The 115,621-nt window shown below is 30.4% G+C and overlaps 13 protein-coding genes and 1 long non-coding RNA gene across 17 annotated transcripts; 7 read left to right on the top strand and 7 right to left on the bottom strand.

The window, feature by feature from the left end:
* The first annotated feature begins 13,299 nt into the window (after window positions 1–13,299).
* Window positions 13,300–18,008, top strand: LOC137827283 (probable protein phosphatase 2C 33). Its single transcript, XM_068633567.1, has 5 exons — window positions 13,300–14,616; window positions 15,268–15,657; window positions 15,759–15,876; window positions 16,846–17,069; window positions 17,172–18,008. Exons 1-5 carry the CDS (start codon window positions 14,368–14,370, stop codon window positions 17,661–17,663), a joined length of 1,473 nt encoding a protein of 490 aa, XP_068489668.1. The 5' UTR covers window positions 13,300–14,367; the 3' UTR covers window positions 17,664–18,008.
* Window positions 18,009–22,430: 4,422 nt separating this feature from the next.
* On the bottom strand, window positions 22,431–27,917 carry LOC137823577 (serine carboxypeptidase-like 20). Its single transcript, XM_068628766.1, has 14 exons — window positions 27,389–27,917; window positions 26,990–27,141; window positions 26,505–26,581; window positions 26,232–26,354; window positions 25,868–25,970; window positions 25,594–25,631; window positions 25,334–25,435; window positions 24,480–24,572; window positions 24,117–24,356; window positions 23,786–23,851; window positions 23,557–23,678; window positions 23,288–23,401; window positions 23,140–23,185; window positions 22,431–22,680 (listed from the first exon to the last, which is right to left on the bottom strand). Exons 1-14 carry the CDS (start codon window positions 27,532–27,534, stop codon window positions 22,597–22,599), a joined length of 1,506 nt encoding a protein of 501 aa, XP_068484867.1. The 5' UTR covers window positions 27,535–27,917; the 3' UTR covers window positions 22,431–22,596.
* Window positions 27,918–37,837: 9,920 nt separating this feature from the next.
* LOC137823562 (uncharacterized) lies at window positions 37,838–40,871 on the top strand. The gene is made up of 5 exons (XM_068628747.1): window positions 37,838–38,082; window positions 38,615–38,847; window positions 39,262–39,342; window positions 39,774–40,124; window positions 40,596–40,871. The coding sequence occupies exons 1-5, from the start codon at window positions 37,938–37,940 to the stop codon at window positions 40,695–40,697; spliced, it is 912 nt and encodes a 303-aa protein (XP_068484848.1). The 5' UTR covers window positions 37,838–37,937; the 3' UTR covers window positions 40,698–40,871.
* A 1,692-nt stretch (window positions 40,872–42,563) lies between these two features.
* On the bottom strand, window positions 42,564–47,779 carry LOC137823618 (aspartic proteinase 36-like). 2 transcript variants are annotated; one of them, XM_068628826.1, is made up of 10 exons: window positions 47,041–47,779; window positions 46,748–46,877; window positions 46,339–46,586; window positions 45,582–45,809; window positions 44,854–45,016; window positions 44,708–44,781; window positions 44,082–44,172; window positions 43,735–43,810; window positions 43,329–43,400; window positions 42,564–43,034 (listed from the first exon to the last, which is right to left on the bottom strand). In XM_068628826.1, exons 1-10 carry the CDS (start codon window positions 47,262–47,264, stop codon window positions 42,892–42,894), a joined length of 1,449 nt encoding a protein of 482 aa, XP_068484927.1. In that variant the 5' UTR covers window positions 47,265–47,779; the 3' UTR covers window positions 42,564–42,891. The 2 variants fall into 2 exon arrangements, with proteins under 2 accessions (XP_068484927.1, XP_068484926.1); XM_068628825.1 differs by having other exon boundaries at window positions 43,735–43,825; window positions 47,041–47,768.
* Window positions 47,780–50,947: 3,168 nt separating this feature from the next.
* Window positions 50,948–52,679, bottom strand: LOC137823617 (uncharacterized). Its single transcript, XR_011083154.1, has 3 exons — window positions 52,539–52,679; window positions 51,160–51,247; window positions 50,948–51,075 (listed from the first exon to the last, which is right to left on the bottom strand). It is a non-coding gene; the product is annotated as an uncharacterized lncRNA (long non-coding RNA).
* Window positions 52,539–55,723, top strand: LOC137823616 (thioredoxin F-type, chloroplastic-like). The gene is made up of 3 exons (XM_068628824.1): window positions 52,539–53,358; window positions 55,018–55,117; window positions 55,300–55,723. The coding sequence occupies exons 1-3, from the start codon at window positions 53,048–53,050 to the stop codon at window positions 55,432–55,434; spliced, it is 546 nt and encodes a 181-aa protein (XP_068484925.1). The 5' UTR covers window positions 52,539–53,047; the 3' UTR covers window positions 55,435–55,723.
* Window positions 55,724–61,398: 5,675 nt separating this feature from the next.
* LOC137825542 (glutamine--fructose-6-phosphate aminotransferase [isomerizing] 1) lies at window positions 61,399–66,718 on the top strand. Its single transcript, XM_068631233.1, has 11 exons — window positions 61,399–61,901; window positions 62,003–62,175; window positions 62,268–62,379; window positions 63,173–63,312; window positions 63,560–63,724; window positions 64,011–64,371; window positions 64,461–64,711; window positions 64,815–64,929; window positions 65,586–65,841; window positions 65,917–66,085; window positions 66,424–66,718. The coding sequence occupies exons 1-11, from the start codon at window positions 61,667–61,669 to the stop codon at window positions 66,505–66,507; spliced, it is 2,061 nt and encodes a 686-aa protein (XP_068487334.1). The 5' UTR covers window positions 61,399–61,666; the 3' UTR covers window positions 66,508–66,718.
* Window positions 66,719–68,788: 2,070 nt separating this feature from the next.
* Window positions 68,789–71,901, bottom strand: LOC137823615 (uncharacterized). Its single transcript, XM_068628823.1, has 2 exons — window positions 71,177–71,901; window positions 68,789–69,129 (listed from the first exon to the last, which is right to left on the bottom strand). Exons 1-2 carry the CDS (start codon window positions 71,621–71,623, stop codon window positions 69,085–69,087), a joined length of 492 nt encoding a protein of 163 aa, XP_068484924.1. The 5' UTR covers window positions 71,624–71,901; the 3' UTR covers window positions 68,789–69,084.
* A 2,804-nt stretch (window positions 71,902–74,705) lies between these two features.
* LOC137823614 (biotin carboxyl carrier protein of acetyl-CoA carboxylase, chloroplastic-like) lies at window positions 74,706–79,535 on the bottom strand. The gene is made up of 7 exons (XM_068628821.1): window positions 79,233–79,535; window positions 79,046–79,093; window positions 78,464–78,612; window positions 78,023–78,341; window positions 77,873–77,944; window positions 75,089–75,154; window positions 74,706–74,993 (listed from the first exon to the last, which is right to left on the bottom strand). The coding sequence occupies exons 1-7, from the start codon at window positions 79,341–79,343 to the stop codon at window positions 74,970–74,972; spliced, it is 789 nt and encodes a 262-aa protein (XP_068484922.1). The 5' UTR covers window positions 79,344–79,535; the 3' UTR covers window positions 74,706–74,969.
* Window positions 79,536–83,048: 3,513 nt separating this feature from the next.
* On the top strand, window positions 83,049–87,803 carry LOC137823923 (membrane-associated protein VIPP1, chloroplastic). Of its 2 annotated transcripts, XM_068629269.1 has the most exons (11): window positions 83,049–83,247; window positions 83,507–83,631; window positions 83,762–83,872; window positions 84,073–84,137; window positions 84,246–84,327; window positions 85,515–85,589; window positions 86,188–86,258; window positions 86,351–86,433; window positions 86,594–86,658; window positions 86,962–87,036; window positions 87,430–87,803. In XM_068629269.1, exons 1-11 carry the CDS (start codon window positions 83,145–83,147, stop codon window positions 87,541–87,543), a joined length of 969 nt encoding a protein of 322 aa, XP_068485370.1. In that variant the 5' UTR covers window positions 83,049–83,144; the 3' UTR covers window positions 87,544–87,803. The 2 variants fall into 2 exon arrangements, 1 of the variants encoding a protein (XP_068485370.1); XR_011083182.1 differs by lacking the exon at window positions 86,962–87,036 and having other exon boundaries at window positions 83,054–83,247; window positions 86,594–86,960; window positions 87,188–87,803.
* Window positions 87,804–88,113: 310 nt separating this feature from the next.
* On the top strand, window positions 88,114–89,774 carry LOC137823925 (protein TIC 20-II, chloroplastic). Its single transcript, XM_068629271.1, has one exon. It carries the CDS (start codon window positions 89,056–89,058, stop codon window positions 89,641–89,643), a length of 588 nt encoding a protein of 195 aa, XP_068485372.1. The 5' UTR covers window positions 88,114–89,055; the 3' UTR covers window positions 89,644–89,774.
* Window positions 89,775–91,275: 1,501 nt separating this feature from the next.
* Window positions 91,276–97,391, bottom strand: LOC137823922 (uncharacterized). The gene is made up of 13 exons (XM_068629267.1): window positions 97,027–97,391; window positions 96,886–96,938; window positions 96,521–96,689; window positions 96,359–96,422; window positions 95,498–95,577; window positions 95,195–95,348; window positions 94,127–94,188; window positions 93,924–93,986; window positions 93,651–93,709; window positions 93,237–93,318; window positions 92,247–92,293; window positions 91,922–92,167; window positions 91,276–91,543 (listed from the first exon to the last, which is right to left on the bottom strand). Exons 1-13 carry the CDS (start codon window positions 97,171–97,173, stop codon window positions 91,525–91,527), a joined length of 1,245 nt encoding a protein of 414 aa, XP_068485368.1. The 5' UTR covers window positions 97,174–97,391; the 3' UTR covers window positions 91,276–91,524.
* A 2,839-nt stretch (window positions 97,392–100,230) lies between these two features.
* LOC137823924 (uncharacterized) lies at window positions 100,231–106,282 on the top strand. Its single transcript, XM_068629270.1, has 8 exons — window positions 100,231–100,642; window positions 100,841–100,903; window positions 100,998–101,093; window positions 101,556–101,603; window positions 102,585–102,656; window positions 103,426–103,484; window positions 105,585–105,675; window positions 105,800–106,282. The coding sequence occupies exons 1-8, from the start codon at window positions 100,334–100,336 to the stop codon at window positions 105,962–105,964; spliced, it is 903 nt and encodes a 300-aa protein (XP_068485371.1). The 5' UTR covers window positions 100,231–100,333; the 3' UTR covers window positions 105,965–106,282.
* Window positions 106,283–107,065: 783 nt separating this feature from the next.
* Window positions 107,066–112,351, bottom strand: LOC137823921 (calreticulin-3-like). 2 transcript variants are annotated; one of them, XM_068629265.1, is made up of 14 exons: window positions 112,188–112,351; window positions 111,481–111,588; window positions 110,448–110,640; window positions 109,864–110,122; window positions 109,577–109,633; window positions 109,426–109,473; window positions 109,216–109,302; window positions 109,040–109,097; window positions 108,878–108,945; window positions 108,646–108,738; window positions 108,304–108,360; window positions 108,120–108,215; window positions 107,483–107,506; window positions 107,066–107,241 (listed from the first exon to the last, which is right to left on the bottom strand). In XM_068629265.1, exons 1-14 carry the CDS (start codon window positions 112,288–112,290, stop codon window positions 107,230–107,232), a joined length of 1,263 nt encoding a protein of 420 aa, XP_068485366.1. In that variant the 5' UTR covers window positions 112,291–112,351; the 3' UTR covers window positions 107,066–107,229. The 2 variants fall into 2 exon arrangements, with proteins under 2 accessions (XP_068485366.1, XP_068485367.1); XM_068629266.1 differs by lacking the exon at window positions 107,483–107,506.
* Between the last annotated feature and the right edge of the window lie 3,270 nt (window positions 112,352–115,621).

Here is a 115,621-nt window from a genome sequence, read left to right as displayed (position 1 = left end):
TGTAATGGATTGCTGGGGTGGTGGAGGGAAGCTTTCAGTAAGAAACCAACCACCATTTTTGTTCTTCGTTAGATGTTACCGGATTCAAATATCCGGAAGTCTGCATGTATAGTTACGGGTTACGGGATGTAGAAATTCTTAAAATGATTTTTATTTCACATTTAAGCTTATCCAGAAGTGAACTATGAAATCTGGATATCTACATCTTGAAGTAATTTTTATATTCAGAAGTTCTGAATTCTGGATTATCCTATATGAAATCTGGATATCTACATCTTGAAGTGATTTTTCTTCAGAAGTTCTGAATTCTGGATTTTTATATCCGAAATGGTTTGATTAAGCTTATGGATATTAATGTCTAAAAGACAGGTTCCTCATCAAGATTACAAAACATTTTTCATATAGTTCTGTTGTTGGATGCATGTAAAAAATGTATGGTGCAGGGAGAATTTGTTGGCTCCATGAGGAGGCCCTAGAGAAAGATGGGCCGGGCAGATACTGTTGGCAAAGAGTTAGGAAGATGACCTGCAAGTTTTTGAACCGTATCAAACTCTGCCTCTAAATAATGTGCCAAGTGGAACTGCATGCCAACAATGAAAAAACACAATAGAAGTAAATTGACTGAAAGCCATAGAAGTATGATGAGGGATAGATAGATAGATTGAGAGAGAGAGAGTAACAACATTTCATAAAGGGTAAAAAGCTGGTGTTTGTCAAGTGTTCCCCAGAGATTGAAGTTCCCAGTGTCACGGGAAATGTCACTGATTGATGTGAATGCTTACTCAATCCTGCCAGTGACGGGTCTAAGCAGCAACCACTACTTCTTGCATTTATTATCTCCAATCACTCAAACTTCAACCAATTGCCCCTTTCTGTTCATCTAGATCTAGCATCACCATAGACAAAACAAGAAGATAGGATACTAATAAATTACGATTGGTTAGGTTCTTTTTATTATCTAATTTTGTCAACAAGATAAGTTTATAACTATTGCTGCTGAAAACGAGTTCCACAGTTGGTATCCACATGAAAAAATACTCCCCGTACATACTATAATGTCTATGATACTTTAATTATGGAGGTATTTTTTGTGGGAGTATGAGGGGGTTTATTGGTGTTTTCTCTGTTTTTTTTATGTTCAGACGACTATGATAGTTGAGTTTTATGGAGTTATACATATTATGGAGGAAGCTCAATAGATGTGACTTACTAATGAGTGGCTTGAAGTGATCCTGCCTTGGTTTGTTTGTGATGTGTTTATTGTCAGGACTAATGTTTTGTATATGTTTTGTAATTAATGGAATACTTGTCTCAATTACTGTGAGAAAATAAGGTTTAAGGTTACTCATATTTTCGTGAAGAAAATGCGTGTAGAGATAAGTTGGTTAATTTATGATTTATTCATAGAGAATGTTTTTATTGGTGTAATAGACTTCATCTAGTATGTTCTTAGAATTCTTTATGAATAAGTATAGTCTAACTATGTATCGTTTTTGTTAACATGAGTTTTGGTTTTGTTTCTCCTATTTTTGTATTTTTTTTCTTTTTAATAATTTTTTTTTTCATGTGATGTCAAATGATTTTATTACTTGAGATATCAGTATAGTTGAGATGTCAAGTTATAGTGATGTCTAACATTAAAACTTTTATTTTTAAAAAAATAAATATAAAAATAATAAATAATAATAATATGAAAATTTGATAACCTCACAAGATAAATAGTACTTCCTGAAAAAATATTATTTATAAAATCATTTATTACTTTATAAATATCTGTTTATAAGTAAAGATTAATTGAATAGAAGGTTTTACTCCTAGGTATTATAACAATAATAATATATGTTGATCTCAGACAGTTTAATATTTTAAGCGTGTAGAATTAAGAAGCATTGAAGTTGCTGCAGGAACACGATAGATATGTGGTATGCAACACGTTTAGATAAAATATTGTAACTTCTTTCTTCATCTTTATCTTTGGGGAAAGACCTAAGTTTCTATGCTTTTCCATCACATTTCCACTTAGATCCTTCCCTTGCATTTAACATCAACTTTAAATAATATAATCATTCAACAACTTCCATTACATTTCACACACCATTTTATCACGTCAATAAACAATTTGTCTTCTTTAAGAAAATTGATGTCTATGATACCTTAATTATGGGAAAATCTAAAATATTTATATATTAGATTTATAAAATCGAAATATTGTTAAACCTTTGATATTACCATAGCTATGTGGTTCGTGGTCATTGGTTGAGTTCATCCATGTTAGTACTAAAGATTTATTGTGGAGTTTTTTTTTTTCAGGGTTAAAGGTGTATCGGTATGAACGAGACCGACACTTGATCACCCTGACTGATACCCACTTGACTATCTGAGACCTGGCCAAGGCGACTGATACCTAAGAGGTTTTGCCGAGATCACACAACCTTGGCCGAGTCAAGTGGAATCATCACGGCCGGCCGACCCATACTACTGTTAACGCTCAAACCAAGATCAATGAAATTAATCCATCATTAAAAATTAGGTAATGCAATCTTAAGCAAGATTCACTCTGATAAATGGGTCCAACAAGGTAGACTCATTAGAATAATATAAATAGCACGCATCCCAAAGAGAAAGATACGTCATTTATTACTGTTCACCTACCAGAATACCATCACCCGCTTTACTGACTTGAGCGTCGAAGTGCCTTCGCAAGTACCCCACCATCCGGTGTTCACCCGAGACTGAGTGTCGAAGGAGAAGCATAAGGACGAGAAGAACTCAGTTCATCATCCAACAACCTGACCGAAGGAAGGAGAAGAAGACTTCAATAATATTCCAGGTCTCATCTCCCTAGTAGGAACAAAAAGTTTGTTAAAGATAAATTTCTCAGATAAATATTAAAGGTTTGTTAAATATAAATTTTTCAGATAAATATTTTTAAGAATGGTTTTGGAAAAAAATACATAGGTTTTCATAATGTAATTTGTCTAATATTATAGTAATTTCACTTTAGATCATTCGAAAATGTATTTTATTCTTTTTTTATTTTTTTGAAAGAATTTGTCCAAACATATTTATAAAATCATTGATAGCTTATTCGGTAAGTAGTTTAAGCCAGCAATTCATAGTTATTTGGTAGCATCAAACTTGAAAAAAAAAGGGAGGAATTGTGTTTATTTTACTTGAGATTTGTACTAAATAATAATCATCACGTTCCCTCTGGTTTTGAAAATAACATTAATCTTCTTTATTATTTTAAATAATACTTAGATATTGTTGTTTTCTAATAGATATCCCTTATTTTTTAAATGACTTCAATTATACCTTTATATAATAAATTATTGGTTTTGTTTTCCTATTTAATAACTATATTTAACTTGAGTAATTATAAATCCATCATATTTACATATAACAATTTATTTATATATGCTTGAAAGTAATGATATGTTTATTGAGATGAAATTATATATATATATATATATATTTTTATTTTTTTTTTTGAATTGATGTATTTTATATTAGATTATTTAAAGTTGTGTGTTTAGAATAATATGTTGAGTTAATTTGTAGTTTGTAACATTAAACATATGAATTCATTATTTAAAAAAGTCATCTTATTTTATTGATGGTTAAATGACATATATTAAGATATTAGGTGGTGATAAAGAAAGAGTTATTTAAAGAAGAGTTATTGTACCATTGTCACATTTATAAATGGAACTTACATTCATTTATAGAATTAAATGAATTCAAAAATTTAAAATGAATGGGATGTTGGTAAATACTTTTAAATTCTATATATGTTATCTTTAATTCATACATTTAATTTAAATTTATAAGACTTTGAAATAGATAAGATGAAGCTTGAAGAATTTGTAATACACTCCATTGTAAATATTTTTTAATATAATTTTACTTTAATTATGGAGAACTCATATTAATTAACTTACAACTAATCTTGATATATATATATATATATACACGTATTTTTATTTATTTTTTATCAGCAATAATATATATACACGTATATATATATATATATATGTATAGTAAAATATATATTACTATGTTAGGGTTAGACTCTTAACAGCGACATAATAAATAGCATATATGTCTCTTATGGTTTTACTAGTATTTCTAGTGTATTAAAACTTTTGTTGATATAATATTTTTAAATAAAATAAAAAGTAGATATTATTTTATTTAAAATATAAGAAGATGAATGCCATGTATTAAAAATAAAATACAAATGGTTTTTAAATTAGAAAAATTGTGTGCTATTTGAAAGGGATAAATATAATTTTCCTAAAAAAATAAGTTTTTATTTATTTATTTTTGGTCGAACGATACAAAATAGAAGGGAAAAAAACAGGGCAAAGGAATAGAGCATTTAAACGGGCATTTAAAACGTTTCCAATTACATTTAATAAAATAGTTGTGAGTGGGAACATATCAAATCCATTGTTTTAATTTTTTGAGTAACTATTGAAGTCTTGTTGGTGATGTAGTAAACTTTGAAATTAATACAACTTTTGAAATTTTGACTTATTCATTTGAAAAAGATGGTTTTATAGAAAATTAAATACATTAGTCATCTATGAAACTCAGACACTTCTCTTAAATGGTGTGTTTAGTGTCGGTGTCGGATACGACACTCGCATGACACTTGTAAGACAAATATCTATGAAATGTCTAATTCAAAAAATATTTGTTGAATTTCTGAAAATTATAATACGGTTCTAACATAATTTTAAAATGAAAAAATACATTAATTTTCTAAAAACTCAAATTTAATATATAATTTTTTATTCTTATTGTAAAAATAAGAAACAAATCATTTTGAATCAGTCATAAAAAAAACATCTTTATACTCAAAAAAATAATCTGAAACATACTTGTACACATAAATATTTATTGTCAATTTATATAATTCATAATTATATAATATATAGATTTGTGTTACCGTGTTCTACATTTTATATATTATATTAGAGTTCGTGTCCTATCAGTCCTACATTTTAGATATTATATTCGTGTCCGTGTTGTATCTGTGTCAATATTTGTGTTAAGTTTACATCATTGAAAGAGTTTTCCACCACAAGAAAAATCACTTTTTTATTTTTTTTATATAAAATGCTTACTTTCACTCCTTTATGGTGTAGAAAAAATTCATCATTTTTTTTAATAAAAAAATTATTCAATTTAGAACAACTAATCTCACCTAACTCCAACAACAAAAAAGTCAATTCAACATTTGTCAAAAGCTAGACAAAGTTAATTGTTTGATTCAAGATTTTTGTTAAGTTCTTATTTGTTAAGAAAAAGTAAAGGTGTTGTTTCTTTCTTTTAGTTGGTATATTTTTTACTGTTATAATTTATAATTCTTATTTTAAAAAATTATAAAAATGTTGTATGTATTGATAATATATATAAATAAGTTTCATAGTCTAGTATGAAAGCGTATTTTTGAAAGAAAAAACTCCACTAAAAATGATACCTCAAATTGTTGAATAAAAATTGTCCATAAATATTTCCAATAAATAATATAATTATATGAAAAATATATCAAAATAGAAAATAAAAGTAAAATAACTACCCTCTAATATTCTGGTATTCATAATATTTTTCACCGAAATTTAAAAATAAGTAATAATATATGAAAGTCTAAAAAAATTATTAAAGTCTCTTTCAGCCCAATAATATAGCAACACTAATTCTATGAAGCAAACAAATAAAAAAATAAATAGAATAGCTGGCTTTCAACTAATAGTTTTGTTTTTAATGAAAAATAGTTTCTGAACGTTTGGTTAACTTCAACCTTTGTCTAATCCATTAACTACTTTTCTCAAATAAAACCACCATTATTAAATTTCATAAATAATTTTTAATTTTTAAAGACGCGTTCAATATGTTTAAAAGAGAAAGATTAAGTTAAATATGTAGTGAGTATTTTATTATTTAAAAAATTATGAAGATTACATATTTTATTTAAAATATTTTATCTTTCTAAAATATAAAATATTTGACTTGTCTTATAAAAGTTATGAGGTTGTTTTTTTTTATTTTTTATAAAAAAATTTCATGTTAGGCATCACTATGTTACTTGACATCTCATCTATGCTGACACCTCAAGTAACAACAATCATTGGTCATCACATGAAAAATAATATTATTAAAAAAATAAAAAATAAAAAAACAAAAATATGGGAAACTATACCAAAACTCATATGTTAACAAAAACGATACATGGGTAGACTATACCTATGAATAAAGAATTCTAAGAACAGACTAGATGGAAACCTATTATACCAATGAACAAATTATTTATGAATAAATCCTAAATTAGCCAACTTATCAGCACACGCATTCCCTTCACGAAAAATATGAGTAACCCTAAACCTGATTTTTCCACAGTCATTAAGACAAGTGATTACGAAGCATCCAAGGAACATTTATCCTAGCAATAAACGCAGAACAAACCAAGACAGAGTCACATTTCAACCAAACAATAGTTATGAGGTTGTTTTTACTCATACTTAGAAAAACAAAAAAATTATAAATTAATTAATATTTAAACTAATTCTAACATTTTATATATTTTTATTTTGAAACTTTCACTGCCCTAACATATTTGCTTAAGAAGATGAAGATAATTTGAAATTTGAATAAATTAATGCAATTGTGGGGCATATTTTCATTATTTAGCTGTGTAGTGAATATCCTCTTATTTATATATATAATAAGACACACACATAATACTATATTATTTAGGAGACACAGCAGAAACAATAAAATAAGATACCATTATCTTTCTTCACATGTTCATTGTCACATAACAACACCATGTCAATGCATTCTGTCAACCAAATCAAACCATCATACAATAATTCATCACATTCTTATAAACTAACCTTAAAATAAGTCAATATTACTATAAATATTTAGATGAATACAAATTTTGATTATTTTTAATTAAAAATTTCTATTAACTTAGTGATGCAATTTGATATTGTTGTTAATATAAAATGATAATTAATTTTTATTGTTTTTATTAAAAATTAAAGGTTGTCATATTTTAAATAACTTTCACATCATCTATCATAGTCATCATTAATGTAGAGAACAATTATAATAATTTATTATTAACACATTTTCATTTTCAGTTAAATTAATAAAATCATTTATATTTACATTAACCATTTGTATTTACATTAATCACTATTTTCAGTTAAATGAATACAAATAATTTATATTTATATTAATCAATAGTATATTTTTTATTAATTACAAAATTTTACATTTTTTAACGATGAAATGTTAAGATAACATTTCTTATTCAGTTAATTACATAAACTCAATTAAAAAATATAAAAAATTATGATTAAATAAAGCAATAAAAATAAATTAAAAGCATTTAAATATATAATGTACTTTTTCATACTATTGATGGATGATTGTTGTTATTTGAGGTGATAACGAAATGTCAAATTACAAAGTAATGCTTAAAATCAATTTTTTTTTATAAAAAAATATATATAATTTACTTACAATTTAATTAAATTTATATGCAACTTAGAAAAATCTCTTACGATAACTAATATTCAAAATTGAATATATATATATATATATATATATATTTATTGCTGTCACCAATTTGCATTATTAATCAGAAAAACATCGAATCAAACAGCTGTTGGGATCCTTGCATATACTATACATTTATTTTAAAGACATAGAATATATTTAATATTGAAAACTATTGTTGAATATATAGCAGTAGACTTTGCTTTTTTATTCATATTTGTATTTTATCTGATTTTATCTTATAATAGTATGATTTGTTTGAAACTTGCTATTATCAGATTAAAGTTATAAAATTTGATTTTATTTGATTGATGCTTCATTATTAAAAAAATAAGCTTATGCGTGCTTCACGTTTTCAATGTCAGACTCACTCTGGTCATGCTTGAAACTTATATTGGGACCCTCATGCATAATGCTGCCACTTGCAAATTACTACATAAAATATTTTAAATAGTGTTGAAATTTAAGATTATAATTATAAAATATTTTAAATACTGTTGTAATTTAAGATTATAGTTAGTGTGAAAAAATGAAGTTTAGGTTACGAAAAGGGAAATGCGTGCGTTGATAAATTGATTAATTTAGAATTTATTCATAGAAAATCCTTTTATTTATATAATAGGTTTTCATCTGACTATTTATAATCTAACTATGTATCGTTTTTGTCAACATATGAATTTTGATATAGTCTCTCCATATTTTTGTATTTTTTTTCTTTTGTTTTAATAATACTTTTTTTTCATGTGATGACAAATGATTGTTATTACTTGAGGTGTCAGCCTAACTGAGATGTCAAGTAGCGTAGTGATGCCTAACATGAAAATTGTTTATAAAAAAATAAAGATGATTATTGTTATTTGAGATGTCAGCCTAACTGAGATGTCAAGTAGCATAATAATGCCTAATATAAAAAAAACCTAATTTTTTTATTTTTATTACATTATTGGTCTACTAGGTATCCACTTAAATCTTGTAAAAAAAAAGGTAAGTGTTAGGATAAAAAAAATGCTTGCAATAGAAGAAATAAAATAATTTAGAATTTAGAAAAGTAAATAAATCAAACATGTTTACATAAGATGTTTTTAATATATGAGTCAAACTTATATAATATTAAATCACGTAACATGCTCTACTTAATTAAGATTTCATTTGGTGTGATTTATAAATTGTACCACAAACTTTTTATATACAAAAAGTACCATAAATCTTATTTCTATAATTACGATGGGTTAATCAATTCAAAACTATAAAATATACTTATCATGATTATTCAGCAAAAAGTACTAAAGACACATAATTAACTATTATAAAATAGGATTATGGTCTTCAAGTTGTATTAGAGAAGTCGAGAAATTATGAATAATATTTTAAAATATCAAAGAAACTAATATTACCTTCTTCAAATGATTATCATTTTTTATGGGATGATCTTCTACTTTCTACTACTTTCACAATGGTAAATTTGAATTTAAAAAAAAATAAACAAAAAATAATAATATTTTTTATAAAATAATTTTAAAGTAGTTAAGGTGTTATATTTATAAGTTTTTTTAACTTAATTAACAAAATAAATTCTTCCTATTAAAATTACTTCTACTTTGAAACCTAATTTACTCAATTCTTACCTTGTTTTAATGTTTTTAACTATGTAATCTTGTGCATATTTTTTTGGAATTTTCTAATTTCAAATGTTTGAATGATAGTACAGTGGTATTTCTTTGTTAGATGCTGATTTAATACCAATAATAAATGACAGAAGTTTTTCTGGTGAGCATAAATATCATAATATTATGTCATTAGTTAGCGAATTAAAAATATTCAATTTGTAAAAAAATGTGAAGAGACTTTTTATTAGAAGACTTCAAAACACTTTCTCTCGAAATCATGTTAAGTACTGACACAGACATTGATACGACATGGACACGAATAAATAAATACGTAAAAATTTTAAAATGTAAGATACGGGGACACATATCTATATATTATATAATTATGAACTATATAAATTGACAATAAAGATTTATGTGCACAAGTATGTTCCAAATTATTTTTTGGAGTAGAAATATGTTTTTCATAACAGATTCACAAGGATTTGTTTCTTATTTTTATAATCATAATAACAATTTATACAATAAAATTTGAATTTTGAGAAAATTAATGTATTTTTCTCTTTTAAAATTGTGTTAGAACCGTACTAGAATTGTAAAAAATCTAACAAATACTTTTTGAATTTGACACTTCACGGATATGTGTCCTACAAGTGTCATACGAGTGTCGGTATCAAACACCGACACATCATTTAAGAGGAGTGTCCGAGCTTCATAGGGTAAGCCTCTCTTTTTTCTCTTTCTTTGTATATTGATTTTTCTAAAACTATTTATTCATTTTAATATACTATATTTTTTTTTAATTTGAAATACCTGTTAACAAAAATTAAATATTATAAAACATTTATATTATGAATGGAAGATTTCACACTAACTAAAGATAATGATTTCTTAGTATATAATTATTTGATACTTCACTTTATGAATCAGGTTTGTAAAGTAAAGTTGAGTTAGACTTATAATTTATTTATTAATATGATATCAGAGTCATTTACAATTTATCTAACGAGAGTTTATTAGATCATATGTTTTTTTGTTGCTATCAAACCATCCATAAATATGATCTCATGTACTGTTGAAGATCCCACATCGACTAGAGATTAAAGCCTTTCATTGTATATAAGTGGGTGCAAATCTCAACCCTATGAGCCAGTTTTATGGGATTGAGTTAGACTTAAAGTCTACTTTGTAACATGTATAAGTCGTGCAAGTTTTTTTTTTTAGACCTAACATCAACTATAAATAATGAGATTTTATAGTATATAAGTAATGACAACATCATTTACGAATCTAAATCTAATGTTGTAAGGTTGAATTAAACTTAAAATTCAATTTTCAATAATAATTTTTAATTCTAATATAATATTATATGCGGAAACATATTTACTTATTATAGATATTAATTATAAAAATATATTCATAACTCAAATTAAATGTTATTTTTGCAGTGTGAAAAAGTAGTAAAGGAATACTGAAAAATATTTGAGGCTATATTATCTCCCAATCTACTCCACCAACCTTCTTTGAATAATATTCACAGATTTGAAAACCTATAATTATTTGGAACAGTTGTTACATTAAAGACATAGGAAACCGTGGTCGGTGTTGTTGTTACCCTTTATGTATTATTTTTTAAAAATTAAGTAAAATTAAAAACATAATGATAAAATGTGTGAAAATTAAAAAAATAAAAATAAATAGAAAAATTCAATAATAAAAATTATAAAGTTGTAGTAATTGAATGGTAACATATATATTAAATTAAAAAGTTATTTGAAAAAATAATCTGATATATATGAGTTTTTTTGTGGTTTGATTTTATTTAAGGTCACATCCATGGCTGCTTCATTTCTTTTATTTATATTTAGTGTTTGTCAGTGACTGCAGATAGGGATGGTGATTAAAAATCACCTATAGACACACCAAAATTGAAAGCTCCAAGAATACAAATTAAAAATATATAAAAAAAATGAAATAAAACTTTGACCAACAAATTTTGTCAAAATTATCTTAAAAAAGAAAAGTGAATTATTCCATAATAAAACTATGTTATGTACAAATAGAAAAGTCTGAATATCATGAAAAAGATTGGTCTCTGTTTGAATATATTGAAAGAAGAAAAAAGTTAGATAAAATATTGTAATAAGGATTGAGAATAAAAATATTAAATAAATCTGTATATTAAAATACAAAATTCTCTACTGTTTAAAACATTAAAGTATTTATTATAAAATATTAATATGTTATTATGTTTTCCAAATTATTAATTTGTTTTAGAAGAGCGTTTGACGAAACTCTTCTGTAATTATTTAAAATAATACAAATATTAAAGTATAGTCATATCCTTTAACTTTAATGGAGTTATACTTAACTTTTTTTATAATAAATGTGTATTTTTATTTTATTTTAAATTTTTGTAGTCTTTATTTAAAGTCTGTTCATTTCTAATCTTTGAAACTTACATAAATATGCTTTTTTTAGTTCTTAAAGAAATTTATATTAAATGAATTTATTAATACTTATTTTTTATAATAATGACATAGAGTATATACATCTATATTTTTTTATAATAAATGATAGATTTTACAATATATAGTGTTTCACATCAAATCTAGTAAAAATAATTTCAAGTCACTTTTCTGATCTCAAGTATTATTTTTTTTACGATTTTATTTTTAAAATAAGAATGGATTAAAGAAGTATATAGACTATTATTAAAGAAAATATATAAATTATTTTTTATCTCAACTCTGGGATATGTAAGATTATATTGAAAGTATGAAAAAAATTAAAAAAAACATCTTTAAATATACAAGAAAAGTTGGTAAAAAAACACTATTATTATTAATAAATTTTCCAAATAGTTTTAATAGTGCTGTTGAAAACAATTAGAACATTACGCTAGACATCTAATTTGTAGAATTTAGAAATATTTAAAATTATTATTAATAAAAAATCATGGAGAAGTGAAAAATATATAGATAGTCAAACCCATATTTTAATGATTCATTTCGTGTTTTATTTTATTATATTATGTTATAAAGTATACTTTTAGCTAGAATTTGAAATAAACTTGTTCTTTATCTTTTAAATTTCAAATTAACTTTTTGTAGTTTCTATAATTTAAAAAGAATTGAATCTTTCTGTTCATATATCATTACACTCTTTTGCTAACAAATATTTTTATAAATAAACTTTTTCGTTCATAATATTCGAATTTAAAACTTTACTTAAAACATTATTGGATATCATAGAAATATAATGAGAAAGAGAAAATAAAAGAATAAAAAACAGTAAAAATGTAAAGACAAGTTAAAATAATTTTCCCTTAAAGGCGAAAATATTTGAAAATGATAAAATATTTAAAAATTATCACTGTAGGCATAATCAATTTTGAAAATTTTCTAACCATAACCACATCTTTATTCAATGAGAGATGAGGCTGTTTTATTTATTATATCATTCGATAATTTCGTATTATTTCATTACGATAATTATAATAAAATAATGTTAATAATTCAAATAAATAAAATATTGATAATTGATAATTAAAAAATTATTTAATATTGACTTCAATTTGAAATTAAACGAGTCAAGTAATTTTAAGAAAAAGACAGCTTCAATTATAATGGTTTCTAAAAAAATTTAACACAAAAAAATGTAACGTCAGTTAATTAACATGTTTCATAAATATTCATTTAAAATTAAAAGGAACATTATAGGTAAAAGGCTAATATATTTACAATATTTTTAAACGACTATTTCATAATTTTTTTCAACCATTCGAGAGTCTGGGAAGCATTAAAAAAAAGACAATCTTATCTAAATTCGATAAAATTATTAATAACAATTCTTATTCAATAATTAGCGTTGCTAAATTTAAATTTAATATTATTGACTAAAAAATATAATGATTTTATGCACCAATTAATTGGATTCCCATTCCAGGGGGTTTTAAAATCACAGTTTACAAATTGCAATGCCTAAAATGTTGAAACAGTATATTGAAGAAGAAAAAACATGTTGTTATGTTTATATAATAATCAGAAGTAAAAATAACATAACTGTTTATACTTTGTGTGTAAGATTAATCTTGAAACTCGTAACAAAGATGAACAGGCGTTAAAATAGACAACAATTGACCTCTTTTTGAGTAAATTTGATTTGAGTAAGAATAAGTTACTACGTTACTTGGTCGGAAATATTTATATTTAAAATTTGATATGTTCTTGAAGCCAATGATAGGAAAAGTTGTTGTTAAAAGGTTTGTCCAAAAATTTGCTTTGTCTATCATCTTTTTTCTCTTTTGTGTTAGTTTTCCCTTCTCTCTCCGTCCAAGAGTGACGTCTTCCAGAGACAAGAACGGCTTTGTTTCTGGGTCTGTGCGCTCTTAGTGGTTCAGATTCTTTCCCCACTTTCAACTTGTCCGATTCTCACTCTATTCAAAATCTCATACACACAACTTCATCATACATACATGAACTCTCTCTCTCTCCCTTCGCATTCTCCCTTTTCTACCCACCCATTCTCTTTACTTCTTCTACTTTCTAGTCAATTCCGCCACCATCTACGCCTCTGATCCAAAGCTCAGAACTTTGCCTTTCTGGGTTCGCTTTATGTACTCGCATGCTCATGTGGGTTACCTTCAAAATACCACCTTTGAGTACCTACACCTCGAGTTGCTATCTAATCCCTTTTGTTGATTTTGCAATACAAGGTTTTTAATAATAAAAAAGGGTTGTGGCCTTTGTGGGGGATTACGCAGATCTGCATGTTATCTATTATTCGACGATAGCCGAAACCAAAAAGAGGAAGAGAGAGAGAAAAAAGTAGTGTTGTTTTTTTTGTTTTTCTGGTTCTCCTCCCATTAAAAAAAAGACATCTTTCTTTCTGGTCTTATCCTGAATTCCCTGCCTTGCTTGATGACTGAAGGTGGTTCACTGCCATTTTAGTCATCTCAATCTGAGAAGTGTGCTGGTGTGATTGTTGTGGGGTGGTGAAGAGGTTGCAAAAGTAAAAAAAAAAAAACAAAAAAACTTGAAGGTGGAGAAGTGGTGTTGGGGGATTGTGAAAGGTTTGATTTTTGTTGGGGATTCTCAAAGGGGTTGTGACGGATCCTTCAAGGGAAGAAAGTGGGTGTTCGAGTGGTGTGGAGTGCATTCTTGGCATTCTAAGGGCCCTTAAGATGGGGTCCTGCTTCTCTGCGGAAAGCAGGAGCCCTCACCCCAGTTCACCCTCTTCATCTTTCAGGAAGCGCAAGAGCAACTCCAGGAAGAGGCTTGGATCAAGAGCTTCTTCCTTTGAGTATTGGAGGAATGAACCTCTCCATAGGATCCCTGGGAGGATCTTCATCAATGGCTCCACCCAAGTTGCATCCCTGTTCACTCAGCAAGGCAAGAAGGGCACCAACCAGGATGCCATGGTTGTTTGGGAGGTTAGATCCTTTCTCTCACTTTGCATTTTCTTTTATTTGGCCAATTACCCTCTTTGTGTAGTCTTTCTTTTGCTACATTTTGCTCACAATTCAGATCTTTTTCCATCTTAATGTTAGTGAGGTTGATTGATTTACCTCATATTGGGTTTTGTACCCTGCCATATACATACGCACATGGGTTGTTTTGTTTATACATACATACTTACACAACTACTTTTCCGAGTCTTATGTTGAGCCTTGTATTCAATTCCCTGCTTCATTTGGATTTGGCTGTGGCGTTTATTGATTGATCAAGTGTGTTCTCTCATGGTTTCTTTGCATATATAGTTTTCTCAAAGTTATGATTGTTGCTGATCCTTTAATCTCTTCTACATGACCTTGGCTATGTATGACTGGTTCTGGTTTTGATTGTGACATTGCGAATTAATGATCTAATGTTTCATTCGGCTGGGATCACTTGGTGAAAGGTGATGGACGACTGAAGTTCCGAAACACGATTGTGTCTTCCCCTTTTATCTGTTCCTTGCTATTCTACCTTTTTTTTATTATGAATATGGGGGGAGCTTTTTGTAGCTATTTAGACTATAACAATTGTGCATTTATATTCTTTTGAACAGAGTTTTAATTGCTTCTGTTTGCCCTCTATTGCAGAACTTTTGTTCTAGACAAGATACTATTTTCTGTGGTGTTTTTGATGGCCATGGTCCATTTGGTCACATGGTTGCAAAAAGAGTGAGAGATGTTCTTCCTCTAAATCTGAATACCCATTGGGAACTTAATGTTTCTGGTGAGGAAATCCTCAAGGAGATTGGCATTAATCCTGCAGGAAGCATGAATATAGAAGAGGCTGCCTCTGCATCTGCTGATGAGGATTCCCGGGTATCTGTTGATGCCGAAGAAACCGAAAAACACCCAAAAATCTTTCAGACACTTAAGGAATCCTTTTTGAAGGCATTCAAAGTTATGGATAGGGAGCTGAAGACCCATCAAAGTATTGATTGTTTTTGTAGCGGAACAACAGCAGTAACTCTGATTAAGCAGGTTTTGCTTTCTAACCTTTGGAAGATTATGTTTTGTTAGAAACTTATTATTGTCTGCGAAAGAGTTATTTCTGATCATAAAGGGTTTTGGTTCATTTATAGGGCCATGATCTTATCGTTGGAAATGTTGGTGACTCTAGAGCTGTGTTGGGTACAAGAGAGAAAGATGATTCTCTTGTCGCTGTCCAGTTAACTGTGGATCTGAAACCCAATCTTCCAGGTATATCTCTCGTCTACCTTGCGGAACAGTGGCATCAGATTGTTGAGCATCCATCTAGCAGTGAAACCTATTTAAATGTCATTTTCAAATACATGTGAAATACTTGCACGCATTGTCTATGATCTATCTAATGTACGTGACAAAAGTTGAAGAAAAAGTTAAAATCAGTTATAGGCCATCTTCATGAAGAACACGGTTTAGTTGAAATGCCCCATGTGTTATTGAGTTATTTCTATCATTCTAGATTTTCCTAGAAATATCTATCTTTCACCGATATGTTGTCATGTGTTGATGTACATGCATGCAAATAATTATGCATTTTCCTGATGCTACAGAAATAATGTGTGCTTAAATATTAGCTTGAAACTCCAAACGTCCCTTTCATCCTGAATCCTGATTTGCGGTTTGGAAAAAATTTCCCTTTAAGTTTAAGCAATTGAGTTCTCCCCCCTTCCCCAATTTCATTTGTACTTCTGTCATTATTGGAATGGTCTTGATGAGTTGATCCCTTGTAAATTTATGGAATTGCTGGAAATCATGCATAGTCCATGCAGCATGCTAACAGTATAAGATGTGATACATTTGGCATATTAGAGGATAAGAAATAGAAGTTCACATGATAATACACATTTACACGATTGGAATACACTATTTTGAATAAGCTAATCTACACATTTACACAATCATATTGAGATGGACCATAAAAGGGACATCTGCACTGGTAAAGATACTAACTAACACTTAATTTGCCATGTAAATAGACCAAATTTTACATCTGTTGTATTTGTTGTATGTCATGGCTCATCTCAAAATCAACTTCTGCAGAAGAAACCCATTCTTCGTTTCTATGTTTAGCCTGTGTATCACTTATTGTATTAAGTTGACAGCTCTCAAATGTTATTTTCATTCTGTGTCATATATGTAGATATTGTTCATATGTCTGACCCAGTTTATTGTTCTCTCTTACAGCCGAAGAAGAGAGAATTCGGAGCTGTAAAGGCCGTGTTTTTGCTCTTCATGATGAACCTGAAGTTGCTCGTGTCTGGTTGCCAAACAATGACTCGCCTGGCCTTGCCATGGCCAGGGCATTTGGTGATTTTTGTCTTAAAGATTTTGGCCTGATATCTGTTCCAGAGGTGTCATACAGAAGACTCACTGAGAAAGACGAGTTCATTGTCTTGGCAACAGATGGGGTAGGCAACCTAATTGGCCTTGTCAATGCACTTGCCAGTAAAGATTTCCATTTTACTTAGATTTTTCACGTTCATCTCAAGTTTGTTGCTTGTTAATGGTAGATTTGGGATGTTCTCTCAAATAAAGAAGTGGTGGACATAGTGGCAGCCACATCAAGGCGTTCCTTAGCTGCGCGAGCACTGGTTGAGTCAGCAGTTCGCGCATGGAGGTACAAGTATCCAACCTCCAAAGTGGATGACTGTGCTGTGGTTTGCCTCTTTCTGGACTCTGCCTCACACAAAGTATGCAGTGCTTCCAATGCCAAGTCCAAGGAGCAACCTAGTTCGGCCATCCAAGTCCACAACGGCGACAGGGTGGACATTTCGGCCCCCCCGACCGGTCTCCCAAGGTCAGGAACATGCAGGGAGAACAATGAAGGTGATGACAGCAACAAGAATGAGGAGGAGAAAGAGTCTAAGGAAGAGGAAATAGATCCCGAGTCAGAAATAGAGTGGTCTGCTCTTGAAGGAGTGTCTCGTGTGAACACATTGCTCACCCTCCCAAGGTTTGAACCAGACAAAGAAGACAAGGGGATGATGAGAAAACAAAAATGAAAGAAAATGGTTCAACCAAGGAATGTTGAGTTGAGTTGAGTTGAGATGGTCTTTTACTTTATATTTCTTTATTTTATTCTGCTTTTGTTTTTGTTTTCCATAATCATGATATAGATACACACCCTTTCCTTTTTTGTTCTTTTCTGTTGAAGTATTCATGTTCCCATCACCAATTGGTGTTCTTCTGTTTCTTCATATGTTTGGACTAGAGAAGATGGCCGGGCTGTTTTAGTGTGTCTGGAAATCTGCCCTTCCTCTCCTGTGCTTGAAAATTTTGTAAAATCAAACTCATACCATATATTTTTTTCATCAAAGGCCTTACCTGGTTACATTTTGTATTGCCTATTTCACAGTGTTCTTCACAAGTTATGCTATTATATCAGAGTATTCTTATTACAGAGTCCAGTTAATTTATCAGTTTTTGAAACAGTTCAAATGAAAATCAGTTTTAAGATTAGATTTTTTGGAGGATTAGACATGTGGGTCTAATATGATTATATGTGAATGAAATTGGTGTGGTTAAAATTAATGAGGTGGTGGTTGTGGCATGGTTGGCGAGTGAGAGTTCAATATTAGTTAATTATTGTTGAAGCACTTGAGTGATTGAGGAAGAAATTGGATAAGGACAGGCACAGTGGTAAGGTTCATAAATGAAATGAAGTGGTCTAAAAATTTTCAAGGTTTTGCATCTCTTTCTTTTAGGGATGGAAATTAATGTGGTGTGGTGTGGACAGGAGTAACTCGTGTTTGCTATTATTTGGAGTCTTGTGTGAGGCTGTGACACCACTGTGTTCACACTCATCGGTTTCACTGCAAAATTGTCTCTCATTTAATTTTGATTCAATTATTCTTACTTATATTGCAGGCAATTTGTTCTGGTCCTCTGATCTAGATCATCTCATAATAAGTTTATCTTTTCAAATTTGGTTTCAGAAATTTGAAGGATAAGATTCAGAACTGCACAGCTTCCAGCTAATAAAACTGCAGGGATCTTATTTCTGATGCTTACACATATACATAGGCTGACACACGCATATGTCAATTTTTTTATAATTTTTTTATAAAAGGTGTCATGTTGAGCATCAACTCGACATCTCAGCTAAGTTAACACTTGAAATAATAACAATCATTTGTCATCACATGAAAAAAAAATATTATTATTAAAAATAAATAAAAAATTAAGAAAATACAAAAATATGAACTAGATCAAAATCCATATGTTAAAAAAAATGATACATAGATAGACTATACATATTCATAAAGAATTATAAGAACAAACTATATGAAAGTCTATTATACCAATGAAATAATTCTTTATGAATAAATTCTAAATTAGTGTTAACTTATCGCATTTCCTTCACGAAAAATGAGTAACCCTAAACCTGATTTTTCTACCGTAATTAGATAAGTATTCCATCAATTATGAAGCATCCACAAAATATTAGTTATAGCAGTAAACGCAACACAAACCAAGGCAGAATTACATTCAAGTCAGATATTAATAAACTCCATCTTTTGAGTTTTCCCCATAGCATGAATAACTCCATAAAACTCAGTAACCATAGCAGTTTGAACTTCAAGAAACATAGAAAACACTAATAAACTTTCCCATACTCTCACGGAAAATAGTTCCACAAGTAGCACACTTATATGCTATACCGACACTCGTATGACATCAGTAGGACACGTATCCATGAAGTGTCCAATTCAAAAAGTATTTGTTAAATTTCTGACAATTCTAATACGGTTATAACATAATTTTAAAAAGAAAAAATACATTAATTTTCTAAAAATTAAAACTTTATTTTATAAATTATTATTATGATTATAAAAATAAAAAACAAATCCTTTGTGAATAAGTGATAAAATCTATATTCTCATATTCTATATTTTAGAAATTTTACATGTAGGTGTCTTATGATCGTCATGTGCCATTTAAGTAAATTATTTAGATGATGTTGATGTCACTGCCAAATATCAGTTTGTGTTTTTCTTTAAACAAATTATTGAAAAGCTACCCTTTTTTATGCAAATTGTTGTAACCTTTTTTACTGGATTCTCTTTTTCTTCATCTGTTCCTATTTTTGGTTTTAAATTGTTGATATATATGATGCATATCAACTTACATCGATGAGACTGATATTCGGTCGGTGATTTGATTCAAAGGTTTAGATTCTTTGTTTTCATTATCCGATAATAAAACTCTTCTTATTTAGTATAGTCATTTTTTTTTCTATATAAATAAAATTTAATTAAGCTATAAATCTCTCATAAATATTATTCTTTTTAATTAAATTTGTCCTTGTTGTTTAATTATATAATCATTATCTTATTTTTTTTTCTCTGTTTATGCATTTCTCATCAATTTTGAATGTTTTTAATTGAGTTCTTAATAAAAAGAAATTCATTTTTTTTATATTTTTTAATTAAGTCATTAATTATTATCAATTGAGAATTATATAATCATTTGATTTGAGAATTATGTTTATCAAAAACAATGTTGTGTTTATACATGGCTGCTTTGATTTTTATTTAGCAGTGTTTGATTTTTATTTTATTATTTAACTTCAATTAGGGTTGTACAAATTATTTTTGTTGTTGTTCAAGTTTCTAATATTGAGAATACAAAATCAAACAATTATTTGACAGTAAAATCAAATGATAAGGATTCAATTAAATAATATAACATTTTAGATATTCAATAGACAAATTTTTTAATATAGACTCATTTTGAAAATACTAAATTTTATGAAGACTTGAAACTTAATTATGTTTTTTATTTTTATTTTTATTTTTTATGTATAGACACGTAAGCAATAACAACAATGTAAAATAACACTCACATCAATTAAAATTAAAATTAAAATTGATGACAAAAATAAAATCATAAAAACTAATTTAGAAAACCTTTTATACACTTAATAAAACTATACTTTTTAATAAAAACTCAATTAAAAATATCAAAATTTATGATAAATTTTAAAATTAATTAAATTTATCAATAAAGAGTAAGAATACATCTATACAAGTAAGAGGAAATCTTATTAGGTAATAAAAAATTAAATATATAAGTTATGCTCAATTTATATAGAGAGTGTCGCATAAAAGTGTTTGATTCAGTTTAATTTTTTTCTTCCTGAAAAGAAAGTTTAACCTAATACTAAACTTTAAAAAAAAAAAAAAGTAGCTTATCTTTGTTTTGAGCTTTAAGAAAAGTGATTTTGGATAAGATTTTTTTGAGCTTATCCAATTTTTTTTGACAAAAATGCTTATAGCTTTATAGGCGTTATTTTTTTTCCCTAACCATTTTTTTTATGAATAAATTTTATCACATTATATAGGATTAATTATAATGGATGTTTATATAAATTTAATATATAATATTAATTGATTAAAGATGTTGAATTTTTTCTATTATTTATTAAAATCATCATTTAACATTAAAAACTTTCAAGAGCTAAATATTTTTCAAAATGCAAACAAATAAATAATAATAATAATAATCTATAAAAAATATACAAAGGGGATTCCATTTTTTGTTGTACACGTTTTATTCCAATTTCATTCTTTATAATATTAAAATATAATAAACTTAACAATTATTTATTTTAAATTAAAATTTTGAATTATAAAAAACTTAGAGAAATTTGAATTTGAAAAAAAAAACAATTTCTTAGAATTTAACCCTTTAAATAACTACCTTTTTTTAAAAAAAAATTAAATAATTCTTCCTAATAAAAAATCACATACACAATAAAAAAATTAAATACAACATAAAATTATTAATTATAATACTATTAATAAATTTTTCATTTTTATATATAGTAAAATTTGTAATAACATTTATAAATTTATGTCATATATTAATTTAATGAAATTATAATTATTATAAATCTATAATACTATGAATAACAAAGAAAAACATAACAAAAATAAACAACCACCATAACACCTATCTTTTCAATAGTAATTATAATAATATTATGCCGTAAATAATATGGACAAGAAAGAAAACATATTTAGTTAACAACACAGTCTACTTATGTATTTTTTTTAATATATATGTTTTGATTTATTCTTTTTTTTTAATAATATTTTTTTATGTATTGATAAATAATAATAATTATAACTAAAAATGTCAAATTACATAATGTCTAACATCAAAAATTTTATTAAAAAAAAACAAAACACAGTCACAAAATACATTTATTATGTATGCATATATCTTTGAGTGAGTATGTATCTGCATCAAATTAATTATTCTCTTGTTTGAAGGTCTAAAAATATATAAAAGTGTATATGATAGTGCTGTCATTAAAAATGTTTTTTTTTCTTATTTCAAAATAACTCAGTAATTTATTTATCTTCTTTTATTGTTTTCCTCTCATTCATCTTCACATTCAAACAAAGATATTAATGACATTAATTTTTTTCACCAATATTGCTAAACAATTTTTTTATGAATGAGGAGCTAGACAATGGATTAACTTTTATATCCCATATGTACTAAATATGAGTGACCAAAAAAAGAAAATAAATTGACACTATAAACTCACCACTATAATACTGTGATTATTTTCTTCTCTCATAAACGGGACCAATATAATAATTTGTGGATATCAGTGAACATTTTTTTTAATTAAAAGTTGTTTCAACTTAAATAATATACTTATTATATTGTCAAGACTTTATAAGTTGAAAACATTTTACAAACGTATTATAAGTGTTGTTCTAAAATCTAAAGGGAAAGGTTTGAGAGATTTCAAATTTGGAGCATCATATCCTCTCTTCGAAAGGATTGATGTATGAACAAAGTTCACTTAAATAATAATTATCCATTACACATTTAATGATATCTAATCACAAACGTAGGTAAAACTACAATTACAGTGTGCTTATTTTTACTTCACAAAACATCAATGCATACATTTCCTTATATTTTCTTTCCTTCCAACCAATGGCTGAGAAAATCCAACGCTTCCCGTGGCTTATATTCCGGCACGGTGTGCCCAGCTCCCTGCACCAAACCCATGTCTATCAGAGTTTCTATAGTAAAAACCAGACAAACCTAACAATCTTCCTTTAATTGTTACTTAGTTAATGATTTGAGATTTCACGTCAATTAGAGATCAGACTAATTCATCGTATATCAGTTTTACAAGTCGATTTTGTATGGTTGAATTAGACTTAAAATTTATTTTTTAAGATAGTATTAGAATCCTTTAGATTCTATCTTGACAATAGATTAGGTCTATCATGTCACCTGCTATCATATCACTCATAAATTCTTAATCTCACGTACAAGTTGTTAAAGATGAGGCTAATTCATGATATATAAATTGATGCAAACCTCATTTTATAAGGTTGAGTTTGATTTAAAGTTAACTTTTTACGATTAATAGTTAAATGAGTTCAAACTTATCAAAAGAAACCAAAATTTGAAAATTGATTTGAGGTGGTAATTAAGTTGACTCACCTTGATTGTTAGGAATGTCAGGTTGTTCTCGTAAGCTTGCAGGTACCTGTGTAATGCCATTTCAATTGAACATAATTTATATCAGTTACTTTCATATATACTATTCTGCATCATAGTTAATTGAACAACTTTGTTAATAAATGCATACCCAGCAACTTGGTCATTTGAGTTCCATGGCCTCCATTCATCCACAATCTTATATCCCAGAGCTCGAGTCCAAGCCTCACTTCCAGTAAATGGTACACACATATCATGGTCACCACTGCCATGACCCATGATCATACATACATGAAAAAATGGAGGATGTTAATTAAGTAATTAAGAATTTAACAAAAGCAATTAATAATTAACCAAGTTGCAGATAGAATTAGTGAATTTGAAGATGATGCAGAGGTGATATAGCTAAAAGTGTGGCACCTGAAAATAAGTGCCTTGTAGCCCTGCTTGGTTAGGTTCCTGTGGTAAGGAATCATGCTTCCAGCATCGTGATGGTACTGTATCCTACTTGTACATAATTCCCATGCACCCGCCACATTTTCCTGTTCATGTGTATCAAAACTAATTAATTAATCCTCATTCTTGAGTATACTTTAATAACTGTTAAGATAAACATAGTTAATAAATACTAATTATTGTGATTACCTACCGATTCAGCATGAATGGCTTTCCTCACTGCCTCGTTGTTCAGCCATGAGCTTGCTACTTCATCATTCTGCTCTTTGCCAAATAAAAAACAATTATAACATGTTACCTATGCATATGGCAAGTTTGTCATGTCATTGTCTTGTTTTCAAGAAATTACTAGATTGTTTGGACCACAAACACATGCTTGTAATCAATCTCTACGACACCACGTATTTAAACTAAAAGAAAATTAGCAACATTGATTAGGTGTGTGCATAAAAAACTAGTTTCTTATAGAATTAGTAACTAAATCACTTTACAAAATGATTTGTTAGGCATAATTGAAAACTTACAACACAAGCCACGTGCCTCGTTTCAGCCAACTGAGGCCATAATGTGACAAGACCAGCTTTGACTGGTGCTCGAAAAGGCCAAGCTCTTCCAAACATTCTCTTCCTCACTGGGAGAGGCTTCTCAGTAACTCCTAATTGCTTGAAACTCATTGGTAAGCTTCCATTTTGTTTGGCTGTTGCAGTATCAGGGAAATGGTAGCATGGCTCTAGTATATTGTACACGTTAAGCCCATCAATGGCCTGATAACATATATAGCAGTCATGATTATGTACACAACAAAGAGAGAATAATCTTGATTAGTTGTTATTGATCATAATGAGCTGAAGAAGACAAAGAAACCAAGCATGCTCTTAATGTCTCACCCTGTCAACTTTTTCCATGCTCTTATAACACCCATCATTTTCATCCAAGGAGTAAGCATCGTAGTAGTTTCCTTTGCAAGTAGCTTGCAGATCCTGCATAATTGAATGCTCAGTGAAAAAGAAAATATAATTAATTAAAAGTAAGTAATAGAATATGTACGTTTTGTGTTGTTAAAATTCTACTCGGTTGTTGTTTAGTAAGATAAGAGTCTCTATTAAGGTTTTAAGTGACTTCACTTTGAATATGTCCCCTCGTCTAAGTGAGGGTGTTTATATTGTTAATTAATAATTGGTTTCCTAGTATTTGATAATTTTCGGGATGTCTGAGATTTTCTTGTGTATATAAATACACAAGTGTGGTGTGATTAGGCCTAAATCTTACTTTATGGGATGGGTTTTTGGAGACAGTGATCTATGGAATTTCCTGAAAGCATGGGAGAATAGTAATGAAGACAAATCAGGTATATTAAAGGTCTTGCCAATGATGAAACTCAGCAAATGTGCAGAATTAGTCAATATAAGTTTGCTCCAGTCATTTTCTGGTTTTCATATAAGTTTTGCTGCAAGAGGCTTTGGGTGCATGATGAAGTGTCATGAACTTTTGGCTGATAATAACATCATGAAGTATGCAAAAGTCTATAACAGGACATAAACGTGATACCCAAATATAATACTTATATATACTTATTATGCAAAACATAATGCTGCATTTCTTTTATATCAGCCATAATGCTTGCTGCATAATTCTGCATAATGCTTGTAGTATTTACTTTGTAAGTGGGATACACCTTGTATAAAAAAAAGCAGATAACCAATAAATTAAGTTGTACAAGAAATTAATATTTATTCAGCACCTCATAGATACTGTCGGATATGAGGCCCATCCCATGCACAAATGGGATGAGAGCATTGCCATCAAATATTTCGTCCGTGACACCATTTCCAACCATGTAACCCTACACAAAAAACAAAAGCTCAAAGGTAATTCAAGGTATTTGCTCGTTTTCTGCATAATTCTTAGGGAAACTTCCTATATAAAACCATGGAAAAAAATATTAGTTTCTAGCTATCACCTCATAAATATTTTATTACACCTAAAAAAATATGTGTGTACCTTAAAATTGATCACGGGCTTTGTACCACTTTGGATTCCTGGCATGTATACACAAATAATTTATGCTCATAAATCACGATCAATAAAAATATACACAGCAAGTTGGAATTAAAAACTTTAGTGTACATTCTGAGTATGTAACTTTTTTTACTAGTATATAAGGACTCAGAGACAACAGTTTAAAATTTATATTGAAAGTTATAATTTAATTTATATAAACTAATGAAGCATGCATGTCATTGTTTACTGTAGAATTGGACTTCAGCATTTGTACCTTTAGCAACTTCAGAAGCCAGAGTAGGCACATAAATTCCAGCGTAAGACTCTCCAGCAATATAAAATGGATTAGCCTGGAATTCTGGAAATTGCTGAAACCACTGCCAATAGAAGAGATCCAAAACAAACAAACAAACAAAAAAGTGTCACTAATTATCATTATTATTTGCAATTATGCAGGATGCTTCGTGTATCATTGTGACCTGCAAACTTAGAATTAATAGAGATTGGCGTGTAAGATTAGAATAGAATGATAGGTGATATTTATTTACTAACTGTGTTAATCTCTCCTATTATTGTATATGTTCCAATGCTAATGCTAATTCTATTTCAAATGGCAATGTCTTTGTTCTTGGAGCTACCTTTAAGAGGAAAGCATGGGTATCAGAAGCAGTTTTCAGGTCCCCAGTAACATATTTGCTTGTGTTCTTGGAATAAGAGAGTCCAACCCCAGCAGGAGAATCAAAATATATGATGTTTGAAACCTGAAATCAATTCAGATGGATAAACATAGTTACTACAAAGATTATACATTATTTGAGAAATAACTGTTTAATCACCTCAATTAATTGAAAAATAACTGCTGTACTAATTTAATAAGATGGAAACTAATATAAACATTGACTTAACCCAACCTTGGACCAGCTGTAAGGGTTGATATGCAAAGTGGGTGGATTCCCTTTTGATTTTGCAGCCTCAAAGTTGAATGGTCCTGCATGCACCCACATTTCACCATCACATGAAAATAATCAACAAAAGCAAAATAATATAATAGTATTGATTCAAGGTGAGTAAAAAGGACCTCCCAGAGAACAAAAACACCCAACATTTTCCCCTTATATGTGAGAAATTAATACAAAACGCGTTATATTTATTAGAACTTGGTCCCCAACTTGATAAAGAAACGGCAACATCTAACCAGAAAAAAAAAAGAGACAAAAAGTTTGAAATTTGAAATGTCCCTAGAGTAGATGGAACATGATGAGGTTAATGAATTAATTAACGTAGACCCCTGTCCATACCGAAACAGTTGGAGATTAAATATGATGAGACATAGAAGTAAAGTACCACGATTATTGTTCCCCAGGAATAATAAAGAAGGGTACAATGATTAACATACCATGCTCATAAACGAAGCCATCGAAGCTGGAACACCCAGGTCCACCATTCAGCCATAGCACCACGGGGTCCTTCTCTGCACTTCTCTCTGAACTCACCAAGTAGTAGAACAGCCTCTTCCCATTCTCATCATTTCCATCAATACTTATATACCTGCATCCAATAATTAAACCACTCAAAATTCTCTCACTCACGTCACACCCCAGTACATAGAAGAGCTCACAGTATCATATTATCATGCCTTAGTTAAATCATTTTCCAACAAAACCGTACCAAAATTAGTTATAGTTAACAAAAAAACATACAATTGGTTTCTCAATCTTGATTTATGAAGCAAAATGACATGAGTGTATCAATATCATGGTAATGTGTGGAAGATAAGGGAGAAAGAAATACGCACCCTGAATAGTGTTTGGATGGGAAATTGGAGTTGAAGCCAGGGAGTTGTGTGACGAGAGAGTGAGGAGGAGCAGCTTGAACATGGATCCAATGACCCAATAGGAGGATGATGAAGAGAGATAGCAAGTTTGGATTTTCCATAACCATTTGAAATTTGGTAGGTGTGTGAAGAATTGCTCACCCAATGGGTATCTGAAAGTGTGTGCTTGTGTGTGTATATATATGTATAAATATGAGGGTTGTATGCGTGAGTGTGTGTGATTTGAAAGGTATTGAAAAGGGAAAGAAAGGAATCGGTGTTAAGGTGTAGTGCAATAGTGAAGGTAGGAGAAGGAAGCATTATTGTATTAAAAAATGTGTTTTAGGAAAAAGGAGTTTAGAATTTATGCCACGGCAATGGAAGGAAGTTAAGAAGAAAACCGCCGCACCGGCGACTCAGAGTCACCACCTCTTTATTTTTCTAACTATTTCTTCTCTTCTTCCACATTACTAGTTTGCTTTTGCAATCATCTTAATCTAACTATTTTATTGAAATAGTAAAAATTGTATATTAAGAAATAAACTTTAATCTACATGATAATATCAATAAATTAAATTATTGTGTAAATATATTCTAAATGAATTTGATTTTATACCTTATGAATTTTATATATTATAGAATGTTTTTATTTTTAATTGATGTATAATTTACAACTTAATGATATAATATATTAGAAAATATGTTGAGAATCTTTTATTTAAAATAAAATTAATTTAATTAAAATAATATTAAAAATATAATATTTTTTTTTCTAAATTTTTTTGTCCTTTTTTTTTATAAAAAGCTTTCATGTTAGGTATCACTATGCAACTTAACATCTCAGTCAAGCTGACATTTCAAGTAATAACAATCATCTGCCATCACATGAAAAAAAAATATTAAAAAAAAGAAAAAAGATACAAAAATATGGGGACTAGACCAAAATCCATATGTTAACAAAAACGATATATAGGTAAACTATACCTATTCATTAAGAATTCTAAGAAGAGACTAAATGGAAGTCTATTATACCAATGATCTTTTCATACAAATAAAATTTAGAGTATAATATAACTTGCATAAATGTGAAGTAAAAATATATTCAACTTAAACATTTAACTATTACCACATATCTTATTTTACATCAAATGAGACTATATTATGGTGAGGAAGATATCTTATTGAACACAAAAAAAAATACTAATCAAATGAGAAAACTACTTAATTGAGAAGAATAAATTTAATCTTTGAAATCAATCAATTTTATGATGAAATATTAAGTTAAACATAAATTAATTTTCTAATACATTATCTACAATAAATTGATCATATTTATAATATCAAAATAATTATTTAACTCGATTTGAAAAACTTGGACCCTTGAAAAAACTTTTATATATGGTTATAATGGTAGAAGATGTAAATTGGAGAAAAGTCTTGTTCGGTATATTTTTCGTATACTAGTTGGGTTTTAAATCTTATGACTTGTATGCGGTTGATTCATTAAGGTTTGATAGTGTTGGTCTGGTAATCCCTTTACTAAGTTGGTAGGTAGGTGATACAATAGGAGTTTATTGTCAGATATTTATATATAAGGATTTGACCACCTCTGAAGTGGTTTTTATTTATTTATTTATTTTTATTACCGATAATTTTTTTTTTTTGAGAAAAGTAGGTTTAAAAATGAAATAAAATTGTAGGTATAAATTATGAAACGGAGAATTGGAAATAGTAAGTCTCCCCACAGAAATCACGGAGGGAAAAGGGGAGAATACTTACAAAATAACAGATAAGAGATGCTTCTGACTTCATCACACTAACAAAATAAACAGCTATACAACAAAATAAAAACTTTATATTAATATCTTAGAGTTAAAGTATAAATAAATACTTTATTTTATGCACACACACAAAAACTATTGAATGAAATCAATTCTTCTCTGTTCTCTTCCAAGAAGAAATTCTTCATTTTGTGGATGCTAATTCAAGTCAACAAAGGATTGAAAAAATCGTGTCTTAGCATTATAAGATTTTTTTTCCCATAAGAATATGTGATTGAAATACCAAGAGGGCGAAACCCATTTCGTGACTAATGGTTCATAATATAATATAGAATGTGATAATATAATTAATATATTAGTCTACCGGTCGAGTTCAAGACGATTTATAATTTCTTCTATATTTGGTAACTGTTAACTGGTTAAAAATAGGAGTTTAAAAAGAAGAAGAAATATGTAACAAGAGATATTTTCATTCTTATATATATATATTAAATATGGTTCATCGATAATATAACACATAACAAACTGCATAACTAAGTACATCAGATAAGACAAAGTTATGTAATCAATATTAAACTTATTACACATCTCATACCAAATACTTGCTTGAGCATAACTGAGAATCGAAACTTGAGACTTATAAGCAAAAGAGAAAAAAACAAAAGAACAATCGAAAAGGAGGAATCAAATATTCAATCAATTACCTTTAGTCTACCTATGTATCGTTTTTATTAACATATGAATTTTGGTATAATCCTCCCATATTTTTTGTATTTTTTTAATAATATTTTTTTCACGTGATGACAGATGATTGTTGTTGCTCGAAGTGTCAGTTGAAATGTCAAGTTGCATAATAATACCTGACATAAATTTTTTTATAAAAAAAAACAATTACCTTATTATTTCATCTCATATATAAAAACAAGTACTATAACTAATATCTTTATGTTGTGTAATTTGTTTATCGTATTGCTTGTTATAGATCAATATATGGATAGATTAGAAAAAAAAATTTAGAAAACAATTTTCTATTCTTTTATTTATTTTTTATTATTATTAACACCACAACTACTTATAGTTATCTATTTTTTAAAATATAGGATACATAATTTAATATTACTTTGTTTGTACTAATTGTGGACTAAGTAAAGTTTATTGGGATTTATATTATCATATATTAACATTAAATGAGTCTATATTGTGAAGTATTGATTTCGACGTGAACATGGGGCATGAAGTCACTTACATATATATCAATATTTAAAGAACTTTGCAAATGAGTCATAAAAACAATATATGCAAAGGGTCTTGAGAAGACACGTGTCTTCTTGATAAATAAATAACTATTTCTTAATAGTAAAAACAAATATTTTCTTCTATTTTTTATTGTAGGAGTGTCTAAAAAAAGTTTAATGAGAAAATGCATAGAATAGTTTTCTTTGTTTATGTTGAAGCTATAATGGGAGGTTGAAAAGGGAGTCTTCAACATTTTTTTATTGTTTCTTTTAAGTATTACAACTAAGGAATTCTAAGGGAATATTTTTTTTTTATAATTTAAAATATTTTATAATAAAATATGTTATGTTGGTAAAGAATTTAAAAATTGAAATTATAATTTTTATTAATAATTGAATTATTTACGTATTATTTTTAGTTTATGTTTGTCTATTTTTTTTTTAACTAATATCAATTAGAGTTATCTTTTTTAACAATATAAGTTAAAACTATTTACATAGTTAAGATTTTTTTGTTTGTTTTTATTAATGTTTGTTATGGTTGTTTTTTTTAATGTTTGTAATGATTTCTTTTATCAATGATACTAATCTTATTTTTTATCAATAGTTTATTAAAAAATGAATGTTAATTAAGAATTTTTTTACCAACAATATATTTTTTTCAATGTTAGTTGGGGAATTTGTTTAGCCCACATCCATAAAAGTAAAAAAAATCTCAATTAACAACTTTGTAGAAATAACTCTCACTAATGTAAGTGATTGTCATCAAGGAAAAGCAATATCAATGGACTCAATTGAGTAAAAGCTTTTTCAATGTTAATGGAAGATGTTTTGAACTGAAAACAAAAATCATTAATCAATATTAACTAAAATTTCATAAATATTAATATTTTTTAATTATATCAAATAAGTAATATTAAAAAAAATGTAATGATAATTGAAATATTTTATCAAAACAAGATTTTTTTTAATAAAGTTAAATTATTTAATTATATTTGAAAGAAAATGAAACCATCAATTAATATTTAATTTAATTTAATATGTTAAAAATGGTGAAATTCTTTAGGGTGGTGCAAGTTTGAATTTTCCTAATGTCACTTTTATGGTTTGGTGGAGAATCCTTGTTTAAAAATATTCTCCTAAGTTCAAGAATGGTTCAAGTAGTTGTAATTAGATAAAATTAGTAGTGCTGATTTGGGTGTGTAGAACCTACCAAAAAATTCTCATTAAAAAAGAGCAAAAGGATGAGATATTATTTGTAGGTGGACATGAAATGTTTAGGTTGTTTTTAGCTACATTGATTAGTTGAAAGAAACTTTTGGAGAGTCTCTATTCATGTCATTGCCAGCATTAATTAAAGAAATAAAGAGGGTGAGAGAAAATTAAGAAGGAAAACCAAAAACAAATTTTAGATATAAAAAACAAAGTCCAATTTGGAAAAGTAATCCAAAAGATCAACCCAAACTAAACAAAGATAAATCATTTGGGTGGTCATTGTTTTAATTAATCATAGCATTAAAATATGGAGGTTTTCATAAAACTAGAATAAATTTTTTTCTTATTCCCAAAACAAAATGGATTTGTTTTTCTAAAGTTAAAAGAAATATTCCATCTTAGTGAAATTTGTCTGTAATCACTTTGAACTAAAGTCATGTTAAGTTTGTATGATTTTTTTACATTAAAATCGTGTAAAGTTGACACAACTTTTTCATAATGAAGTCATATCATGTTATCATGACTTCTTCATCTTTAGACAAAATTTCATTTTAAATAGAATAATGAATGATACATTGACAATCTACACTTTTTATACAACCATGTTGTCATAATATTTTTTAAATTATTTAATTATAAATTTACCCTTTATTATACGAGTATCGATAATTTGACAACCCTTGCTCCAAATTACACATTTTCAAGTGACAAAAGTACCCTTTTACCTGTGATAACCTCTATCATGTAAAAGTTGTAATTTAAATCAATATAAAAAGTGATTGTCAAATAATATTTTTCTTTATTATATATATTTATATCTAAACTTATCGCATCAACTATGTATTTTCCTATGATGTGTAAAAGAGTACATTGAACAAAGAAGTACTGGTGGGGGTTGTTGCTTACTTTGTGGAATAATGGAATACAATTTGATCACACAAGTTGTTTATATGAATGAATTATGGCATTCTGGCAAACATGTTTGCATTTTTGTCTTCATTCTTGACACCCTTGGACCTGCTTTAGTATGCAATGTGGTTGATGTTGTTAGTGCCTAAGAGTTGTGAAACCATAGAGCACGGTGACTGGGAGAATAGTGGCATGCATATAGGACACAAGTGTTCTAGTTAGTGGAACATTAATCATGGCGTTGATTTCTGTCAATTGTATATGCGTTTGTGGCCCCTTCTTCTCTCCACCTTTCATTCAAAATGGACAAACGTAGTTTCCTTTTCTCAATTTACTTTTTCTCAATCTTTATGCATCACTAAGCCTTAGCACAACTTCAGTTGGAGTGGTTGATATATGGTTGCTACTTCATTATAAAATTGTTTTGTGTGTGTTTGAACTTACATAGCTTTAGTTCCACATAGTTTAAGAGTTAAAGTGAAAAACAGTTTATATACATATTTTTTCTGATATTTCTTGAACTTGAGGTTGAAACTTATTAAGAAGACATTACTATGAAGAAGTGATTAATATGAGCCACTCTTAGTTACCACTTCTCCTTCAACTCTGTGTACCCACACACATGCACCACCACTTTTTAGCTTTTACTTTCACAAAAACCTTATCCCCACATTTTACCTTGAATTTATTATATACACATGCTCCAAATTTATGTGTTACACAGCACTCTGAACAGCGTTTCATAAGGAGTTCAAATCATCATTCTCATTCAAACTTGGATATTTGGTAAAAGAGATGCAAATTTACATGTACGACACCCAAGTAGTTAATTCCCTGTTACTTCATTGTGTCAGAACATGGATACGTATGATAACATCAATACCACTTACCGATATTTTATGAGCATGAGTTTGATTCAAAAAATATTTGTTGGATTTCTGACAATTCTAACATGATTTTAACCGAATTTTAAAAATAAAAAACACATTAGCATTCTAAAAATTTAAATTTATTGTATGATTATTAAAATAAAGAACAAATTATTTTGAACTAGTCATAAAAAATATCTTTATGTTATACTTGTGCACATAAATCTTTATTATTAATTTATATAATTCATAATTATATAATATATAGATTTGTGTCTCGTATCCTATATTTTAAAGATTATACATTCTAAAAATTTAATGTATGATTATTAAAATAAAAAACAAATTATTTTGAACTAGTCATAAAAATATCTTTATGTTATACTTGTATTATTGTTAATTTATATAATTCATAATTATATAATATATAGATTCGTACCCCGTGTCCTACATTTTAAAGATTATACGTATCTCTGTGTCCATATAGTATCATATCAGTGTCCGTGTCAGTATCTGTATTTTATTTTATTATTTCATATTATAGCTTTTTCTTTATTTTGGAATATTGTTTGGGGTTTTGTAGAAAGCCTAGCATAAATTTCCACGCCTAGTGAGTGGCTTAAGGTAAAGAGGAAAAGATAGGTAGGCAAAGAGGCAACCTACTTTTTTAGAAGCGTGGACATATAAAGATAAAGAATAACTTGGTTTTCTTCTCCTTTAGATTTCGTGCATATATACCATTGACTAATTTCATGCTTTATTCTCGTTGAAAACTTTTAATCAAATATATTTAATTTATAAAATGTTCTAGAAAAACTAATATACAATAATTTGTATAAACCATCTTTTAAATAAGTTATTACTTTTTTTCCTTCTTTTCTTCCTATACAAATATTTTCACTCATTCTAATTTTTCATCACCAACAAAAACTATTTGGAATTTTTCACAGAAGACGTATTATTATTAATATCATTTCTAGATTCTTCTGCATATTTATAGATGGTTCACACATGTGAACAAAAATTGAAAAATAACTTTAACAAGATTATTGAAAACAAATTTGCATCTTAGATCTAAATCCTCTTATAAAACAAAATATTACCATAAGTAAACTTATGTTAAATACTTAACAAACTTATATATTTGCTTTAAATAAATAAGAAAACATATTGTAAAAAATAGAAAAAAATTAAAGTTTGTATTTTTTAAGCATGCAAGCCTAAATAAATACTAATAATTCATAATTGATTATATTTAGACTTATTACTAAACTCACAATGAATTCAACCTTTAAAAAAGATATTGATTTGGTATTAATGAATAAAAAAACTTAATCATTTCAGCACTCGAACTATCTATAATAGAAGGAATAATTGCTTATAAGAGTTAAGAAGTTATACGAGACTAATATCTGCAAACCAACCTACTAAAATAGTTTCATTTTTTTGTTATTAATCAAAATCCATAAAAGTTATAATTTTTTATTTGTTTCTTGTTTAAACTCTCCCTTATAATATTTTTAATTTTAGTAAATTTTAATTGTTTGTATAAAATGTATCTTAGAATAAAATGTGTTAGAGATTATATTACTATCTTCAAGTTTAAAAAAAGGCTAACCAATTTATTGATTTCCTTAAAGTGAAAAATATTTTTTTTTGCCAAAAGCAACTGAGAGAAGCCATTGTTGCATGGGAACTTCTGGGAAAAAACATGGTCTCACATAAATACTTCATCCTTAAGCTAAAGCTTGAAAATGCATATATTTAATATGGATCTATGGATCAGAACTGAGAATTATAGCTACCAAATTTATTTGAAGGTGCAGATCCAGGAAAAAGAAAAATAAAATCAAATTCCATTCTCTGAATCTGAATAAAGTAGTTGAATATTTTGCTTCTGCTTTTAGATTTTTTTTTTCAAGGTAACACTTTCTCCTTTTGGAATTTAGTGCCTGCTGCTACCTGATTTTAAGTTCATTCAAGGGAAATTGTAAACATTTAGTTGAAATGGAGAAAGAAAAAAGACATGAAATAAAAATATGGATGTTCTCACAAAAAAATAGGTAAAGTTCTGGGTTCTGGTCACCTTAAGTCGTTATTGATTTTGACTAGGGATACTATGAAATCTACGATCTTTAATTAGTATAGGTAGTGTATTTGTAAAAGATATTCCGATATTTAAGTTAAAATTCAATAGGAGGGAGTTGAGATTACTAAATATTGTTTGATGCATACCTTTGTTTTTGTTGGTGTACACATTTATATGATCGTGATGGACTTCTAACACTGGATCGAAATTAAGACAGGCTATCGGATTAATATTGAATTTTAGATAACATTTTGTACTATAATTATATTAATCATTTTGTGTTAAGGAGCTTTAGTTAGGTCTATGAAAATTATAACAATTAAGTCATCAGAGCTTTAATTAGGTCTATGAAAATTATAACAATTAAGTCATCAGAAGAACTTTCAATCAATGATTTTGACCAAAACTCTCTCGGTATCGGATGATATAATAAGAAATTGGTGTAAATGTAAATTGTGATGATAGAAAAAGGTAACAATATGAAGAAAAGAAAAGAGAAAAAAAATTATGAATGAGAATAGAGTATATACTTATAATTTACTTTGATTTATCAGCATCTACAAGATGGAATATACATTTTTTTAATATTTTCTTTTTTTAAACCGGTGGATTTTTATAATTGATTTATTTTGTTAAAGTTTAAGATAATATTATTACTTATATTTTACTCCTTGCCTATTTTTTTAGTTAAAAAAAGAAATGAAGGTCAAAAAACCTGTTTTCAAACATGATAGAAATTGGATCTAAGAGATTAAATAATTAAATTAGTCTTTGATGTTATTGTAAGGAGTAATGATTAGTCTACTTACTACAATTATTACTTGAAGTTGTTTTAGTTTTTAGATTTAAAAAGTCCTTAGAATAATCTAAAGTTGTAATTTGTTCAATCAAAAGTCTTATTATTTATTTGACTATTATTATTATTATTACTATTTATTATTTTAATTTATAAATATGTGCTAATATTATTGGTTGAATTATGTACTTATGCAGTGACAAATTTGTTAATCTCACAAACCTTTACTTTAAATTTGTTAATTTGAAGAATTAAAGTGAGTTTCTCATGATTAAAATAATTAAATTAATGGTGTACTTTTATTACAAGCTGTTATTAAGTATGTACGAAAAATTTAGTTCATTTTTAAGGAAGTTAGGTGCGGGAAAGGATAACCACAATAAGGGGAGTGTGTTTAGTAGGGAAGTATGAAAAGCAGAAGATAGAGTGTAAATAGTAATAATAGCTCTACTCATCTTCTGCTAGTCCAACCCAATACGCCAAGAAACAAACTTTATTCAACTAGAATGGGTCAAATATAAATCTAATTTTCAACATAAAATAATGACATCAATACGATTTTATTATCAAATATTATAATGACATAAATAATAGGAGTGTGAAGTTTGGTTTTGGAAATCGAGTTTTGAAAATACCTTTCAGAATAAATAATTCGGAAAATAAGTAATTCGAAAAATTTGGGTGTATTTTGCTTTCTGGAAATTGGAATTTGGAAGTGATTTTGAAACGGAAACGTATAATGGAAAGCGAAACTGAAGTGTTAGTTATGAATTCAAGAATACAAGATAGAAATATCATCATAAGTTTTTTAAAAACTCTTCTGAAAACTCAAATCCTTAAGCCAAATATTGGGTGGGCCAAAAGAAAGTGTTGAGCATTGGGCAAATTTTCCCTACACCTCCATGGGTATTTTTCCCTGCACCCTTACATTTTTCTTCCTACACCCTATATTCTTTTTAAATACCAAAATCATCCTTAATAAATTTGGGTGATTCTGAAATTGGGATTCCAAGTAAAGTGTGTTTCCAAAATAAAAAATTTGGAAGATAAAAAAACTATTACGAAAATATCTTTTTTAGAACATATTTTTTTAATTTTCAGAATGGTAAATCCAGAATTCATAAAATGTGTTTGAGAAAGTATGTTCCAGACATATTCCAGAAAGAGTAATATGGAAGTCATTTTTAAAAGGGGTAAAATGGTCTTTTATGAAATTATGGGGTGCAGAAAGTCATTTGTTGGGGTGCAGGGAGAAACACCCCACCTCCATACTTCCTCTCTTATACTTCCATTTTTTTTTTTAATTTCAACAATATTTTTCTGTGTCTCTAGTGTATGGTGGAGAGTATGATTTTTTATTTTTTTTTCATTTGGTGGTTAAAAGACAAGTTTGTGTTATTTTTACTAATGGTGAAGGTGCATGATATTTAAGAATGTGAAATTATATTTTATTTAAAATGATTTAAAATTTTCAAAAGAGTTAAAATTGACTTTTTCTCACAATTAAAAGGCCCCACCTTATCCAAAAGTCTAAGTGTAAAATAGTGAGAAAAAAAGGAAAAAGAAGAGGCTCTTGTTCTCTGCATATCTGGTTTGTAATCCCAAACAACTCACCTTCCGCCACGGAATGGGGAGACATGGCTCTCACTGCCGCTCTTTCTTCTTCTCTTTCTTCAGCAGCCGGAATATTCCCTCGCCCAAATAAACACACACCCTCCACCACCTTCCACTCCTCCACCACCTTCCACCACCACCACCACCACCACTCTTTCTTCTTGCGAGGTTTCACTACTTCTCTCTTCTCTCTCTCCTTACACATCATTTCACTCACTTCATCATATACAGCTACTTTCTCACATCTTTTGCCTTCCTTTCTACTTTACAAATTTTAATGATCATGCACGCATTCATAATATAAAATAATGTGAAAGAAATTAATCTAAACTTGATAGTTCATGTAGATTTAAAAGGGTTGTTTTGATGGATTGATGAGAATTGTTCTTGAATATAGTTTCGTTGGCACTCTTAGTGTTGTTCTCTTTGATTAAAGTTTGAGTTTGCCCAGAGACTCATGTTATATATATGATTAATAAAAATCTAATTTTGATTAGAGAACAACCTCCAAAAAACCAATAAAATTGTCATTTATGAAGAAGAAACTCAATATATTTCATCTTCTTATGTCCTTTCCTTCTCTTACTGGTGAAAAAGTTTATCAAAATAATCTTAGTATATATATCTATATGAAGAAAAAAAATACTACTCGGGGTGCTGTGCCAGTGCCATATGTTGATATGTATTTCATGTTTTACAGTTGCAAATGATGCTGATAGGAGTGAAGTGTCATCTGATACTGAAACCAAGGCATCATATTCAGAAGCTGATAAGATGGTTGATGGTATGGATTTTGGTGAGCTTTGCAATGAGTTTGAGTGCATCAGCAGCCCCTTGGTAGAATCTACTGCAAGACAACTTGCACGCGATATACTTGAACAAAGGGAGGGAAATCGAGCACTTGGAATCTATGCCGTTTCTGTCACATACAAGGTCTTGCTTTAATTCTCCTTTACACACTACATGTTCTATATATGATCTCTTCTGAGTGTTCATAAAGAAAACAACATGCTTCATTCCTGATAATAGTGGTTCCCCTTTGTAACAGAACAAGGGATGGCAGTTTGTTTTCTTCATTGAATTTTTATGCCAATGAAGAGTCACAATATAGTAAGGGGTACCAAGAAGTTTAAGGACTTTGGGGTTATTAAAATAATGATAATGTTTAACTAGTACATTAGGCACAGTAATTCTATGTAAAAATGTAGTATATAATGCTGTTAACGCAATATTATTATGGTTGTTGATATAAACAAATTGAATGATAATTTTTTTAATTGATATTTCTTAGGACACTCTCCTTAGCTGGATTTTATGTTTTGTCTATGATTCTGTTATCGTGTTCAGGATCCTATCAGAAGTTTTACTGGTCGTGAGAAGTATAAAAGAGCACTATGGGCTACTGCTGCACTAGACAACCCATCTGTGGTGAGTTCAATTTCTAGGATCCTTCTCCTAAAGCAGCAATAAATCCATGAAACTGGGATATTTTGTTGTTTGATAAATGCTTCCATTTTTTAAGTTGGTAGGCTGGAACACTTAAGCTACACATTACTAGTATCAATTGTTGAATAGCTTTGGAAAGAAAATAACTACATTAGACTGAATTTGTCTTCTTGTAGTTTTCATTCTTTTTAAGATAAACTCTTTCAAAGGGACAAAATGTGTAAAGGTGAGAGTGCATGGATTTGAAAGTTATTTTATTCTAATAATCTTTTTTTTCTCACCTAGTAATACTAGAGGGCAACTTAGAAACAAAAGTTAACGTTGTGTTGATGTAATGAAATAAAATAATCTTTCCTAAATCTACGAACAATAAGGAAGTGTAGAGTTCTCTAAAAAGCTTTGTGCGGTGACAGACTGTGCAGGAAATGGTGATGCTGTCAACCAGTGTTTTGAGTATCAAGTGGACAATAAGAGGGAAGCCAAAATCTGTTATTGGAGGGTTAGGAGAAGATTTAATACTCAGAATTACTTCCAAATTTACTCTTAACCAAATTAGTGGTCAAGTCATTGAGCATGAAGAGTTTTGGGACTTATCAGCTTCATCTGCTAGTGCTCAGACATTTTTCTGGACATCACGTGCTCTCTTTTCAGCTATTGAATCTGTAAAAGACTTGGCTGACAATGCTAAGAATTTGAGTAATAAGATTTCAACTAAAAAAGAGAACTTGGAGATGTATCCAGATCCTTCAGGAGATCCAACCAAGGTTAGTTCTTTTTCCTCTATAGAAGAATTCTAAATGTCAGGCTTCAATGTCCTATCTTTTTAGGTAAAAAATTAGTTAAATACTTAATAAGGGTTTATAATATTGGTACTTAAATGAACAAGTGACTTTGACTTCATTTTTTAAACTTATTAAAATAGACTAAAAGTTTTGTTTGAATAAGTATCTAGTGAGCACTCATTAAATTTTATCTCATTTTCTTCTCTTTCAGGCGTTTGTTGGTAAGTTTATCCAAATATGATCAAATTCATAATCCACTTTATTAAACTCAACCAAACACACCTTCACAATGAATTAATCAAGTTGTTCAGATCTTAAGTTTATGCCATTACATTCATTATCACAAGAATGTGATGCTATAAATGCCTTGCAAGAATTATTGCTATACACATGAAAACTAGTACACAGGTCATTTTCCTTTGTGAGGTTTTGATTGCTTTTACTTTTATTCAGTTCTTCCAAAGGGACGATAGTTTTCAAAGGGATGCTTACCAGATTGCACTATTCCTGGCAGTTATTTATTTGGTGGTACAGTTTCTAAGGACAACTTTGTAGAACCATCCGTTCTTTATACCAACTGAACTTGTATCTCTTTGTTCTCCCATATTTTATCATTGTAAAGTGTGATTAACAGCTCATAGTCATCAAGTTGTTTTGTCAAAGTTATAAGTAAATATGTATGTTCTTATTTTTGAGTGTGCCTATAAAAATCAGACAATTCTGTTGGAATTTTTGGCAGGTTCTTTTGATGCTACAACCCCAAAGGACCATTTTGATTATTCTGCAATAAAACAGGCTAACAAATATTCGGGATGTGTGTGATTTTTTTTCAAAAACAAATAAGTTTTACCTCTTATGGGGAAAGCTAAAACAAACCAGAATCAGATTACAACAGAAAGTGGTGAAAATCTACTAAGATTGTAGCAGTAATTGGTATATGGACTATTCTTGTTTAGCACAGCAGGTATAACATAACGAACTAGAAGTTTTAAGATATACAAATAACTTCTGAACTATTCTACATAAATAGTATTATTGTAATACATCTTGAACTTCTAATTAATCTTGTTTAAATGAATTGTGCTCATGCAATAACTGTTACTGATATCATGCTCACTTTTCCTTCTGCTTGTTAATGCCAAGTTCTTACTATTTGGCTAATTTTTTCAATGAACCAAAAATTACTCTTTGATTTCAGTCTAGCTATTAACAATTTAATGTAGATATCTTGAAGGAAGAAATAAAAGTTGTATGAAATTGCACAAATATATATAATTGTGTTAATAAGTATTAAAAAAAGTTAATGAACTCTCACATATTCAATACTTTTGGAAAGGTGTTTTGGAAAGGATTTTCCAAAATGGTTTTTTCCTTTCTGGATTTCATATTCCAAAAACACCTTTTGCTTACGAATCCCTATTTCAGAATCATCAAAAATTATCAAAGATAATTCTTGTATTTCAAAGAATATAGGGGTGCAGGAAGAAAAAAATAGGGGTGTAGAAATAAATACCTTAGTTTTTTTAGCAAAAGATGATGCATGTAGATATTGGGCAATTTCTTACTGCACCTCCATAGAATATGGAAAATGACAACTTTACCCTTTTTAAAAAAAAAATTCATTGACACCCTATTCCCTTTTTTTTTAGATTCTAAAATTTTGAAGATTCGATGAATACAAAATTATATTCCGAATTTTAGAGTTAGTAATATTTTTCTGGATTCTAAGATATTGGACAACAAAATTATATTCTGAATTTTGTTGACTTAGAAATATTTCCCCCTTTTAAGTAAAAAAACCACTAAACGTAATATTTTATTTTCAAATGTAAACCAAATGTGAATTTAAATAGGATTGATTGAAATTTTGATAACTTGCTTTTTTATCCATAAAAAATATCATTTCCATTTTTGGTCTTACATTATTATCATTACTCCAAATATCAATAATCATGGTAGTTAATTTATAAGTTTGACACAAGTCACTATCACAACATAAGAAAATTAAACTATAATTAGAATAAAATAGATTTTACACAAAGTGATTTTATGATTTAAACAATCTTTTTTTTATGATTGTTGATTGAACAATTTAATTAACTTCATCTGTGGTGACTTGAAGTAAAATGGTAAAAATTAAAAGTTTTAGATGGAAGAGTTTTGGACTCAAAGCAAATGTTTATGCAATTGTACTTTAAGGGGATAGAAGTACAATTAAAGTTCACAAATTATTGCATTAGGTTTGAAAATTCTTGATGGTGCCCAAGCTTGTTTCTTATATTCACAAAAATAATCAATGATCATGTTTATAAACTATGCATTCAAGGTGTAATTGATTACCACTTCAATCACAACAAATGACCATTACTCTGTTTCAATATGTGATTAAGAAAATAAAATTTACTCTTACTTTACAACAGGTGGGAGAGTAGTGCAATTTACTCAGCAAAAAATTGTGGATCTTATAAGATGCATAGTTTACAATAAACTATTTTTTAACAATTTTCCTATGCAGCAATAATGCAATATCATCAGAAAAATGATATTGTGTCCTTTAGAACATTATGCCTTTCTCTTTTGAAAAAATTATACAAGGAGGTAATTGAAAACAACTTAGAAATCTCTCCCCTATCCCACTTCTTTCTTTATGTACTCGAGAAATGGTTAATTTATTCCAATGAAGCTTACCATCAAGGAACTATGTTACAGCAAAATGAAATAAATACCATCCCTCGATTACACTGTTGATTTAAGAGATTAGCATTGTAATAAGCATCATTAAGAGCGTTAATACACTTCCAATTAACATGGTGGAAGCTGAAGAAAGATCATGTGCGCTCACTGAATATACATTTCCAGTCTTATCATCCTTCACTTTGATGCTGGAAGAGCCTAAATAACCAACAACACAATGCAAAAGTCATCTTCTATTACATGTTTGTTCATCAAGTTTATCAGTAAAAGACAATGCAAGGGTCATAATGAATTGGAAGAAATAATCCCAGGTGATATCGGTTGGAGATGTCACATCGACTAAAGATTAAGACATTTCATAATATATAAGTGAGTGCAAACCTCACCTTATAAGCTAATTTTGTGAGGTTGAGTTTGCCTTTAAGTCCATTTCTTAATAATATCATTGGTATAACCTTAATAAATTTAGCATATAAATAAGAGGGTACTCACAATTGTATTCAGCCCATCCAATGGTCATGTTTTCAAGATCATATACTACTAACTTGTTTGATAACACCAAATCTGCAATAGGAAACAACTTCATGTAAACAAGTGATAGTCATTCAATGACACTAATTTCCAAAATGATCAGAAATTTTGAATTACCATTGGTCAGGTCAGGTCTATTATCAAGTTTTACCAAACAGAAATAAAGGTACAATAAAAGGAACAAACAAACATAATCTGAAAGTTACACAAAATAGCTAACATATAACAGAAACAGACTCTTAAGCTAACATCATATGCAAGTTCTTAATTTAACATAAGAAATATTTAAGGACGTAATGGACAAATCAAAACCATAATAACAAGTGAATAGATTAAAATATTAGTGAATCAAAATTTCAAAATTTACCTCCAAGAAGAATTATGTCGTGTCCATCCTTAGTTTGGGCCATACTTTTTTGCCAGCCAACACACCACATGTTTTCCTGAGGACAATGACACTTAAATTTATAGGTGTAGTCAAAAGTGAGGTGAAGATAAATAAACAAATTAATTTACAAGTGCAGGGTGTACAAACAAAGCACCTAGTAAATTTAATTTCCAAGAGGGAGAAATCAATTCAGGCAGTAATAGATTAAACTTTATGGTATAGTTTCCATATGAAAATAAACTTGTATATGTTTGACTGGTTAAACATTCATCAAATTAGCAAATATATACATATACAATACAACAACTTATTCAAATTCCACTCACTTTAAAGAGGAATAGGTAATCATGAGGATAAGCTGTCAGAGTAAGCCCCTCCTCGAAGGTAAACTTGACAGTTGGAAATCCCTTGTCAATACTGCAAAATTACAATGGTCAACAAGTTAAGAGCTGCATATGCAAGAAAATTGATGTGAAATCGTTGCCTTCTTGAACTGGTGAAAAATTTACTTTGAGAATACATTGTTTATATTCAGAATACCATCTGAACAATTTGTGCTCAATTTCTATTTCTGCATTATAAGACTATCTCATCTAGAACAATTGCTATATACTTCTAGTCAAGTGGAACAATCACATAAGAGACTATTTGTTTGATGATCATTCAACCATTGCATATACCAAAATATTTGATTACTAATATTATCAAGAGAGAGATAGCTAAATATTTTTTAAGATAAATTTCAATGACAACCTGACATCAACATACTATATGGATCAAACAACCAAGAAAATAAACCTCAGTATCTCCCACCCCTAAAATTATGGCAATGCTTAGTATATGCCAATCAAACAAATGACAGATCAAATAAAAAGGTCATCACACCTTAATATTGGATACTTATTTCAAAAGAAAACTGAAGCAAAATAAAGTCACAAAGATGAGTACATACTTGTCATCAAAACGGAAACATGTAAATTGATCTTCAACGAGATATAATTTCATTCCAGACTGTGGTGCCAAAACCTACCACAAAGAATAATCATGAGAATTCAAGTGGGAAAAATTGATTTACTTAGCTGTTAAAATTACTCTTACCTTCTCCAATAGTTGCTCATAAACTGTGGGTGGAAGATAAGCCAGGGTTGTACCACTATCTATAATTGTTCCCCTCCCAGTTGTAAAATCAAATATATCTGTGGGTAGTTGTACAGTCTCCCCACCAACCTCCAAGTCCTTCAAAATCACATTGTAGTGTGCCCTAAAATAGTCAGTAGACTACAGTTAGAACATAATTCCAATACCAAAACTAAACTTGATATAAAATACATTAGAAGAATCTGGTATAACATCTGCAAGATAATATGCCAGAGCTCTCAGAAAGTTTTGTTTCATTGCTTATATAAGAGATTTCACAATGAATCCACCTTTGTAAAAGATGAAGAAAGCCTTACTAGAATAAAATATGCAAAAAAATAAAACTTTATTCAGTGTATGGATCAATTTGCCCCTCAAGTGGACCACGAAAAACAAAAGGACTTATATATCTCACATTTACAGTATTTTCATCAATTGATCAACTTTATACCATAATCATAAGGTTTTTGCTAAATATATCAAGACAATAAAGAATTCAGAAGTCAATAATAGTCTTCAGTAATATTGCATCTACGAAAAACTAATCGGAAGTTAAACGTAAGTACCCTTATCATTCAATATATTCTACACTAATCCATCAAATTACAGTTATCAAGGAATAAAACAGATCAAATACAGTTACAAGAAATAACATGGTATGGGAACAAAGACGATTCTGCAGTACATACATTTTTGGTACCAATGAAGTTTTGTTAAATTTTGGCTCCACTACTTCCCCTATGGCAAATATTCCTCCTCCAGTAAAACTGTCAAGGCAGTGTGAAAATACCCTTTTCACCTTTCCAGCTGCAGCAAGCTGTGAAAGCACAGACGAATTTGCTTGTCCTAAACCAATTATTCCATCAAGGGATTCATCAGAACCTGAACTTAATGTCCCAGATTGTCTAGCTCCACACCTATCAGCAAGTGAATATTCAAAAAGACATTAAACACAAATGGAACAATGACCTTTTTCTTTATGTATTTACCAACCTAGGAAGCAATATTATAGTACCATGCAAGAAAAAAAAAAGATACTTTGAAACTCCATCCCCCAAAAATAAAAAAAGGAAGCCTAGTGCTATAAAGACATTTAGCACTCCAACTGTTGTGCTTGCACCCACCAATGCTCCCATTTAGCCCAATAATTAAGTAAATAAATTTAAGACATTATACTCGAGATTCCCCAAAGAAAATCTAGTAAAAACAAACAAATGTGTCTATAATGGAAACTATCTAACCAGAAAAAAACAGTTAACAACGGTTTACAACAGAGATATCCTATTGAGGCCAACAATATTTGACTATATATCACCAACAAGCTTGTAGTTTAATTGGCATAACATAAGGTCAAGGTGTGAGGATGTCAAAGGCTCAATTATCTGTCAAGTAATACTCACTCAATTATGCATGTGCTAAATGAGAAGAACTATAAATTGGACTCACCCAAAAATCACAGTGCTATTTTCCGGTACAGTTTTGAGATCACCACTGGCTCGGTCGAATGTAAGATAATCCTTCACATAGGATCCAGAGGTCGTACTTCCATCTCCATAAGTTATGCTGTATGGGCAGGACATGTCTTTTGTGCATCCAGAAATAGGACCATCATATGTGGAAGTGCAAAAGTCATTGTCACAACCAATCATAGTTGAACTTTTGGATGCCTCAGGGTCGTAGAGGGTTAAGTCCATCTGCAACATGATAATAATATAGTAAAACCTACACTGGCAAGTGGCTACTCCAATAGCTCTGATTCATGAACAAATGAAACAAATATGCATTATGCATTCTACCATAAGAACTTTCAATATGGCATGAATGTTGAAGCTGTAAATTGAGTCTAGATACATACACCAAGACCGCTTTTCTTAGGACATGTTGTGCAGCCAACACAATTCACCCACAGAATGTCACTCCCTGTATCAACTTGTACATAGAAGTCCTTCACAGGAGAGCCAATCCCAATTTTGGTATAATACAGCCTGAACAAATTACACAAGCAAAATCAAACACCCAAATAGAAAATGGTGACAACCTTCAAAGCATGCAACACACAAACCACACATAATCGAGAAAAGAAAAGAAAAACTTTGCATGTGAAAAACAAAAGATAAAGAGAATAAAGAGGAGGGAAAGAAAACCGACCCATTTGAATTGGCACGACCATTGCCACCAAGAGGGACATCAACGGCAGAGAGAAACCTTCCTCGACGAAGAGCATCATGATCTTTGAGAGCAGCGAGGTTTTGAACGGGGCCTTTGAATTTGCGTTCAACAGGGAAAGCCAAATTGGCATTGGCGACAGAACAAAGTTGCAAAACAAACAACGCCACAAGGAAAAGCGTCAATCTTTGTGTAAGATCCATCATTCGAGGTAAAGGGTAGCTTCAAGAAAAAGCAACAACGAAGAACAACAACACGAAACAATAGACTAATTCAAAAGCATTGCCGACCCAGATAGAAAATAAGGGTCGGTGAATGAAACAAAGAAGTGGGATAGGGGAAGAATGGAGAAACAAACAAATACAAAAGAAACGACTCAGCTTTGATAAACACGGACAAATGCAAGAGAGAGAGACAAGGAGAGAAAAAAGAGGAAATCTTTTGCGGTTTCAATGGTAAACAACACGTCTTGAACAGCATATTTAGAATATATATGTATATTTTAAAAGCCTTAACCATAAATAAACAACGTTGTTCATTGTCGTTGTACATTTAACAACGTTCTCTTATTTTTGGTTGTTTTCTTTGTTTTGCTTTGTTCATTTTGTCTCTTCTGTTTCATCTCATCATCTTCATCTTCTTCTTTTTTCCTTCTTTGCTTCTAATCCAATTTTCAGCATCACTACTTTTTCTTCCAAACACGCCCCATTGATTCACCCCATTTTTGGAACAAAAGATAAACATAAATCACACGCATGCATGATGCATCTTCAACTCTCATTTCATGCCACACCATCCATGCATCACCTTTTTTATTATTTATTATCATAACGTATATTTTCTTTTTCCTTAATCTGCATTATTTCTTTTTCTATTATTAAATAATATTTATATGGACCAACTTTCATGATCACATCATATTTGTGAATTAATTGATACAATCTTTTTTTAGTTTAATTAGTTAAAACATTAAAATCATTATTGCAGTTTTCTTACAACCAAGAGACGTAACGCACCCTCCTCTTACTAGTTTTGGTTATGGAAATTATATTTAGGCAATATTAAAAATATTAAAAATAAATATTTAACACGAAAAATATATTTAACTCATTTTTTAATACTTATTTTCTAATATATTGTTTTATTAAAATATGTATACTTTTTTTCATCAAAATTATATCTGTATGCATCTCAATATAAAATTCTGAGTTTTGATTTATTAATCGACACAATTATAATTTTCTATATTTCCAACAGTTGAGAATCAAATCTTCGTTGTCGTGTTGATTAATTGTATATTTAAGACTTAAACACGAAGTTAAATTAAATTAAATGTAAGTCATTGAAAGAGCTTACGTTTTTTTAATAAAATTCTTATTCAATAAAAGCATTAATTATTACAGTGTTATTTTAATAAGCGCGTGAAGTTCTGAGTTGTTTTTGGATCAATTTTCTTCCTCAATTTTTTTTTCTTAAAATATAAATAAATTAAATTAAATTAAATATATAAATCACTTTCTAAATTAATTTTTATTATTAATAAATAATTTTTAAATTGATATCTAATTAATTATCAAGATTGTTCCTAAAAGATTTAGAATTTAAGTAACTAATAGTTAAAATTTTGGTAGCTAATTAGATATCAATTTAAAAATTATTTATCAATAATAATATAAACTAATATTTTTTTTTCTAAAATACTCTCTAATATAATCATTATAACAATTAATTATTATTTTTTTTTTATTTAATGATTTTCTTGTAGTGATATCTATAAAAATTAATTATTCTTTCTAATATATGATTGGTGTATAGAGTTGTTTCACACGTGTTAGAACAAAAGTATATAAATTCAATTTTTTTTAAATAGCTCTACTTTTTTAATAAAACATTACTTTCATTAAAACATAAATAATTAATGTGAAATTAAATTAGAAAAAAATAAATTAATACTCGTTATAAGGTGCAAACGCTAGTTAATTTGAAACTTGTTAATGACTAAAATTCCGGTTATTGTGAAAAAAACGTAATTATACTAAATGCACCTTCATTCTTACGTATTTTAAAAATTATCTTCTCATTATTCATTAATTAAAAACACACATGCTCATAATATTTAATTGAGGGAAAAGAAATATAATATTTTGATAATTTTATATAAAAAAAACTTATTTTTAAAACATCATCACTTTTTTTGGTATTGTTTGGGAGAGGGTGAGAGTAAAACCAGGAGGAAAGGAAGGAGAAGAGAATGGAAAATTATGTTATTTGAATTTATAAAAAAGAGTGAGAAAATGAGTGAATTTAGGTGGAAAGATATAAGATATAAGTGATGTGATTTTATATAAAAATAATAATTATATTATTTATTCATTTACTGAAATATTTTTATCTTAAAAAGAGTTAAATTAAAATAAAGATAAATGTTTATATCTAAAGATTAATATATATTTATATATTTTAGATAAAGAATTGTAAATAAGAAAATAATTTTTTTTACAACCAATAGCTAGAAAATAGTATATTAATTCATTTTTAAAAAAAATCATATCCTCAAATTTTTAAATAATTTTAATTAAAATTAAGAATAATGTTTATTAAAAAAAGTTGGTATTTTGTCATAAATATTTTCTGTCTATTAATAATAATATAAAGAAAACTTATTTTTGAAAAAAATTTAATTCAAATTAATATAAAATAAAAAACAATACCTTAACAATATTTTTTTTTATAATAATTCAAAAATTTATAATAATTTCAACTTATCATAATAATAAATATAATATACATACCATATATTAAAAAAAAATTATAATTTTAAATTTTGTTCAAATTTGAATCATATATTTCCATCCGTTATAAAAATAGTAAATTAAGATAATGTAACATTAACAACTTCCTTACAGCCAATTACAAATAATGAATGAAAAACATTTTGCAATTTAATTGTAATATAAATCACAACATATTTTTTTGAAATTTCTTAACCATGCAACCTTCCTAGTAAAATAGTAAAATCTAAGATTTCATGCAAATCTACCATGTCATGTTCAATCTCTTGATATTTAAGTTAATATGAAAGTAAGCACACCATCATCATTGATTAACATACTATATGAATAAGGCTATTCACGTGTTAATTTTTTACTAAATTTTACACAAAATAATCTATAATTGATTATTAAAGGGTTTAATTGATTCAAACTCTAGTTGATTAACTATCTTAGGTTTCAAATAATACAAACACATGTATGATGGGTTATGTTCATTATTACTTTAAGGGTATGATCGATTACGGATCTCAAACCTAATATGTTCTTGAACGGGGTTGGAACCAAGAGAACGATTTGAACCACTTTTCAATCAATCGGTATTCAGTTTCTCCCTTCCTCTCAAAACGAACTTCTCACTCTTCCTTCGTTATTCTACCTCTCGTCCTCGTGAACTCTAAGCTCGAATGGTACCTGCAAAATGTACTCTGACGCTTAAGTGAGAATTCGGTATTCGACACTCAAAACTCTTAATATTGTATGAAGACGTACTTGATTCTTGGAATCTATGCTTATTTATATGATTGTCACGAGCCCTTTGTTATTAGACCGAATTAGGGAGTTTGGTCATGCTTAAAAGTATATTACCTAGTTGCTTGTTCACTGATTAGTCTCGTTAATCTTATTTAGGCGTAATGATTTTAGAGATGTCGGTCGGCTTGAACCGGGTGCCGAGTCATGGTCTCGGTTGTGCGAACTCTACCAGTACATAATCAATTATAATCCCTTCATTTAACATAACAACGTTTCCAGAACTTCAAATGCATGTACCATGCCCAAACAATGCTTATTTGAAATAACCACATTATCATTCAACCACACACACTATCCAACATTTATTTAAAAAAACTCAAATGAATCTACACAATCAAAGCTCAACCTTCATAAACTTACAAAGCTTATGTCTTTTGCAGTGGTACCTTTCATTCTCAAACTAATATAACTTTCTTCATGTTCACCTCATCCTCTACACTTAAAAAAATACCATGTTTGTTACCTCCCTACTCAACATCAAGCAAGGAAAACTAAATGGGACAACAAGAAAGCTTACCTCCAACTCCAAGGGTACAACTTTGTCTCCACACAAAAATGATCTCTTTTCTTTTCCCACTCACTCTCCTCCTAGCCATATACACCTCCTACATAACCATGTGAACTCACTATTTGTTTAGAAAGATCACAAAAGAATCTCTTCACTTTACTTATTCACACAACAACTTCTCTTTCTTTGTAGGTTAAAGGCTTTACCTTACACCTATCTCATATAATATACACATATTTTAAAATCTTAAGTCACATCCAAGAATGATCACACTATCAATCCAACAATGCTCTTCATTTCTATAGTAACCATTTAACAAACATTAAGAGCACATCCAAACTCCTTTTATGGAAAACCAACTTTCACCAATTTCATGCAAACCACACCCACATTGATACTTCAAATTCCCATGCAAGGATGCAATGGTAATTACACAGTAATAAGTAATTTTTTCATGCAAATCACCACATTTCACATGGAATGCTTCTCTCATTTCTCATATTCCATTTATTTCTTTGCAAATTAGTTGAAATCCTTTCATCAAAGGTGTTACAATAAATCCCCAATCTCAGCCTTCAAATTCTCATACATAGTACAACAACTTTATCAAAACAGTGTTAAAGTTGAATTTATATGAAGAATAAGGTTGTATTCAATTAATAGAGTATAAATATTTTATTTTAAAAATACATGCTAGAATAACAAAGTATATGATACATTACTTTATGCAGCAAGCATGCTGAATACTTTTATTTTGTTTGCAATGAATTAAACATTGTTTTTCCTAACAATAACTTTTATTAAATAAAATATAAATAATTACGAAGAGTTACACGCTAATTTTGAAATGGACATGATTATCTCTCAAGAAAAAAATTGCACAAGTAAATTTAAATTTGTCAATGTTACTTATATAAGAAAATGAGGAAAAACCAAAATACAATCACAATTAGTCTTACAAAGTTTAATTCACATTTAATTTATGTAAAATAATTTTAAGAATATAAAGTGAAATTTCATATAAAAAATGAATATATAAAAGATATTGAAATATTTTATTTTAATATGATAAAAAATAATTTAATATAAAAAGTTTAGTTTTATTACTTTTATTTGAAGTAATTCAGTATATTCAATAATGATCAGGTATATTTATTATAAAATTAAGATTAATATTTAATTATTGTATTTTGTTTTTTAAATTTAACTTTTTTAGTAATTTCAACCAAATTAAAATTAAATTTTTTTATTTTTTTATATTAAAAACAAAATATTTCACCACTTCACTCTTTATTTCAAATAAAAATAAAAATATTGCAACTGCAAAACCTTTATGTTTCTGGAATGGAGTAAATGCTGAAGTTTCAGAAGGAGATGAAGGATCTTACAAAGTTCTTCATTGCTCAGCAGTTTCTTCTCAATGCCCTAGATTCCTCTTCTCACTCGTCAAATCCCTATTCCAAGGTCTAATTCGTTACTCTTTCTTTTTTCTATTTCTGCATCACAGTTTCAATTGCATCAGAAATTTCAACATAGCGTCTTTGTTTTTGTGTGGATTATAGATTTTTTTTTCGATTTTGTGATCATTTATGTGGAGAAGGAGAACTCCCAAATGCAGAATCAATGACGTTTTTGTTTTTCTCTGATCCAAAAAATCAGAAAAGGGTATTTTGGTAATAACTGTAAAATACTAGACGTGCTTGTTTGTTCCAACATCACTGTGGCTGCTCTGCTGAGTTTACCAAAACAACCCTCATTCTGAGATAGCAACAATATCATACACAAATCACAAGGGCAATAATGTCTTTTCGTGTTGAACCTCCTCCCCTCCACATGCACTCGCTATATGTGAGATGAGTTCTTTCCCCTTTGGCATTGGAACTCCCAGCTAGCACCAATGGCTCTGAATGTTTGTGTCTCTCCTAACCCTAAATGGGTTGCATCTTCTTCCTTAGATAGTGGTTCTTCTTTGAGACCTTCACTTGGGTCTTGTTTTGGTAACTCAAATATTGCTAATGTGAATCTCAACTTGAGTACTAGAACTAGAAGTTTGAGTTTGAGGAGAAGTGTTGGTGTAAGATCTAGTTTGGAAACTGCAGGACCCACAGTCACAGTGGGACAAGTCACTGAGGTAAACAAGGACACCTTCTGGCCGATTGTTAAGGCTGCCGGGGATAAAACCGTTGTTCTAGACATGTACACCCAATGGTATGTTAATTATGTACAGTTGTATATCATGTGATATATATATTGTTATAGCTTATAACCACGTGCTTTTCTTTTTTATAATATTGTCATATTTTATGGTGGATTGGATTATAATTGAAGAAAGAATCATGCTTTACATCTGTTTGTAAAGCTGCATGTGCTGGCTCTCTCTTAGCTGGGAGATTCCTTGGTAAACATTGTTATGGTTAGCTTTATGCTGATTTTGTCAAGACCCAAGATCATGGTTGGTATCACCTAACAATCAGTGATTTAGATGAAAAGGGGGCAAGAGTAATGAAAATCACTTTGTTGTATACACTGCCTTGGTACAAACAAAAATGTGAGGTATGAATTGGAAATTGGAATGGCATTCATTTGCATTAAAGTGAATTTCCCACTCTACCGAGAATGAATTATCCTAACATGGTGTGTGATTGGAGCAATCTTAGTCTTTAACATGGTTGCACTCATAGTAGGTCTTGAATTGTGCAGCTGGGACGTCTTAAGACAAATAAAAGTTTAGCTAATAACAGTTTGCATATATTTTGTGTGACTTGGTTAGTGTTTTATTAAATTCTTGTTCTATAAGCCCTTTTTCTCTCTTCTGGTTTTTAATTTTTTGTCCTGCCTTCAGAAATATGCATAAGCTAGCGTTTTTTGACCAGCACCGTGCATAATCAATTGTAGATCAGACTTAGATTCCCTCATAATATATCTCTGAGCAATTTTCAAAGTATTGTAAGTACCTTAATGGGGATGGTTCAAGATGAACTTCAGCCAAGGTCACACCCCGCGAACAAAAAGTTCATATAATTAAGTGTGAGAGAAATAGTATTTGTTTCATGAAGTGAGGGTTCATTTTAGAGGGAAAAGTTAGATGCTGTAACCAAGAAAGTGAAGATAATAGGTTTAAAGAACTGCATAGTTTATTATAAATGTGTATGCAACTTTTCACAATATTTATTAATTGATTTAACTATCAATAGTTATAACTTTTTGCTTTTGCCAACTTATCACGATATTTAGTGTGGATGCTTTCCAGTCCAACATTGCTGGAAAGCTTCTAAGTTGGCTTTAGACCAACAATTGTGTGTCAAACTTTTTAGGATTTATGTGCTTTGCAAAGGCCTATACATGTGTTGTACTATGGAGCTGTCTTTTGGTATATTAAACAAATGGTCCCAAATCAGGTCACTTGTATTAACTCACTGTCAACTAGCTTTGCCTGATTTAGCTTGCATAATGAGTGTACTTATTTTTTTATCTCCACAATGTGTACAAGAGTGAATTATACATGAAGTTTTATGGTGATGTTGTTTGACCAAAATAGTGATCAGCTTCAGAGCAAGTTTCTTTGGTAATGATAAACTGGTTGGGTAACAAAACAACATAAGCAAAAACAGAGCTAATACTAAAGCTTAACATTAAAATCTTTGGTTAATTTGTTTTTGTTATATTCTCTGGTACGGTACTGCAGGAATGTTTGTTTTTAGAGTCTTTATTTTATTTTCACCATGTTGAAGGTGGGAAGTATTTGGCTTTTTCAATAACTCAACTTGAAAGTCTTGTTTAGGTTGATCCTTTATGACATTGTTACCCTTGCTTGTTGCCAACTGAATATTTGGACAATCTTTGATATAAATTTATGATTTTTTTCAGGTGTGGCCCTTGCAAAGTGATGGCTCCAAAGTTTCAAGAATTATCTAAGAAGTATGAGGATGTTGTCTTTCTAAAACTTGATTGCAACCAAGACAACAGGGTATGTGCCCAATTCAAAAAAATATTACCTATATGAATCCATTTAAGAATCGTGATACATAGGGATGAGATTAAAGTACATGTTCATCCTTAGTTTATGTATGAACATATTTTATTGAGCATAGGGTTAATCAATACTTTCCTTAACAAACGTGGTATAATTTGTTTAATGTTTGTTGGCAGCCATTGGCAAAAGAGCTGGGGATTAAAGTGGTTCCCACTTTTAAAATTCTGAAGGACAACAAGGTTGTAAAAGAAGTTACTGGAGCTAAATTCGATGATTTGGTTGCTGCCATTGACAATGTTCGATTGAGCTAAGAATATAAGTATTCTCTTTCTGTGTAAAAATATTATGCTTGACACCCTTTGTAAGTATTCTATGCAAATGTAAGATGATGAGGAGTGGAAGATGATGAAATGCTATCATGTGATTGTTGTAAGCTAATTGTTTATTCCCTAACGTTGTCTTTGTAAGTGGGTGAGTAATATTCACCCAGATGGATTTTAGGGAACGTGTGTTCTTCTGTGTTCTTTGTATCTGTGCAAAGGGAGAAGAAAGAGAAAGTCACTTATACATTTGTGAGAATACAAAAGTACTCTTGAAACATTTGTGAGAAGATAGATAATAGACTGTTATAAGTTATAACATAATCAATTACAATATAATAATAATATTTTAAATAATAATAATCAAAATAATTTATTAAATAATAATATATAAAAGTAATAATAATAAGTTAATAATAAAAAAATTAAAAAAATAATCAAAATAAATTTATAATAATATTTACAATATTAATTTAATTTTACGAATTTTCATATATTTTTATGTGTGTTAGATAATTTGTAATTTTTTTTTCAATTGATTTCATGAATTGTACAAGAATACTCCTTTAATGAAACGTGATCATATGATTTTTTTTTCCGTCTAATTATTTTTATATAACTCTTTTTTCATCATAGTACAATTCTATATTTAGTATTATTATTTTTATTAATAAGGCATTGAATTTTTGCATCAATTTCAATTTATTTTATTAAATTTTTAAAAATTTATAATTTAACTTGAATCTTCTACAATTATTTCTATTTTAATTTTATTTATTTTTATCAAAATTTATTTTCAATAATTTTTGTCAAATAATTTATATTTTTTTTCAACTCAATTCATGGATTCGAGAATAATGTTTTAATAACAAATGAGTTTGGCATATAAATAAATAATTATATTTTATTTAAATTATTTTTAATATTAGGGTGAAATTGTAATATTACAATATTTATAATAAAAAAAAATTATCAATCATACCTATCACATCAATCATCAATTCTTATAAAAAAAATTCTCATTTTTCTTTACTCTTCACTTTTTTTTTTCTCTTAATGTAAAGAATTCTCTTCTATGCAGATTCTCACTATATCATATCATTTTTTACCTACACCCACCAACACTTTGTGAAATGCCCTTTGCGTCCTTAATGAATAATGTAAAATGTCTATTGTATCCTTAATGAAATAAAGCATAAGTTTCCGCTGCACCAATGCATTTTATAAGAAAATGATAAAAAATGGTAAGAAGAAGAGATGTTTATTATTCTTATGTGTATATTACATCACTCATGTATAGGAAATATATAGGGAGTTTCTCTCTCCCAAATTACAATCTAATTAGGTAGGATACTAATCATGAGATTCTATAATTATTAAATTAATTGCATATAATTGGGTACAATATCGTCAAATATTGCATACAATAATTGCATATAATTTGATAATTATTATTTCCTTAATACATTTCCCTACAACAACCCTTAAGCACCTAAGGCACAACGACACCCAACACACACCACTCACTGAGTTTCTAAGGCACGACGACAGAGAGAAGGCGAAGAGCTGTAGTTTACGGAGGAGGAGAAGAGTTGTGGTTACGGGAACTAATACGCAGGGCACTCCCCCATTAAACTGATGCACTCATCTGTAAATTGTGCGACTTTCGGATATCTATATCCAAAAGTGTTTTTCTTTTTCGAATGTGCATATCCGGAGTCATACCGGATGCTTATGTTCGGAAGGTTATAGTTAATTTTTTTCCTCCAGATATGGATACCCGTAGACGTTCTGAATGTGAAAATCCATAAGTTTAAGGATTTTAGATGATTTTGAATGATGAAATCTAGAAGTCAGTTAAATGTGTTTTTTTTTTCAATTGATGATAAATATGTTGACCGTTTCAGATGCTAATATCCGTAAGTATGTAACTTTCGGATATTGCCATACATGAGAAAATATATGACTAAGAGTAAAATTGGGTTTAAAAACTTATATTGGTTACATAAAAATTAAATGATAGGGTGGATGAAGAAATTGCCTAATTTCTTTTCAAAAAAAAAATCATATCCCAATTCAAACTAAGTATAAAGAAAGAGATACTCAATTATCAAAAGTTATGAACTTGGTGGTGTCTATAAAGTAGGATCATGAGTATCTTTTTGTAATAACAAAAAAATGTTTGGGATAATTGTGGGTATTGTGGTATACTAATACTATTTTTTTAATAATTCATATCCCACCATAGGTTCTTTGTAGTAGTGTACCAACCCTTTAACCCTCGTGTGGTGGGTTCATATATTATTCTCAAATTGCATTATGATGCACATGGCCTTAATTCCCAATTAATTTTTATCATAATTTCTCCTTTAACCTAAAGTTGTCCTTCAATTTAAAGTGTACAAAATAAGACAGCGAGAAAGACTCTCTTTCTATTAAAAAATTTAGAAAAAAAGTAGTAAAAAGATACCACATGTCAATTTTTTAGATATTTATTTAAACATAATGAAATAATAGTAATAATATTATATTATTTATCCTTTTCTCTTATTTATTTTTCTTTTTCTTTTTCTCACTTCAAATCATTCAATTAAAAAGAACAATAGTTGTTTCCACTTTATACGTGTTCACCTCTATTGAGCTTATCTTTTGTGTATCATATATGTGATTGGAAAAAAACTAAAAAAATTAATGAGTTTAGAGATTAAAAGTATTGTGAATGAATTTTATTATATAATTGTTATATATTTATAGAATTTAACAGAAATGTGTTATCAAAGTTCTCACATTATTCAATACTTTCTTATAGTGAGTTAATTAATTATTGTATTAAAAATATAATTAAATTTATTATAGTACAGAGAGAGAAGTGAGATCATATTAGATTATCATAAGTTTAAACCAATGCTACACTTTTAGTATCTTCAATTATATCATTATTTTAAAAAATTATAATTAAATTGAAAATTCCTATCACATAAATTATATATATTAACATGTTATGCATTTTTTATATAGTGTATACTTTTTAAAAATATACCAAAATCTGAATTATTTAATTTATGTTTATGTTTCATTATTGTTATAATTATTATTTTTTCTATATGTAAACATTAATGTTACATTAGAGTAATGTATCTCCTTTCCCTTTTCTATATATAATTATAATAGTAAATATATTTTTTATGTTCATTGATCGTATGTATGATCTGATTGCATTAGTAAGTATGATATTTATGATGTATAACTTTTTTGGAAGTTTAAACTCTTTAAGAAATCATTAATAACACATTTTTAAAATATATTATATGTCTATTTAAGGTTATAACATTAATAATGTTTTAAAACCATGAAATACAAATTTAAAATTGTAATTATTAATTTTTTTCTTTGTTTTGTATTTGATATGTTTTTTATTGTTAATAATAGTTTTAAATACACAATACAAAACATTTACATTTTTTTTTATAAAATGTTAAAAATGATTTCTTTCATTTCTATGAACGAAATGATTAACTAGAAATTGAATTTGTGAGATGCTTCAGATGTGAAAAGAAGGACGTTCTGGTCTTCTGGAAGTTTAAACTAGTTTATCGTCTTCACTTAATGACTCCTCCTTTTTTATATTTTCAGTCTAGAACTTAAAGATCAAATTGACTTCTTATAAAAAAATACCGGAGATAGATTCAACTATACCCGCTACCAAGACAGACAAACATGACTCTTGAGCCTTTTGTTCATCACTTGAAAGAGATTCAAAATAACTTTACAATATTAAATCTTGATAAATAGATCTAGAAGTAACCCATTTGACAGTTACTAATTTAGGACTTGTTACATTAGTTGCATATTTGAGATGAGAAAATCCTTTTAAAAGACTAATATGAAAACTTTCATTAAAAAAAAAAAATCCTTTTAAAAGATCATAATTTTCAGAAGACAATGGGTCCTTCTTTGTGTAGTAAATAATATGATTCATGGACATCCTCAAAAGATAATATATTAGTAAAAATATCATCCTGAAATCCTAAACCATCCTCGATATCTTTAGCAGATTTCTTAAACCGTTAACTAACAACTTCAACAAGGTTATCAAGATCAATAATAGTTTCCTTAACCTCCACCACCCCTGCATTACGAACATGTAAATCATATATTTATACATCTACTGCAGGATTTTGTTTCTTTGTGACACCAATCACTTTCTTGTGAGAGACATCATTAGTTTCTTTGGTCCGGAAAGTCACAAGTTTATACAGCAGGTTTCGACGACAGTTTGACAGTGTTATCGAGGTTATCAAGATGTCTTTTGCATTTAGAAATATTATGCACTATTATTTTGCATAAAGAGCAACATGTAAGCCACTTATCAAATTCAATATATGTAATAAAAGCAAAACCAGATATTTTCACCAAAATTTGATTAGACTAAGCAAATAATATATCAATATTAATCAACACTCTAATAAAAAAAATTAAATTTATTCATGATGTCGTCATCAAGAAAAAAATAAATATCAATCTATTGCCAATATTTCATGAAAGAATGGTAAATCATGCTCCAACGCTGAGTTTAATAAAAGATGGCACAAAATCTCTCTTTCAAACAAAAACTCATTATTCATTAATTAAAAGCATATATACTCATAGCATTTAATAGAAAAAAAAAATAACTACAATATTTTATTAATTTAGAAAAGTATTAAAGGACCATTCATTTATTTTAAACTGTAACTTATATTAATGGTAGCGAGCGAGTATTCAATTATGGTTTATTTACAAAGTACAAAAATAAAAATCAAGCATTCCATTTTAAAAATATATGCTATATTAATGAATTCTAGGATAATTACTTTACAACATGCCTGAATAATTTTATTTTTACAATATTAATTTTCTAAACAATAATTTGTTATCTTAATAGGCTGATTCTACATTCACAGCTAAAATATAAATAATTATGAAGAGTGACACGCAAATTTTGAATTGAATATTATGTATCCTCATAATTATCCTGCACACGTAAATTTAAATTTTTTAATGTTAGTTAGATAAGAAAATGAAGACAAACGAAAATAAATCAAAATTATTAGTCTTGCATAAATTTAATTATCATTTGTTCCGACCCCAATTCAAAATATTTTTTTAACTTGAAATTCCATTTCAATTTTATCTTTAAAAAGTATTTTATTAAATTAAAAGAGAATGTATTTAATCTGTTTTTAATTTTACATTGAAATGAATGTAATAGCACAACATTTAATTTATGTGAACTAGTTTTTAAAAAGTAATATATATATATATATATATATATATTAAATAGTTTTGTAAAAAAAACTAAAGTGTAAGAAAAAAAAATATTTGAGTTACTAATGTCTGGCTTGAATGGTTTGTGTTGCGTTTACTGTTATGACTAATGTTCTATGAATGATTCGTAATCGATGAGATACTTGTCTTGATTACGTGGGAACAATTAATGTTACTCATATTTATTTGTTGCAAAGGGGATGTGTATGCTGATAAGTTGATTAATTTATGATTTATTCATAGATAATCATTTCAATGGTATAATAAACTTTCATATAGTCTGCTATTATAATTCTTTATAAATAGATATAGTTTAGGTATCGTTTTTTTTTAACGTATGAGTTTTGACCTATTCTTTCCATATTTTATTTTATTTTAATAATATTTTTTTTCATGTGATGTCAGATGATTATTGTTATTTGAGGTGTCACTAAGATAGATGTTAAGTTGTATAATGATGCCTAACATGATAACTTTTATAAAAAAAAATTATATTATTAAATAGATAGAAGAGTGGAGGGAAAAAATAGAGGAAGAAAAAGGTAGGTAAATTGGAGAGGGTGAAGATGAGTGCATCAGTCTAATGGGGAAGTGCCACGTAAGAAAGCTGATGCAGAGTAAAATGACGAGAACACCCTGTTGGAAGTTGCGCCTAACAGGAACAGAAAATTTCAGTGATTTGAAAAATGGGAAGAAGAAGAAAGAAGGAAGAAATCATCACAATGCTGAATTCAACGACTTCACACTCTCGCAATCACAACTAGTCAAAATGCGTTTTATTTCGTCAAATTAAAATATTAATAATAATGATGAATCATGAAAATTAAAAAAAGAAAGAAGCAACGGTTATAAATCTGAGTCTGGGAGTTGTAGAAATCAAAGAGTGAAAAACAGAGAAGAGAAAGAGAGAAAGAAAATGTGTGGGATTTTCGCGTATCTGAATTTCAACGTGAACAGAGAGCGAAGGTATATCTTGCAAGTTCTCTTCAATGGCTTGCGCAGATTGGAGTATCGTGGATACGATTCAGCCGGCATCGCCATCGATTCCTCTTCGCAATGCGCTTCCGATGCCGAATTCCCTCTCCCTCATCCTCCTCACGTTTTCCGCCAAGAAGGAAACATCGAATCGCTCGTCAAATCTGTGTACCAAGGTCTAATTCGCTCCTCTTTCTGTTTCCTATTTTCTCCGTCGCGCTTTCAATTGCATCGCAAATTTCGACGTGACGCGTTTTGTTTTTGTGTGGATTGACAGAGGTGGGAGAAATCAAATTGAATTTGGAGGAGCCCTTCAGCACGCACGCCGGAATCGCGCACACTCGGTGGGCCACTCACGGAGAGCCTGCTCCGCGGAACAGTCATCCTCAGACCTCTGGTCCGGAGAACGAGTTCTTGGTTGTTCACAATGGAGTTATCACTAACTATGAGGTAACGATAGTGCACTCTGAATGACCGCCTGTTGATGCCGGTGTTGCTCTGTTTCTATGTGCTTATTACTTTTTGAGATGCTGTGTGTTCAGGTTTTGAAGGAGACGCTGCTGCGGCATGGCTTCACGTTTGAGTCGGAGACTGACACTGAGGTCATTCCCAAGCTTGCGAAGTTTGTTTACGACAAGGCCAACGAAGCTGCGGGTAATTTTTATTGATGAGTTAGTCGAGGTGTTTTTGTTTTTTGGTTTTGAACAATTACATGGGGTTTACAGGTTTGTGGTACGTGTGAATGTGAATGTTGTTGGTGATTAGTAGTTTTCACCTGATGTGGAACTGAAGTGTGATGTTTTGGTGATGTGCATTCTGAAATCCTGTGAGTGGGAAGAAGGTGGAGGTAGATAAGGTTTCTACTATTTTAGTGCTGCGAAGGTTGAAAATTGTGATCGCGGTTTTGTTGTTTTCTTTGTATTGTGGAAAATTGTAGAATGTGACTGATGTGGTCCGAGAGCCCCCAAAAGTCTTTGTGCGGCAACTGTGGTTGCGGCACAGTTGAGGTTATAGACCCCAAAATCCTTTTCTAAGAAGGCTTAGCTTTTTTGGGATAAAGATGCTTTTTCCACTAGGAGGAGTCAGTGACATGAATCATATAAGTTTTCCGCTTTTACATTAAGCGCAATCAAGTTTTAGATTGTGATAACATTTTCATTACAAGCAAATGTGCCCGATGTGGTCACATTTGCAGTTGTTGTAGGAGACTCCAAACACATTGATGTTGCGGCTGAAATCGCAACTCTGAATCCATTATGTTGTCCCTTTGTTCCAAATGTTGATATACTTGCTTCTGTTAGATTTCTAAATTGATTTGCATTTATTCTGTTGGGAATTCCTTATTATTTGTGCTACTCTGATTACAACGGCTTCTCTTAGACTTGTGTGAATATCATAATGGTTTCGGATGATTTTAGCTTGAAATACATTTCCAATCATTTTGCAGATGGTGTTACCTTCAGTCAAGTTGTTTTGGAAGTTATGAGGCATCTTGAAGGAGCTTATGCCCTTATTTTCAAAAGTCCACATTATCCTAATGAATTGATTGCTTGCAAGCGTGGTAGCCCACTGCTCCTAGGTGTTAAAGTAAGTTGAATGCAATTTAGCAAAAAGTTTCTTAAACAATGACCTACATGTAAATTGTTCTTCCAGTGTTTTTTTCTGGCAACATTTGTTCTTTTTTTTTTCTCTTGGATTTGTCAATGATGCTTCTAGTTGCAGAGCCAAAATATCTATTCAGTAACTTAGTATTAATTTTTCATGATTCGTGGACATTTAGTGAAGGTAAAGATTTTGGGATGGACAATGATTAGAATTAGTGCTCTAATTTCAGGAATTGACAGAAAATAAAGGCAATGGTTCAGCATTTGAGGATGACAAATTCCTATCAAAAGATGACAAACCCAAAGAATTGTTTTTGTCCAGTGATGCCAATGCTGTGGTTGAACATACAAAGAAAGTGCTAGTTATTGAGGATGGTGAAGTAGTTCATCTCAAGGTACAGACTGCACCCCCTCTTTTCAATGTTGCACTTGCAAGCCAATGTTTTCATGTATAGTACTTAAATATAGTAATCTGACTAAGGAAAACACTTCCATGACAGTATCTTTTCTTTGTGAAGATTGTTTTGTAATTACTTAGCAGATCACTTCATCTATCCTTTGCTCTCTGGTCTATTCCCTTTTTTGCGTGATTAGATCATTCACTGATACTATATGTTACATATGGTTATAATCACGCCAAACATATTGTTCTTAGTTCTTACATATAAATGGTTGTGCCAGGATGGCGGGGCTTCTATTTTGAAGTTTGACAGTAACATGGGAGAAAATGGGGCTTTTCTTTCTAGAACTTGTTCAGTGAGACGTGCATTATCTGTTCTTGAGATGGAGGTCGAGCAAATAAATAAAGGTCATTATGAGCATTATATGCAGAAGGAAATTTATGAGCAACCGGAATCTCTAACAACCACAATGAGGGGGAGGCTTATACGTCTTGGAGCTAACAAATCCAAGTCTGTTCTGTTGGGTGGGCTGAAGGATCATCTCAAAACAATTAGGCGAAGTAGAAGGATAGTTTTCATTGGTTGTGGTACAAGTTATAATGCTGCTTTGGCAGCTAGACCCATCTTGGAAGAACTTTCTGGTCAGTGCTGTGACAAATCTTTTTATAATTTTTTGCAGTTTACAAGTTTGTCCATTCTTACAATGTTTATTCTATACATTCAATTATAGGTGTTCCTGTTACTATGGAAATTGCTAGTGATCTATTGGACCGGGAGGGACCAATATACAGGGAAGATACTGCTGTTTTTGTAAGTCAGTCTGGCGAAACAGCTGACACTTTACTGGCACTGGAGTATGCTTTAGAGAATGGTGCTTTGTGTGTTGGGATAACAAACACTGTTGGTAGTGCAATAGCAAGGAATACTCATTGTGGTGTTCACATAAATGCTGGTGCTGAGATTGGTGTGGCAAGTACCAAGGTAAATTTTGCATTTAAGGATCGTGTTTTCTTCATTTCATTTTGCATTGTCTTATTATTTGTTTAACCAGTGGTTTACTCATGCGCATTTATAACTATTACAGGCATACACAAGTCAAATAGTGGTGATGGTCATGTTATCTCTTGCAATAGGAGGTGATACAATTTCAAATAAAGCCAGAAGAGAAGCTATCATAGATGGTCTTTTTAACCTGCCAAGTGAGTTTTTGTTGCCCGAGTATATTACAGGAATTGGGTTGGGTGTCTGGTTCATCCTACATGTCCTTTGAGTATAACTTTCAACTGATTCTCAGGTTTTAAAATTAGATTTTCATGACAGGTAAATAAGATCGCCACATGGTTAGGATTTAAATGGATGTAGGTTAATCATTGTTAAAGATATACCGATGATGATAACTTCATTAAATAAGTGTTAATATCAGTCTCTAAGTTCATACCATCTAGTAGAGAACTTTTAACTTATGAAAAACGAGAAGGATGGATTTTTTTTTAATAAAACTAAAAACTGGAATGCATTTGAAGATATTACTTTGTTCCACGCCGGTTTTGTTAATTTCTTTAATGGAATAACAATAATTGTGTAAAAATAGTCATAATGTCATGTGGGTTTGCAATTACGAAGCCCTCGGGAGGCTTGTGGATTGCCACAAGCTTTCTTGGAATGGAGTAACCTCCCCTCCCCCTAAACTTCTATCACAAAAAAAAAAAAAAATTAGAATCTTCAGGAATTCTAGAAACCTTCCTTCAAGCTAAAAACTATTTTTTATGAGGAATCGTTCAAAATGCAGTACTAAATACCTCATGGAGCTACAGGGAAGTTGTAAAAGTAATCTAATTAACGTGTTGGATTGTAGATAAAGTGAGAGAGGTGCTGAAACTTGACCAGGAGATGAAGGATCTAGCAAAGCTGTTGATTGCTGAGCAGTCTCTTCTTGTCTTCGGAAGAGGATACAACTATGCAACTGCTCTTGAGGGAGCTTTGAAAGTAAAGGAAGTGGCACTTATGCATAGCGAAGGGATACTTGCTGGTGAAATGAAGCATGGTCCTTTGGCATTAGTTGATGAAAATCTCCCAATTGTTGTTGTAGCTACTCGTGATGCTTGCTTCAGGTTGGTTGTGACTGTTGATTAGCTTTATTATCTGACATTAGAAGTTTGATATTGACCATCTTTTATCCTTGACAGCAAACAGCAGTCTGTTATCCAGCAACTTCATGCCCGCAGAGGTCGTCTGATTGTTATGTGTTCTAAAGGGGATGCTTCCTCTGTTTGCCCTAATCAATCTTGTAGGGTAATTGAAGTTCCTCAAGTTGAAGACTGTCTTCAACCTGTAATTAATGTAGTTCCATTACAGGTATGTTTACAATGCATTTTTCTTGTTTTTTTTTATCCTTACAAAGATTTCTTGATATTAGTGTCGAAGATCCTATTATTACTAGTCTGCATATCTTTATATAAAGTAACTCTCCATGTTGACAGTGATTCGTTATTATTTCATGAGCTTCTTAGGTGTTTTCTCTTTTGTTTGAATATAAATATCGATGTCTGAATTTCTCATGTGAATTTTGCAGATTTCTTTCCTTTTTGCTACATAGAATCTTTATAGACTAATCTTCATTTTATTCATTTGCACGAAGAAGGAATATTTGTGTGCCTAATATCACCTCAACAAATTATTTCTTTACGATGCAGTTATTGGCATATCACCTCACTGTTCTCAGGGGATTTAATGTGGACCAGCCTCGTAATCTTGCCAAGAGCGTCACAACGCAATGAAGAACATTGTGGCATATTAGCATATTGTAAATTATTAGGAGATGTAGGCTCACTGCTTGATCTACTTGACAGAATATTGTTTTAAAATGATATTTACATCTTTTAGGTGCATTTAACTTCTTTCAAGTTTCATTAGGCAGAATATTGTTTAACATGATGATTACATCTTTCATCTATTTAATATGCTGAATCTCGGTTGCTTGGGTTGCTATCTCAGTTGCAATTCCTTTATCACAATTGGAATGAGTATGATTTCCATAAAAATAATTTATAGCATGGCCCTGCATTTTTTCCAGAAATGAAACTGAGCGCAAGGAACAATACCAAAACACTTCCATGTACTTTAGGACTAAAACTTATGGAAACATTGTAGTCATGATTTGAGTTCACTGATGTATTCTAAGTTGAATAAAGTGTTGCTACTGTAGGGATGAAGCAGTGATACTCAGTACTTGTTATGAATTTGTGCCCTAAGAAAACTATCTGATTTTTCACAGTACAGTACAGCTTTTAGTTTTGTAGAGAAGTTATAATTTGTCTTTGAAGTTTGTGATCATTTTAGTTCAATTATTTAAATATGTAACCATGGAACAGTTGTTGAATTTGACAAAAAGATAGTTAGAATTTGATGATCTAAGGAACAGAAAACAAAATGAAACTAAGTTGCGGAAGATATTCACCTAAATTACATTTGTGTAACAACATCAAACGTCTCACCTCATAACACAATTCTACAAACACTTTGTCATTGATTAAAATGTATTAGAAATTACAAATTTTTAAAATTCAGAGTACATATGAAATCCTTGAAAAAAAGTGTTCGTAAGATTTGTAATTGCTGCCACTATTGATACACATTCCTTTTGAAATTCGGCATTACCCCTGCGTCCTATACTAAATTTTGACCTGAATATGCATGTACGATTCTTAAATTGTAGTTATCTTACATTTCTCTGATTTTGATCTGCTTTATGTTTATGTTTTTAGTAATAAAACAAACTATAGTGACTTCTTGATACTATTACACCTGATACTCCTCATATTTTTAGATTAAATAAACTCCCTAATTATAATTTTGTTGAAGACACTATGAAGGTAATCAAAGAGAGAGAAGAAAGAAGCAGCAAGAGTGAGAAGAGATAACAGAAGAATAAAACTTGTATTACACTGAGAAAGAATACAGAAGAAAATATAAGCAAACAGAAAAAATAATTAAATTGTATGCAGAGCACATGCAGAATACATCAAGTAACTTCCTCTCTTAAACTCATGGTTAGATTATCAACAACCTTGAGTTTATGCTTGAATTTTGCAAAATAGACTCTTTAAATTGGTTTAGATAATCAGTTGGAATGTGATAATCTGAACACGTTTCTTCTGCACATGATTTCTGATAGTGTAAATTGATTTCTAAATGTTTTGGATTTTGAATACATTCATTATTAGAAAACCATTACATAAAAACTAATTAATTACTATATTAACTAAAATAGATATTTTAGAGATTAAAAAATTTGTTGATATCTAAAGTGAGTTTTATTATCGATTAATAATTTCTAAATTTGTATCTAATCAGCTACCGGTAATTAAAACCTTGGTAGCTAATTAGATATATTTAAGTTAGGTAGCTAGGTTTTTCTAAGATGCTCTAAAAGGGTGTTAAATAATTAGATTGACAGTATATTTTCTTAAAAATAAATCTTCAACATTTTAAATTTACCGTTCTGCTGACTGCTGATCACAACGAAGGAAGAGTGCAAATCATGTATGTTTGGATCAGTGTGTGTGTTTGTGAGGGAGAGAGTGTTTTCAAAGGAGAAAATAAGTTGAAGATCAATTGAAACTCAGATGTTATATTTAGGTGAGCGTTTTGCAAGATTATTGTTGCCTTAGAGAGATATGATGATCATTAAGCTATGAAGAAAGACTATTAGATTCTTTACCATCGGGGAAAAACTCAAAAGTAGTTTGGAAACCTATAGGAGGAATGGGGTTATTGGATAATGGGAATTGTTTTCAAATGGTGAATTTTGATTAGGTTAGAGAGATAAACATTAGTGGGGTATGTGAATGATCTTTTATCACTATGTTGTTTTGAGACAAAAACCAGAAATACTTGCAGAAAATGGCCCAATCACAGCATGAATTGAATCAAGCTGCTAAAAGGAACTGCTATTAGTTATAGTTATGATAGAAGACGCACCTAATCATGTTGTTTTATATTAAATAGTTGAGTCTAACACAAACAATTATATGCACAAATAAAAGACCAAAACACAGATAATAAAACCTTTATATAATATTAGCTAAACCACTCTACTAACCCTACATCCTTTTTGTCTGTCACAGATTTTGAGAACAATATGCTTGCCCACCTCCAAAAATTTTCATCCTTTGTCCCTTGAGACAGTTGATTCATTCAATCAAAGCAGAAAGGAAAAACATAGCACTATACAAGATATATAATATATATATATATATGTATATATATACATATACATATCAATGAAGACCAACCACAGGTACAGAGGGACAGATTGATTTGTATTTTAAATGATGCAATGTTCCTTGTATCTTCTACCAAGCAGCCCTCAGCCGAACACCTTCACTACCAACATTAACCTGAATAAATTGAACACCAAATTATTCACAAATACCCAAATATATTTCACAAACCTAACAAAAACAATCAGAAATTTCACAGCCCAGATAACAAAATCACAGTTTCCACTTACCAGCAAAGACCATGAATTGGAGACACCAAATGACAGAAATCATAAATGTAACCCATAAATTCCACATACACAGATAAAGAAAGGAAGAATGTTTAGAGACAGTTTGATATGGTTTTTAACGTTTGATGTTATTATCTAATCAAAATAGAGTTTTACCTTGATGATCTGTGTAGATTTTTAATACAATTTTGTATCGTGTAGATTACCAAATAGAACTTCAATTTTAACAGGAGAACAACACTAACACATAAAGAAATAAATTAAGTTTAGTCCAATACAAAAACCTCGTAAATTTCGTATATCCAAATAACAAGAGGCATAAATGTAGGACATGCCACGAGAAAAGATCATACAGTTCACGTACCCAAGAAAAGGACATAATTAGATGCAAATTCTTAGTGTTGTTTTGAATCAGAGTTAAGTTTCACTTCATTAATTTATGTCGGTGTTGATTTTTTATGCAAATATTTGTTCTGTGAATTATAAAGTGAAACTTTAATTGTAATTGAAAAATAACACTCAAACACATGAAAAATTGCATCTGTTTTCCTCAATAAGATTACCTATTAAATTTCAGATATATCCAAATAACCAGAATCATAAATGTAAGATTCCCCACGAGAAAGGACCATAAAATCCACATACCAAATAAGAAAACACCGAAATTTAAAAGCAAAATCTTAACATTAGTGTGGTGTCTAATCAGGATTAAAGTTTCACTTCAATAATCTATGTTATTTTTAATACAAATCTTTATTCTGTGTAAATTATCACGTAGAACTCTAATTTTAATTAAAAAAATAGCACTAAATAAAAACTTGAAGAAATGCATCTAGTGTTTGTTCAATTGGGAAACCTCTTAAATTTCACAAGTCCAAATAACAAGAATGATAAATGTACGCACCCCACAAGATTTATATGCAAATTCTTAACTTTGCAGTGTTATTTTTAATCAGAGAATTTCACTTCAATAATCTATGATGATTTTTAATGCAAATCTCTCTTAAACTTCAGATACCCAAATAACAAGAATTACAAATGTAAGACACCCAACAAGGAAAAACCATAAATTGCACATACCAAACTAAGAAAGAAAGACAAAATTCAAATGCAAATTCTTACTCCCACCCTCAGTTCCTAAACTTTAAACTCTTGATGTTTAAGGTTAATGCATAATGCTAAAGAAACATTTAATATTACTCATAAATAGTATATTTATCCTAAAATACCCTGATTTAATATCTACATATTTAATTATTAGTTCATGGTACAACAAAGAAAATATGAGCTAATATACATAAGTAAGGGTTTAAATGAAAAAAAAAAAAAATGAGACTTGAAAACTATAAAACATCAAAAGTTTCGAAACAAATTTGATTGACTTAAACATCATGAGTTTAAGAAGGAAGTAACTAATAGAGTTGTGTGTAGTAAGAGCTGAAGTTTAAATTTGTTAATTTTTAATGCAAATCTTCAGTACATAAATTATCATGTCGAGCTCCAATTTTAGTTGAAAAAACAGCAGTAAAAACACATAGAGAAATGCTTCTAAGTTGTTACATCATAAATTTCAGATACCCAAATAAGAAGATCATAAATGTAGACACCACACAAGAAAATACCATAAATTCCACACACCCATATAGGAAAAAAAGACAAAAGTTAGATGCAAATTCTTAACTTTCAGTGTTAGTCTAATCAAATTTAAATCTCACCTCTATAATCTATCTACCTTGATTTTAAATGCAAATCTTTATCACCCAAATTACCAACTAGAGTTCCAATTTCAATCAAAGATCAACACTAAGAACACAAAGAAAAAACACACCCAAGTGGTGATGAACAAGAAAAGCCCACAAATTTGAGATCCCCAGAGGAGGAAAAAAGCTCAAAGCAAAGAAAGGGGTTAGAACATTGAAGGATGATAAACGAACCTGAGGGTTACAATCAGGAGGGTCTTCAAAGAGAGACAGAGAGAACTGTTTATCAGCAACACCAACATCAAAGTGTATAAGACCAGAGGTGGGGACATCCACACGAATGCCCTTAACAGGGAACCACAGAAAGAGCTCTTGCGCCGTCATACCGGACAATTTCCCGATCCGACCGTATCCGAGGATACCCTTTATGTTGGAATCATAGTGCACCTCGTTCTCGAACCTCGCGTTGCACGGTTCCTGCATCCACACCTCGAATTCCCCACTTGTTCCGTTCAACGAGTACTTCGCAATTCCCTTCGGAAGAAGCCCCACCGGAAGACCCTGCGCCCGAAGCTCGTCGTAAATCGTCGTCGAGTTCGAACCCCTCACCGTCGCCGCCGTGGACAGCCACCACCAGGCGGCGATGAACGGCAAAATCCAAACCCCGCCAGATTTAGCCATGAATGATTTGGACTTTTGGTGACTCTCTGCTCCTTTCTTCCCTTACCTACCAATAAATCAATTCTCCTTTCTTTTTTTCAAATCGATCGCTTTCGTCCTTTTTATCAGGAAAAACTGAAAAATACTCCAACAAGTTTGTTCCTTCTTCTGTGCTTTCAGTTTTTACTTTTAAGGAAAATTGCAACAATATTTGTTTCTTTTTTCGTTTTTTCAAGCACAAACACAATCAACAAACAGTATTTGTTTCTTTTTTGTTACCAACAACAATATTCTGTTTCGTTCAAACACTGAAATGCTTTGTAAATCAATTGTCGATTTTTTTAATGCATTTTTAAGATCAGAAAATAAAACTTTTTTGTTTTGTTTTTGTAAGCTTTTCTAGAAATTGTTTTTTCCTCTTATGATGCTTGTTTTTTCATTTTGTCTTTTTCGTTTAGCAGTGACAACAATTAATGAGCCACGTTACCAATATGTATGAAATGGTAAGCTTATAAGATTTGGAAGAAAAAAATAACATTGAAAACTATGAACTAAAAATTGAAAATTAATTTTTGTCACACTTCAAAAATTAACATTGACTAAACTAGTTGTGTATATATAATAATAAATATACATATATAAAGACGCAGATACATATAAAGATATATTAGGATACGAGGATACCGAATCTATATATTATATAATTATGAATTATATAAATTGATAATAAAGATTTATGTGCACTAAGTATATTTTAATTTATTTATTTTTAGCATAAAGATATTTTTCATGGCTAGTTAGAAAAGATTTGTTCACTTTTTATAATCATACAAAAAAAATTATACAATAAGTTTGAGTTCTTAAAAAATTAATGTATTTCTCCTTTTAAAAATTGTGTTAGACTCTTGTTAGAATGATCAAAAATTCAACAAATATTTTTTGAATTTGATACTTAATCGATGAGTGTCATATAAATGTTGTGTCGTATAGTAACACATATCCTAACAAATATATATAAATAAGCATCTAAATACTATAAATAAAAAATAAATCCTCATAATTTTAATTTGTTTTCATTATCTATAATAACACCTCTTATATTAATACGATAGTAATTATAATTCTTTCTATGATTCATACATTATATGATACAATAATTTTTTTTTTAACTTTTCATCACTATTTGTTTTCTTAATTTATGATTATATTATAAGTGAAATCACAATATTTCATCTCCTTTACGAGTTTCAAGCTTAAATTAAGTTATTGTTTAGTGCCCATAAATGTCATTTATTTCAAATTAATTGAATACTGAATGAGGTTTTGCAATGCTAATAATTTTAGGTAAAAGAAATCTACACTAGATTGAAGTTATCCAGATTTTAGAAATCAGATCTAATGTACATAATCTCAATCATAAGATTTCGATGATTTTAATTTTTTTATTTCTTAATTTATTCATATATTATAAAAATAGTTGTTTTATTTACAATGTAGTTTCTTGTTCATTTATACACAATTCCATAATTAATTTGGTAAATATTTCTATTTAATATATAACTCTATATTGACATTTAAGATGTTCATAATATTTTATTATCAGCAAAGATGTTCATAATATATATGTTAGTTAATGAGATTCCATTCAATTGAAATCATATCTAGAATTTATATTTTTATATACATGATTGAATTTGTACCTGGAATATTTTAATAAGTTAGTTTATATTGGAATTTGGTTTAATTTATCTAAATTGAAAATTGATGACTATTAGATATTAAATTTATCATAAAAAAGTGATAAAAAAATTTCGGACAAAACTAGCTAATAAATTACTTGATAAATGATAAGTAAGTTGGTAGATAATAAGCTTATTATAACTATATAAATAATTTTTTTTTAATTTTTTACACAGACATATATTATTAGGTAATTATAATTTTTTACTTTTAAAATAATAAAAATTCGTCTTAAAAAAATTTAATGTTTTTATTTTAAATTATATATGCCTTTTTATTTGAATAAGTCAACTATTTTTTTCTAATCAATATTAGTTAAATTTAATTTTTACTCACTTTCAGAAATTAAATTACCAACTCCTAAAATAAATTATTTTAAATACTTTACTGGATATTTTTACACTATTCAAAATAACTTTTAAGTGGGCAACTACTTTATTCACTCTAGTATATATTGTCTTATCATTCCTTTAAACCATCACTTACATTTATTCATCTAAAAAGGTTTTAACTTAATTTGTCTTATTTATTTATTTTCATCATTAACAAAACACTCTTTAAATAATTTCTCTAGTTATGATTTTTTGTATTGGTCTTTTTAAAATACAACTAGTTTTATATTTAATATTTCTATATCAGGAGTTCCTCAAGTGATCCCTAAGAGGAATCAAATGAGAAAAAAAAAATAAACAATAAATAAAGATAATTTAATAAATAAAAATATAACACTTAGGAAAAACAAAAATAGAAAACCATGAAATTTTTAGGTACTAAAATCTTAACCAAACCTATTCTATACTAGTTTGCACACATCATCTCTACTTACCTCACACATTTATATGATTTTTATGAGCTTTCAATGTTTGGTAACTGCTGTACACAGAAAAGGACATAAAGAGAACATGACAGAAAACACAAGACAGTCAAGGGAAGGAAACCAGGAACAGCATCCTAAACATTAGGATTTAACATTTTTCAATATCTCATATACTTGATTCACACAAATGTTTTTAAAGCATTATTCCAAAATTGTGATGAAGGTTTGATTATTGGGAATAAGGAATCCTTTTACCACTTAAGCTGCATAAAATTTTGAAAGAAATCATACCCCAGATAAAACACTTAACAGTAAAAAAAAGCCTAAAAAAAGAAGGAAACAAATTCTCAGCATAATTGGATTTTTTCTTTATATATATTTTTCATAAATATTTCTGAAATTCAATCTATATATCAATTTTCGGAAAAATTATATAAAAGTTAAATACACAGGTATTGAAATCGAATTTAGTTTATAGAAAAAATTAAATTCATTTTACATTCTTATCTTCCTTATAGAGACATTTATTCAAACAAAATACCACCATGGATCAAATGTTTCCCACCTTCCATAAAAAAAAAGACAACTTGAGATGAATATCATACAGATTAACTTGACTTTGAAACAAACAAAAAAAATTCACTAGAACATAATGCAAGCATCTATAATCGAAAAATAAGGCATAAATCCATTGTAAACTAGAATTCTTCGCAACTGTGTCATAGAACAAAATCTTCCTACACTTCCTCTAACTTAGGGGGATCGATGAGCCTCTCACTTCAACTACTTTCATCTAGAATACTCTGAGCTCTATGGTTCAATCACAAATAGGGGCTGCAAGGAAACAAAAGAAATCAAACCTAAATAACACTGAGCAAGTAAATTGTAATGGATGAGTTATTAATCAGGAGGTTCTAGAAAATACTCACAGTGTCCAGGCTTACAGGCTTCGCATCTTCTGCAAGGATTTCAACTATGGTTCCTGACTCCTCGGCCTGTATAGTACACAATTTTTAAGTAAAAAGATACAAGAGAAAAACCACAGGACCATCAAGACAACAGAAAATCATACAAACTGTACATTTCTCATTTACTTTTGATATGTATCGCAAATTCGCAATTACAAACCAACAAATAAATCATCAAATTGAATCCTATAGTAGACAATAATGTTTAATGAAAACATTGTTGTGTGGAAGTGTCAACTATAATACATCCTTCAATAATTCAATATGTTTTGGCACTTCTATGTTGCATCTTGACCAAAAAACAGAGTAGCTCTTTCGAATTGAAGTACTAAATGTAATATGCCGATTGATTACACAAGCTGTTTTCTCCTGAGTATGAATTAAGAATAAATTACTAGTAGGACTTTTTCCTTTTTAATATTATACTTGGTTAAACTTAATTGTCACAAATTCCATATACAAATGTGAAGAACCACAACCTGCAGAAAAACCAGCCACTTAGAGGAAACTGTAAGGAACTCCAAAAATACTCTGACTCATACTTAGCTAATAAAATATAGAACAACTTATTTGCAATGAGATATCAAAAACGATAGGACCCTTGGTCCTAATGGTACAGTAACAATGTTTGGTTTTGATAATGGGTCAAGTGGCCGAACTATTGGACTCTATACTAAGGGGAAGGTTGTAGTGGGATGCAGAGGAGCTGAGTTGCAGATCGTTAGCATGTATATAGAGGGCAGGGCATGGTTACTGCAATCAAGCGGAGGAGGTTCATTTTGGTTATTAACCCTTTTGACTGGGCAGAGAAAGCATTTTCTATGAGGAGCTTTTGCTCTTGGTGAGGGAGTGATTATTGTATCTGCTCACTGAGCTTATTTTCAGCTTCGATAAAACCTTCATGTCCTAATTTATGAGATCCTAGCATTGGTTCCACCTGCTAGATCCAAGGGAAGATTGATACCAAATTTCAAATTATGAATATGTATACTAAAGTGATATGGAAAAGTATGGAGGATGATAGAAACTGGTTCAAATTAAGCTCATAAAGAATTTACAACTATTGATGAATAGAAAGAATGCACAAATTCCCTGGATTTCTGAGAGGTCCAGGACTCTCACTGGCTGACTAACTCCTCCTCTCAACCCTTATCACTATTCATAGGCAATCTGCCTATTTATTTCTTCTAACCACCTCAGCTTAACTGACTATGTAAGGTTCTCAACTAATAAATCTATCAATGCAGACCCTCTAAACATTTACCTTGTCCTCAAGGTTTTTCAGTCTATGACAGCTGAAATAAAGTCCATTCTGTGTCCTAGTTGGTTGAAACAGGATGTCCAAGATCTGATACCGGTTGATAGAACTAGTTCAGAATCTAAAGAATTTTCTTTATTGATGAACCCTAAATCCCAATTGTTGTGACAATGTGTAACAGCATCCTTGGCTAGGGTAGAAGATACAAATGAATGATTTCCCTTAATATCCAAGTTCTCAACCGTATTTATACACAACATGCCTTACTTCTTCTACTATCTCAGCTTGCACAACTAATCTAATTAACTCCTAACTAAATACTGTACCTGTCAGAGATTAGATAACCACAACATTTGCTCATTATCTGGGAGAAACATCAATGTTTTACAATGAGACTGAAACGATCAGAGACAAGGATTGGGACAAATAAGCCACAAACTAGAGAGAAATCTAAAGTCATTATAGAGATTGAAGGGGAAAACACAACCACTGAGGTCAACAATGAGAAAGACATTAAAGATGTGGAAAGTGATGTTGCAGAGAATTTGATCAAAATGAAGAAATCGCAATAAATTGGCTGTGGAGAAGAAGGCATTGTGGCCAAAACTGATTATCAAAGTCAGCAAGAACAAATCGGGGGCCACTAAAACAAAAACACCAGGAATTATGTTGTCAGTGAGGCCACAAGCCTACAAGTGGAGGTACTCTGTTTCCATCTTCACCAATTGGGAAGATATGATCTGTCATATAGTGAAGATGATAGACTAGAATCAAGGTTATCAAAGTGAGACTCAAATTGTGAATCGAATATTATAACAAATCATAAGGTGCATAATCCATAATTAAAAGAAAAATTATTTTCACATAATAAAGTCTTCTATCCAAACATCTCCCACCAGGTTGACTGCCTCAAATTCTCCAACCATAAATTTTCCTACCAGTTATAATTCAATAACTTCCCCAGTAAACTAACAGAAAAGATTTGAAAAATCACATTCACTGCCAGGCTTTTAGAGAGATAGGGGAAAGGGAAATCATGACCGAATCACCATTCTATTCTACTCCACATTTGAACACTTTCTTCAATTTTTATTAGCTCAATCTACTTCATAAAGAGGCGAAATTGAAATGCATATGTGCTGATAATATTTATTTTTACATTCCGCTGTTTTATCCATTACTAATCATTTATTGAGAATTGAAGAAGATTCGTTTTGCAAAAAAAGGATCATATATTTTTGTGGATTACACTAATTAATGTTTTGTATTATGTAAATAAGTGTTAATATAATCCTTACAAAAAGAAAAAGAAAATGCAAATAAAACTATCCCTCTTCTGTGGTACAATCTCTAAACTCTAGAGCACCAAATTCAACATTTTGATAATGCAAATAGAAATCATAGGTGCATGACAAATAAGGGAGGCAAAATTCACTAATTCAATTAACACTTGAAAATAAAAACAAATGTAAACCCTTTGAACTTACTTCTATTTCATTCATTAATTTCATTGCCTCGATGATGCATACAACTTGCCCCTTTTTGACTTTGTCTCCCACCTAAAGAAAAAACACCTTACATCAGGGTGCAAAAAACATGATACGAAAATACTAAATTATGTAGTAGATAAAATCTACCTCCACAAAGGCAGGTTCACCAGGTCCAGGACTTCGGTAGAATGTCCCTGCCATAGGAGATTTAAGAGGTGGAACTGATGATTTGGTTGACTTGAGAGCAGGGGGAGAAGTTGGTGTGGCAGTTGGATGAGCTACAGAAGTTGTTGGACTAGATGTTGGTGCGACAGGTGGCGGTGACATCATTGGCGGAAGGGGTGAGTACACCACCGTAGGTTGAGGAGCAGGTTGCAGCTCAGGCATGGCCTCCTTTTTCCTGATAGTTAGTTCAATGTCATACTGCTTCATCTTCAACTCCACAATGTCCCTTGAGTCAACAAGCCTGCAGGAGAAAATTGGACAATAAGGTTTCTGCAGCTGATTGCACCACTTCAATCATGCAGTGAAAAACTTATATCACGGCTATTACTAATAGAAGGAAGCAAGACTGAAGCATCTGCTTACTTGACAAGACTTGCAACTTGAGTAATAAACTGAGAGACCGATTCTTGAGTTGCCAACACTGAAGATGGTTCAGCTGAAGGTTTTGAGGGTTGTTCCTCATCCGATTTGGCTTTGATAGGAGTAGCATTGGAGGAACTGTCAAGGGCAACCTTGATGAAGCCAAAAAGATGACACCAACATTTATGTCACATGAGTAGATTTTTGTTTAGGTAATATTCAGAATACGTAAATCAACATATGCATCTGAACTTTAGGAGAAATTAAATTAGAAAACTTCTATAAAAATGAAGTGCATAAGTTGCTTTTATCATTTTACCTCTTCATTCTCTATTCTATAAATACTAGGGAAGAAGTTTATTCAGACAACAGTAAATGACAATCCCAATCCTACAATTTTCTAATGAATCATTATAAATCCACAATTTTCTAATGAATCATTATAAATCCACAATTTTCCATCCCATCTTAGGTACCCTCCAACAAATTCACAATTTTCCTTCAAGCTGCCCTCTTCACCAAAATCATATTTTGAGATCAACCATATATACTACATAGTAATTCAGTAAAGGGAAGAGTGATTACCTCATTCAGTTGCGCCTTGAACCTTGTGAAGGACAACGAATTACCAGGCTGCACACAAAATCAGACACATAAATTAGTAGCGCCATAATTGAAACATCAAAACAAAACATAAGACGTGCGTGTGTTGCTTTTGCAACATGGAAGACACAAACCTAAATTAAGTGAGAGGGAGATAGAAAAAAAGAACCTTGGTGGGGGGAAAACGTAGGTTGTTGGGCTTAGGAGAGAGGCGAAAAGAGTGTGTGAGAGGGAAATTGGTTGTGGCTTTGGTCGCAGGTGGCAAGGAAGAGGATGCCATGTTTCGCTGGTTGTCTGAAAAGAGTGAAAGTGAAACAGTGTGCAAAGAGCAGAGAGCAGAGAGCAGAGAGCAGAGAAGATGAAAGGAAGGGAAACAAAGAGTGATGGGTGGAACAGTGACACACGGCGCACATTCACTGGCTCTTCTTCAACCTCTCACTGTCACTCTCACAATTTTAATTAATGTCAAATTACTTATAATTTTTTTAAATATCTAGGTCTATAAATAAATAACATAATATTTCAAATTTATCATAAAAATAATAATTATACAGGTAAATAATTATGTCCTTCTGTTCATGTAGTTGACAATCTTTTTGATAAATTTTAAAATTAACCATTATTAGCTTCTTTCAATGTAATAATTACGATGTTGTTTTAATATTATCCTAAATAGATATTGGCATTAAAAGAAATTAATTTATTATTAACCATAAAATCATAAATGTAAGAGAATATTAGTTAATAATTATCCATACATCACACTCTACAAATTAATTAGAAGTAAGAAGAACTATTAACACCTCATCACAAAATCATGTAGTGAATTATAAAAAATACAATCAATGTATGGAAAAGTGTAAAAATTGGATGGACCTGATCAATTTGACTGATCCTCCTGTGGCTGGATAGATGTGTTTCTATCAATATACCATTGAGTTGGTTAACTCAATTTGAATTTGAAGTTAAATTATCTGTCTAACACCATTTACACTTTTATTTTTCTATTTAGCACCTTTTTGTTTTTATTTATTTATATAGCACCATTTTGTTTTTATTTTTCTATCTAGCATTATTTTAAAAATAAATAAATAAATACTATATTAATTTTTTTTAATAATTTTAATTTTGAATATATTAAAAAATAAGTATTTTTAACGTTTAAAATAGTTAGAAATATAATTAATGAATAAAGAAATGAGTTTTTACAAAATAAAAATAAAAAAAGTAATAAATTAAAAAAAATTAATTTAATTTTTTTTTAAAAATGAAGAATATAAAAAATTAAACTCTACAACAATATAAAAGTTGAATCTATAAACATAAATTAATATTTGTTTTTATTATTATTGATAATGTAATCATGTTAATTTCAAGTAAAAAATACATGACATAATTATAAAAAAATCAAAGTCAATTAATATTAATTAATATTAAATGCACAAATAATATTGAAGTGTCTATCTACCCTAAATGCAAAATCTTAAAAAAAACTAATGCAATTGCTACACTTAATGCTTAAAAATGAGAATAAGAAAAATGTAAAAATAAATAAATATAGAAAATAAAAACAACAACATTGCAACATATCTTTCATGTTACTAAAGACTATTTGATGGAACTAAAAAATGAAGAGTATTGGCCTCCATACACTAGTCAAATACTATGTCCAAGTCCCGACTTGAAAATAACCTTAAAGGAGAGACCTGAAGTCGAATAAGGGTTTATATGAACATAAGAGAACAACATGATCGAACAAAAAAATGTTCATATTGTCAAACACCAGGGCACACAAAAAGAACATGTCCCAACATTATTGGATTGTGCACTTCTCGTCATTAATTATGTTATGTTTCATTTCGCACAAACTATTTAATGTATCATTGAAGAAAATATTAAATGAATGATCATATTTCATTTATTTTTCTTTTTATGATCAACATCTACTTATTTAGTATCGTTTTATATCTTTTATCTTTATCTTGTTTGGATTTTTATTTTTTTTATATCTTGTATATTTATCTGATTTTGTTTTGCCTTTTATTTTATATCTTATATGTTTTTAGTTATTATTATTTTTTTCTTTCATTGTTTATTTATTTTTGTTTTTTGTTTTTATTTTATTATCGTTGTTTTTATTTTCTATACTTATTTATTTTTGCATTTTTTTCTTCTAATTTTTAAGCATTAAGTGTAGCATTTGCATTAGTTTTTTTTTAGGATTTTGCATTTAGGGTAGACACTTCAATATTATTAGTGTGTCCACTATTAATTAATACTAATTGACTTTGGTTTTTTTATAATTATGTCCTGTATTTTTTACTTGAAATTAACATGATTACATCAGCAATAATAATAAAAATAAATACTAATTTATGTTTATATATTCAATTTTTATGTTGTTGTAGGGTTTAATTTCTTATTTTCTTCATTCTTAAAAAAAATAATTTTAAACTAAACATTTTTAATTTATTACTTTTTTTATTTTTATTCATTAATTATATTTTTAACTATTTTAAACATTAAAAATAATTATTTTTTAATGCATTAAAAATTAAAATTATCAACAACAAAAAATTTATTATTTTATTTATTTATTTTTTAAATGGTGCCAGATAGGGAAATAAAAAATAAAAGGGTGCTGGATAGGGAAATAAAAACAAAAGGGTGCTAGATAGGAAAATAAAAACAAAAGGGTGCTAGGGAAGTAAAAATGTAAATGGTGCTAGATAGGGAATTTACCCCATTTGAATTTTTTTTACTTTGTTGTTAAATTTAATATATATATATAACACTTTTAATTTTTTTATTACATTGTTTATTTGTATTTATTAATTTGTGGTTTTAATAAGGAAATTATTTTAGTGTTTAAAAAATATAAAATTACATTATCTTGAATTTTATTTATTATTTTTATTGGCATTTTATTAAATATATATTCATTTTACAAAAAAATTTATGTTAGACATCATAGATAGGCTGACACCTTAAGTAACAACAATCATCTTTCATCACATGGAAAAAAAGTGTTATTATTAAAAAAAATATAAAAACACATATGTTAACACAACGATAGATAGACTATACATACCCATAAAGAATTCTAATAGTAGACTAGATAGAAGCCTCTTCTATCAATAAAATGGTTTTTTATTAATAAATATTTATTAAATATACATTTTGAATTTTATTATACTTACCAAATTAGGATAGATATATATAATATTTTAATGTAAATGGGTCTACTGTTTAATCACTAACATTGATATATCATTGATCGTGTTTAAATAAATGATTTAAAATTATACTATAAATAATTATTTGGTTGACTATGAGAAAAATTAGGCTAACAACATATAAAAAAACATTATTTTTATAATTTGTCATATATTATAATTTCATATAAATATAATTTTAAACTAATAATATTCATAACAACAATAATAAAAAGTTTAATTTAAAAAATATTTAATTTTAAAATCTGTTTTGGTACATACCAATCATTGTTAAATAAAATTCCAATCCCGTTACGCTTTAAGTTCTTTAATCTACTCATATGGTTTAATTAAAATTTAGAAAACGAAACTTTCATCCTTTTAATTATTTCAATCAACACTTATTAATATTTTTTTTTCTATTATCTGTTAAGGAAATCATTTCACCCAATACTCGTATAATTGATAAAAAAAAATATCATTTATCAATCAAATAGAACAATTTTATTTCTATATTTAAAATAAATTTGATATTTTTTAAAATTAATTATTAAAAAACAGATATCCCAATTTCAATGGTTTATCATTGTAAATTTAAAATAAACCCACATATTAACACATTTTTTTTATCAAAAATATGTTTCATATATTTAAAATGGTGTAGTTAATATGAATTTTTATTATATAAATGCAAAAATAGGTTAAAAGTAAAACACTGGTCTTGTAGATTTTCTATTACCACCTTATTTTATTGTTGTCAAAAAAGGTTAAGGTTGGTTTACTTGAACTGTGACATAACACCGTCATAGTTGGAGAAAAGAGGGTCGAACCAGATTGTGATCGGTGCAGAACAGAGACGAAGAAAAATGGCTATGGCTTTGAAGGCCACGCCAATCACGGTTGCGGGTTTCGTTTCAACAAAATCTTCCACTCTTCCACCCTTCAAATCATCGTTTCTCAGTTACCGCTGTAAGTCCCTGCATTTCTTCTAACCCATGTATGATCACGTGTTATCATTTTTGTGGTTGTTAATTTTTTTCATCCTTTGATTCACCCAAAAGCTGGGAAGGTTGAAAAACAAAATAGTTTGCAAGTTTTAGAGCCGTTTGATGGCAGAAATTTCATTTCACCAATCTAAGAAAAAGGGTGGTCGTAGTGATTGTAAAAGTATAATTTTTATGGTGTTCTTCAACTGAAACTTGATCATATGAATGGGGTCTTATTGCAGCTGGAGCACTGGAAGTTCCTGGTATGAGGGTATCCTACTCGGATAGATTGAAATGTAATTGTCACGGTGGCGGTGCCCTTGGTACTCAAATGAATCTTTTTAGCAGATTTGCTAGAGTTATCAAGGTAACCTTCGGATATGCATATAGTTGAGATTTTTGTTTTGATTCAGAGATGACATATGGAATTGATCTTTTTGTATTTCCTACTTTTGCTTCAACTTTTACTATGTGTTGATAAGTTTGAATTAATGCAGTCATATGCTAATGCCATTATAAGCTCCTTTGAAGACCCTGAGAAGATATTAGAACAAGCTGTGCTGGATATGAACAATGATTTGATAAAGGTTCGCCAAGCTACAGCACAGGTATGTAATGAGTTTTTGTTTTGTTCACATTTATAGTTTGTGTCCCTTTTTCCTGAGTGGTCAATTTATTATTTCACTTCAGGTCTGGGTTTTACTTTTATTAAATTTGTAAAAAAAAGGCACTGCTAATGTTTAAGGGTCTGAAGGATACTGAGCTGAATGAATGTTTTCAGTAAACATGTGTATTTTCTTTTCTCCAGGTTCTTGCATCTCAAAAGCAGTTAGAAGGCAAGTACAATTCTGTACAAAAAGCTTCTGATGAATGGTATTCATTTTTCATAGTTTTCTTTGGTTTAAAGAACTTCTATCTTTATTTGTTGCACTCATCATTCCTTGTTTGGTCGTTATTCTTCTTCTCTTCCCTTAATAATAGGTATCGAAGGGCACAGCTTGCTCTTCAGAGGGGAGACGAGGATCTTGCTCGTGAGGCTCTTAAGAGAAGGAAGTCTTATGCCGTATGCCACTTTCCTATCTGAAAGCTCTGTTGTATTTGAGATTATGTGTCATAAATGTGAATAATATGCATTTTATGATAGATCTTGACTTGTGATGAAGAATTTTATATGTACACAGTTCCCACATTATTTATGAATTTTTGTCAATAGATGAAAAAGGAAAGGGTATTCTTGTTAATTCTTTTACATTGAGTTGGTTATAATTGGTTTCGTTTCTGTTTGCTAGTTAAACTTGGTCACTGTTGGTTTCTCCAACTTTTCTCCTTTTTTTTTCTTTTTTTCCCTACTGTTTCCAATATTTTGAAATTTATTATAGCAGTAAGGAAATGCTTACAGTATCAGAGGCACTATAATTTTTTTATTTAAAGGAATCTCTAAACAAGTAATGTTTAGATTTATTCAATTGGCAAAGATCTTACTGGATTGTGCACTAGTTCATGTTTTTGTCAAAGAAACACACTATATTGATACAGCTTGTATGCATCTGATTCTTCTAGCCGGGGAATGGTGTCTTCTGAATTGTTATAGTATTTTCTTTTATTGTATTTACTATGATTGTTAGTTGACAAAGATGGCTTGTGATAAGTGACAATTGGTTGTGGTTGTTAATAGAAATCCTAAATACCTGTCACTAATCTAAAGTACCTTCCCTACTTATCTACTGAAAAGCCTTAAAAATATATTAGTGTTACTTCTTTTAATCAGCCTTTTTCTTGGCTTTACAAGATCGGTCTTTCAAAACAGCTCTTGTCAGATGAAAGCATCCCTTTGTTGTCATGGATATAAACTTGGAAACCAATGGCAAAGGAATGATTTCGTAATCCCTAATGACAACAGATACCATACTTGTTTTTTTTTTTGTTGTTGAAGTTATTGTAAACCCTCATAAAACAAGTTGTTTGACTTGAGAGAACATTGGTTTTGAACGTTGATTTCTGCCTTTTGCTTTGTGTGCATGTATGCATACTCGTTTATTATGTATCTGTGTTGTTCAGGACTTGTTGGTCATTATGAATTGAAAAAGTTGTTTGGGTAGATTGAAGTATGATATTGATTTCTGCCCTGTGCATTTGTATGTGCAAACTCATTTATTTTGTGTCTGTGTTATAAGTCATTATAAATTGAAAATAAGTTGTTTGGGTATATTGAAGTTGATTTCTGCCATTTGCATCATGTGGTGTTTACAGGATAATGCAACTGCTCTGAAGACACAGCTTGATCAGCAAAAGAATGTTGCTGATGATCTTGTGTCCAAAACACAGGTTAGTTGCCATATTTTATGTTAAGCTTGGCACTGGTTAGTTACCATTCCATAACTTTCCAAGAATACCTTAGTTAACTCGCCTTCTATCTTTTACTAATTTAAGTTATTTCCAATTCAAATTGAATGACAAGGAGGATAATGTGGAGGTGTGAGGTAGTTTGAGAGCTTAAATGGAAGACAATAAGAAAATGAAAACAGAACTAGGGAAGTGGAGTGAATTATGAGAGAAAGAATTGAAATCAGTAGTAATACGCATGTCGTCATCTGACAAACTTCAATCAATTTACAATTATACTATTTACATATAAATAAATTTTAATTTTGAATGGTAGAAGTAGAAGATGTATAATTCCCATTTTAATAGTAAACCACTTTCTTATGATTCATCTCTATATTGCAGGCATATGTATTTTATCTTGGTTAATGAAAACTTCTTGCTGCCACTTTAAGCTTGTGCTGTTTTGAACAAAGAAATACGTTTGTCAGACTATTATTGCATACTGTTGATAATGCTGAGTTCTTTTACAATAAATTAGCACTTTTTGGCCATCATGTTGGAGAAATTTGTGTGACTATTTTACAATTTTTTTCAACAGCTTTTGGAAAGCAAGATACAGGAGGCAAAGTCAAAGAAAGATACCCTCAAAGCAAGAGCTCAGTCTGCAAAGTTTGTCTTTGGCTCATCTTTCATCATTTAAAAGTCATGTTTGTCTATCACCTTTGTTCTTCTAAATTGCTAATTCTTTTTCTTTTCCTTAGGACTTCAACCGTAGTCAGTGAGATGGTGGGCAATATCAGCACAAGCAGTGCCCTTGCAGCTTTTGATAAGATGGAGGAAAAGGGTTAGTTTTCTTCTTTTTTTAATACTCTATTTAAAACCCTTTTGAATGCACCATATGGAAGAAACAGCTTCCATTCATGTATCAATAGTTGACAGTGCATATATCTTATACTATTTATTTTAATCAAACCTTTCAAACTTATTTGACTTTATTTTTCCAGTATTAACCATGGAAGCTCAGGCAGATGCATTGAATCAGTTGTCCACTGACAATCTTGAGGGGAAGGTAGTATAACTTATTGTATATAACTAAGCTGTATATCTTTTAAGATCGTTTTATCTTGAAACAAAACAAAGGGATTGTTTTATCTTGAAGTTTTGGGCTGTACATGTCACAAACAACTAAAGTTGGCCCGTGCTATTATTTCCCTGATCAAAATGCTTCTTTATTTTTATTATTAGTAATACTGCACTTATGTACAGATATATGTTTATGTGTGCTAGAAGTGGATCTGAAATTCATGGAACTCTTTCTATGGATTTATTGTAAACTATATAGTTTATGGTTGTTAATGCAAAACATTCACAGTTTGCGCTGCTGGAGAACTCTTCTGTCGATGATGATCTTGCAGAGTTAAAGAAAGAATTATCTGGAAGCTCTAAGGTGTTTCTCTATCTATGACTGTTTCACTTTCTCTATCTACTATTTATCAACACAAACATGTATATCTGGGGACTTAGAACTGACAATTTTTTATTGATATGAAATCCCATGTTATATATATCATAAGTAATGCAACACTGAAATTTGGAAGTAAAACATTCAATAATAAATTATTCAATAGTTTAACCATGTGATTGATTTGAATTTCAACTGGTGTTTCATTTATCCTCTCTTGAATTTAAATTTTCACTGGATATATCTATAACTGTTCATGGAATGTTAATAGGTTTACATGACTATAGTAAACAATCCAGGAGCATTGTTGGCTGATTACAATGAAGAGTCAAGGAACTAAATATTGTGATATTTTCATTTTCATTTTTCTATTTGCAGAAGGGAGAACTTCCACCAGGAAGAAGTGTTTCCAGCAACAAAGAATTTCCATTCCCTGACATGGAGCTTGAGAAAGAGCTTAATGAGCTCAGAAGAAGAGCAAGGGGGTACTAGCCTCTAGCTTCTCCCTTTTCTACACTTGACTTTTTTCTGGAGAAACAATTGCTGTAATAGATTTTTTTTTCCAAATCATTCCTTAGTAAAAATTAGTCTCTATTGATCACTCCTTTAATCAGATCAAGTTTTTCTCTGGCCAGTATACGTATTTAGGTCTGGTCTCCATTTTTTAGTCCTTTAATTAGAAATTGGAAACATTTGTAAATACTTGTTTAGTGCAGCAATCATATACATGAAGTGCTTTGGTTGGGTAACAAGCTATTGCAAAATAATTTGCCACGATTTTGTGATAAAAAAAAATGTATCACTGGAGTATCTTCTAGTATCTTCATATTTTCTGGGCTTTCCAGCATTTTCAATTTGAACTAATAAACTAAAACCTTGAGTTACCCCCAATGGCTGTAGTTCTGTCGTTGCCATTTTAACCTTGTTAGAGCCTACAAAATAATAGAAACTATCAAATATGAACTATAATTATAGTAAGAATTACATATTATTAGGAACTAAATTGACAACAATTTTAAATATGTATTTATTACTTTTCTAATTTTAAGAACTGTTATGGTAATGCTTCACCGATTTTAGAGATTAAAATGGTACATTACTCTTGTCAATGGACAGTTATTTTCTTTATGGATAAGTATGGTCATTTGGAATGCTGCACATTAAGAGAAAAACTTATTTCAAAACAAATCTTAAGACGCAGAAGCTATAAAAAAAACACTGGATTGCTTCAACCACTAGGATATTACTACTAATCCTAAAAAGTTTAAGCTATGACAAACTCACCTTCATCATTTGGGACACACAGGCCTACACCATACCTCTGCTATGCTATTCTGGAAAAATTGCAGCATCAATGTTGCATTTTAACTCTCTTGATGCTGGCTTCTACCAAAGAATAACATCCTCCACTGTTCTTCTTGGTTCCCCAGTTGGTTCCTGTAGAAGCTACATGAACTGGGGCATGGCACTCCTTTGTGTTGTAGCTCTCTATCAAGGGCACCCCTAACAGCACTTCAAACAAAGACTCTTATTTTGTTTGGAAATTTGGTCCTTCAAATAGCCTTCTGGATATAATTTCTTACTCTAGATAATTGAATTATTGTCGATCATCAAAACAAAATATGCTTCAAAATCTTCATTGATTCATATAACTTGTGACAAGCCTCTTAAGAAAGAGACATGAATGCTACAAGTTTAGGTTGTACTAACATGGTGTTATGTGTTACTTCTAAATTTAGATTACCAAATTCATATTTTCTTAGGAAAAAAAATATCAAATAGTAACAAGTTTTACTGATTCAATATTGGAGGGGAAAAATTAGTTTTTGAAGGAGTAAATTTAGGGTTTACTAAAATATTAATTTTATTTTGCAGAGTGGGCCAGGGAAGCCCAATGAATGATGCAAAATGAAGTAGATTGAGAAAGCCCTAGAGATAAAAAAAAATAGGCAGAAAAGGAGAAAGAAGAAGAGAGAGAGTGGTGGCGGCGATTCTGTCAGAACAATGGCTACTCTTCCCCTCCTCCGCCCAAGCTGCTTCCTTCCTACTCCCACCCTCAAACCCTCACTCCCCAGACACACACCCTTTCTCCCTCTCAAACTAAAAAACGGCGCCGTTGGGGCGCGCATGTCGAACACCTCTCCTCCGCCGACGGAGCGCCTCATCTCCATCGCCGCCTACACCCTCCCGTTCTTCAACTCTCTCCAGTACGGCCATTACCTCCTGGCGCAGTATCCTAAGCTCGCCGTGCTCTTCGATCCTGTCATCCCCTTCCTTGCCTTCTACAGATCCATCCCCTACGCCTCCTTCGTCGCCTTCTTCGCCCTCTACCTCGGCATCGTGCGAAACCCTAGCTTTCCCCGCTACGTCAGGTTCAACGCCATGCAAGCCGTCACCCTCGACGTTCTCCTCGTTCTGCCTCTCCTCATCACGCGCATCTTCTCCCCTGGCCGCGGCCCCATCATGATTTGGTCCAACAACGCCATTTTTGTCTTTAGCATGCTATGCTTCCTCTACGGCGCCGCTTCGTGTGTCTTGGGACGCACGCCGCATCTGCCCTTTGTCGCCGACGCTGCTTCCAGGCAAATATGATTTCATTAGGGCTTTTGCAGTTGCTTTTCTTTCTGCTTTCTTCCTTGTATTTAATCCCCAATCCAATCTTTCTGCATTTTTGTATCATACTTTTGCAAACCATTGATTCAATCCACCGATAACTTAGTTAACCTTTGTTTTCGCTTATAGATTGCTCTAAATGCAAATTCTACTACTTCTGATTTTGATAAACACCATGTTCTAAAGCAATTTGGTTCGAAAACTGTTCAGTTCAGTTGAGTTTGGTTCGAACCGGATATGTTTGTCTGTTTTGATTTTGGTGAATCCTTTTTCTGATTCGGGACAAGGAATTAACTGTGGAAGACGCCTCAATTTTGATTATTAAAATTAACCAATAAATTGTATTTAATTAATAAAGAAGTAATTTCATTAATGACTTGATTAAAAATACTTATCTTTTATTGTAACTATTTGCGAACTCGGTCGACTTAATCATGATCTACCCCGTAAAATTGATCTAGTTCAAATAGATATAACTATCTTTCTAACACAATTTTAGAAGTAGAAAATATATATTTTTTATATTTATGTATAAATTAGTTTTTATAATTGAGTAGTATTTTTTTTTCTCTTCTACATTTCACTATACGTGTTCCAATGAAGCTGAAAATGAGACGAACGTAATCTGATATATTTGAAAACAAAATTATACACCATCGTTTTCTAAAGCTCGTTTCATATTCGATCACAATCAATCACGGGGAATCTAACCATTTAATTTGTAATGCAAAATTCATGGAAGAATACTAGTTACACTTTCTTCTATCAAATGCTACAAAAATATATAATATTGTTTAGTCAATAAAATTTGCACAATATAAATTTGTTATCTTATTTGTATATATTTATTGTGCTACTCTTTTTTAAATTAGTTTAGTGTTGTATTATTAACGTAATTCAATGTGCTTCTTTCCATCGCTTAAGTATTATAAGTTCAATGTCAGTTTTTTACGTTTAAAATTCGTCATTAATCATTTTAACTTTTAGGCAAAAAGAATAGACAGTTTTAAACCGTCATACATTACCTATTTTCTTTCTTTTCTCATTCTTCACTTTTGATGAACCCATTTTAGGAAACCTCTCCCCATCGAAATTCCACAAATTTTTGTTGTCAATTTGAAATCATTGCAGGAAAGAACTAAAAAAGTAGTCAATGGGAGAGTTGAATTAGAGTGGAGGGGGTGTAAGACGAGGGAGATTTGCATATAGGGAAGGTCATGACGCTATTATATTGCTTGGGCATGCTCAACGGATCATGAGAAGAAAGGTTTATGGCATGGCTATGATCATATAATGAACACAGAAAAAAGAGAATTTAATTTCTGGTGATTTTAAGCAGTCATGAAAACAATAGACAATTTTACTATTCATTGCTACTGTGACAATTTCTAAAGAGAATTAAACCCAAAAAAATATGTATGATAAAGGTTTACAAAAAGTAGTACAGAAAAGAAGGGTTGAAAAAGGTGAGAATAAAACAAATCCCTAGAATAAATTAACTCCTTACCGCCTCAGCAAAAAGATGAGCATAATTGTTTGGTTAAATAAAATTGGAATCAAACTACTTAAAACACTAGTGCGTGAGTTTATCTGTAGCACGAGGACTGTAAATAGCAATTCGAATCAAACTACTATTTTTAAGCACAATAGCAAGAACTGCTCCAAAGTAAGGCAGATTACAAATTTGATTAATATCTGCAAAGCAACACAAGACCATAATTTAGCTACACCTAAGCTCAAGCTACATCCATCATCAGGAAAACAGTTCAACACAAGAAATTGCAAAATTATTTGTCCAACATGAGGTTCAACACCCACCTAAACTAGAGATTGTCATATCCATAAGATTCATAGCAATTGCTAATATCGATCATGACGCCTGAAAAAAATACAACGCGGATTAGGTACAGACACTAATTAAAGTAAAATTTTGCAATCAGTTATATGTACATGCACAACCCATGGATGTGTTAAAAATTCAACTACTGTTTTTTCTTCCTTTGATACTTGAAATCCCCACTTCTCTCTCTTAAGTATAACCAGGAACTAAGCTCATGAAATAATGGTAGATAAAGACTATCTTTCAACAGAAATATACTATGCTCCTAGTATGGTTATATACCAAAAGGTATGCTTTAAGAGTGACATCTACTAAGAGTGTCATTCATATTGGATCCCCTGCAGTTGTTTCGTATAGTTAAACAGACAGCAAATTGAGGGCAAAAACATCCAATTATACAGTCAGGGAAGCCTGTACCTATGTCGATCATAATCTCTAGTTCGCTCTCGGGATCTAGAGCGTGACCTCCTACGACTTCTTGATTCATAGCCGCGGGTGCGGTCGGAGACTCTGTCTCGGTCTCGCTCATGGCCACGATCTCTATCATAATGCCTGTCACGGTCCCTACTCCTACGATCATGGTCTCGCCCTTGTTCACGACTTTCACCACGTTCACGGTCCCTACTTGACTCCCTGTCTTGATCCTTGCTTCTTTCTTTTGATCTATACCAAATAAATGCAGAAGATTTTTAGCTAAATTTAAAAATTATTTAACTGCCCATCATTAAGCAATGATATTTACCTCCTGTCTTCATGCCGATCAGTCTTTCGGCTTTTGTTCCTTTCTTCCTGAGACAGAAAATAGAATAGTCTGAGATCATCCCTCTATCCAATTAAAATAAAAGTTCATCTATCATTGAAGAACACTCAAAATAGACAAATACACTAGACGTTCCCCAGAACACAAACCCCTGACCGAACATAGTCAACCTCACCCTTTGATTCTTCCTTTTTCCTAGGAATGGTCAATTTGAAATAATCACAAGTAACATTTAGACATAACAATTGCAGAAAAGAAGTCTCTTTAGTATTGAACAACATTTAACAAATCAACAAACTTTTCTGACATGTGATAGTGTGGGTGACCAAAACTGGGGGCACAAGTAACAAACCTATCAGCAAATAAAAAATATATAAAAAATAAAGGTCTAGATGTAAAATGTACATGATAGCCAATTGATGAGAGATGCCGTTTATCAACAAAGGTTGGATAGTTTAATATAAGTATAAATATCTCATTTAAGAAAGACAACAGGTTATGTAAATGATAGAGCAAACATAAAAATTATAGATATACAAATTGCATATAAATTCACAGTTTGCAGGCTTCCAGACCAAATAGATATTTTATCAATGAAGATTGAAGACCAACAAAATGTAGAAAGGAAAAAGAAAAACTCCGTTAGAGAACTCATCATATACTACATGGGAATCTCCGTAGACCCCAAACCAAACATGATGGATTTAGATCATGGACTTAATTTAAAAGCAGTTACGCCATTATTCTCATACTCCTTTTCTTCATACAACTCAAAAAGTCATACTCTTTTTCTTCATACAACTCAAAAAGAGATGAAAACACTACGGCTCTAAAAATCATGTTGCAACTTGCAACTAAACTGGAAAATCCTAACATTTCTCTCCATATAAAAAAGATAATACATATTCAAGAACCTGCTTTAGAATAGAATAAAACAAAATATCAGAAATGCATTAAAGATGTCTGTCTTACTTGAAGTTCTGCTAACTTCTCACGAATCTGCATATACCCTAAATGAAGTTTCCCTCCAAAATGATCAGCTAATCGGCGATCACTGTAAATAATAATACAAATCAAACTGTTCAAGCAAAATATACAAAAAAAAACACATCAAGAGAATAATATATTGATGTATGGCATTATTTCCCCAAAAACTTCTAGGCAAGAATATCATGATCTACAAGCAAAAAACAGAAAAGACGCACATTCTTTAGCTGCAAAAGTTATCCTCGTAAAACTGGCACAAGAGCCTGCTGGTGACAAGGAGGTATTACTAACGGGTCAAAAGCTGAAGCACTTGAAACCCCAAATTCTAACACCATAAATCCCTTGCAAAAATAAAGGGAAAAGGGAAAAGATGAAGGGAGGGACAAAATCAGTTGTTACCTGTCATAAACACTCAAAAATGCTCCACAAATGTCGCACACACGAAGCTTCTGATCAGTCTGAATTGTTATGTACGAGTAAAAGAGTCGTAAGAATCATTACAGTTATGTGTACACACATAAATATATATATATATATTAATTATAATATAAAATATAAGCCATAGATTTTTAGGCAAAAGGTTAATAAAAAAAAAAAACTAGGCATGCCAAATTGAAGATGTAATTATTTAACCATATAAAATTAGTTACAGATCATGGAAAATTTACTCACAATCCGCACATCTGCAGCAGTATACTTAGATGAATCCAACACTGGCTCTTGCCTGGCAGGAAGCTGAAATAGAACAAATAAGATCATTAGAGCCACTAGATGAATATAATCTAGAAATTAATGAGGAAAGAAAACAAACACACCAGTACAAATATTTCTGTAACTTTGTATAGTAATCAATAACAAAATAAAACATGAAAGACCTTCTTAAGTGCTTCAGCCTCTTCCATTGCTTTTTGAGCTTCATCAACCATTCCTTGCTCACCTGTTCATTAAAAAAATACATATCATTAGATAAAAAGGAGGGAGCCTTTTTAAAAAAGACAATTGTTCATATCTTATGATTTGCTAAGCTGAAGGCAAAGAACATAGCTTGAGGTTCAAATTTGCTTTTTAAAGCTAAACATATGCAAAACCAAGATAAAAAAAAAATGCTATCATGAGCCATGATTACCAGGCAGAAGTCAATTATATTGATATTAGAACACAAGCAAACCAAATCTTCTAAGTGGCTAAACCTATATAAAAACAGATCATATTGATGGTAAAGCTTTTCTGTGACATGCAATTTAACACCAAAATATTATTGGTTTCATTCTTTTCTAAAGACAAATCCTCCTACTGATTTTACAGCAATATCGGATCATTAACTGTTTATATTTCTGATACAGGAGAAGGGGCTAGTAATCATATTTACTGATGCCATTTTAACCTTCATATCATATGCATTATTTTAAGGGGAATCGGAATTGCAGATGACCTTCATATAAACCAGAGTGTGCTGATTTCCTTAAGACAACAAATGGATTGATCTGAAGGGTTACTAAAATACCTCAAGAGAGAGACCAGTATAAAATATTATCATTAGGTTTTACTGCCAAATTACACTATCAGTCCTTTTGAGATGGTGCTTGTGCTCTCTTTTTCTATCTGTTACTCCAGAAATCTATCAGATTGTTTGTTCATAACGATATAATGCACTAAGGATGCATCAGCATTTGAAAAACATGCAAATAGAAAGTTTTTCAGAGCTACTTAAATTCCAAAGGGCTTCTTTATACACAATTACAACAGTCTGCTTGGGATTGTATTTACTGTTCATAATAGTCTGCTTGGGATTGTATTTAAAACAGTCTGCTCAACTATTCATAATATAGCATATAATCAAAATTTAGTACAAATGGTCTTAACTGAGTTCGGCCTGCCTAAAATTTAAGCAAATAAACAATAAAAAATATAAGTGAGCTGTATAAAGACTATCACTGACTTACCAAGATCCTCGGCCTTCTTCAGCTTTTCATTTATCATCTCTTGTGTTCGAGGATCAGGGGCAACTACAGGAATGGGTGCCAAAGGTGGTGGATTTGGCAGAGGTGTTGGTAAAGATGCCCTATCTTTGTTAAAGGCATCTAAAAGAAGCATAGACTGTTTGGAAATTGATAGAAAGCCAAATGAGTTATTAGTAGCTCCTCATAAAATTGAAATCAGAGAATTATCTCCTCTAACAACATTGAGTTACTAAAATAAAGTAACACTCACAAATGGGATATTCATGTTCAAGGGAGATCACTGACCTGCTTGTCTGCTCTCTTAGTTCTAAGCTCCTCTACAACCTCTAGAGCTCGAATCTTGAGATCTGTCTTTCCTTCAAGATCTGCAAATTCAATTTAGAGTGTCTTAGATAAAGTCACAAACCTCGATGACCAAGCCTTTTCCCAATCATTAAGTTCAGCTAAATGGATCAACTGAGCCTTTTCCAATCAGTAAGTTCAGCTGAGGATTAAATGACTCTCTAATGTTTTATAGTACCAAAGCAGAAAAAAATAACAAAGACCAGTTTTGCACAAATTAAGAGATGCTTCAAACTGAAAATATTCGCATCAGCTATGACTCTCGTAACATAAGATTAATATTTTGAACCATCAATAAAAATAAGCAAGTTCAAATACTTCAAGAATTGAACTTCTTTTCACTGGATTGACAAGTATTATTGATAAATGGCATATTGAATAGATGTTTGAATGATAAACGATAATCTAATATCACCAATGAAGCTTTGGTACTAAGTAACACATCAACTTTGAGCTAAGAATAAAAGCATTTAATCAAATATCAATAAGTTTAAATCTAATCAATGATCTACAGTCTTCATACTACTAGAATTTACCCGACTATAATATATGAGTCATCCAGGACCTTAATTACCTATTATACACCAGGGTCCATTCAATCCCTAAAACAAAACACAGCCATCAAGCAATGTTATGATTAAAAATGATCATGTTCAACCTAAGAAGCTACAACTCTGGGACAAAATGTATCACTCAGTCTATAGTGATAACAGATCCAAGTAACGAATTATCTCCGCTACCAATCCATACTTCTCTACAGTTAAAGACATCCCTACTTATTTAAAAGCAGGTCCAGTACAGTACCGTATTGATCAGCTTCTTTCAACTTCTCTTTAATTTGCTTAGACAGCTCAAGCACCTCAAGCGTCTGCAAACCCGAAACAGAGTAGTATTAACAGAATAATATTACTTATCACAACTCACCACTGGCAAACCTAACACAACAAGAACTCAATCAAGACTCACCTGAGTAACTTCAGAGACAGAAATCGCAATGGCAGCCTTTGCATCCTCGTCCTCGAGCCGCTTGAGAGCTCTGCCAATCTTCCTATCACACTCACCAATAAGCTTATCTATAACATCCTCCAATTCCCTGTCATAATTATCAGTCCCTTTCCCCTTTGCCTCCTCGTATCTAAAATCAGTTAAGCAACAACAGTAACACAAACACAACAAAGGCACTGCATCTAAATGACACAGACATCCAAAACTCTTTTTCATAGTTTAGTGTCGAAATTAAGGCAACGAAACGGCATAAGAAGACCTAAAATCCAACGAAATTGTTTTTGCTTCGATTGCAATACCCTAGCCCTAGAGATCGATAAGGATACTCTTTCCGGAGCTGAAGGGAGTGGACCTTAGGGCAAGGTCCCATATCCATTTTCTGAAACGGAAACAGCGAAATACAGAATGAGATAACCAAAACCAAAGCCCTAGAATGCGAGAACAAATGGCGAAACAGAAGAAGTTACCGTTAACTGGAAGAGTTCGTGAGGACAGAGACCGACAAGGTAGAGACGACAGACGTCGCGATCGTAGTATTTGCGATTGACTTCACGAACATCGCCGTTACGGTTGGCTCCCATCAACACATCGAGCTGCTTCCGTATAGCATCCATGGCTGCTCGCTGACACGAACTTCAGTGCTGCTATGCTATTAGCCTTTCTTCTTCTTCTTCTTCTTTACTCTTGTGCTGTGTTTTTATCGTGGGTTTGGGTTGTTGAGAGTTGGGGATCTGAAACGAAAATTTACTCTCAGAAACACTATAATGTTATGTCTTCCAGTATTAGGGTTAAGAGAGGTGCAGGTGGTGGTAGTGCTGTCCCTTGTTTTCATGTAACTATAATTTATAACTATTAATAATTAAAATTCATTTATTTTACAATTTATTTCAACTGGTAAACAAATAATATTAAATTTAATATTATTAGAAAAAAAAACACATATAAAAAAATGACACAATTCAAGTATAGTCAATAAATTATTCAGATATGATTAGGAACATAAGAATAAAATATTAGAGTTACAAATTTTAACTGTTTTTCTCCTTTTCGCTAAAAATAAACTACAAGAATCTAATTAAACATTGAGAGATATAATTACTAAAAAAATATATATGCATATAAGTTACACTTAAAAAAATAATTATAAAAAAAATACATAACAATTAAATTTCATTCTATTAACATTTCATTCTATATTTCTAAAAAATATGAGATAACAAATATTATATCATAAAACTAATATTATTGCTAAATAAAGGAAAAGAGAGTTGTTTTTTTCTTCAAAAATAGAAGAAGACGGGTGAGAAATGAGCAAGAGTTTCTATTTTTTTAAAATATTTTTTCACTTTTTATTATATTTAGTTTTATATTTTACTATTTGGATGTGGGAGTAACTTAATCATCAATTCCAATTTTTGCTTCCATAAATTTTTATTAAAAGTAAAGTAATATATGAACTGAAATTGTTGATTTTGAATGTTATATATTGATTTAAAGTTAATAAGTTACTGAAAATGTTTGTGATTAAGAATTGAAAGTGTTTGGATAGTAATACAATTGAATTGGATTTGAATAGTTTGTTGAATTACTTAAAATGTGATGAGAATTGGTTGTTTGATCTTAAATAATGATTGACTTAAAAAACTTATGAGTAATAACTCTTAGTTTAAAGTGTATGTTATTAAAATTATGAGTTGAATTGAATGACATTTGGTTCAGTAATATAACATATTTAAGCATATATTTTTGCATATCTCAATCAAGCGATAATAAAATGAAAAAAATGTGTTCTCGGGTCCCTTCTCGCTCAAACAAAATCTATGATGAAATTCTAGGTGCTCTTGGGTTGAATCTCGCTCAAGCGAGAGAATTTTTGCTTGAGCGATTCTTGCTCTAGCGAGAAAATTCTCACTCAAGCTATAGTCTTTGTAAATAAATAAATAAAATCTTATTATTTTTTTTCTTTTTTTTGCTTTAGAAAGCCTGATGCATTATTGCTTTTAAGTGGAAATTATAATTTTTATTTAAAAATGTGATTAAAGGAACTTAATTATATGTTTACGTGAAATTTGAGATATTTAAATTGTTTAAAAAAGTTTAAAATATGATGTGATTGAATTGTGTATTGATGTGTTACATGAGGTATGGAAATGATGTGAAAGTGTGATCAAGACATTGTATTTTCAGGAAAGGAAATACCGTGTTGAGATTTGTTATTAGGGTTGTAAGTGTCTTATGAATGAGACGATTTCATCTTTACTGGTATAATGGAGTCACATAAATGAAGTTATTCAGTTGGTGAGAGTTAAGGAGGTTCATTTGCCCGAGTCTGAGATTTGAAATAACTGATTAGAGTAGATCAAATGGATTTACCCTGAGGTGATGAATATTGAGATGATTATGCGCATGACTCTGTGGATTCATATGACAGGTGTAGGTCTCAGGATGCTAATTTCAAATACACGAGTCTTTCAAAAGTAATTCGAGTGTTTGAGTATGTGAGTCAGTAGAAATATGACAGGAATAATGTGGAAGATAAATGTGATATACACTTAATAACTTTGTGCAAATTATAGAATTTGATGGATTGTGCTTTTAAAAGTTTATTTTGTATTAAAATTATTAAAAATAGCTAGGTTACCCTATGTTTTGTGTTTGTTTTATTTAATTTGTGATGATCGTGTTAATTTACACAGAAGCATATGAAGTTGTAGGTAATAAAACTTTTTCGTGAGCACCCGTTAGGAATGAGATGAACAAATATTTTCATTTTAAATGTTTTGTTTGTAATTTTTGCATATATATTAAAATCTTTATGAAAAGACATATATTTTAAGATAAAATATGAAATATATATATATGTTTATATGTCAATTAAATATTACATACATAATATATTATCAAATATAGGTAAAAACAGGGATATTGCATTTAGTCTCTAAAATAGTATATAATTTAATCAATATATTAATTAATTATTTTTTATTTTTTAAATTAATTTTTATTTAATGATGTTACAGTAGTCCATCCAAATGTATCATTCAAATATTTAATAAAAATTATTTTCGTAAAAATATTTTTTAATACTTGTGTATGTACTTTATATTATTATTTTGAGAGTTTTAATACATGTTTTTAGTGGAACCTTAACCTAACTTATTAATATTTGTTAACATGACAACACAAATAAGAATTAGTCATAATATCACCAATAAATAATTTTGTTTTTCAAAATCTTCAATAAATATATGTGTATTTCCATCATTTTCATTTTTTTTTAAATTGTTAACTAGTGCACATATTACAAATCGAAAACTATAAACTACTTGTTAATAAGTCAATTACTAGTCAAAGTTAAACATGGTTAAGAAAAAAGTTTAAGATAATAAACTAAACCTAAATTTCGCAACAAGAAGCATTGAAATATAGAAAAATGAAACCATGATAAAAGGTGCATGTTGATTCATTAAAAAACACAGTAAATTAAAGAGTATCTATTTAAAAATTTATTTTATGAAAATATAAGAAAATGATTTATTTTAAAACTAAATATGAAGCAAATGTGATTTAGCATTATATTAAAAAAAGGCAATATAGTTTTCGATTAGTAGTTATTGAATTAAATTATTTGAAAATTACATATAAGGTAATAAAAAAATTAAAATTGAAATTCCCACATGGTACTAGGGGTGAAGAAAAAGAAAAACGAAATCAATTAGTAACCACTGTGCGCATAACACTAACACGGAGTTTGGGAAAGTAGACGGCGAGAGAATGGGTGTGTTATTGTTCCGGTGGGTTCTGGTGCTGACTCTGTTGATCGCTTGCGCTCTAGGTTTTCAATCCGACGAGCTTCTCCTTGACGACGAAGAGTTCGGCATCGAAGGTGGACGCTCCTCCTCCTTCCACTCCGATTCGCCTCCACCTTCCACCGCCGCCACCTCAACCTCTCGGAAGAGGTTTTCGGAGTCTGCTTCCGATTCCAAGATCCAGTTCACTCTCCAACACGCGTTCGGCGACTCCGATTTCTCCGATGCCGGCAATTTCTCTGCTCGCCTCAAGACTTGGAGCCACGGTGGCCAGGTTCCTTCCCTCTCCTCTTTCTTTTCCTCTGCTTATTATTATAATTTAAAGAGTTTGTATGCGATTCGATTCGAATCTGCTTCTATTCAAATCCGATAATGTTCTGTCGCGGTAGTTCCGATTCCACTGAGTTATACTCGATAGAATTTATGCGAGATTCGTGTTGTTGTGCTGAAAACTGGTTTTGATCTGTGATAGACGCTGACGAAGCTGCGGTTTAAGCGGGATCCTTTGACTGACGTTGAGCAGAAGAATTTTCAAGTAATTGTTTGTTTTCCATTGAACTATTTGTGTATGTGTGACTGTCTTTGTATTTTGCCTTGTATAAAGATGTGACACTCTTCTCATATTACAGGAACTGTTGCGAGGAGATGATTTCTATAGGATTAGATTGCCGTCCAATGTTTTGAGTCCTCCTGGCCGGGAATATATTATTTCTTCTGTGAAATCAGTAAGTATGAATATGAACCAAGTTCTTGTCTATTGATAGGATGAAATATGAACAAAAAATTAAGGTTCCTTTTTCAGTAGTACTATGGTTTAGTAGTTTGGTTTGTGCTTGAGGAGTGTTAAGCTTTTAGGTCCTTGATTTGTTTGTTTCTTTTCTAGCTTTGTTTTGGTGCTGTAAGTAAGGGTGGTACTGTGGTATGGTAGTTAGCAACCTTGTTCCAATGATGTCTGGCATGTTTTTTTCTGCACTTATTTTGTGATATTTATGAAGGATGGTTTGTTTCTTTTTTATATCTCTCTTGTTTTTCACTATAAGAATGTCTATCAAAAGTTGTAGTCCTTGTTATGCTTTCACTGCATTGATCACTGTTTTAGTGGCTGTGGCTTCTTTATTTGGTGTTGCAGTGACTTTTTGAGCTATTGACTCCAAGTAGAACTAACAGTTTTGCCTTTCTGAATTTAGCGATGTCTTCCTGGGGATGGATTGGAGGAGCATTTTGTAATACACATGGTAATTTTCCTTATTATAGTAAAATATGCTGTTTATGCTGCATCTGTGGTGTTGTGTTTTCAAAGATAATTTCCCCACTGAGTTCAAATTCCGATACATTGTGTCACTTGATAATTAGACTCAGCTGTCTTCTGGAATGGGGAAAAGTATTGGAAACTTGTGATGTAGATTTGTAGAGGGAAGGGAATAAGTAGAATAGGATGGGTTATCTGTTCACGAGCAGTGCATCTTGAGATAATGACATGCTTTACTTCAGCTCTTATGTAAATAGTTTTAGGAATGTGGATTACAAATGAATTGTTATATAAGAACAACCCTCGTTATGTCGATCAAGCTACATGTATATCAAGTAACTCTGTATGTTTCATCAAATTTAAAATTTCATTAAAGCTCATTCAGAGTAAATTCTTTGTAATGGTTTCTCTTGAGGTTCACTTAACTATCTATCTATACTGTTGTCCATCTTCTTTTGTGCGTACTTTACTTCAAATTCTTAGATTCTACAATAAAAAACACAGTTTTGACCAGCCTCTCTAGTGGTTAAAGTATCCAAGTTTATCATTCATTCTAGCCTTTTGAGTAGTTTGTAGAAATAACCTTCTCATGAACACTTCATTCTCACCACCACAAATCTTTACTGTTAGGCACACAGTTGAAACCCCTTTGACCCAACAAGAACTCTTTTGCTCCCTTTTGAAACAATTTTTTGATCCATTATATTGTTTACTTTTCATTTTTGACTTTATATTTTTTATTCCTCAGCAAGTGCCTTAAGGGTACATACTAGTATTTTCCTCTGCACATTTATGTAGATAGAAAAAACTAGAAACCATGGGACCATGGGTGGTTTTCCCTACGCTATAGTGTATATACTTCAACCAGGAGACAAAACTGAACTTTGATCGTATAGGTTTCTTACAAATCTACTTCACATTTATCTCTTTAATTCATTGAGACTCACTTTCAGTTTTTCTGTTTCAGGAAGGTGTTAATGTCTTGGCTGTCAATTATGGTGCCCCAGGGGCTTGCCCTTATCCTAGACAACTGAAGCTTGTAAGTCACTTCTACTCTTTTTTTTAACCAAAAAGGTTTAGCCTTCCATGCGAAGGCAAAACAAAAATTTACAAAGAAGAAAAGAAACTAAGAAAACCTTATGAAGCTCCTCTAAGTCACTTCTACTTTTTATAACTGCTCTTATTTTTTGGTTTTCATTGAACTTAGCTTAACTTTTGAAACTTCTCTACATATTTTGTTGTCGTCTACTTTATCTGCCTCTTGTTGTACACACACAGTTGACTTCCTGAAAAGGCAGGGACTGTTGTACCAGGAGTCAATAATACTATCTCTTCCTTGAAATACACATAATGGTATAAATACAGAAATTATTCATCTCTTTTGTTTTTGTCATATATAATTATATAGTTATTTTTAAGCATCTAGAATGGTTGGTGTGTATGTCAATACTATGTATAAATAAATAACTATTTAATTGATCCAAGCTGATTGGGGGCAATTTAGACAGAAGACAGTTAACTTGTTAATGTATTATATCCGGAACCATGCTTATTTTAAAGAGTAAACTTAGCATGTATTACGCCTTTAGAAACTACCTGAAGATTCCATTATCTATAGTCATGTTCTGGTTGAATTGTTAACATATAATCCTCATCTTTTCCTTGTTCTCAGAGAGTTATCAGGTGTGCAAAATCCCCAATGTACATGTCTTCAAATCAATTTATAAGCCTGTGCAAACTTAAAATTAATGTCTATTGCCTGACTTTATATTGCAAATGCTAATATTGTGCATTTTTTTTTTCTTTAGCCTGCAAAGTGGTCTTTCAAGTCTCACACAGTTCTAAAGAACAGTGAACAGGCACCAAGGTATATGTTCTATGATTGATAGTTCCTCACTCAATTGTTAATTTTTTTTATTTGATATACAAGCTTTTAATTAATATACAGATAGTAGTAGAAAAGCAGCATATACAGTGTTTCTAGCTCATGGCTGCTAAGGTAATAGTAGCAGCAGTATTAAAAAGTGGAAAATACGTTTTTTTCTTTGCCTTTCTGTAATACTTCTTGAAAAGGAATTTCAATAAGGGATAGTGTTTAATTTTCTCATATATTTATCACTGGTATAGAAGAAAGTCTGCTTAAATGAATTTGCCAGTAAATATGAGCAAGGTTGTCAAACTCGCGAGTCTCCGTAGACTCGTGAGAGGTCCGTAGACTCGTGAGAGGTCCGTAGACTCGTGAGAGGTCCGTAGACTCGTGAGAGGTCAGTAGACTCGTGAGAGGTCAGTAGACTCGTGAGAGGTCAGTAGACTCGTGAGAGGTCAGTAGACTCGACTCGCAGAGTCGACTCGTAAACTCGTAAGAGTTTACTTTCACATGAAAAAAAAAGTTAAAAATATTTGCTGCAAGTTTTTCCAAATAAAAAAGAAAGCACTGCAAACAAAAAAAAATCTGCCCCTCAATTAAATAAAAGAACCCAATTTAGTGCAGCCCAATAAAAAAAAACCCAATATGCAGTCCAATAAAAAAAACCAATATGCAGTACAATAAAAAAGGCCCTAATTTCCTAAATCACATTACATTACAGAAACCCTAATCCAGCACCAGCTTAATTCTAGCACCATCCATCTCAATAATCTTATATGATGAACAGCACCACCATCGACCTGCCACCCGCAACCGCACGACCGGACGAACCACCACCACCGCGCGACCTGCTCCGCTCGATTGCCCCCACCGCCGCACTTGTTCAAAGAAGATGTGTGACCTCCGCACTCCAGAGAAGACGCAACACCATCAAAACGAACGAAACGCGAACCCTAAAGGCACCGTTTTGGGTTAAAACGAAAACCCAGTTGAACTCGCCAACTCGGATCAGACTCGCGAGTTTGAACGAGTTCACCGAGTTCATTCCGAGTCTGCCGAGTTTACTCCAAAACCGAGTTTACTACCGAGTTAACTCGGTAAGGGTATGTGGACACGTAAACTCGGACGAGTCAACGAGTTGACTCGCGAGTTTGATAACCATGAATATGAGCCTCTTGTATTAAATTTGAGTCCATACTTTTGAGACTAAAGGTCTTTTCTCAATGTTCCATGTAATTTCTCTTGCACTAACATTATTATCTTTTTCCCCTTCCAAATAGTAATGCTTAAATTTAGTTAATTTCAAATTGATACTTGAAATCTTGAAAATTGTTACTCTTTTTCCTCCTATATTCTACAACAGAGGTGTCTTTTCCTTGTAAATAATTCGTCCTCTGGTTCTTTGAGTCATTTGTGGCATTTTTGCTGATTATATTATCAAGGGATAAGGACTTTTAACTATTGTTCCATGGCTATTTTTGCACTGCAATTATTCTGATATTCAATTTCTTGTCTTTTTACACGCACTATATCCTTTTTCCTCAAGTTTCACACTCCTTTCTTTATTCACTGATTTTTCTGCAAAATAGCACTTTGCAAGGATAGAGCAGAAGTATACGATTATTTACTTGTACTTAGTCTGTAATCACATTGTTAACTGAATATCCGTTCTTTTACAGAGTGTTTTAGAGAGTGTGGGTGACTAACATTTCTCATATGCTCATTGTATAAAAATACAACTACACTGAAAATAATTGAATGTCTCCTTGCTCTGAACTGTTTTCTGAATTCATGTCCAGTTTTTAAAAATAATAAAAAATAGTTTGTTTCCAATGTAACCATGTTTTCCTGAAGTATCACAATGGATTAAAAACAAAATTGAAAATAAAAATGTGGAAATCAGAAAGGGAAAATAGATTTCCCAACCAAATGTTCCCGTGAATTTGTCTAGAATTCTTTGATGAAAATTAAGGTTGAACGTCTTGCTTTTGGCTTTTTAAAATCATACATGAAGGAGTTGCTGCATCCATCATCATTTTGACATGTTTTTACTAGTGTGATCTCTGTGTTTTTAATTCAACAAATATTTTGCTTCCGCAGAGCTCCAATATTTGCTGAAGATGCGCTTGGTGGGGAGGAGGGAGATGGTGAGGTTTTAAAGCCAATAGAGAGGTCCTTTTGGGCTAAATATGTGAGTATACAAGCTGGCATGATCTTTTAAGCCACAACTTTGTTTTCTCTATCTTTCAAAATAAACTATAAATGTATGTATTTCTGAATTAATGGTTTTCATCTGGAATCTTTCTCGATACCAGTGGATGTACCTGATCCCTCTTGGACTCATAGTAATGAATGCCGTTACTCAAGCTATGAATATGCCCGAAGAACAACCTGGCGGGCAACCTGGTGCTCCAGCACAGCAGCAGCCAGGATCTGCAGTACAGCGTGGACCAAGTTCTGGTGCTGTGCGTAGAAGATGATAAGTTAGCTTCCTCTCTTCCTCGGAAAACATTATTTGAGGACATTGGCCGTGAATGAATTCTTAGGTTGACCCTTTATGTAGCATTTTTTATGATTTTAATTGCATATTTAAAAGCTTTGTGCCCATATGAAAAGAAATTTTATTCCGATTAGCTTGTAACATTGAAACAGCAACGTCTTTTTAAGTTTTCCCGTTTAGATTGACTAATTATTGTTATATATTGAAATTTTGACACGAATATCTATGGTTCCCATAATATCGTGTGATGTTTCTGGGGCCATTTGTGCCCATTAAAGGTTTGCGGAGTTCATGTCAATTTGTTTATGGCCGCGATAAGTTATTTGCATTCACTAAATACAGATAACCAACTTTTAGAGTTTCATTGCTGGAAGGTATCACCTATTTTCTATGTGAAAACCACACAATCCATGAATAAGAAAGATATTGCAGCTTTATTATCCCGGTTCCTTAGTTTGATACCATGTTAGCATGGGATGAATTGGACTTTTAATAGACAAAAATAAATTAATGAATTTTTTATTGAATTCATTACAATTCGAAATAAAACTTATCTAATTCATCTACTTCGTCAACTCCTTATTTCAGATGATAACTTTATTAAAAACACATCAATGAAGAATGAATAATTTTTTTATTGAGTTCTTCGTATTTATTTTTTTCCTTAAACATTTTGAAAGGCCAAGATTATATACCTAAATATTCCATTATTAAAGCTTTGTTGATTTTATCACATGCAACGTTTCAACTTATCCTTGCACATCTTCATGACTATTTCTGCATTTAATAACTCGTGTATTCCAAAATGTATTGTCAATATTTTGAGTATCTTCGAGAGATTTGTCTAAAAGTAATGGAAGAAGAAAAAAATAAAATACTTTCTTTATAAATTAAAATAAACTTACTCAAATTTAAAAAACTAATTTTAAATGAGAAGTTTTATGAATTAATTTTTTCTTATAAAATTTATTTTAATTTTTGTCACTCCTATCTGCGAATATTTTTTAAGTTTTTTATTCTATCAATGACAAAATGGGCTTGAGTTCCCAGTATGTATATAGGAAGTGCCTGACAACTGAAAGAAGACAAGACAAAAAAAAAACATTTATTGCAACAAATACACTATTTTTGTTTAAAAAGTTCCCCTTACAAATTAACACGAGATGGAACACACCATCAACTATATAATTCATAACAATCTCAATATTCTCATCAACCACATAAGTGAGAAGGAGTTTTATCCCATCAAAGCTCATCCTGTAGATCAAAGAAAGTCATATTTGTTAGTACAAGAACATCCAGAAAGATGGCAAATCAATCACACCCATTGCACAAAGACAACTTTTTTCCCATGTTTAATTTTTGTGATTGATGTATTCTAATCATTGTTATGACATGGAAAATAAAAAAAAGTAAACAATTTTGAGATTGATCATAAAAATGCCACCTTTATTTCAATGAATCTAACATTAGAGAGACTAAAAAAAGTTCAACTTACATGATAATCCTCGTAATGGCGATGCTGGACAGAGGAAAACAACCAAGTTTTAGAAAAGTTTGTCATTGTTGCAAAACAAGGCAAACAGAAAGTATTGGGGAAATCAGCATCTAAACCTAAAACATGCATCACCATGGGAAGAGCCCTTTTTCTTTTGAAAAGGAACATCATGGAGAATATTATTTACCACTCCATCATAATTCCATGAACATTTTTTGTTTTATTTTTTCAGGATCAAGTATCGAAACAGTTTGCTGCCAAACTATGTAAGTCTTTATTCTCTGACAAAATACATTATTGAGATTAATCTTAAGCACTGTGGCTAATATTTCAAAACAAAGTTCATCTTTCCCCAAGTTATTGTATCTCTGGTGGAATTTCCAACATTTTAGTTTCAACGGTATCACATAATATTCAGCTCTAAAAATGGTATTAGGAAAATTGGTTTACCTTCCACACATATTTTAACAGAGAGGATAGTTGAAAAACAATTTTATAAACACCAGAACACTGCTCTAGTACTGGAGTTTTGTTCCAAACTAGTACCTATGCCATTTGTTTTGTCCTCAAAAGGGATTGAAGATTCATTAAAAAAGGAAAAGCATAAATATTGAATGTATTTGTGTATCATGCATACCCTTCTATATTTGTCTCTGTATCTGTCCCGGTATCTACGATCATGACCTCTCTCTTTTCTACGCCTTTCACCTTCTTCTCTTGCTCTTTGAGCCTCCTGCAGAAAAAAGAGTTAGGATCCTGGAAAAAAGCAATCTGCTTGACTCAATATGGATGATGGAACTCGAAAGTGCATGTTTGTGTACCTCCTCTTCTTTGGCTTTTCTCACTTTCTCTGCTTCCTCAAAACCTTCCTTTTCAATCTGAGATGTCAAAAATTAAGGGTCATCTTAACATGTATCATCTTGAGACAAGACACATACTAAGGAGAACTGAATATACTTTTTTTTTACTAAATGGACATTTGTTGAGGCAAATCAAATATGACTTCAAGAGACTTGATTAAGTTTTCTAGACCATACATTTTAAATTTGCATAGTTCAATACACTTGTATATGGAAAAAATATTAGATGCTATTTACTATGTAACCTAAGTTCCACCTACAAGTCGGTTATTGAGCTAAATCAAAGGCAAGAGAAAAACTCACCTCCCTGTTGGCAAACACTTCCTCAACAACTTGTTTTGCATAATCAGGATCATCACATATCAAAATGTTGTCAAACACTGAACCGCCTTTAACCTGAAACAGAATATTTAGCTTATATTAACTGCATTCACCTATTATAGCCTAACAGCTTTGCACTTCATGGAGAAAGAGAGAGGTCTATGGTGTGGTATAACAAGCCAACACCAAATTTGGAAGTTTACATTCATCATACCTGCCAAACTTCAACACCCACATACTGGATAGGCTTAAGCACATAAAGATCCGGGTCATCTTCAAACTCTGAAAAAGGGAAAATAAATGAACTCTGAGCATTCCTTAGTAGCATCAAAATATATGAAACTATCAGAGAACCAAGATATACAATTGAACATACCTGGATTATCTATCCATGGAGTTTTCCATTTCCCTTTGTAGTTAGGGTTCTTGATTTTCTGTTAACATAGAGGTCGCAAGTAAGAGAGAATGGACTATGAAAGAAAGCTGAAAAATAATAAGAAAGCTGAAAAAGAATAAGGAAAAGTTAATTTTTGTGAAACTTGATCAACAAACCTTTCTTTTCCATGATCCTTTGTATGCTGGATTCGGTATCTTTGGTGGTTTCCATTTCCCATCTTCCTCTTCATCCCAGTTATCAGGCTAATGAAAAGGGAAAAATTGTATGAAATTAAAAGACAAACTCATTAATCCTTCTATTGAGAAGTCATCACATCAGAAAACCAATAATCAATCAAGCCAGATAAGCAAGGAACTAAAACTAACCTCTTTAGCATTTGGGTCAGGAATTTCTCTTGGGATTGAATCATATCCCTGCAATAGCAATAACCAAATAAATCAGCTTGTCATCTCATGAAGCAAAGCTACCAACTTCTTGTTCTATTATCATCAGGGAAAAGTTAGAGCTTTTGGATACCTCAGGTTTGACATCATTAGGGTCTTCAATGTATTCTCTTTCTTCCCAGTCTGCAGGCTACAATTTGGAAGATGTTTTAATTTCAAAATACTAGCTATTGTTAGATACAAAAAAGATATTTCAATAATATAATCTGGTTGGGATAAGCTGATTCTCTTTATGGTAAAGCAGGATATCTAAACCGAGTTATAAAATTGTTATAGGATATGTAGAAGACCAAAATCATCATAATATGCTAAAGGACAACATCTGAAGTTACTATTGAATAAAACAGATTAAATGGAAACCTTTTTTGCCTTGACATCTTTGATTTTTCGTGGAGGAAGAATATCCCAATCTGTATACATGCTTCCAGAATCTCTCTCTCTATTATCAACCAGGACACTGTATGTGGCATCTGGCCTCAGAATGAATGTGTAGAAATGAGTTAACCTGTCAGTTTCACATTGCAGGTCCTTCTTTACAGGGTAATTTTGACCGTGGTAGGAGAGTATCACATGGAGTTTCTTTGTATCAGTGCCGCATAAATCTGGTCCAAACATTAAACTATAAAAAATGTGTCAGCATGATATTTCTTTCTTTCCTTCCTTTTTTAAGGTAAAAATAGAAAACATGGACAAAGAAGAAGAAAATGAGTTACAACATATGTGGTACATAAGGTGTTCAATAAAAACAATGTAAGGTGAAGAAAAAAGAGATGTTATGATCATTAGTTTACTTAAACTTCTAGAAAACAATCATACAAAAAAGGAGATGATCAATAATGATTGCTCATTTATTTTAAAAAGTTAATTTATTTAGGTTGCAGATGTTCACTTGATATAAACCAAGAAGCAAAAGCAAAGTGGAAAACATGGAATTAGGAACATACATGTAAGGTGTATCCCCACCAAACTTCTTTTGATTAACAAATCCAGAGAGAAGCTTGATGTAACCTCCACCACACTCAATCTCTTGCTCAAATTTTACAGAATACTGGAGGACCAATGTTCTGTTCTTGTTGGAGAATTCTGGTACTTTAGCAGAGATGGCAAAGTGTTTGGCATCACTGGATGTTTGAATACCTACAATATTCCACAAAATGGCAACAAGTCACAAGACGAACCAAATTCCTGTTACTACTATTTTGTACATATTAAAAAGAAAACAATAGAAATTCCTCAGAATGTAAAGTGTCATTAACTAATTGAAATTTTTTGTGGTAGTAAATTACTATCCCTTGACTTGTAGTCTACATTTGCCACCCAAAGCTCCTCTCTATTATGAAAATTACTCAAAAAGTTGCTTACATTTATATAAAAAAAATACAATCTGACTCCAAAATGTTGTCATACTTAACAGATATGCTAACTGAATCATTGGCTCTTAGATGTTTGTCTTTCTTTCCTACCCTTGTTCAGCCTAATATGTTGATAAAGAGGAAGACTCCATTCATTTAAACATTGACACCATTAATATAAATGCAAATGTTCATCTGTTGCTAAAATCTACAAATAAAAACTTACTTTCACATTCATGTGTAGCAAGAGCTATTGAAGTTACGAATATTAAGAATGAGACTTTAAACCTAACTAAACTTTATAAAATCATCTTGCATCCACTTATATATTATAAAATATCTTTATTTCTAATGGATGTGAGAACTCCAATACATCCATCCCCTCATACCGAGATCCACCAATTCAAATGTGAAACTATATATTAATGGGTGGTCTAATAGTAGGTGACTTGATAAACTCAACAAAATCTTAAGATATACTCAAAATGATTTTGATACCATATTAATAAGTGGACTTTAAGTCTAACTCAATCTTATAAAACCGATTTAATGAGATTTGCAGCCACTCATATATTCATATATCTATAGTTGATGGGTCTGCAGTATATACTAAATGTAAAAGTACCTTTATCATCTGGATCACCAGCCCATTGCCCAGCTGTGTGCTTGAAAGAACCTGCTTTGCCCTCACTGCTTTTCCAGTCTGATTTTACCCACCGGCTTCGCCATCCATCTTTACAAAAACTAACAAATAATCACACTCATATCATATATTCATATCATCAGTGAAAAACCACAAACTCCTACAAACAATACGTTGAAACCCTTTGATATGTTTTTTTTACTTTTTCATTTCAATTAATGATGGCTTCTACATAATTTTATTTCATTTGCCTTTGTGAACAGGAGAAACGTACAAAGTTGTGAAAAGCAAAAGACAAAGGGGAAAAAAGTGACACTCGTGTAGTTATCAGTTAAAAATTATGAGTTGGAAATGAAAACAAATCCAACACAGTTTTTCTGGTGCTTTCTTCATACACAAACAAGGAACAACTGTTATGGAAGTTGGTAATGGAAATCATTGGTGGAGAAGAGTGATCTAAGAAATTAAAATTTACTAAATAAGAAAAATTGATTACACTACATTGACCATACTATATATATATACACACACACGTGGACTAGAGTAAATACAAATATATGATGAATCATCAATTTAATTACCAATTAACTAACTATTCACCAACTCAAACCAACTACATATGGTAACGATTAAAATATATATATAAAGTAAGCATAAAAAAATAAGAACAGAGAAGAAAATAGGAATACCCTCAAAGCGTTCTTCAAATATAATTTCAGAAACTGCAACTTGTATCAGCAACAAACAAAAAAACACAAACTTGTTGAGCTCAGTTGAAGAATTTTCCGCCATCTGCGGAATAAGCAAATATTTGCCTTCTGTCACTGCTTACTTCCAATTGCAGAGTGGAGTGTACTTATAGAGGAGCAATGTACTTCTTTGCCCTCCTCATCTCATCATAATTACTTATATGCCACACACTAAAGTAGTATTATTGTCCAACATTACATTAAATGTTTAATTCTTCTTTTGCTCTTTAAACATTAAACATTATAATCGTACAATTATTGCACAATTAGGTCTCAAAGCATGACAAACCTGTGATTTCAGTTCCTCAAAAATCTAACCCTTCCAATTATCTCTTTCGAATATTATAATAATAGAGTTTTACTTTTTATATATTGAAAATCTCACATCGATTAAATATATAAATTAGTGCAAGTCTTATAAGTATGATTTTATAAGATTGAGTTACACTTAAAAGTTCACTTCTTAAATGTTATCACAATCATTTAGAATCTATTCCAGCGAAAATTTATTAACCTTATCAGGTCAATCTGTTATCAGATTTACTTCTTAATATAATAGATAATATCTAATATTAAAATAACATGTTTATAATATTTTAACTGATTTGAATGAAGGAGACTAAAATCATGAAATTAGAATTAGTGAAAAACTAAGGTGTAATTAAGCTAAACTATATTTGTTTGTAAATTTGATTATTTCTTAGATTTGTGATGGTGCTTTGGCGTGGTGTTGGGTTAATATGATGTGGATGGTAGAAGGCTAATTAGTGTTGAAATTGTGGTGTAGAAGGCCAATTTGACGTAGCAATAGCCAATGATGTGGTTTCTTTGTTGCATTTTTGTGTCATTTTTATTTAAGAAAAATGAGATAAAGAGAAAGTCAAAGTCTTCGAGTCATTGCAAAGTGGTGAAATCACATAAGGTTAGAGAAAAAGAAAAAAACATTTTGTGTTCATTTCAATCTCTTTCCTCGTTTTTTCGGAGAAGACTTGAGCAACGCGTTTGAAGAGTCAATGTTGACTTACAGTCAACGTAGCCATGTTCACATTAAAGTTTTAGTGCCTTCAATTTTTTATTTATTTAAATTTATATAATCAAAGCCTTTTTTAAAAAAAAATTATATACATAATAATATTTTTTATATTGTTTTATAAATAAACTTAAATTATTATGTTATTTCATGACTTTTTTTACCAATATGATAAGCACAAACAACAACGTAATTTGTACAGAAGACGCCTTTCAAAAGAAATTTGTAAAAGAATAACACTAAAGAGTTACAATATTAATAAAAAAAACTAATTATACATATAAATTTTGATATTTTAAAAACATATAACTAATATTAAAATTATAAACAAATTTAACAGTTTCTTGTAGTTAATGTTTTAAAGTTTGAACCAACTATAGATTAGATGTCTGGGTTGTTGGTAAGTTGATCATTAATTAAACTGCATAAATGAATTGTAAATAACATAAATATCACTATTTTTGTTTTGTGTGTATATATAATTTTTATTTATATAATAATTAACTGTGAAAGTTTAAAGTAAACAAGGGTGTCCTTAGCTTCAAGGAGATAAGATTGATTCTGGTGTTCATTGATTTGAAATTGTTCATTGTAACCTAAATCCAAAAGTATTCTCCATTTTTTTTTCTTCGAAAATAAGGATGATGTAAATTATGAATTCAAGATTGATTTTGGATTGCTCAAAACCAAAGATCAAAATAAGGGATTTGATGATAACTTAAGCTTACTTTCAATTTTTAAGAATAATATTAGTTGAGTGTAAATTTTACTTTATTGAAATAATTTTATGAGATTGTATTAAATTTAAATTCTGCTATTTATGATATTAGAATCATTAAGAGTTTATATTAGTCGAGATTGGGATCTATTATGTCACTCACTCATCCCTTTAATTCTCACAATTGATGTCATTGGTGTAAGAAGATGTGTTGCAGATTTAACTATCAAGTAGCGATAAAACCAATTTACAGTATACAATTTAGGTAAGGATAAACCTCATGGTTGAATTATACCTAAATTACTCTACTTTAATACTATTAGATATCTCATATCAACTAGAGATAAGACTAATTTACTATGTATAAGTGGAACAAACTCACTTTACTAGTTTTAAGCATAAAAAACTATTAATCTAATGGTGTTTAATTTGACCAGGATTAGTGGCATAAAAATGGTGAACCTATAAGCTTGATCTTTCCAAAAGTCAATATAAAACTCATTTTTCTTGATCTTGAATAATCCAAAACATGCAATACTTTTATATCATCCTTAAAAAGTGGGGAAAAAAAAGATAATGTTTGATTTTATGCAACAATAAATAGCTTCAAATCGGTGATAAAGAGAAATTAAAAGAAGAAAATCCATGAGTAGATAGTAGAGAAAATAACCATTTTCCACAATGAGTAGACTCCAAATGCATTGAAAAATTTCTTTGTAGCCAAGAATGAATCCCAAGAGGGTAAACATAGGTATGATACATAGGTACGATGTAAATATTAACCTATTATGACTTCGTTACTTGTAAAATTATTTACTTTCATGTCAAAAAACTATACATAGTAGGATCACAAATATCAATATAAAATAAATAATGACCTAATATTTAAATTATATTTACGATACAATTTAGAAAAAAAAATCCATCTCGTGTGTATTAAAGGCCGCATCACATAAACTCAACATCAACATCACATACATTAAATACTAGGGTTAAGTTCATGCTCAAAGGCTAACACTTGTCACCAACTAACTATCTATAACAATTTAATTATCCAAGTCTAAATGTCATCAACCAACCTTCCATGACAAAGTGATTTCTACACTTTTACTTAGTATATATCACTTTAGTGTATGAAACCTCCATTACATATTCACAAGTATTAGAATCTATGTCTCCTCAGGAGTCCCTAAATTAATACATGCACACCACATCCTAGAGTTAGAGTTCATTTCTTAATAACTTATGTTCAAACAACTAAATTATCATTTTAGAAAAATTCATCTAATAGAGGGAGACATTCCCCCTTCTCATTTTCATTTGAACGAAAATACTGAGAAAAAGAAAATTATGATTCAATGGAAACAAGAAGCAAATGTGCACAAAATACCTCACTTGCTTTTAACCATATTATAATACCCAAAATAAATTATTTTTCATTACAACCTATTTATAAACTCATCTAAAATTAAAATTTCTATCTCAAACCCCAATCACATCTTAACATAAGTAAACTAAAGTGAGTCAACAACCAAATCATCATAATAATGATATTAAGAAAATGACTTGACTCTTATATAATTGTTTTCTCCAAATATTTATTTGGGACTTATTTGGGTTTGTACT

This window comes from Phaseolus vulgaris, chromosome 8 (assembly GCF_000499845.2).
Source record: "Phaseolus vulgaris cultivar G19833 chromosome 8, P. vulgaris v2.0, whole genome shotgun sequence".
In the NCBI taxonomy this organism is placed as follows: domain Eukaryota; kingdom Viridiplantae; phylum Streptophyta; class Magnoliopsida; order Fabales; family Fabaceae; genus Phaseolus; species Phaseolus vulgaris.
Note: the sequence above shows the minus strand (reverse complement) of the source record. Positions and strands in the feature narration are given on the sequence as shown.

What these genes read in the sequence shown, in the direction of transcription:
- LOC137827283 (XM_068633567.1), top strand. Translation starts at nt 14,368, where the DNA reads ATGGGGTCCTGCTTCTCTGCGGAAAGCAGGAGCCCTCACCCCAGTTCA. An exon ending in TCTGAAACCCAATCTTCCAG is followed by an intron (nt 15,877 to 16,845) that starts GTATATCTCTCG and finishes TCTCTCTTACAG; the next exon opens with CCGAAGAAGAGAGAATTCGG. An exon ending in TTGTCTTGGCAACAGATGGG is followed by an intron (nt 17,070 to 17,171) that starts GTAGGCAACCTA and finishes TGTTAATGGTAG; the next exon opens with ATTTGGGATGTTCTCTCAAA.
- LOC137823577 (XM_068628766.1), bottom strand. Translation starts at nt 27,534, where the DNA reads ATGGTTATGGAAAATCCAAACTTGCTATCTCTCTTCATCATCCTCCTA. An exon ending in GCATGGAAAAAGTTGACAGG is followed by an intron (nt 24,357 to 24,479) that starts GTGAGACATTAA and finishes ATATGTTATCAG; the next exon opens with GCCATTGATGGGCTTAACGT. An exon ending in TACAAGGCACTTATTTTCAG is followed by an intron (nt 23,402 to 23,556) that starts GTGCCACACTTT and finishes GGGTCATGGCAG; the next exon opens with TGGTGACCATGATATGTGTG.
- LOC137823562 (XM_068628747.1), top strand. Translation starts at nt 37,938, where the DNA reads ATGGCTCTCACTGCCGCTCTTTCTTCTTCTCTTTCTTCAGCAGCCGGA. An exon ending in CCACTCTTTCTTCTTGCGAG is followed by an intron (nt 38,083 to 38,614) that starts GTTTCACTACTT and finishes CATGTTTTACAG; the next exon opens with TTGCAAATGATGCTGATAGG. An exon ending in CCGTTTCTGTCACATACAAG is followed by an intron (nt 38,848 to 39,261) that starts GTCTTGCTTTAA and finishes TATCGTGTTCAG; the next exon opens with GATCCTATCAGAAGTTTTAC.
- LOC137823618 (XM_068628825.1), bottom strand. Translation starts at nt 47,264, where the DNA reads ATGATGGATCTTACACAAAGATTGACGCTTTTCCTTGTGGCGTTGTTT. An exon ending in GGTCGTGCCAATTCAAATGG is followed by an intron (nt 46,878 to 47,040) that starts GTCGGTTTTCTT and finishes TAATTTGTTCAG; the next exon opens with GCTGTATTATACCAAAATTG. An exon ending in ACTTCATTGGTACCAAAAAT is followed by an intron (nt 45,017 to 45,581) that starts GTATGTACTGCA and finishes TGACTATTTTAG; the next exon opens with GGCACACTACAATGTGATTT.
- LOC137823616 (XM_068628824.1), top strand. Translation starts at nt 53,048, where the DNA reads ATGGCTCTGAATGTTTGTGTCTCTCCTAACCCTAAATGGGTTGCATCT. An exon ending in CTAGACATGTACACCCAATG is followed by an intron (nt 53,359 to 55,017) that starts GTATGTTAATTA and finishes GATTTTTTTCAG; the next exon opens with GTGTGGCCCTTGCAAAGTGA. An exon ending in ATTGCAACCAAGACAACAGG is followed by an intron (nt 55,118 to 55,299) that starts GTATGTGCCCAA and finishes GTTTGTTGGCAG; the next exon opens with CCATTGGCAAAAGAGCTGGG.
- LOC137825542 (XM_068631233.1), top strand. Translation starts at nt 61,667, where the DNA reads ATGTGTGGGATTTTCGCGTATCTGAATTTCAACGTGAACAGAGAGCGA. An exon ending in CACTGCTCCTAGGTGTTAAA is followed by an intron (nt 63,313 to 63,559) that starts GTAAGTTGAATG and finishes CTCTAATTTCAG; the next exon opens with GAATTGACAGAAAATAAAGG. An exon ending in GTGAAGTAGTTCATCTCAAG is followed by an intron (nt 63,725 to 64,010) that starts GTACAGACTGCA and finishes TGGTTGTGCCAG; the next exon opens with GATGGCGGGGCTTCTATTTT.
- LOC137823615 (XM_068628823.1), bottom strand. Translation starts at nt 71,623, where the DNA reads ATGGCTAAATCTGGCGGGGTTTGGATTTTGCCGTTCATCGCCGCCTGG. An exon ending in CTCCTGATTGTAACCCTCAG is followed by an intron (nt 69,130 to 71,176) that starts GTTCGTTTATCA and finishes CAATTTATTCAG; the next exon opens with GTTAATGTTGGTAGTGAAGG.
- LOC137823614 (XM_068628821.1), bottom strand. Translation starts at nt 79,343, where the DNA reads ATGGCATCCTCTTCCTTGCCACCTGCGACCAAAGCCACAACCAATTTC. An exon ending in TCAAGGCGCAACTGAATGAG is followed by an intron (nt 78,613 to 79,045) that starts GTAATCACTCTT and finishes GGCTTCATCAAG; the next exon opens with GTTGCCCTTGACAGTTCCTC. An exon ending in GTGAACCTGCCTTTGTGGAG is followed by an intron (nt 77,945 to 78,022) that starts GTAGATTTTATC and finishes TTTTTTCTTTAG; the next exon opens with GTGGGAGACAAAGTCAAAAA.
- LOC137823923 (XM_068629269.1), top strand. Translation starts at nt 83,145, where the DNA reads ATGGCTATGGCTTTGAAGGCCACGCCAATCACGGTTGCGGGTTTCGTT. An exon ending in CAAAAAGCTTCTGATGAATG is followed by an intron (nt 84,138 to 84,245) that starts GTATTCATTTTT and finishes CCTTAATAATAG; the next exon opens with GTATCGAAGGGCACAGCTTG. An exon ending in TGATAAGATGGAGGAAAAGG is followed by an intron (nt 86,434 to 86,593) that starts GTTAGTTTTCTT and finishes TTATTTTTCCAG; the next exon opens with TATTAACCATGGAAGCTCAG.
- LOC137823925 (XM_068629271.1), top strand. Translation starts at nt 89,056, where the DNA reads ATGGCTACTCTTCCCCTCCTCCGCCCAAGCTGCTTCCTTCCTACTCCC.
- LOC137823922 (XM_068629267.1), bottom strand. Translation starts at nt 97,173, where the DNA reads ATGGATGCTATACGGAAGCAGCTCGATGTGTTGATGGGAGCCAACCGT. An exon ending in GAAGAAGGCCGAGGATCTTG is followed by an intron (nt 94,189 to 95,194) that starts GTAAGTCAGTGA and finishes TTTAATGAACAG; the next exon opens with GTGAGCAAGGAATGGTTGAT. An exon ending in GATCGGCATGAAGACAGGAG is followed by an intron (nt 92,168 to 92,246) that starts GTAAATATCATT and finishes TATTTGGTATAG; the next exon opens with ATCAAAAGAAAGAAGCAAGG.
- LOC137823924 (XM_068629270.1), top strand. Translation starts at nt 100,334, where the DNA reads ATGGGTGTGTTATTGTTCCGGTGGGTTCTGGTGCTGACTCTGTTGATC. An exon ending in TTGAGCAGAAGAATTTTCAA is followed by an intron (nt 100,904 to 100,997) that starts GTAATTGTTTGT and finishes CTCATATTACAG; the next exon opens with GAACTGTTGCGAGGAGATGA. An exon ending in GGTCCTTTTGGGCTAAATAT is followed by an intron (nt 105,676 to 105,799) that starts GTGAGTATACAA and finishes TCTCGATACCAG; the next exon opens with TGGATGTACCTGATCCCTCT.
- LOC137823921 (XM_068629265.1), bottom strand. Translation starts at nt 112,290, where the DNA reads ATGGCGGAAAATTCTTCAACTGAGCTCAACAAGTTTGTGTTTTTTTGT. An exon ending in ATTTGAAGAACGCTTTGAGG is followed by an intron (nt 111,589 to 112,187) that starts GTATTCCTATTT and finishes GTTTTTGTAAAG; the next exon opens with ATGGATGGCGAAGCCGGTGG. An exon ending in GGTGGGGATACACCTTACAT is followed by an intron (nt 110,123 to 110,447) that starts GTATGTTCCTAA and finishes CATTTTTTATAG; the next exon opens with TTTAATGTTTGGACCAGATT.